The following is a 143,451-nucleotide window of genomic DNA, read 5'->3' as shown; positions in this document are numbered from 1 at the left end:
CTCCCAAAATAGTTTATATTCCCCCTGCCATTTTTTGGTAACCTGTTTTCAGTTTTTGGACAAAAAAACTATGAAAATGAACAGTTTTCACAGAAATATCCATTTAGTGCCAGATTTTCAAAGGTATTTTGAAAATTCCTTTGAAAGGTGGTCTGTATGCTTCTCTAAAGATGGTGTCCAAATACCTTTAAATATCTGGCCCTAAGTCAATACAGCCATTTTCCATTAAAAAAAGAGTTTTGATGGACCATTTGTGACCACCTCTAGAACCATCTCTGGGGTGGCTGAGGGAATGACAACAGTCGTATAGGTATGGGCACAGATCCTTAGGTAGAGTAAATCTAAATCGCTTTATTGATATCAGTGGAGTTACGCTTATTTACACCAGATGATTCTGTGGCCCCATTGACTCTGAAGTACTATGCTGATTTACACAAGTGGGGGATCTGGTCTTGGTATGAATATCTAAGCACCCAGATGGCATGGTGATGGACGCCAGTGGAAGAAGATAGACAGACATAGATCACGAGTTACCCACTTGGGATACCCTATAATGACTTCTCTTTGTGTCAGTTATTGCTAGATGTCTTGCCCAGATATGTGCAAAGAGACATACATCAAAAAAGATGGGAATGCAAATTGAATTCACTTGGTTTCTATTACTGCTTGTGTCACTGAATTAACTCTGGAAGACACTGGAAATACATCTTTGGGAGTGGAACTAAATTGGTAGTATAGCCTGGTCGGTGGTGATAGCTCAGAAATTCTTTTAAATATAGAAGTGCTTTTTTCAAATACTGGATAACCAGCTGGGATTTTTGGAGGAACATAGGTAGGTAGACTAGGAGAGTAACTGCCTACTATGATCCCAAAGGGGTTGAAAACAAGGATTTATAGGGGGAAAGGAACACACACATTTAACATGTCAAGCAAATACTGTGCATTCTAGTTATGAAGGCATAAGATGGGACCGAACCAGGGATGGAACTTAATGGATGTGGATGGAGGCTCTGAGCATGTTTTTGTTAGACTGCTAAGCACTGTGGGAAAGGTAGTGGCTATGCAGTCACCTTTGGGAGTGGATCAAAGCTTCTTATTAAACCAAGTAAGAAACTTGACATTTACGCATTTCAGTTATTTCTGGCAGTGGTTAATTAGCAATGTTGTGGATGAGATGGCCAATTTGAATGTCAACATAATAATATGTGAATCTGGAATGTTTATAGTGAAAGACTCCTTGAAATGTATGATCTTGCATTGCTGAGATATGAGAACTAAGTATTATTGAGAGAGAGAGAGAGAGAGAGAGAGAGAGAGAGAGAGAGGGACGAACAGATATACCAAAAGATAAGGGATTTGTATGCCCAGTTCCCACTGAGAGTAATGTCGGCTGTGTGCCCAAATCCCATATTTCTCCCTAAATCTCACACACCAGATTCAAGGATTTGGGACATCTTCATGACCTTCCATTACAACAGTGTTATTGTAAAAAGAGTCTGAAAGATGGCATCTAAGGTTGGAATTTTCAAAGTTTCCTAAGGGACTTAAGGCCAGATTTTTAAAGATCTCTAGGTGCCTCATGGGATTTTCAAAGTGCCTAGGTACCTAAAACTCATGGTTTCAATGGATTTTAGGTGCCTAAGTGCTTCTGAAAATCCACCAGGTGCCTAAATACCTTTAAAATCTGGCCCTTAGATGCTTTCAAAAATCCTATTAGGCACATAAAAGCATTTAAAAATCTGTCTCTTAGGCACCAAACTTGAACTGATTTTTGATAGAAGTTGAGATTGTGATTCTCTTATGTCCTTTTGAAAATGCAGGTCTGAATGTTTAAATCAAATTTCGTAAGGAAAAAAAAAAGTATAAAATAGAACGGAGATGTAAGTGAAGATGAGACTATGGAGAATATATGAATGCAATAAACACAGTAAAGGAAGTTAAGTGCAGCTGTTTTTTGCTGGGCCTCATATGACCGTGTGTATAGCAATGCTGGCAAGCAGGTGTTTGGAAGTGGAACCAGGTTAAATGTGAAACCCAGTGAGTATCCTGATTATTGAATTGAGAATTTCTTTTGTTAGAAATGGCAGGGGGCAATCTACTGCAGAGGGAAGGACAGGGACCGACGGCTGGCTGGCTGGCTGGACAGAAAACTAAGGGCTTCTCTACACAAATACTTATTTTGCAGCAGGCTGGGATGTAAATGCACCCCACACTAATGGACAGCAGGCAGGCAGCAGGACACTACACAGCTAAAAATAACAGCAAGGATGGGGAGGCCCAGCTAGAATAGAGCAGAGAGCCATGTAGGGAAGGTACTCGGCTACATACCCACACCCTTCAGGTGTGTCTTTACTCTCCTAAGCTTGAGATGCATCCACAAAGCAAAATCACTGTAGGACTTGGGCTCTGACCTATGCCCCTAGGAGGGTCCTTGAACCTAGATCCTGAGTCAGACTGATTTGTGTGTGGACAGAAGCAGGACTTGGGCTCAAACCTTACTCGGAGCCCGGATTTGGGTGCAGTGTACTGATCAGCTGCAGGGTAGACACAGACTCTTAGTATGCAGCAGGCTAAGTGTTCATGTAGACAAGCCCTTCGAGATTATGATGCCCAATATCAATTGAAATTAATGTCAGAAATGCATTCAGTTTCCTTAGGATTGGTTCATTTCTCACCCTCAATTTCATGCCCTAGATATGAGCATAAAAAAAAAATCTTCATTCCTTTTCTTTGTTGCTAGCTTACTGCAATAGAAAGAGACTGAATGGTGGTGTCTGAGTTGCAATTTTCAAAGGTATCCAAGGTGTTGCATTTTGTTGGGAGATGAGCAACGAATTCCCTTGGGCTCCTTTGAAGATGTATATCTGAATGTTTCAATAGAGTTTGGTGGCAAAAGTCAGATATGAAATGGAAATGGAATGTGAGTGAAGATGCAAGTACTCGGTATACATGAAGGCAATAGACAAGGGAAGGAAAGGAAGGGGAGCTGGTTTTTGCTGGGACTAGTGTCGCTGGGTGTATAACGATGCAGAGAAGCTGGTGTTTGGAAGTGGCACCAGGTTGCCTGTTGAACCGAGGAAGTATCCTGTTATTGCATTCAGAATTTCTGTTACCTGTGATGACGGCACAAGACATTGAACAACGTGATTGAACCAGGCTCACTGAACCAAAATGGAAACAGCCGAGCGAGACAGAAAATGGGTTTCAGTTGTGACAAAAACCCCATTTTATTTTATTTTTTTTAAAACAACATTTTTCTTCAGAAGGTTTCAGGTTTGGCTGAAAAACAAAAAAGCAGGTCACATCTGATTTTTTTCAATTTTTTTTTTAAAAAAGCAAATTTTTTAATTTTGATTTTCAGATTTTTGTACATGAACCTGAAAAACTTCATTGACATCAGGCCCTTCCCACAGAACTTTCCATTTTCACCAAAGGAGGGAAATTTTATTGAAAAAAAAAATTTCAAATGAAAAATTACAACCAGCTTTAGAATTTTTTACAGCCAATGTTGTTGCCTTTTAAACCCAAATACTATACACTTGCATGGCCAGCAGGGAATTGATTTACCCATATGTGTGTGATAATTTCTTTTCTTTCACGGGATGAAAACGTAGCATGTGGAATTCCTGGCCATCAAGCTCACATGATGTGAGAGTCTCTGGTATGTTTCAGGATTCGAAAGGAAGGCTGGGTTTATGATTAAAACCCTGAACTGGAACTCCAGAGATCTGGAGTACATTTCTGACTCTTTTACAGTCCGCCCGTGAGACCTTGGGCCAATCATGCAGGGCTAGATTTTTAAAGGTACTTCAGTGCCTAACTCCCATTGATTGACATGGATTGCAAGTACCTAAATACCTTACAAATCACGCCCTTAATCTCTTGGTGCCTCCTTTCTCCCTGTGTGACAAACCTTCCTTTTTGCTCTTCCTTATCTGTATGGCGTGGCTGCCACAGTGCTGAATTGGGACCCAAGAGTTGTGGGTTCTAGTTCTGGGTCCTATGATCTTGGGCAAGTTGCTTTAATTGTAATTTTCAAAGAAGCCCAAGGGATTAGGTACCTAAGTCCCATTGTATTTCACCTCCTTGAAGCGTTTTTGAAAATTCCAGCTTTAATCTCTCCATACCTCAGTTTCCCCTTCCACTTTTTGTTAGTCTTCTCTGTTTAGATTTTAAGCTCTTGGGGAAGGGAACTGTCTCTCACCATATGTGTGTGCAGCATCTGGCACACGGGGACCTCTGAGAATGACAAAGAGTCATAATAGAGAATATTAGAGCAGTAGGGAATGGCAGAGAGAAACTCCAGCCGTGTGGGGAGCCCTCTGCGAGGGAGCGGACAGTTTATGTAAAGTGTTTGGTGACAGTGTAACTCTGGCAGGAGGCAGCTTATGTTTGGGGATGGCACTCACCTCATAGTAATTCCAAGTAAGTCTGGAGGAGAAAAGCCTGGTCTGGGACTATACACAGGTTTTCCTAAGTATTTCCAGATTGGCTCAGATTCTCCTACCAGTGACCCCAGTAAATCCAGAGTGTTTCCACTGAGTCTGGACAATAAGCCTGGATAAACCCCAGTGTAGCACAGATCAGATTCTTTCACTCTTGTCCGCTGAATTCCAACCATGCGTTGGCTGAAGGATTAAGAGAAGAAATATGCTTAAATAAGCTCCATTAGGTTCAGGGATTCATCAGCCCTGAATGTTCTGTCATGTCAATGAGTAATATTTATAGGATGAGTTTGAAGGACACTGCTACAAATGCAGACTCAAGATTTGGTGTGAGAACTCAGAAGTTATGGTTATATAGATAGATAGATCACAAGTTCCCCGCTTGGTCCACTCTATAATGCCATCACTTTCTGGGAATTAGTGCTAGATGTTTTAGCCCTCTCTGTGGAGAGACATACATTAAAGAGATGGTGATGTAAATTGCATTCACTTGGTTTTTGCTATTACGTGTGTCACTGTGTTAACACTGTAGGCAACTGGAAATTTATCTTTGGGAGTGGGACTAAATTGGTAGTGAAGCCTGGTAGGTGGTGATATTTTGTGCATTCTCTGAGAAATGAATGTGTTTGTTTCAAATGACTGATAACCAACTGGGATTTTTGGAGGAATATAGAAAGAGAGATGCTGTTATTTGCCAGAAACAGCAATGATGTAGAAATGAAATTTAAGTGTAAATTGGAATTCGGAGATTAAGCAAAAAGAAAGAAAAGAATGAAGGAAAGAAAATAGTCAGAGAACTAGAGATTAAAAAGCGCTCACAGCATGTGTGTCTAGAAGGAAAGACGTGCCATTACAATTAGCCACAACCGGCTCACATTCAGATAGTGCTCTTGTTTCTCAGTCACCTTCTCTCTGCAATCAGATTCCAGGGCATGTCCATTAAGAATCAGGATGCCAGTAGGTTAGGGCCCATGTTAATTTCCCCTGAAGGAAACAGACAGAGGAGAAGACTATGGGTCCCGAAATGGGTTTGGTTTTACTGAAAATTTTCTTCAAAAGATTTCAGACTTTTGTTGAACAAATGAAAACAGAAAATATATCAAATAAAATCTGAAAAAAAGTAACCCCCCCAAAAAGGAAAATTTTTCTATTTTCAGTTTTTGGATGAAAACCCCCAAAATTGCATATTGGACCCTTCCCTGAAAAAATTCCATTAGGCTAAAACAGCCATTTTTCATCAAAAATATATTTTTGGTGAAAGAGTATACCCAGCCCTGGAAACACTATTGGCACCAAAGAGACCCGCCAGCTGCGTGGGGAGCCCTCTGCGAGGGAGTGGACAGTTGGTGTAAAGTGTTTGGTGATGGTGTAACTCCCCGGCAGCGGTGGTTTGGGGAAGCTCATGTTTGGGGCTGGAACTCACTTGAGAGTCATTCCAAGTAAGCCTTGAAGTGAAAAGCCTGGCCTGGAAATATACACAGTTTTTGCTAAGTCTTTCCAACTGGGCTCAGATTCTCCTATGAGGGACACAAGAGTAAATCCACAGTATTTCCACTAAGCCCAGAGAGTTAGCATGGATTCCCCCCAGTGTATTGTAGATCCAACTCTTTTTACTCTAGTCAGCTGAATGCCAACCCTGCATTCACTGAAGGACTAAGACGAGTAATAAGCTTAAATAAGATCCATTTGATTCAGGGATTCATTACCCCTAAATGCTCTCCCATGTCAATAAGTTATATTCATAGGATGAGTCTGAAGGACACTGGTTGGGGTTTTGATACAGATGCAGACTCAGAATTTGCCGTAAGCACTCAGAAGTTATAGTGGTTACATAGATCGATCGATCCATCGATCAATGTATGGAGATCACTAGCTAGATCACAAATTGCCCGTTTGGTACGCTCTTTAATGATTTCACTTTGTGGGAATTAGTGCTAGATTTTTTAGCCCTCTGTGTGGAGAGACATACATTAAACGAGATGGTGATGCAAATTGCATTCACTTGGTTTTTGCTATTACATGTGTCACTGTGTTAACGCTGGAGGCAACCAGAAAGTCATCTTTGGGAGTGGGACTAAATTGGTAGTGAAGCCTGGTAGGTGGTGATATTTTGTGCATTCTCTGAGAAATGAATGTGTTTGTTTCAAATGACTGATAACCAACTGGGATTTTTGAGGAACATAGAAAGAGAGATGCTGTTATTTGCCAGAAATAGCAATGAAGTAGAAATGAAGTTTAAGTGTAAATGGGAATATGAAGATTAGGCAAAAAGAATGAAAAGAATGAAGGAAAAAAAAAGAGTGAGGGAACTAGATATGAAAAAGCGCTCACAGCATGTGTTTGTAGACGGAAGGAACATCATTATAATTAGCTACAAACGGCTTACACAAAGATAGTGCTCTTGTTTCTCAATCATCTTCTCTCTGCAATCAGATTCCAGGGCATGTCCATTAAGAATCAGGATGCCTGTAGGTTAGGCCTAGGTTAATTTCTCCTGAAGAAAACAGACTGAGGGGAAGATTAATGCTTCTTCCTGATCAGTTATTGTAAAGCATTGCATGACTGTGTAAATACAGGCAACTATGGGAAATTTATATTCGGGCAGGGGACTAGATTGATGGTAACACCAAGTAAGTAAAAAACAAACGAAAGGATTTAAAAATACGAACAATCATCATTCCTCCTCTACATTGTCCTTTCATCCTCAGCTTTGCTTTTGATCCAGATCTGTCTATCTGTCATCTGCATGAGGAGAGAAAGAAGGAAATGGATGTAAAAATGGATGCAAAGGCATGGGGATAGCTGGCTAGCTAGATTTTGCAGAGGGAAGAACAGGTAGACTGACAGACGTCTGAACAGGGAAACAAAAAAGCTAAGGATTTTGATGCCCAATCCCAATTGAAATAAATGTCAGATGTCTGTTCAAATCTCCTAGGTAGTTTCAGTATCTCAGCCTAAATCTCACACGTTTGAGTCAATCATTTAAAAACTTCATTCCCTCCCATTACAGCAAGTTTGGTGTTACAGAAAGGTTGTGGGTGTCTGAGGCTGCAATTTTCACAGCCATCCCAGACTGTTAGGCACAGAACTCCTCTTGCATTTCATTGGGAGATGAGCACCTAATTCCCTTTGGTTCCTTTGAAAATCCCAGTGAGGATGTTGCAATAGGATTTGTTTTGGTATGAAATGGAAATGGGATGTAGGTAAAGATGAGACTATTAGGAATACATGAGGGCAATAAAGAAAGACAGGGAGATTCAATGTATGTTTTTTGTTGGGCCTTTTATCACTGTGCGGATACGAATGTAGACAAGCAGGTATTTGGAAGTGGAACCAGGTTAAATGTGAAACCAAGTGAGTATCCTGATTGTTTGTTTAATGGGGGGGGGGGGGAATGAACTTTATGGACACAATTGAACTGTGTTCACTGCAATAGATTTCAGGAACCAAATGTCCAAGAGGGAAATAAGCAGAGTGAATCAGAAAATGGTTTTTCTTCACATGTAAAATTCTGATGAACCCACAAGGTGTTTGGTTTTACTGAAACTTTTCTTCAAAAGATTTCAGAGTTTTGTTCAAAAATAAGAAAACACAAGAAATTCAGCAAAAATCTGGGGGAAAAAATTAACCAAAAAAGAACATGGAAATGTTTTTGTTTTCAGTTTTTAGATGAAATCTCCCAAATGTTATTGATATTGGACATTTCCCTGGAAAAATTCCACTTTGCTAAAACACCGTTTTTCAAAAATACATTCTCACTTAAAAATTATAACCACCTCCAGAAACACTATTGGCACCAAAGAGACCCGCCAGCTGCACGGGAGCCCTCTGCGAGGGAGCGGACAGTTGGTGTAAAGTGTTTGGTGATGGTGTAACTCCGGCAGCGGCGGTTTGGGGAAGCTCATGTTTGGGGCTGGAACTCACTTGAGAGTCATTCCAAGGAAGTCTTGAAGAGAAAACCTGGGTCTGCAAAAATACACGGTTTTTCCTATGTGTTTCCAACTTGGTTCAGATTTTCCTGTCAGTGACCCGAGAGTAAGTCCAGAGTATTTCCACTAAGTCCACAGTATTAGCCTGGATTCATCCCAGTGTATCCTAGATCCGATTCTTTTCACTCTATTTTCACACGTTTCAGCTGAATGCCAACCCTGCCTTGGCTGAAGGGCTAAGACAAGTAATATGCTTAAATAAGATCCATTTAATACAGGGATTCATTACTCCTAAATGTTCTCCCATGTCAATAAGTTATATTTATGGGAAGCATTTGAAGGACATTGGTTGTGGGTTTTGATAGAGATGCAGACTCAGGATTTGGTGTGAGCATTCAGAAGTTAAGGTGAGATAGGTAGTTAGATAAATTGATCAATCACCAGTTGCCTGCTTGGTCCACTCTATAATGACTTAATTTTCTGGGAATTAGTGCTAGGTATTTTAGCCCTCTGTGTGGAGAGACATACATTAAACGAGATGGTGATGCAAATTGCATTCACTTGGTTTTTGCTATTACATGTGTCACTGTGTTAACGCTGGAGGCAACCGGAAATTCAACTTTGGGAGTGGGACTAAATTGGTAGTGAAGCCTGGTAGGTGGTGATATCTCATACATTCTCTGACATGTAAAAGTGTTGGTTTCAGATAGCTGATAACCAGCTGGGATTTTTGGAGGTACATAGAAAGAGAGATGCTGTTATTTGCCAGAAACATCAATGAAGTAGAAATGAACTTTAAATGTAAATGGGAATATTGAGATTTGGCAAAAAGAATGAAGGAAATGAAAAAGTGAGGGAACCAGAGATTAAAAAGTCCTCACAACACATGTGTGTAGAAGGAAAGTGTGTGCCATTATAATTAGCCACAACCGGCTCACACACAGATAAGCACAATAAGCAGATGGAGCTCCTGTCTCCCAGTCACCTTCTCTTTGCAATCAGATTCCAGGGCATGTCCATTAAGAATCAGGATGCCTGTAGGTTAGGGCCCATGTTAATTTCTCCTGTAGGAATCAGACTGAGAAGATTAATGCGGCTTCCTGACCTGTTATTGTAAAGCATTGCATGACTGTGTCAATACAGACACTTGGAAATGTATATTCGGGCAGGGGACAAGATTGACTGTAACACCAAGTAAGTAAAAAACAAACTAAAGGATTTAAAAATATGAACAATTATAATTTGTCTTCCACATTGTCCTTTCATCCTCAGCTTTGCTTTTGATCCAGATCCATCTATCTATCATCTACGTGAAGAAAGAAAGAAAGAAAGAAAGAAAGAAAGAAAGAAAGAAAGAAAGAAAGAAAGAAAGAAAGAAAGAAAGAAAGAAAGAAAGAGATGCAAAGATTGATTCAAAGGCGTGGGGATAGATAGATAGATTAGATAATTTTGCAGAGGGAGGAACGGGTAGACTGACAGATGGCTGGATGGGCAAGCAGAAAAGCTAAATATTTTGATGCCCCACTACCAATTGAAATAAATGTCAGGTGTCTGTTCAAATCTCCTAGGCAGTTTCAACATCTCAACCTAAATCTCACACACTCGGTTCAATCATTTAAAAACTCTTCATTCCCTCTCATTACAGCAAGCTTTGTGTAAAAGAAAGGTTGTGGGTATCTGAGGCTGCAATTTTCAAAGGCATCCCAGACTGTTAGGCACAGAACTCCTCTTGCATTTCATTGGGAGTTGAGCATCTAAATCCTTTGGGTTCCTTTGAAAATCCCAGTGTGAATGTTTCAATAGGATTTGGTAGGAAAAGTCTGTGTATAAAATGGAAATGGAATGTAATTGAAGATGAGTTTATTTGGAATTCACGAAGGCAATAAACAAAGGAATGGAGATTAAATGCATATTTTTTGGTTGGGCCCCGTATCACTGTGTGGATAGTAATGTAAACAAGCAGGTTTTTGGAAGTGGAACCAGGTTAAATATGAATCCTAGTGAGTATCCTGATTATTGAATTAATCATTTTTAAAATTATAAATATGGGGTGAAGGGAACGATGTATATGGACAGAATTTGCCTGTGTTCACTGCAGTTGATTTCAGGAACCAAATGTCCATGATGGAAATAAGCAGAGTGAGTCAGAAAATGGTTTTTGTTCACATGTAAAATTCTGATGAAAACCAAAATGTGTTTGGTTTTTCTGAAACTTCTCTTCAAAAGATTTTAGATTTTTGTTGAAAAAATTAAAACTGAAAAAATTCAGAACAAAATCTGAAAAAAAACCCTAACCAAAAAAATGGATTTTTTCTCCAGTTTTTGGATGAAAACCCCCAAATGTTACTGATATGGAGCATTTCCCTGGAAAAATTCCATTTGGCTGAAACACCATTTTTAATTGAAAAATAAGTTTGCAATTAAAAATTATAACGAGCTCTAGAAACGATATTGGCATCAAAGAGACACTCGAGCTGCGTGTGGAGCCCTCTGCGAGGGAGCGGACAGTTTGTGTAAAGTGTTTGGTGATGGTGTAACTCTGGCAGTGATGGTTCTGGGAAGCTCATTTTTGGGGCTGGAACTCACTTGAGAGTCATTCCAAGTAAGTCTCAAAGAGAAAATAAATGGTCTGCAAACGTACACAGGTTTTCCTAAGTCTTTCCAATGGGCATCAGTATTGCAGGAGTGTCTTGTACGGTGCATTAATAGAAGAGAAGGTTGGTCTTGTGGGGAGTGCACTGGCTGGGCGCTTAGGGGATTTGGTTTCATTTCTGGGTCTACTGCAGGCTCCCTCTGTGACCTTGATAAAGTCACTTCATCTCTTTGTGCCTTGATAGCCCAGAAGTGATCATTCTTCATTTGTCTAGTTTGGTTGTAAGCGATTTGGGGGCAGGAACCATCTGTCATTATGTGTCTGTGCAGTGCCCAGCAGACACATAAGGGGCTCCTTGGAGGTCCAGTAATACAAATGGTAAAGGATAATAATAGATGAAGGCGGGACTAGCGGAGAGAAAGTCCAGCTGCAGTCTGAATGTCAAAGGGCGCTCTGCGTGGCCGGTGACCGTGTGTGTAAAGTGGTTTTGGATGGTGTAGGTCAGGAGGCAGCAGTTACGGGAAGGCTGTGTTGGGGGATGGCACTCACCTGACAGTAATTCCAAGTCAGTCTTTGAGAGAAAGGAACGGCTCAGATTCTACTGTCCGTGATGCGAGTGGAGATCCAGAGTAATTCCATTAACTTCAGCAGAGTTGGCCTGGATTCACAGCAATGTAACAGACATCAGAATCTAGAAAAATAGCTTTGCCTTCCAGTTGCATGTCAATCAGTTGACTACATCCAAGTCTGCATTGGCAGAAAGAATCACCCTAGATATGCTTAAAATAGATCCATTAGATTCAGTCATCTATCAAACCTTGATTCCCCCCCCCCCCGCCCATTTCAGTAATGTTATTTTGATAGGAAGATACAGATTCAGACTCATATTTTGATGTAAGCATTCAGACATTATGAGGAGGAGGGCTGCAAGGTAGATAAATAGACAGATCTTATTTGCCAGAAAAAAGTCAGTGACGTAGAAATGAAATTTTCTTGAAAGTCAGAACAGGGAAATTATTGAAAGGCAATATACAAAATGAAGGGAGAAAGATGTGAGAGAAAGAGAGATCAAAAACTCTTGAAACGTGTCTGTAAAAAGAAAGAGCATGTTGTTATAGTTAGTGACACATGGAACATACACAGCTAGAGTTCTTGTTTCTAAATTGCCTTCTCTCTGCAATCAACTTCCAGCCCCTGCCCACTAATAATCAGAATGCCTGTTTGTTAGAGCCTTTGTTAATTTCCCCAGCAGGAGAGATACTGAGCAGAAGGTTAAAGTTTCTCCCTGAACAGTTTTTGTAAAGCGTTTCCTGGCAGTGTAAATAAAGACAGCTACGGGAAATTAATATTCGGGCAGGGGACAAGATTAACTGTGAAGCCAGGTAAGTGAGAAAAACAAACCAAAACACATGACTGATTGACAGATATCACCAATAATCAGATCTCCTGCATTGTCCATTTATCCTCACATTTATTTGTTGATCTCAGTAGATAGATCCATCTATTTAAATTGTTCAGCTAGGAGAACAAACTCTTCATCTATGTTGTAAACAGACATTTTTAACAGTCTGTATCCCCATGGAGAGGATGTCTGAAAGATCTGGGACAGTGATAAACAGAAATAGAAAGTGAGAGACCAACAGGCAAAACAGACAGGCAAAGAATGAGAAAGAGAGAGAATTTTCCCTTCCAACCCAAGCTATGGTATGTCTTAGGTCGATCAGTTCTTTCATCTAGATTCCTGACCTACATGTTTCGGTTCTGGAATCTGCACAGTTTGAGTCCTGGATAGGGAAAAGCAAAGCTCCCAGCTGAGGTGGAGACTCAGAGGGACTGCAGAGTAGGAGACGGGTTTCGAAATGCCGTTAAGCAGCGTGTGACTACAGGGGCTGGCTATGACAAGCTGCAGTTTGGGAAAGGCACAAAGTTAAATGTTAGACCGAGTAAGTGCATCTTCTGATTTTAAACTTTTCAAAGTACCAAACGGAGGGAGAGGGCTAGATCCTGCATTCAATAGAGGCCAGCTGGGCTCTGGCCCAGTCTCTCAAATGGAGGGACAGCAGTTTACACCAGTTGTGGAACTGGCCCTTTATTTTGATCAAACTTTACGTTAAGTTTCTTTGTATAATTGGTTTATTAGGGGTTGATAAGTTATTACTAGTTTTTCTAACAAATGGTTATTGAGTAGTTACAGATTGTATTAGAGTCCCACAAGTGAAAAGATTGCTTATAACCATGCATCATATAAAAAGGGATGGGCCGTTTATATACCACATCTGTGTGGTGATTAAACCTTCCTCTGAAGCATTTGATTCTAGCCTCTGTCAGAGTCAAGACTCTGGATTTGATGGCCCTTGGATCAGTTCCCACACTTCTATGTTGCTAGAATGACTTCCATCCATGTGCTTCTAACACAAGCTGCTTATGCCTAAAACATCTTATAACAGGCTTATAACATCTGTTCATCATGTACAAACTATTTATCACTTGAGTAGAAAGAGTGAGCATTTTTTCCCTACTGCACTGACAGTCAGGGGAAGGAATAACTCAGCTCAAGATATGGCCCACTATCTTCAGTGGGAAATTTTGTTTTTCAAACCTGGTAAGACGAACATAGGAAATGCACCCATTTCATGGGGAGACATCACACGTTTCCACATGCTAATACTTATTGCTGTCTGCAGAATTGTCTTGTGCACAAGAAGTGCACAGAATAAATGAGCAATAGCCACCCCTTTGCCTGCATTAAAAGGTTAGATGCTGTGCGCACTCTGGATCAAAATGTATTGTGCGGATGTTCCCATTGTGTGGCGATTGTGTCTCTGTGAGGTGGTATCCTTGATTGCATTTCTGATTATTCTTATTTGCATTGCACTAATGTCTAGCATACAGGTGGTTGGGATTTTTTAATTACAATATTTTTTACAGAAAAATGCAGATTCTTTGGGGAAAAAAACTGTCTGCAAGAAAGGGTCAGTTTTGCTGGATTTCCTGACTCCAAAAAAAAAGTCGGAAAAAAGTTTCAAAATTGATTTTGACATTGCAAAACTAAACATTTCATTTTTTCGGTTCAAAATGACTTTTTGTTTAGAAACTTAACTTCATCTACACTGAAAAAAATAGTTAAAATAAAGGTCAAAATCAAAACAAAATATTCAGAAATTATATAAACAAAAGTGACCCGAAGTAAAAAGGAAAAGAAGTCAGTTCATTAGTTCATGAAAATCTGGGACAGAATTTTTTTTTCAAAATCCCCCAAATTGTCCCGGGACAGGAGAATAGTTATCCACTCAGCCCTAGGGTGCACTAATCAAGACTGGGACCCCATGGTGCCAGGCACATTGAGAGAGACAGTCTCCACCCTAAACAGTAGACAAGAGAGACAAAGAGGGAAGATATTTAGATCCATTTTTCAGATAGGGAAAATGAATCAGAGAGAAACTGTCTGGGCTTTTCAAAGGGGATTTCAAGGAAATTTGGGTATCTAACTCCCTTAAGCTTTTTGAATATCCCAGCCATAAGACTTATTTACTGAAGAGATTATTTTAGAGGGTGTCACTCAGAGAGTGGGTTTTTGTAGAAGGGTTTGTGGCTGTGTGACATATGGCAATAGGGAACTGGTGTTTGGATCAGGGACGTTTTTAAATGTTAAACCAAGTAAGTAAAACAAAACCTTTTTAATCTAACAGGGAACATTTTCAAAGTCACAAGATGCATTTAGGATCTGAATTCTCATTATGATTCAAACTCCGTTAAACCCAACTGAAAATACCAGCCTCCTACTGGATGAATCATGAGTTGGCAATTCTTCCAAGGTAATTAGCTAAACATTTTGGAGTCAATGGGTAGAATTTTCAAAGCACCAAGTGACTTAAGAACCTAAGTTCCAGTTTTAAAAGTTTCTTAGGTGCTTAAGGCTCATTGAAACTCCAAAGCTTGCCTCTTTTATCTACAGAAGCTGGCCCAATCAAAGATAATGAAACCGTAGCCACTTTGTTTAGGTGCCTAAGTCACTTTTGAAAATGGGATCTTGGCTTCTAAGATAGCTAGGTGCTTTTGAAAATTTTACCCAACAACTACTAATTAAGGGTAAGATTTTCAAAATTTCCTTAGGCATTTTTGAACACTCCAAACAAAGATTTGTTTATGATTAGAGCTGGAAAAATTATTTAAATGTTTTTTGAAAACTTTAAAAAAAAATTCAGCAAAATTGGGGAAAAAAACCAAAATGTTTTTTCTTGTTTTTCTCATTTGGTTTCTGAGTTATTTGTTTTATCATCATTCCCTCTCTTCTTTCATTCACAAAACATAAAAAAAGGAAAAAAAAAATGGAGAGAAGTAAAAAGAAAAGGAAAATTGAAACCTCAAACAAAAATCTGAAAATAACAAAACAAAAATTGAAAGTGATTTTTTTGGGGGGAAATTTTCAATAAATGAGAAAATATTCATTTTCAAAACCTTGCAGAATGAAAATGATTTTAATTTTTCAAAAATATCACCAGCACCTTCTACCCTTCCGTTCTCCAAGGATCAAACCCTAGATTCACTGAAGTCAGTGAGAATTTTGTCATTGACTTCAATAGGGCCAGCATTTCATCGTAAGTTTCCATTGCACTAAGACAGATGGTGGTGGAACAGCTGTGAATGTAGGTTCAAAGAGAGCAACAAATAGTTACGTGAGCAGTTTTTGTAAAGGTTCTTGTGACAGTGACAATAAAGGATACAGCGAGAAGCTCACGTTCGGGAGTGGGACCAGCCTCTCCGTAAACCCAAGTGAGTCCTGAAGGGAAAAGAGAGTGTCTCTAAATATCTTTCAGATGAAAAGAGGCGAGATCCTCAGCTACTGTAAATGAAGTTTGCATGTTTTTCTAAAAGATCTGTCTTGGAATTGTCACAATGGTCTCTTCTGATTCTATGAAAGTCTCTCCATTGACTTCAGCAGAGGATCTGCCCCCAAAACACAATGTTATCTTTTGTTATTTAAAATATTGGTTTTGAGTCGAATGGTTCCTTGCTGGACAGATGTGTGGCATGATGATACCGATCGGTTTGTGTGTGTTGGGGGGTTATTATGCTAGCTTGAAATAGTGAAAAGTTCTTTGAGGATTTCAAATACATGAAATTCAGCAGGAAAAGTTTCCGAAGGAGAAGCTGTAGAGAATCGCCTTGGCCGTATAAACCAGCAGCGGTGTACACGTTACAGACAAGTGGGAGGAGGGTTAGTCTGGGGAGTAAAGACTGACCCTGGCTCAGGACTCCTGGGTTCAACATTTCCCTCATCACAAAGCCAGCAGGGCTATCTATCAATTTACATTTCCTCTTGGCTCAGTATGTAGATCAGAATGGTCTGGAGCACAAAACCAGACATGCAGCTGTGAAATGGCCTCTTTCTATTGTCCCCCTGATAATTGTTCCAAGGCACACTTCTCATGATGCTAAATAATTTAGGGTTGAAACACTGCATAGGCTCTGCCACAGAATTCCTGTGTAAACTCGGGCAAGTCTCTTCATCTCTCTGTACTTCAGTTCCCTATTTATCAAGTGGACATAATGATACTTCTTTTCCTCCCAGAGGGTCTGTTTAGAGAGAAGCCCTAAATAGCTGGGAGGGAGTCAGAGGCTAGAGTAGTTAAGACTTAGAAATGTATTCACCATAGATAGATAGACAGATGCCCGAAGAGGTCTTTTCCAATTCTAATGTTATGATTCCATAGTACACAATTGTTTTGTTGCTAGATAATCATCAGATCATCAAGAAGTTGGTGTGAGGTGCATTGCAGGTTTCTGGAGGGGCTAGGAAACGAGCAGTGACTCATAAAAGACCCTTTTTGTAAGGGGGATTGTCACAATGCTTCTTCAGAATATGCAGACAAACTTATCTTTGGGAAGGGAACTAAACTGCTGATTGAACCTGGTAGGTACTTTCAGCCATTATGGTCCAGAGAGATTCCAGCCATGTGGGGTTGTCAGCAGGAATCTCTGGAGCTGGTTCCATTGGAGTCAGGGGCCAGATCCCCAGCTGATGGAAATCAGCCATAGCTCCATGGTCAATGGGGACTGGTCCTCAGTTGGTATAAACCAATCACAGCCCCATTGGAGTCAATGCGGCGGGATCCCAGCGGATGTGCATTGATGCAATGCCACTGAAATCAATGGGTCAAGTGCCAGTTTACATGAGCTCAGGATCTTATCCAAAATCATCAGGATCCTACTTTGCCTCAAAACTTGTAATCCCTGCTAAGGCAAGTTCAAGGCTAGAGTAAGCGAGGGGAGTTTTTGCTTGACCCTAAATCACTGTGCCAGATAGAGGAGGAGCAGAGAAGTTGATTTTTGGATCTGGCACTAAACTGATTGTCCGGCCAAGTAAGTGACAAGGGTGAGGGCAGCAAAAGATTATTTTTCTATGAAGAACTGCTTGGCAGTTCTCTTCATTTGCCTCACTTTGTATTGATCTGTTGTTTTTGTTTCTGGGACTAGATTCAGGAGGAGAAGCAGGTATAGAAAAGAGCTGGGGTGTTCAAAAGAGCCTAAGGGAGTTAGGCACCAAATTCCCACTGAAATCCCATGGAGGTCAGACTGGATGTTCTCCTGGACCCTTCTGGCCTTAAAAATCTATGACTCTTCCGCAGTAGGCGTGCTCTGAAATCCCAGCGCTCAGGGTTTCGTCTTGGCTTTGTCACTGTGCGGCTTCTGGACTGAACTGGAAACTCACCTTCGGCAAAGGCACAAAATTAACGGTGAACCCAGGCAGGCATGGACAAGGGCAGAGATATCACTGGAAAAATAGAAGGCTCAGATTCTGCTGTCGTCCTGAATCATGCTGAGTAGCCCCTTGCTCCTGGAGTAGACCCACTGAGGTCAAAGGAGCTATGCAGCTTCACACCAGCCAAGGGTCTGGCTCACTGGGCATAAGGGTCGCAGAATCAGGGTATAAATATGCTTGCTAACAATAACTATGAGTCAGGCAGGAATTCTGGAGATACAAATCTATGTGTTTTGCCTTAGCGAGGACAAGCTAGCTCACAGGCAGTCACATCAGAAAGTCATTACATGGCTTGGGTTAAATCCTCCCCGATGGAACTCCCTTAACTCAATGAATTTACACCAAAAGAAAGTTTGGCTCCTGGTTCTCTGTGAGGTGTAGGAATTTCTACTCCACTGTAACCTGTCAATCCTGCAAAAATAGCAAATTCCTTGAGCCCCGCTAGCATTACGGTGAACGGTATCTATGGTTCTACCTTTACTCTGATTCTTGTAAAGACTGTTCATTGGGTAGATTTAGTTTATTCATGATCTGTGGATTAGTTGGTAACTACTGGATGGCAAGTGTATCTATCTATCTATCTATCTATATATCTATCTAAACACTTTTGTTATGCTTTTGGTCAAACTACATTATTATAGCAACTCCTATGGGTAAAAAAAACCTAACCTTTCTTTCTTTCTTTCTTTCTTTCTTTCTTTCTTTCTTTCTTTCTTTCTTTCTTTCTTTCTTTCTTTCTTTCTTTCTTTCTTTCTTTCTTTCTTTCTTTCTTTCTTATCATTTGTCTGTAGAGCTAGTAGCAAAATTAAAATTTTAGGCCAGATCTTCATTTCTTGGAAATCAGCACAGCTGATTGAATAGAAAGAAACTATGCTGATTGACCCTAGCTGAGGATCTAGTCCCTTTGTTAGAGGATCACACTGTTAACGTATTATTTTTAGAAGAAGAGTCATAGTTGAATGTGGCCCTTTGTTGGTTCACTCGTTTGTGTCAGCTCTGGAAAATGCTTTAAAGAGGTGGCAAGCGAGGTTTTTGTTAAGGTTTTTATTACTGTGAGCAATAGCAACTACAAGGTCACCTTTGGAACTGGAACAAAGCTAGTAGTGAATCCCAGTAAGTATCAGGAATATTATTCAACATGTTTAATCAGGCAAGAACAAGAGGCCGTTCAATAAAAGGTGAAAGGCAGCAAATTTTAAAGAGCTAAAAATATTTACACATAATTAGCCTGTGGAACTCACTGCCACATAATACCACTGAGCTTGAAGGGATATTTTAAGAAATGGTTGGATATTTAGGAGTAGAGGACTGAAAGGGGCCTCATGAGACACTGAGTCTCCTCCCCTGTTATTGCAGGCAACCCTGGCATATAATCTCATTGATTATTGTGGGGGGATGTTCAAAGTGCCTCTGGTACTTAGGAGCATAAATGCTATTGATTCACAATGGAACGAATACTCCTAAATCCCTTAGGTGCCTTTTGTAAAACTTCTTTGTACATGGATAATGGGTAAGATTTTCAAATGTATCTACACCATTTTGGTGTCTATGCGCCACTAAAAGTCCTCGGGAGTTAGCTGCCTCGCTGACATTGGAACTTTTGAAAATCTCACCCAACGAGACCATGTGCGGATACTTTAGAGAGGGTGGAATGCAACAGGGATATAAATCTGCCTGCTTTAGAGCATGCGCCAGCCACTAAATGATGCAGAGTTAGGGAGAAACATCAGACTCCTGCACTACTCCCAACGTAGGGACGATTGTACATTCCTCGAGATAGTGGGTTCTAGTTATTGTTGGAGACTGGGCTATATGGTCTCATCCACTCTGGCTATTCCTATGTTTCTATTTCTAAAAGGAGGCAGCGAGTTACATTTTATTGGGCTAAACTCACCCCTTTATTAAACTGACTGATCTGACTGGAGCTACACCTATGAAGAATTTAGTCCCATTATCCCTCTTGTTATAGCCACTCAGCAGTAATGACACAAATCAGGGAATTCAAAGTGGACATTTATTTCAACAGCTGTGGTTGGTTCATTTACTTTATGTAAAACATATCCAGGATCACATGGGAAAAATAAGCTTTATTTTAAAGGCAACTTTTGTACAAACTAACTGGTCTCATGAACTTTTAGAGGGTTAAAAAATACCTGTCCTTATTGTGCAGCTAGGTGTGTTTGTGTATGGGGATAGATAGATAGATAGATAGATAGATAGATAGATAGATGGGGTGGATGGGGTGGATGGGGATAGATAGATAGATAGATAGATAGATAGATAGATAGATAGATAGATAGATAGATAGATCGCAAGTTGCCCACTTGGGACACTCTATAACGTTTTCTCTGTGTGGGACTTATTGCTAGATGTTTTAGCCATATATGTGCAAAGAGAGATGCATCAAAAGAGCTGACAATGTAAATTGAATTCACTTGGTTTTTATTATTGTCTGTGTCACTGTGTTAACTCTGGAGGCAGCCGGAAATACATCTTTGGGAGTGGGACTAAATTGGTAGTGAAGCCTGGTAGGTGTTGATAATGTTTGTAAATATAAAAGTTTTTGTTTCAAATAACTGCAGATGAGGTGGGATTTTGGGGAGAAACATAGATAGACAGATGCCCTAAATCTACCTACCTATATGTGTAAATTCAGTTCTGGTCAGAGTATTAAATTTGTAACTATTTGAATATATTTTCAAAGGTACTTAGGCACCTGAAGGTGCTGATAGGGCAACTTTCTAAAAGCACCTAGATGCCCAACTACCTTTGAATTAGGCAACTAGGCTGTTTTGAAAATCTTAGTAGGTGCTTATCTCTGTCTTCAGCTACCTAAACTCCTTTAAACTTCTGGTGCTAGATCCTTCACCCTCCTGTATTATGTGCCGAAGGATGGAAGCATAGGGAGCCTTCCACTGGACAGAAGAAGGCTCTTTTTTCTTGCTGTGTGGTTCTTGTAAAGCTATGAGCTGTTGTGGGGATTCTTGAGGATTCGGCACTAAACTAATTTTTGGAAAGGGAACGAAACTCTCTGTAAAACCGAGTAAGTTGTGAGGTGTTAACAGAGCTTCTATAAATGCAACCTACACAACATGAACTAGGAATTTCCAGAGGTGCTCAATACTGTTGTGATGATCATCACATCATTGCCTAGAGCTGTAGATGGATTATGAATGGGCATAAGAGCTGGATAAATAAATCTGTTTTTAGATAGATAGAGAGAGAGATAGAGAGATAGATAGGAAGGATGGACAAAAAATCAGAGATCGTTCTGTATCTATATCTACTCACTTAGGACTTCACTTCATTGTGGCTAATCTAGAGGAAAAGTAATGTTCATAACACTGAATTCATAATCGGTTAGGGGATATGGCAGTAATTCTTGTATGGGCCTAAACTCAGTTTTATAAGGAAAGAAAGCAATTCATGATCCCTGGGCCCTTAATCTTCTGTGCTATAGCAGCAAAGATGGAAAGGTAGGAAGCCTTCTTCTTTGGAGAAATAGGTTCCCTCTCTCTCATATACGGTTCTTGTAAGGTTGTGTATTGCTGTGGGAACTATGGGGGAAGCAGCACTAAGTTCATCTTTGGAAAGGGAACCAAACTCTCTGTTAAACCAAGTAAGTGGTTTTTGTACAGTATAATATATCTGATTGATATTCAAAATCACAATTACTAGAGATAGATAGATAGATAGATAGATAGATAGATAGATAGATAGATAGATATTCGTGGGGATAGAGAGCTAAATCAGTTGATCTAGACTGTTTGCTAGCTAGCTAACTAGCTAGCTAGATGGGGGATAGAGTGCTATACAAATGGCTATCTAAATCTCTCTATGTAGATAGACAGGTAGATAGACAGATACCAATTCATTACTTTAACATAACTCCTGTCCTGCAGTTTTCAAGATGATCTATCTGGTTGGGTATGTAGCACCAATAAATTAATGGACCAATAGTCAATTTCACTATGGAAATAAAATGATGAATAATGTTACATGGTAATTTCCCCCCTTCTCTCTTATGGGGGAAAATTAAGCAATTAAAGCCAATGGGACTCTTGCCAAAGATCTCAGTGGCCTGTGGATCATGCCTTTTGTGAACAAAGATGGGGAGGGCTTGGTCCCCTGTGCATGGTTATTGTAAGGCTGTGTGTTGCTGTGGGAATTATGGAGGAAGCAACACAAAGCTCGTCTTTGGGAAGGGAACAAAACTCTCTGTAATACCGAGTAGGTGGTTTTGCTTTCGCATTTTAATTGAACGCATGATTGTGGGCAGTACAAACTATTATAGTTATTATATTAAATAAGTATCTGTCATCCAGAAGAAAGTAGGTTTGATTTCCTAGAGTTTGTAGAATACAATATAGTTGAAATAAGTTACATTATAAGAAGGGCTCAGATACTATAATAATGAGGACCTCTATGTAGGTAGGTAGGTAGGTAGGTAGATCAATCGGTCACAGGTTGCTCTGTTATGTGATGAGATAGTGGACTATACTTTTTTTCTTTTGGAACCTTCTTTGAAGGTAAAATTCATGTGTACTTCCCAAAAGACATAAATTCAAAGAGATGCTGCTGCACAGTGAATGCACTTAGGTTTTGTTATTGGATGTGTCATTGTGTGTCTTCGGGAACAGGCTGGAAATTGATCTTTGGGAGCGGGACAAAGTTGACTGTGGAACCTGGTAGGTGATAACATCCAAGATATGTTCATAAATATCTAATGGATTTGAAAGCCTAATTTGTATTAATCGAAAACAGGCCATGGAATCCCTTGGGTAGCTTTGAAAATATCAGCATCAGTGATTTTTGAGAAGACTAGAGGTGAGTCTTTTTGCCATGGGTTTTATCACTGTGGGTAACAATAACTTCAAGCTCATCTTTGGATCTGGGACACAACTAATTGTAAAGCCAAGTAAGTATTTGGAATGTTATATGGGATTTTTAAAAACATCTCAGGGAGTTGGACATCCAGTTCTCACAGATATACTTTAGTTCCAACAGGAATATTTTTAGGGAAGTTCTCTGATTCATATTCTAGATGATCACAGTGATCCTTTCTGACCTCAGAATCTATGAAAGCCAATGAGAATTAGGCATGTAACTCCCTATCAATGAGGCATAATTCCCTTTTATTAAACTGATAAATAAAATATAAGAGCAGAAGGAGTGAGAAGTTAAGAGAAACACACAAGGGGCAGAAAGGATTTAACAAGAGACAGAGTATCTGTCTAATCTTCTTAGAGTGGCATTGATCACTGTCAGATCTGAGCCGGAAAAAAAAAATCACAGTGCTTCCAGGGGTAGAGTTTAGCCTTTTTCTGATCCATAGTTAGAGAACCCTGTTAGGCACCTCTCATTCACATATCCAGTTTAGACAAATGTAATTGTCCTACCAAACTCTGAGAGCCAGAGCCTCAGTTCTGTTAACTTCCATGTTGTTGCATCAAGTTACCCTAGACTGGGCACCTGGTCGAGCAATCTAGACCCCTGCATTAGCCACCATCCCAATTTGATGTGTGATCTGATAGAAGGGAAATGGTCTCTCCACGGTTATTGTAAGGCAGTGTGTTGTTGTGTGAATTCTGGAAGCGGCTTTGCACAGCTCACCTTTGGAGCGGGCACCAGACTCCTTGTTATGCCAAGTAAGTGGCTTTGTTTTTGTTGCTGCTAGAGAATTTGTATAAAAATATCACAGCCAATTAGTGGTTACTCATGGTGTTGGCACAATGGGAGGTAGAGAATGGAAGGTCTGTTAGGGTCCCTCTTCTGGGAGCACTGCAGGTTTCTTCCTGATTGTAGCACATCCCCCACAGATCTGTCCACTTCTCATGTTAGCTGCGTCAAACAACGGGGAGTCTATTATTTTCCTGCTTATCTACCTAGAGCTCCTCATGGCTATAGTATCTGAGCCCCTCTTAGCAGAGGCTCAGTTCAGATCAGCGTGCCATGTAGGGCTGCCAGTTTTGGTTGAACATATTCCTGGAGGTCTCATCACATGACATAATCTTTAGTTAAAATTTAATCTTTAATTCCTGGAGACTGCAGGACAATCCTGGAGGGTTGGCAAGCCTAGTGCCCTTGTGCTGGGTGCTGTACTAACAGATTAGAACAATCTCTGCTTGCAAAGAGCTAACCATGTAAATAGACAAAGGGAGGAAGGAAGCATTGTTCTGCCCATTTTACAGATGGGGGGAACTGAAGCAGAGGGAGATTAAAACTGGGTTTTCCAAGCAACCTATGAGACTTGGATGCCTTTAATTGTTTTAAAGTCTATAAATAAACTGGTGTAGCTCCATTGAAGTCAATGGAGCCGTGACAATTTACAGCTGCTGGGGGTCTGGGACAAAATATGCATGCTGTGATTTTCAGAGATGACTAAGGGGTTTGGGCACCTGCGTCCCAGTGAATTCCAGTGGCCTCTTTGAAAATCCCAGCATGCTTTTCTCCTTTACCTCTATCGCACAACATGCCCCCCGGCCTCTGCAGTGGATAGATTTTTGTCAGGGCAGAGAACACTGTGGGACTACAAGTGGGTACGACAAGCTAGTGTTTGGAAGAGGAACTAGACTGGTTGTCATTCCAAGTAAGTTCCCATCCTTAATGTCTCCTTCTGTATGGCCTCTGAAGCAGGGCTGGTTGGAAAATTTTCCTCAAAGCAGGTTTTCCATCAGAAAATGCGATTTAGAGAAAACCTCCCCCCATCCACCCATGAAAATGTGTTGGTTTTGCTGAAGTTCATTTCTGAAAAAAAAAAAAAAACAAATAGAAAAAAAATCAAAACCATCAGTGTCCCTTTTTGATTTTTGATTATAAAACCATTTTTTGTTTTGAAGTTTACTTTGTTTCATATAAAAAAATTGAAAATGGGGTCAAAACCAAACCTTCTGAAAGATCCAAAACAAATTATTTTTTGGAATTTCATTTCACAAAAATTGTTTGAAATGGCTTTTCATCCCAATTCAGGATGATTTTTTAAATTTTTCAGCCAGCTCTAGTCTTTTGTCATTTGTGGTATCATTCCTCCTCCAAGGATGGCAAATCCATGATAGCAAAATTCACCTTTGTGCAGAGGGGGCCAGCACAAGAGTTATGACTCATTCAACGCTTAGTTGGAGGGCTAACGTGGCATTAACATGGCTTATTGGCCTTGCATTGATCCTCTGCACAAGAAGTGAAGAACTGATTCTCTGGGGGATAGTTTAACAGATAAAATATTTCCAAAGGCACCCAAGTATTTTGGATAAAAGTGCTTAGCCAAATACCAGAGGTGGTTTTGAATATGGTCTCATTGCCTCCTTGTGCTTCGCTGTTGGAGTGTCTGTATCCCCCTCGTCTTATACTTAGATTGTAAGCGCCATGGGACAGGATTGTCTTTCTGTCGGATGTTTGTACAGCACCTAGCACCATAAGTCCTGGTTCCTGAATAGGGCTCTTAAGTACTGCTGCAATAACAACAACAAATCCTGCCCCTCCTTTCTAAGGTACAATGTTGATGCAGCACTATCCTCCTGGCCTCCAGTGAAATCTGTCTTTTGCACACAAATTAAAATTTTGAAATGTTAATTTTCATCAAAATACTCCAATTTTTTTGGATGAAAAACATGGAAACTACATTTTTTGCTATACATTTTCACTTTGGGTAAATAAAACGTGGTGATCAAAAATGGATTATTTTTTAATGGAAATTGGTATTTGAAAATCAAAAGTATTTAGTTTTAGTTTGTGCTACACAAAACTAAAAAAAAGTGCAGGAAAGTTGGGGAAATATTTTTTTCAAAATTTCCCACAGAAAATTATTTACATTTTTGGACCAGCTCTATAAACAATACACAGATCTAAGATATACATGGCTATGGGAGTAAATAACACTGTGATACAGGTGAGAAGTGTCCTGGAACTTTTTGTTATGGTGGGACATGCTGTGTGACTAATGATGCGTACAAACCCATCTTTGGAGGTGGAACTCAGCTACTGATAAAACCTAGTAAGTGCTTTTCCTTTCACTCAGTGTTGGGAGGGTAAAAATAAATGACATTTCAGGATATTTTGGTGTGAAATTTGTTTTGAGAAGCCCATTAGGTGCAGATCTGCGTTTGTGGCACCTAATATCTTCAAAATTATGGCCCACAATGCCGTTGACTTCAAGGGAGTTACGTTGATTTACAACAGTTGAGGGATTGGCCTGTATTGTATTTTATCTAAGAACAAAATGTATCTCAGATAAAACAATGGGCTGGATTCTCAGCTGGCGTAAACCAACAGAATTCCCTCCAAGTCATAGAAGCTAAGCCAATTTACAATAACTTTACTTCTGATTTAAAATTGACTCCTGTTGAGGAAACTCTAGGCATAAATAGATTCACAGAGTGCTAAACTCCTTAGAGTGGCAGCTGGTGTTTTCGTCGTGGTGCAAATTACTGTGTGAATACTGGGAACGATAAAGTGACTTTTGGGAAAGGAACGAGACTGACTGTGAGGCCAAGTAAGTGTTTTTAGCTTTTAATTGAGACCCATTTTTAAGAAGGTGAATTAGATTTCCAAAGAGTTGTTTGAACTGGGGGTTTATTTTATTGGGTTTATCTTATGCACAGAGAGGGACAAGGCACAAATGACAATATGGTTCCCATCTAAATCCATGGTCATTGGGCACTTGCCTTTAATATCATTCAAAGAATCTCCCCCATTGCACCTAATTATGTTTAACTGAGAGCAGAAACATTTCAGACTATGTGAGCAACCACTAGATTCCACTCCCCTGTCCAAGCTGGGATAGAACCCCGCCATCCTGACTCCCAAGCCAACCCAACCCACTAGACCCTGCTAGCTTCCCAGAGTAGGGAAATCAACCCAAACATCCTGATTCCCGGTCCCTTGCTCTAACCTTCAAGACACCACTCTTCTCATTCAGCTGGGGCTAGAACCCAAGAGTCTGGACTCCCAGTCCATGCTTCTCTAACCTCTGGACCCCATAATTCACCCCAAAATTGAGGACAGAAATTAGGAATACTAATTCCCAGCCCTTCCACACTTATCACTAGATCTCTCCTTACATCCCAGAGCTGGGAACAGAACCCAGGAGTCCAGGGTCCTAACACATCCCCTTCAACCTCACTGGACTTGACTCCTTTACCAGAGCTGGGGTAGATCCCAGGAGTCCTGAGTCTTAGAACCCCGGCTCTAACCTATAATTTTTAAATAAAATCAGGGAGATATAGACAGACAGATAACAAAATACATTCAGCTGGTGTATATTGGTATAACATCATTGACTTCAATGGAATTACACCGATTTACAGAAGCTGAGAATCTGGTCCATTGTATGGAACAATATCAACATTTCGTATCATATTTCCACAAGGAATGGGTCATTTTCCTGACAAGGGCTGGAGAACTGCTTACATTTTTGTAGGGGGGGGAAACACTGTGGGAACTATGGCAACACATTCACCTTGGGAAATGGGACAAGACTTCTTGTGAAGCCCCGTAAGTGTAGCTGATTTTCATTCCTACTTGGCAGAAACCCAAATTTTCCCAGTGGAAAACCAGGCTGCAGCTTGGGCTTTTAAAGGTGTTTTCCTTTTAACTGGGAGGCTGAAATGTATGTCCAGGAAAAGGAGAGCGAGAAAGTTCAATTTGGATTCTACCCTGCTGAAGGTGGACATTATGAAAAGCTCTCAGAACGTTCCTCAACGCAGACCCAGAATGGTCCTGGTATTGTACCTCCCAACACAATAGCTAACGCCCGTCTGTCCTGATTCACAACCCCCACTGCTGTCCCAGCCCTTGGATCTTCACACCACATCCAACTCTTCCAATTCCCCTTTATCCTGACCTACAGCCTCCTGCTATCCCAGCCCTAGGCTCTCCCCTGTGATTTACCAATGCCCCTCAATCCCGACGCATAGCATCCTGCTATTCCAGCCCTAGGCTTCCCCACAAATACACAAAGCTCTGCCAACATCCCTCAATCCTACGAACAAATGTCTCCTCATTAAATTCCTGGTATTTAGAATCATATTGCTGACCTCGAGGTGCTCAATTTTGCCAAGTGATTTGCGGGGGTTTTAGTTATGGAGGGAAACGTGTGACTGCTGGCACAGGGGGATACGGGCTCACTTTTGGCTCAGGGACCAAACTGTCTGTTACACCAAGTAAGTTCTCTGCCTTCATGGGTACTTCTTCTGTGGCACAAGGGTCTTTTTGGTCTTCAAGGCCCTCTTGAAATTGGCTGCTGATTTTATTGCTGCATTAGTGTTTAGATAGCTAGATGGGGGTGCATGGGGTTAGATAGATAGATAGATCGATAGATCGATAGATAGATAGATAGATAATATCTATCATTCATTTTGATGGGTAGGATTTTAAGGGCACAAAGGGTTTGAGGTACTTACTTTCTTTAGGGCCCTATGGAAATCCCATCCTATACTGATAGCCAATGCCACGGGGTGTGTTGCCTAAGGGGTGGATAGTGGCTGAAGCATTGTGCCCCTAGATTCCTGGCCCACGGGTGTCAGCTCCATGGGGGCAGATACCATTCTCTTGGCTAGGGTTTTTGTTGCAGTGGGAAACACTGTGTGAAAGATGGTACCTATAAGCTTGCCTTTGGGCATGGGACGAGGCTCCTTGTTAAACCCAGTAAGTCCCCATGGCTGTGTCATAGTGATGGGCGTTAGTTGAATTTGTGACTTTCTGAGAATGTCCATTTTTGATATGTTTGGGGAGTGATTATTTTTGTTAATGGATGTGAGAGAATCACTCAGTGCTGGATGGGACTTGAGCTTCTCTCACAGCTTTGCTGATATCCCCTCAATTCTGACCCACAGCCCTCTGCTCTCCCAGCCTGGCTACCTTCTCCCTCTCCTGAATCTGCTGATGCCCCTCAATCCCAATCTGTACCCCTCTTCTACCCAGCCCTGGGCTCCCCATGTACCCCAGTTCATCCAGTGCCCCTCAATCCCAACCTGCAGCCCCCTGCTATTCCGGCCCTGGGCTCCCCATGTACCCCAGTTCATCCAGTGCCCCTCAATCCCAACCTGCAGCCCCCTGCTGTGCCAGCCCTGGGTTCCACAACCCAGCTCTGCTGATGTTACTCAGTCCTACAAAGAGTTTCTGGTTTTTGGGATCCTATCACCAGCCTTTAGGTGTGGAGTTCTGCCAAGTGATTTGCAGGGTTTTTGTTATGAAAATAAATGTTGTGTGAACACTGGCGCAGGGGGCATACAGGTTAATCTTTGGCCCTGGGACTGAATTGTCTATTAGACGAAGTAAGTGATCGGCCTTTCCGTTTAAATGTTTTGTCGGATAAAATGTGCTTTTGGTCTTTAAGGACCTGATGAGAGCAGCTGAGGATTTTAGGGATGTTGTCACGGGACCAGGTCAGCTAGGATCGCTATACTGCACAACCCAGCTCAACCTGCCAGCGGAGTGCTCTTCATGCTACGGCTTTTACCGGCTCCCCTAACCAAATACGGTACACCGGCAAACCCGCTCTTGACTAGAATAACTGTCCAGGCTAGGCTTTTTGTATGAAATCACACTTCTAACAAAAACCAGCAAAAGTGTTTAGAGTAGACCTGCTCTTCGTGTCATACAGCTAGACCTCCCTCTCTCTCTCTCTCTGAATTGATTCTGATGTACAAGTACCTTCACAAGGAGAAAATCCCAGGCACTAAAGGGCTCCCTATTCTGGTGGAGAAAGGCAGAACAAAATACAATGTCTGGACAATTTCAAATAAAAAAAAAGGCACAATTTTTATAACCCAACCACTGGAAAAATCTACACCAGGGAAGTGGTGGGTTCTTCATCTCTTGAGTCTTCAGACCAAGACTGGAAGCCTTGCTGGAAGACATGCTCTAGTAAAACACACGTTACTGGAATCACTGAGTGAAGTTCTATGGCCTATGTGGCACAGAAGGTCAAACTGCATGACCTGATGGTGCACCCAGCCTTAAAAAAAAAATAAGATCCATATATGGTCCCCGTTACTGTGACATCTGAGCAGATCACTGTTTTTAGTGTAAGAGTGGAGAGATTATTTTGCCTCTGTATTTGGCAGTGGTGGGCCTGTGTCCCGTTCTAGTGTCTACAATTCAAGAAGGATGTTGATAAATTGGAGAGGGGTCAGAGAGGAGCCATGCGAACGATTAAAGGATTAGAAAACCTGCCTTATAGTGGTAGACTTGAGCTCAATCTATTTAACTTAACAAAGAGAAGGTTCAGGGGTCACTTAATTACAGTCTATAAGTAGCTACGTGGGGGGACAAATATTCAATAATGGGCTCTTCAGTCTACCAGAGAAAGGTCTAACGTGATCCAGTGTCTGCAAAATGAAGCTAGATAAATTCAAATTGGAAAAAAGGCCAAAATTTTTATCGGTGAGAGCGATTATTCATTGGAGCAATTTACCAAGTATCATTGTGGATTCTCCGTCAAATCACTATTGGATGGTTTTCTAAAAGATCCACTCTAGGAATTATTTGGGAGCAGGTCTCTGGGCTGTGTTATACAGGGAGGGCAGACTAGGTATCGCAATGTCCCTGCTGACCTTGGAGTCTATGACTCTCGTGTATGAAGCCTCACAACACTATTGTGAGGTAGGGAAATAGTGTCCCCATTTCACCAGTGGGGAACTGAGGCAGAGAGAGTACACGTGACGTGCCCAAAGGAGTGCATGGCAGAGCAGGGATTGGCATCTGAATTTCCCAAGTCCTTTGGCTAGCACCTGGCCCGTTCTACTGCACACTCTGCAGAGCTATCTGTATATCTACATATGTTCTTGTGTTTGGATTTTTAAAGAAGCCCAGGGGATTTGGGGGCTCTCTTCCTTTAGGTTCTTTTCAATATCCCATTTGGTATCCATGTCTAATATACTTGGAAACGATGCCTAAGTTGGGGGGGGCAGCATCTTCCTCCCCAGTCCTTGCTCAGGGAGGCTAGTTCCTAGTCAATGCTGTTAGAGTTTTTGTTGCAGTGGGAAACACTGTGTGAATGTTGGTGTTAAACTCACCTTTGGGAGTGGGACAAGGCTCCTTGTTGCACCCAGTAAGTGCCCGGGCTCAGTCTGAGTGATTGGTTTTAGTTGAATTTGTGAGTTTCTGAGCATGTTTATTGTTAATACATTTGGGGAGTTGGAGAATAACTCAGTGCTGGACAGAGCTGAGTTCCCTCCCCACCCCCAGTGCTTTTCTGATGCCCCTCATTTCTGACCCACAACCCTTTGCTCCCCTCCCAGTTCTGATGATGCCCCTCAATCCCAACCCAAAGCTTTCTGCTGTCCCAGAACTGGGATTCCCCTCCCTCCCAGCTCTGCCAGTGCCCCTCAGTCCTGTCCTTGCAATTCCTAGACAAAGGGATTCTAGTAGAGCTTTGGGATTTGCTATCATGTCTCTTGCCCATGTCTGGGGAAAGGGGCCAAGAACTTTGCAGGGTTTTTGTGATGGCAGGAAATGCTGTGTGAATACTGATTCTGGGGGCTTCAAGCTCAGCTTTGGCTCTGGCACGAAGTTGTCTGTCAGACCAAGTAAGTTGCCTTCCTTCGTATGTAATTTCTTTGCCTTAAAATACGTTTTGATCTTCGAAGCTCAGTCCTGTTTCTAGGGTCACATATCCATCTGTCCATGCATCCATTCATCCATCTATTTATCCATCCAGTCTTCCCTCCAGAAGAGAGGAAAAGAAATACAGAGTGAACAAAAGATTCCCTGAAGGGAAGGATAGATAGATAGACTTGTAGATTCCAAGACCAGAAGGGACCATTGTGATCATCTAGTCTGACCTCCTGTGTAACACAGGCCATTCAACTTCTGCTCTAGGAATTATTTTTGGGGAAGTTCTCTGGCCTCTGTTACACAGCAAGTCAGACTAAATGATCACAGTTGTGCCTTTCTGGTCTTGCAATCTATCTAGATATCCATCCTTCCTTTCAGGGAATCTTTTTTCTTTCTCTTCTGTCTTTCTATATTTCTTTCTCTATATTCTGATTTCTTCTCTCTCTCTGTATGTCTCGCTGTCCTTCCCCCTAGAAAATCTTTCTTTCTTTCACTATGCCTGTGATGGCAGTATCTGACTGCCCAACTCTGTTAAGTCTCTTTGTTGGTTCACTCATTTGTGTCAGCTCTGTAAAGCGCTTTACAGAGGTGGCAAGCAATGTTTTTGTTACTGTGAGCAATAACAACTTCAAGTTCACTTTTGGAAATGGAACAAAGCTAGCAGTGAATCACAGTAAGTATCAGGAATGTTATTTAATATGTCTAAAAAGGCAAGAACAAGAGGCCATTCAGTAAAACATGACAGGCAGCAAATTTAAAAGAGCTAAAAATACTTACACGTAATTAGCCTGTGGAACTCACTGCCACATGATACCATTGAGCTTGACAGGATTTTTAAAGACATGATTAGATTTTTAGGAATAGAGGACTGGAAGGGGCATCCTGAGACACTGATAATGAGCTGAGATTTTTGGAGGATCATAGAAAACCTAAATCTACCTACCTCCCTACCTATGTTTGTAAATTCAGTTCTGGTCAAAATATTGAATTAGTAACTATTTGAATATGTTGTTTAGCCAGTGTATGGACCTAAACTCAACTTGCAAAAAAAGTGCTTTGTAAGATAGCATCAGATTTTCAAAGATATTTACGCACCAGAAGGTGCTGATAGGGCATCTTTCCAAAATCACCTAGATACCCAGGTACCTTTGAATTGGGCAACTATGCTCTTTTGAAACTCCCAGTAGGTGCCTATCTCTGTCTTCAGCTACCTAAACACCTTTCAACTTCTGGTGCTAGATCCTTCACCCTCCTGCATTATGGGACGAAGGATGGAAGTGTAGGAAGCCTTCCACTGGACAGGAAAAGGCTCTTTTTTCTTGCTGTGTGGTTCTTGTAAAGCTATGAGCTTCTGTGGGGATTCTGGAGGATTCAGCGCTAAGCTAACTTTTGGAAAGGGAACGACACTCTTTGTAAAACCGAGTAAGTGGTGAGGTGCTAATAGAGTTTCTATAAATGCAACCCACACGACATGAGCTAGGAATTTCCAGAGGTGCTCAGGTACTGTCGTGATGGTCTTTGCATCATTGCCTAGATGTATAGATGGATTATGAGTGGGGATAGAGATCTAGATAAATAAATCTGTTTTTAGACAGACAGACAGGCAGACATAGATAGATACGATGGACAAATAAACAGAGATCATTCCGTATCTACTCATTTAGGCCTTCATTGTGTCAAATCTTGAGTAAGAGTAATGTTCATAACACTGAATTTATAATCGGTTGGGGGATATGGCAGTAATTGTTGTGTGGACCTAAATTCAGTTTTATTAGGGAAAGAAAGCAATTCATGATCCCTGGGCCCTTAATATCTTATGGTATATGAGCAAAGATGGAAAGGTAGGAAGCCTTCCTATCTGGAGAAATAGGTTCCCTCTCTCCCATATGCGGTTCTTGTAAGGCTGTGTATTGTTGTGGGAACTATGGGGGAAGCAACGTTAAGCTCATCTTTGGAAAAGGAACCAAACTCTCTGTTAAACCAAGTAAGTGGTTTTGTGGTGCATAGTATGTACAATGTAATATATCTGATTAATATTCAAACTCAGAGTTACTGGAGGCAGTCTCACAAATTGGATGGTTAGACAGATAGACAGACAGACAGACAGATAGATAGATGCCCGAGGAGGTTTTTTCCAATTTTAATTTGTATGATTCCATGGTACACAACAGTTTTGTGGCTAGATAATCATCAAATCATCGAGGAGTTGGTGTGAGATGCACAGCAAGTTTCTGGAGGGGCTAGTAAACAATCAGTGACTCAGTAAAGACCCTTTTTGTAAGGGGGATTGTCACAGTGCTTCTTCAGAATACGCAGACAAACTTGTCTTTGGAAAGGGAACTAAACTGCTGATTGAACCTGGTAGGTACTTTCAGCCATTACGGTCCAGAAAGATTCCAGCCATGTGGGGTTGTCAGCAGGAATCTCTGGAGCTGGTGTAAACTGGGCATACCTCCACTGGAGTCAGGGGCCAGATCCCCAGCTGATGGAAATCAGCCATAGCTCCATGGTCAATGGGGACTGGTCCTCAGTTGGTATGAACCAATCACAGCCCCATTGGAGTCAATGCGGCGGGATCCCAGCGGATGTGCATTGATGCAATGCCACTAAAATCAATGGGTCAAGTGCCAGTTTACATGAGCTCAGGAACTTATTCAAAATCATCAGGATCCTACTTTGCCCCCAAACTTGTAATCCCTGTTAAGGCAGGTTACAAGGCTAGAGTAAGCGAGGGGAGTTTTTGCTTGGCCCTAAATCACTGTGCCATATAGAGGAGGAGCAGAGAAGTTGATTTTTGGATCTGGCACTAAACTGACTGTCCGGCCAAGTAAGTGACAAGGGTGAGGGCAGCAAAAATTTTTTTCTGTGAAGAACTGCTTGGCAGTTCTCTTCATTTGCCTCACTTTGTATTGATCTGTTGCTTTTGTTTGTGGGACTAGATTCAGGAGGAGAAGACGACAGTAAAAAGGAGCTGAGAGGTTCAAAAGAGCCTAAGGGAATTAGGTGCCCAATTCCCACTGAAATCCCATGGAGGTCAGACTGGATGTTCTCATGGTCCATTCTGGCCTTAAAAATCTATTGGTCTACCTCAGTAGGTGTCCTTTGAAATCCCAGCCCTAGGGGTTTGTTCTTGGCTTTGTCACTGTGCGGCTTCTGGACTGAACTGGAAACTCACCTTCGGCAAAGGTACAAAATTAACGGTGAACCCAGGTCGGCATGGACAAGGGCAGAGGTATCACTGGAAAAATAGAAGGCTCAGATTCTGCTGTCGTCCTGAATCATGCTGAGTAGCCCCTTGCTCCTGGAGTAGACCCACTGAGGTCAAAGGAGCTATGCAGCTTCACACCAGCCAAGTGTCTGGCTCATTGGGCACAAGGGTCGCAGAATCAGGGTGTAAATATGCTTGCTAACAATAACTATGAGCCAGGCAGAAATTCTGGAGATACAAACCTCCGTGTTTCCTCTTCGAGAGAACAGACTGGCTCACAGACAGTCTCATCAGATAGTGGTTACATAGCTTGTGCTAAATCCTCCACTGATGTAACTCCATTAAGTCAATGGATTTGCACCAAGAGAAAAGTTTGGCTCCTACATCTCCTGTTTGGTATAGGAATTTCTACTGCATTGCAACCTGTCAATCCTGCAAAAATAGCAAATTCATTGAGTCCCACTAATATTACTGTGAATTATATCTATTGGATCTACCTTTATTTGGTACTTGTAAAGACTGTTCATTGGGTCAAGTTTATTCATGATCTGTGGTCGGTTGGTAACTACTGGATGGCAAATTTATTATTTTATCTAATCGAATCTCTTTTGTTATGCTTATGATCAAACTATATTATTATAGGAATTCCTTTTGCTAAAATAACTAACTTTCTTTCTTTCTTTCTTTCTTTCTTTCTTTCTTTGTCATTCAACAGGTTAGATCGTTTGTCTGTAGAGCTAGTAGCAAAATTAAAATTTTAGGCCAGATCTCCAGTTGATTGGAAATTGGCACAGCTGATTGAATTGAATGAAACTATCGTAGTTTACCCTAGCTGAGGATCTAGTCCCTTCATTAGATGGTCACACTGTGAAAGTATTCCTTTTAAAAGAAGATTCACTGTTGAATGTGTCCCTTTGTTGGTTCACTCGTTTGTGTCAGCTTTACAGAGGTGGAATGCGAGGTTTTTGTTAAGGTTTTTATTACTGTGAGCAATAACAACAAGGTCACCTTTGGAACTGGAACAAAGCTAGTAGTGAATCCCAGTAAGTAACAGGAATATTATTCAACATGCCTAATAAGGCAAGAACAAGAGGGTGGTCAATAAAACATGAGAGGCAGCAAATTTAAAAGAGCTAAAAATACTTACACATTTTAAGCCTCTGGAACTCACTGCCCCATGGTACCTTTGAGCTTGGCAGGATTTTTTAAAATAATGATTGGCTGTTTAAGAATATAGGACTGGAATAAGCCTCCTGGGACACTGAGTCCCCTCCTCTACTATTGTAGGCAACCCTGTCATATAATGCCATTGATTATTGGGACAGGGGGTGTTCAAAGTGCCTCTGGTATTTAGAAGCATAAATGTCATTGATTTGCAATGGAAAAAATGCTCCTAAATCCCTTAGGTGCCTTTTAAAACTTTCTCGTGTATGGATTATGGGTGAGATTTTCAAAAGAATCTACACCATTTGCCCCACTGCAAGTCCCCGGGAGTGAGGTGCCTAACTCACATTGGAACTTTTGAAAATCTCCCCCAACGACACCATGTGCAGAGTCATAGGAGAAAGGGTGGAATGCAACAGAGCTATAAGTCTGCCTGCTTCCCTGTATGCACTCACCACTAAATGATGTGGAATTAGGGAGGAACAGCAGACTGCCATATCACTCCCTAAAACCTTCCTCTGAGATAGCAGGTTCTAGTTATTGTTGGAGCCTGGGCAAGGTGCTCTTATCCACTCTGGCTATTCCTATGCTTCTATTTCTAATAGGAGGTGGAGAGGTATGCTTTATTGGTGTAAAATCACCCCTTTATTAAACTGACTGATCTGAAAGGAGTTACACCTGGGAAGAATTTAGCCCAAATATCCCTCTTATTACAGCCAGTCGTCAGTAATGACATGAAACAGGGAATTCAGCACGGTCATTTATTTCAACAGCTGTGATCGGTTAATTTAGTGTACTTAAAACATATCCAGAACCCCAGGGGAAAAATAAGCCTCTTTTTTTAAGGCAACTTTTGTATCAACTGACTGGTCTTATGAAGTTTTAGAGGATTAAAAATACCATTGCTGTCCTTATTGTGCAGCTAGGTGTGTGAGTATGGAGATAGATAGATAGATAGATAGATAGATAGATAGATAGATAGATAGATAGATAGATAGATCACAAGTTGACCACTTGGGACACCTATAATGACGTCTCTGTGTGGGATTTATTGCTAGATGTCTTAGCCATATACGTGCAAAGAGACATGCATCAAAAGAGCTGACAATGTAAATTGAATTCACAAGGTTTTTATTATTGTCTGTGTCACTGTGTTAACTCTGGAAGCAGCAGGAAATACATCTTTGGGAGTGGGACTAAATTTGTGGTGAAGCCTGGTAGGTGTTGATAATGTTTGTAAATATAAAAGGGTTTGTTTCAAATAACTGATAACGAGGTAGGATTTTGAGGAGGAACATAGATAGACAGATGCCCTAAATCTATGTATCTAGATTTGTAAATTCAGTTCTGGACAAAGTACTGAATTTGTAATGATTTAGAGATGTGGCTTTAGCCAGTGTATGGACCTAAACTCAACTTGCAAAATAAAGTGATGTGTAAGATAGTGCCAGATTTTCAAAGGTATTTAGGCACCTGAAGGTGCTGATAGGGCAGCTTTCCAAAAACACCTCAGTACCCAACTACCTCTGAATTAGGAAAGAAGGCTGTATTAAAATTCCCACTAGGTGCCTATCTCTATCTTCAGCTGCCTAAACACCTTTAAACTTCTGGCACTAGATCCTTAACTCTCCTGTATTATGTGACCAAGGATGGAAGTGTAGGGAGCCTTCCACTGGACAGTAAAATGTTCTTTCTTCTCGCTCTGTGGTTCTTGTAAAGCTATGAGCTGCTTTAGGAATTCTGGAGGATTCAGCGCTAAGCTAACTTTTGGAAAGGGAACGACACTCTCTGTAAAACCAAGTAAGTGGTGAGGTGTTAATAGAGTTTCTATAAATGCAACCCACACAACATGAGCTAGGAATTTCCAGAGCTGCTAAGATACTGTCGTGATGGTCTTTCCATCATTGCCTAGATGTATAGATGGATTATGAGTGCGGATAGAGAGCTAGGGGATAGAGATAGGATGGACAAATAACAGAGATCATTCCATATGTACTAACTTAGGACTTCACTTCATTGTGGCAAATCTAAAGGAAGAGTTATGTTCAAAACACTAAATTTATAATCGGTTGGGGGATATGGCAGTAATTGTTGTGTGGGCCTAAACTCCGTTTTATTAGGGGAAGAAAGCAATTCACAATCCCTGGGCCCTTAGTCTTCTATGCCAGAGCAGCAAAGATGGAAAGGTATGATATATTTCTCTGTGGAGGAATAGGTTCTCTCTCTCCCGTACACAGTTCTTGTAAGGCTGTGTAATGCGGTGGGAACTATGGGGGAAGCAATACTAAGTTCATTTTTGGGAAGGGTACCAACCACTCTGTTAAACCAATTAAATGGTTTTGTACTGCATAGTATGTACAATGTAATATATCTCACTCATATTCAAACTTTGAGTCACTAGAGGCAGTCTGACCATTTGGTTAGATCGATGGATCGATTGATAGATAGATGCCTGAAGAGGTCTTTTCCAATTCTAATGTGTATGATTCCATGGTACGCAATTGTTTTGTGGCTAGATAATCGTCAAATTATCAAGGAGTTGGTGTGAGGTGCATTGCATGTTTCCGGAGGGGCTAGGAAACGAGCAGTGACTCATAAAAGACCCTTTTTGTAAGGGGGATCATCACAGTGCATATTCAGGAAATGCAGACAAACTCATCTTTGGAAAGGGAACTAAATTGCTGATCAAACCCGGTAGGTACCTTCAGCTGTTATGGTCCAGAGGGATTCCAGCCATGTGGGGTTATCAGCAGGAATCTCTGGAGCTGGTGTAAACTGGGCATACCTCCATTGGAGTCAGTGGGCCAGATCCCCAGCTGATGGAAATCAGCCATAGCTCCATGGTCAATGGGGACTGGTCCTCAGTTGGTATAAACCAATCACAGCCCCACTGGAGTCAATGCGGCGGGATCCCAGCGGATGTGCATTGATGCAATGCCACTGAAATCAATGGGTCAAGTGCCAGTTTACATGAGCTCAAGAGCTTATCCAAAATCATCAGGATCCTATTTTGCCCCCAAACTTGTAATCCCTGTTAAGGCAGGTTACAAGGCTAGAGTAAGTGAGGGGAGTTTTTGCTTGGCTCTGAATCACTGTGCCATATACAGGAGGAACAAACAGGTTGATTTTTGGATCTGGCACTAAACTGACTGTCCGGCCAAGTAAGTGACAAGGGTGAGGGCAGCAAAAATTTTTTTCTATGAAGAAATTGCTTAGCAGTTCTCTTCATTTGCCTCACTTTGTATTGATCTGTTGCTTTTGTTTGTGGGACTAGATTCAGGAGGAGAAGACGACAGTAAAAAGGAGCTGAGAGGTTCAAAAGAGCCTAAGGGAATTAGGTGCCCAATTCCCACTGAAATCCCATGGAGGTCAGACTGGATGTTCTCATGGTCCATTCTGGCCTTAAAAATCTATTGGTCTACCTCAGTAGGTGTCCTTTGAAATCCCAGCCCTAGGGTTTTTGTTATTGGGTTTGTCACTGTGCAGCTTCTGGATCAAACTGGAAACTCACCTTCGGCAAAGGCACAAAATTAACGGTGAATCCAGGTAGGCATGGGTATGGGCAGATATATCATTGGAAATATACAAGATTTTGCCATTCTCCTAAATCATGCTGAGTAGCCCCTTGCTCCTGGAGTACACCCACTGAAGTCAAAGAAGCTATTCGGGTTCACACTAGCCAAGGATCTTGCTCATTGGGCACAAGGGTCACAGAATCAGGGTGTAAATATGCTTGCTAACAATAACTATGAGCCAGGCAGGAATTCTAGAGTTACAAACCTGCATGTTTCCTCTTCGAGAGGACAGACTAGCTCACAGACAGTCTCATCAGATAGTGGTTACATGTCTTGGGCTAAATCCTCCGCTGATGTAATGCCATTAAGTCAATGGATTTGCACCAATAGAAAGTTTGGCTCTTAGTTTTCCTATTTGGTATAGGAATTTCTACTGCACTGCAACCTGTCTATCCTGCAAAAATAGGAAATTCGTTGAGCCCTGCTAATATTACTGTGAATTATATCTATTGGTTCTACCTTTACTCCCATTTCTGTAAAGATTATTCATTGGGTTAAGTTTATTCATGATCTGTGGATTGGTTGGTAACTGTTGGATGACAAGTTTATTATCTAATCTAATCTATCTAAACTCTTTTGTTATGCTTGTGGTCAAACTACATAATTATAGTAACTCCTTTGGCTAAAATAACCTTTCTTTCTTTCTTTCTTTCTTTCTTTCTTTCTTTCTTTCTTTCTTTCTTTCTTTCTTTCTTTCTTTCTCTTTCTTTCTTTCTTTCTTTCTTTCTTCATGTTAGAAAGGATTTGAAAAGTGGTGGAGTATGTATCTAATCTTCTTATAGGGTCATTGATCACTGTCATATCTGAGCAGGAAAAAAAGTCACAGTGCTTCCAGGAGTAGAATTCTGCCTTTTTCTGATCCATAGTTAGATGTGTCACCCATGTGGCAACTCCATTTCACATATCCAGTTTGTAATTGTCCAACTAAACACTCAGGGCCAGAGCCTCAACTCCGTTAACTTCAATGTCATTGCATCAATTTACATGAGCTTAGGCACATGGCCCAGCAATTTAGATCTCTACATTAGGACCATCGCAATTTGACATGCCATCAGAGAGAAGGGAAATGGTTAATGTAAAGCTGCGTGTTGCTGTGTAAATTCGGGAAGCAGCTTTGCAAAGCTCACTTTTGGAGTTGGCTCCAAACTCCTTGTTATGCCAAGTAAGTGGCTTGGTTTTTGGTTGTTGCTAGGGAGTTTGTATAAAAATACCACAGCCAATTAGTGGTTACTCATGGTGTTGGCACAGTGGGAGGTAGAGAATGGAAGATCCGTTAGGTTCCCTCTCCTGGGAGCACTGCAGGATACTTCCTGATTGTAGAACAACTGCCACAGATCTGTCCACTTCTCATGTTAGCTGTGTCAAGAAACGGGGTGTCTGTTATGTTCTTACTTATCTACCTAGAGGTCCTCATGGCAATAGTATCTGAACCCTTCTTAGCAGACTAGTGCTACAGCCTCAGTTCACGTCAGGGCACCATGTAGGTTGCCAGCTTTGGGTGAACGTATTCCTGGAGGTCCCATCACATGACATAATCTTTAATTAAATATTGATCTTTAATTCTTGGAGACTCCAGGACAACCCTGGAGGGCTGGCAAGCCTAGTGCCCTTGTGCTGGGTGCTGTACTAACAGATTCAAATAGGCCCGGCCCGCACAGAGTGAGCTATGAAAGTGGAGGAAGGAAGTATCGTTCTGCCCATTTTACAGATGGGGGGAACTGAAGCAGAGGGAGATTAAAACTGGGTTTTCCAAGCAACCTATGAGACTTGGATGCCTTTAATTGTTTTAAAACTATGCAGAAACTGGTGTGGCTTCATTGAAGTCAATGGAGCTGTGACAGTAAAAAACGTGCTAATGTTCTGGGCCAAAATATGCATGCTGTGATTTTCAGGGATCACTAAGGGGTTTGGGCACCTGCGTCCCACTGAATTCCAATGGCCTCTTTGAAAATCCCAGCATGCTTTTCTCCTTTACCTCTATCGCACAACGTGCCCCCTGGCCTCTGCAGTGGATAGATTTTTGTCAGGGCAGAGAACACTGTGGGACTACAAGTGGGTACAATAAGCCAGTGTTTGGAAGAGGAACTAGACTGGTTGTCATTCCAAGTAAGTTCCCATCCTTAATTTCTCCTGCTGTATGGCCTCTGAAGCAGGGTTGGTTGGAAAATTATCATCAAAACAGTTTTTCCGTCAGAAAATGTGATTTAGAGAAAACCAACTTTTTCATGACAGTGTGTTGGCCTCTATGAAAAACTATTAGAAAAATTAAGCAATGTTACAGTGTCCCTTTTTGATTTTTCATTATGAAACTTTTTAAATTTTTTTACTTTATTTCATATATGAAAAACTAAACATAAAAGGTCAAAACCAAAATCTTTTGAATGACCCAAAATGAATAATTTTTTGGAATTACATTTCACAATTTTTTTTTGAAAAACTGGCTTTTCATCCCAATTCAGGAAGGGGTTTTTGAAAAATCTTTCCAACCAGCTCTAGTCTTAAGCACACATCATTTGTAATATCTTTTCTCCTCCAAGGACGGCAAATCTGTAATGGCAAAATTCACCTTTGTGCAGAGGGGGCCAGTACAAGAGTTGTGACTCCGGGCTAACGTGGCGCTAACATGGCTTATTGGCCTTGCATTGATCCTCTGCACAAGAAGTGAAGAGCTGATTCTCTGGGGGATAGTTTAACAGTTAAAATGATATTTCCAAAGTCACCCAAGTATTTTGGATAAAAGTGCTTAGCCAAATACCAGAGATGGTTTGGAATATGGTCTCATTGCCTCCTTGTGCTTCGCTGTTGGAGTGTCTGTGTCTCCCTCATCTTATACTTAGATTGTAAGCGCCATGGGACAGGATTGTCTTTCTGTCGGATGTTTGTACAGCACCTAGCACCATAAGTCCTGGTTCCTGAATAGGGCTCTTAAGTACTGCTGCAATAACAACAACAAATCCTGCCCCTCCTTTCTAAGGTACAATGTTGATGCAGCACTATCCTGCTGTGATAACAACAACAAACCCTAATTTCTAAGATACAGTGTGGAAACATCACTCTTCCCCCCTCCCCCGCCCGCCGAGGGAAAGCTGTCTTTTTCCAAAAAATTAAAATTTTGAAGTTTTTGTTATGGTGGGACATGCCGTGTGACTAATGATGCATACAAACCTGTCTTTGGAGGTGGAACTCAGCTACTGATAAAACCTAGTAAGTGCTTTTCCTTTCACTCAATTTTTGGAGGGTAAAAATAAATGATATTTCAGGATATCTCACAGTGCTTTTTCAGATACATCAGAAAAACTGAAGAAGTTCGTTGAATGAAAACACTGTGCTTAACTGAATAGTTTGGTGTGGATGCTGTTTTGTGATCTCGGTACATAGATTAAGGCTCCAAAGGAACATTACCATCACTCAGATAACTGCAATCTGACCAAATGCAATTTTCAGAGTTTCATGGGATGGCCAAAGCCCCTTAATTTCTAAAACCCCACTCTAAATATTCCAGGGCGGGGCTGTATCCCATCTATTTTTTGGTCCTCTCTAATGTAACTCTGGAGGTTTCATTATCCATATGAACGTCCAGTCCTTTCTTGAATCCTGGAAGCACAGTTCTTGGTCTCAACAGTGTCTCGCTGGCAATGGACTATACATTATGTAAAAAACAAAAAAATCTCTCTTTTGAACAGTTTGAAGTTAAACTTAAAACAAGTGCTAATAAGGCTACCTAATGTTGTGTTTCTCCAAACAGTAAAAGCAAGTCAGCTTCTCAGCTGGTGTCTATGAACATAGGGCCAATTTTTAAAGGTATTTAGGTGCCTGTAAGAGCAGACAGTCATGCAATGCCATTTACAAAAGAGTCTAGGCACCTAACTCTCACTGATTTCAGGGGAATTAGGAGCGTAGGCTCTTTTGAAAAGCCCACCAGGTGTACATCTGCATTTTTAGGCATCTAATATCTTACAAAATATGGCCCACGGCACCATGGGCTTCAAGGGAGCTGGGTTGATTTACCAGTTGAGGAATTGGCCCATATTGTATTTTATCCAAGAACAAAATGTATCTCAGATAAAACAATGGGCCGGATTCTCAGCTGGCGTAAACCAACATAATTCCCTCCAAGACATAGAAGCTAAGCCAATTTACAATAACTTTACTTCTGATTTAAAATTGACTCCTGTTGAGGAAACTCTAGGCATAAATAGATTCACAGAGTGCTAAACTCCTTAGAGTGGCAGCTGGTGTTTTCGTCGTGGTGCAAATTACTGTGTGAGTACTGGGAACAATAAAGTGACTTTTGGGAAAGGAACGAGACTGATTGTGAGGCCAAGTAAGTGGTTTTAGTTTTTTAATGGAGAACCATTTTTTAATAAAGTGAATTTGACTTTCAGAGAGTTGGTTGAACTGGGGGTTTATTTTATTAGGTTGATGCACAGAGAGGGACAAGGCACAAAGGGCAATATGGTTCCCATCTAAGTCCACGGGCATTGGGCACCTGCCTGCATTCAAAGAATCTCCCCCATTGCACCTAATTACGTTTAACTGAGAGCAGAAACATTTTGGGCACGTGAGCAACCACTAGACTCCACTCCCCTATCCCAAGCTAGGGATAGAACCCAGGTGTCCTGACTCCCAGCCCACCTCTCTTCTCTAACCCACTAGACCCCACTATCCTCCCAGAGCAGGGAATTTAACCCAAGCATCCTAATTCTAAATCCCTTGCGCTAACTTTCAAGACAGCACCCCTTTCTCTGAGCAGGGGCTAGAACCCAAGTTTCTGGACTCCCTAGCCACTGGATCCAATAATTCCCCCCAAAACTGATGTTTTTTGTGGAAATTGGTTTTTGAAAATCATAACTGTCTAGTTTTAAGAACAGGAGAACTTGTGGCACCTTAGAGACTAACAAATTTATTTGACCATAAGCTTTCGTGAGCTACAGCTCATTTCATCGGATGCATGCTCACGAAAGCTTATGCTCAAATACATTTGTTAGTCTCTAAGGTGCCACAAGTCCTCCTTTTCTTTTTGCGGATACAGACTAACACGGCTGCTACTCTGAACCCTGTCTAGTTTTAGTTTTTGCAACATAAAACTAAAAAAAGCAAATGAGGAAAATTTGGGGGAAATGAATTTTTTTCAAAATTTCCCAACAGATAGGGCATCTTTCCAAAAGCACCTCGGTACCCAACTACCTTTGAATTAGGCAAGTAGGCTGTATTGAAATTCCCACTAGGTGCCCATCTCCATCTACCTCAACACCTTTAAAACTTCTGGTGCTAGATCCTTAACCCTCCCGTATTATGTGACGAAGGATGGAAATGTAGGGAGCCTTCCACTGGACAGGAAAAGGATCTTTTTTCTTGCTGTGTGGTTCTTGTAAAGCTATGAGCTGCTGTGGGGATTCTGGAGGATACAGCGCTAAACTAATTTTTGGAAAGGGAACAAAACTCTCTGTCAAACCAAGTAAGTGGTGTGGCATTAATAGAGTTTCTACAAATGCAATATATACATGCATGAGCTAGGAATTTCCAGAGCTGCTCAGATACTGTCATGATGGTCTTTGCATCATTGCCGAGATGTATTGATGGATAATGAGTGAGCACAGAGAGCGAGAGCGGGATGGACAAAAAGACAGAGATCATTCTGTATATATTCACTTAGGACTTCACTTCATTGTGACAAAGCTAAGGGAAGAGTTATGTCCATAACACTGAATTTATAATTGGTTGGGGGATATGGCAATAATTGTTGTATGGGCCTAAACTTAGTTTTATTAGGGGAAGAAAGCAATTCCTAATCCCTGGGCCCTCAGTCTTCTGTGCTATAGCAGCAAAGATGGAAAGGTAGGCAGCCTTTCTTTGTGGAGGAATAGGTTCCCTCTCTCCCATATACAGTTCTTGTAAGGCTGTGTACTGCTGTGGGAACTATGGGGGAAGCAATATCTTTGGGAAGGGTACCAAACTGTCTGTAAAACCAAGTAAGTGGTTTTGTACTGTACAGTGTGTATAATGTAATATATCTGAATCACGTTCAGAATCAGAGTCTTTAGACGCAATCTCACAATTTGGATAGATAGATAGATAGATAGATATGTGTGGGGATAGAGCGCTAAATATATCTAGGTTATCTGATAGCTAGCTAGCTAGGTGGGGGATAGAGTGCTATACAGATATATAGCTAAATATATCTATGTAGATAGATAGACAAGCAGTTAGAAAGATAGAAATTCTATATTTTAACATAACTTCTGTCCTGCAGTTTTCAAGATGATCTATCAGGTTGGGGATATAGCACCAACGAGTTTATGGACCAATCCTCAATTTCACTATGGAAATAAAATTATTAATAATGTTACATGGTAAGTTTCCCCCTTCTCTCCAATGGGCCTGATCTAAAAGCAATTAAAGCCAATGAGATTCTTTCCAAAGATCCCGATGGCCCTTGGATCATGCCTTTTGTGAACAAAAATGGGGATATAACAAGTCTTCCACTGTGGAGCAAAGGGCTTGGTCCCCTGTGCATGGTTATTGTAAGGCTGTGTGTTGCTGTGGGAATTATGGAACAGGCAACACAAAGCTCATATTTGGGAAGGGAACAAAACTCTCTGTAACACCCAGTAAGTCGTTTTTCTTTAGCATTTTAATTGAATGCATAGTTGCGGACAGGACAGCACAAAAGTATTATAGTTATTATTTTAAATAAGTATCTGTCTCCCAGAAGAAAATGGACTTGATTCCTTAGAGTTTGTAGAATACAATATAGTTGAAATAAGTGAAAATCTAAGAAGGGCTCAGATACTGTAATAGGTAGGTAGGTAGGTAGGTCAATCAATCACTCTGTTATGGGTTGAGATACTGGACTATACTTTTTTTCTTTTGGAACCTTCTTTGAAGCTAAAATTCATGTGTACATCCCAAGAGACATAAATTCAAAGAGATGCTGCTGCACAGTAATGCGCTTTGTTTTTGTTATTGGATGTGTCATTGTGTGTCTTCAGTAGCAAGTTGGAAATTGATCTTTGGGAGGGGGACGAAATTGACTGTGGAACCTGGTAGGTGATAATATCCAAGATATGCTGGTAAATATCTAATGGATTTGAAAGCCTAATTTGTATTATTGGAAATGGGCCTTGGAATCTCTTAGGTAGCTTTGAAAATATCAGCATCAATGTTTTTTAAGACTAGAGGTGAGTCTTTTTGCCGTGGGCTTTATCACTGTGGGTAACAATGACTTCAAGCTCATCTTTGGATCTGGGACACAACTAATTGTAAAGCCAAGTAAGTATTTGGAATGTTATGTGGGATTTTCAAAAAACATCTCAAGGAATTGGACCTCCAGTTCTCATAGGTATAGGTTAGTTCCAACTGGAATATTTTGGGGGAATTTCTCTGGCCTGTGTTCTGCAGGCGGTCAGACTAGATGATCACAGTGGTCCTTTCTGACCTCAGAATCTATGAAAGCCAATGAGAATTAGGCACTTAACTCCCTATCAATTCCCTTTGGAAATGAGGCATAATTCCCTTTTATTAAAGTGATAAAATATAAGAGCAGAAGGACTGAGAAATTAAGAGAAACACAAAAGGGGCAGAAAGGATTTGAAAAGTGGTGGAGTATGTATCTAATCTTCTTATAGGGTCACTGATCACTGTCATATCTGAGCAGGAAAAAAAGTCACAATGCTTCCCGGAGTAGAATTCTGCCTTTTTCTGATCCATAGTTAGATGACTCACCCATGTGGCCACTCCATTTCACATATCCATTTTAGACAATGTAATTGTCCAACCAAACACACAAAGCCAGAGCCTCAACTCCATTAACTTCAATGACATTGCATCAATTTACCCTAGACTGAGCACCTGGCCTAGCAATTTAGACTTCAATATTAGCCACCCTTGCAATTTGACATGTTTTTGTCAACATGGCCCCCTGGCCTCTGCAGTAGATAGATTTTTGTCATGGCAGAGAACACTGTGGGACTACAAGCGGGTACGACAAGCCAGTGTTTGGAAGAGGAACTAGACTGGTTGTCATTCCAAGTAAGTTCCTGTCCTTAATTTCTCCTGCTGTATGGCCTCTGAAGCAGGGTTGGCTAGAAATTTTTCATCAAAACAGTTTTTCCATCAGAAAATGCAATTGTGACAAAATCTTTTTTTTTTTTTTTAATGAAAATATGTTGGTTTTGCTGAAGTTCACAAAGGGACAAGGCACGAAGGGCAATGCTGTTCCTATCTAAGTCCCTGGGCATCAGGCACCTGCCTTTTGTATCATTCAAAAATCTCTCCCATTGCACATAATTATGTTTAACTGAGAGCAGAAACATTTCAGACTCCATGAGCGACCACTAGATTCCACTCCCCTGTCCAAGCTGGGGATAGAACCCAGGTGTCCTGACTCCCAGCTCTCCGCCCTACTCTAGCACACTAGACCCCACTATCTCCCAGAGCAGGGAATTCAATCCATGCATCCTGATTCCCGGTCCCTTGCTCTAATCTTCAGGACAGCTCTCCTCTCTCTGAGCAGGGGCTAGAACCCAAGTGTCTGGACTTCCAGCCCATGCTTCTCTTGCCACTGCACCCCATAATTCAACCCAAAACTAAGGACGGAATTTAGAAATCCTAATTTAGAGCCCCTTCACACTAAAACTCTCCTCACATCCCAGAGGTGCGACTAGAACCCAGGAGTCCAGGGTCCTAACCCTCCCCTTTTAAGTCACTAGACTGGATTCCTTTCTCGCACCTGGGGATAGAACCCAGGAGTCCTGAGTCTTAGAACCCCGATTGTAACCTACAATTATTAAATACAATCAGGGAGATGTAGACAGACAAAATACATCCAGCTACTGTATATTGGGGTAACATCTTTGGCATCAATGGCATTACACTGATTTATAGCAGCTGAGGATCTGGTCCATTATATGGAACAATATCAACACTAGGCTAGGATGTATTGGCTAATCCATCCTGAAGAGCTTTGTTTGCACAAGGAACAGCTCTTACATTTTTGTTGGGGTGGAAAACACTGTGTGAACTACGGCAGCACACTCACATTGGGAGGTGGGACGAGACTTCTTGTGAAGCCCCGTAAGTGTAGCTGATTTTCATTCCTACTTGGCAGAAACCCAAATTTTCCCAGTGGAAAACCGGGCTGCAGCTTGGGCTTTTAAAGGTGTTTTCCTTTTAACTGTGAGGCTGAAATTTGTGTCCAGGAAAAAGAGAGTGAGAAAGTTCAATTTGGATTCCACCCTGCTGAAGGTGGACATTATGAACAGCTCTCAGAACGTTCCTCAGCGCAGACCCAGAATGGTCCTGGTATTGTACCTCCCAACACAATAGCTAATGCCCGTCTGTCCTGATTCACAACCCCCAATGCTGGAATCTTCACACCACATCCAACTCTTCCAATGCCCCTTAATTCTGACCCACCGCCTCCCTATCCCTTTAGGCTCCTCCTTGCGATCTGCCAGTATCCCTCAATCCTGACCCATAGCCCCCTGCTATTCCAGCCCTGGGCTCCCTGGCCAACACATGCAACTCAATCCTACAAACAAATATTTCCTCCTTAAATTCCTGGTTTTCAGAATCATATTACTGGCCTTGAGGTGCTCAACTTTGCCAAGTGATTTGCTGCGGTTTTTGTTGTGGAGGGAAATGTTGTGTGACTGCTGGCACAGGGGGATATGGGCTCGACTTTGGCTCGGGGACCAAATTGTCTGTTAGACCAAGTAAGTTCTCTGCCTTCATGGGTACTTCTTCTGTGGCACAAGGGTCTTTTTGGTCTTCAAGGCCCTCTTGAAATTAGCTGCTGATTTTATTGCTGCATTAGTGTTTAGATATAGGTAGATATTATATATCCATCCATCTATGTATCATTTTGATGGGTCGATTTTTCAAGGGCACCGCGGGGTGTGTTGCCTATGGGGTGGATAGTGGCCGAAGCATTGTGCCCCTAGATTCCTGGCCCACGGGTGTCAGCTCCATGGGGGCAGACACCATTCTCTTGGCTAGGGTTTTTGTTGCAGTGGGAAGCACTGTGTGAATGATGGTACTTATAAGCTCAGCTTTGGGAGTGGGACAAGGCTCCTTGTTAAACCTGGTAAGTCCCCTGGCTGTGTCACGGTGATGGGCATTAGCTGAATTGTGAGTTTCTGAGAATGTCCATTTTTGATATGTTTGGGGAGTGATTATTTTTGTTAATGGATGTGGGAGACACCCCGGCTACACTGAAGTTACTCAGTCCTCCAAACACAGTTTCTGGTTTTGGGGATCCTATCACCATCCTTTAGGTGCTGAGTTCTGCCCAGTGATTTGCAGGGTTTTTGTGATGACGGGAAACGTTGTGTGAACATTGGCACAAGGGGATACGGGTTAATCATTGGCTCTGGGACTGAATTGTCTGTTAGACCAAGTAAGTGCTCTGCCTTTCCGTTTAAAAGTTTCCTCAGTTAAAAATGAGCGTTTGGTCATTAAGGACCTGATGAGAGCAGCAGAGGATTTTATGGAGGTATTAAACCTAGTTTACCCTGGACAAGGTTAACTAGCATCACTGTATTGATATAGCCGTACCAGCACATTCCTCCAGTGGAGTGCTTACGATGCTACGGCTTAGACCAGCTCCCCTAACAAAATAAGGTACAGCAGAAAACATGCTCTTGAAGGAGGTTGGTACATTGGAGAGATTGCAGAGAAGAGCCACTAGAACGATTAAAGAATTAGAAAACCCACCTTATAGTGGTAGACATGAGCTCAATCTATTTAACTTAACAAAGAGAAGGTTCAGGGGTCACTTCCTTACAGTTTGTAAGTACCTGTGTAGGGGACAAATATTCAGTAGTGGGCTCTTCAGTCTAGCAGAGAAAGGTCTAACACGATTCAATGTCTGGAAGTTGAAGCCAGACATAATCAAATTGGAAATAAGGCGTCAATTTTAAACAGTGAGAGCAGTTAACCACTGGAACAATTTACCAAGTGTCATGGTGGATTCTCCATCAAATCAAGATTGGATGGTTTGCTAAAAGAGCCGCTCTAGGAATTATTTGGGGGCAGGTCTCTGGCCCTGTGTTATACAGGCGGGACAGACCAGATGATCATAGTGGTCCCTTCTGACCTTGGAGTCTATGAATTTAGTGTATGTAGCCACACAACACCATTGTGAGGTAGGGAAATAATGTCCCCATTTCACTGATGGGAGACTGAGGCACAGAGAGTACACGTGACGTGCCCAAAGTGACAGGAATTGTCCATGGCGGAGGAGGGATTTGAATCTGGATTTCCCAAGTGCTTTGGCTAGCACCTGGACCACTCTACTTCACACACTGCAGAGCTATTTATTTACCTACATATGTTCTTGTGATTGGATTTTCAAAGGAGCCCAGGGGATTTGGGGGCTCTCTTCCTTTAGGTTCCTTTCAATATCCCATTTGGTATCCATGTCGAATATAATTGGAAACGTTGCCTGAGGTGGAGCACCTTCCTCCCCAATTCTGGCTTAGGGAGGTTAGTTCCTAGTCAATGCTGTCAGGGTTTTTGTTGCAGTAGGAAACACTGTGTGAATGTTGGCGCTGGTAAAGTCACCTTTGGGAGTGGGACAGGGCTCCTTGTTGTACCCAGTAAGTGCCGTACTCATGGCTTTAGTTGAATTTCTGAGTTTCTGAGGATGTCTATTTTTAATACATTGTGGGAGCTGGAGAATCACTCAGGGCTGGACAGAACTGAATTTCTCCCTCACAGAAGTTTTTTCTGACGCCCCTCATTTCTGACCCACAACCCTTTGCTATCCAAGCCTTGGGCTCCCCTTCCAGTTCTGCGGATGCTCCTCAATCCCAACCCACAGCTTTCTGCTATCCTAGACCTGGGATTTTCCCCTCTCTCCCCAGCTCTGCCAGTGTCCCTCAATCCTGTCCTTGCAATTCCTAGACAAAGGGATTCTAGTTAGAGCTTTGGGATTTGCTGTCATGTCTCTTGCCCATGTCTAGGGAAAGGGGCCAAGAACTTTGCAGGGTTTTTGTGATGGCAGGAAATGCTGTGTGAATACTGATTCGGGGAGCTTCAAGCTCAACTTTGGCTCTGGCACGAAGTTGTCTGTCAGACCAAGTAAGTTGCCTTCCTTCGTATGTAATTTCTTTGCCTTAAAATACGTTTTGGTCTTGGAAGCTCAGTCCTGTTTCTAGGGTCACATATCCATCTGTCCATGAATCTATCCATCCATGTACCCATCCATTCTTCCCTCCAAAAGAGAGGGAAAGAAATACAGAGTGAACAAAAGATTTCCAGAAAGGAAGGATAGATAGATAGACTCGTAGATTCCAAGGCTAGAAGGGACCATTGTGATCACTGAGTCTGACCTCCTGTGTAACACAGGCCATTCAACTTCTGCTCTAGGAATTATTGCGGGGCAGTTCTCTGGTCTGTGTTACACAACAGGTCAGACTAAATGATCACAGTAGTCCCCTTCTGTTCTTGGAATCTATCTAGATATCCATCCTTCCCTTCATAGAATCATTTTTTTTTCTTTCTGTTCTGTCTTTCTATATTTCTTTCTCTATATTCTGATTTCCTCTCTCTCGCTCTGTATGTCTTGCTGTCCTTCCCTCTAGAAAATCTCTCTCTCTTTCTTTCTCTCACTTTTATACTGTACCTGTGATTATCGTATCTGACTGCTCAACTCTATTAAGTCTCTTTACTATTACATTTTTCATTCTTTTAGGACTTAGGTGAATATTTACTGACACTGTAAGGAAAAATAGGAACAGAAGGGTCAGAACAAAAATCCCCTCATCCCAGGTTTCTGTCTCCAATCATTACCGAATGCTTCAGAGAATGGCTGAGGGAACCTCATGGTGAACAATTATGGAATAACCTGGCCAGGAATAGCTCAGGGAACCCATTTGTAAGTGCCCACCCTTCAAGAAGCTCTGTAGAACTTCTTGTAAAGGTGGCAAACACTGTGGGATTATGGGACTAATAACAAATTAATCTTTGGAGCTGGGACCATGGTCGTTGTTAAACCAAGTAAGTTTTTTCCTTCTTTGGACTGAGTAGTGGCAGGGGAAAGAAAGACACTTGGTCATTTTGGCAAAATATATCTATACCCAGTAAAGGCCATAGAGCAGAGCCTTTACTCACATTGATGAGTTATTTTCATGTATAGTAATTGGTCACCAGCCTGAGTGAGAAGTTCACAGCCTAGCACTCATATTTTGAGTGTCTTTTTGACTTGTTTCTTGGCTGAATTTGTCTTTGAGTCCCATCTACTGGATCTTTTTCTACCCTTTCCTACATGGGTTCTTCCTTCCAGCAGGCAAGTTGTAACAAGTTGCAGGGGCTGGATGCTGAAGTTAGAAAAACTTTGAAGTGGAAATAAGATGCAGCTCTTTAACAGTGAAGGTGATTCATTACGGGAGCAGCTTCCCACGGCTGTGGTGGATTCTCCATTGTGTGGAGTTTTTAAATCATGACTGGATGTCTTTTTAAAAAAAACACCAGAAGTTATAGGAATCGTTGGGTGAAAGTCTCCAGCCTGTGTTATTCAGGATGTCAGAGTAGCTGACCAGAATGGTCTCTTCTGACCTTGAAATCAAGGTATGTGATTTTCAAACCCTCCTGATGGTCAGATCCCTCAGGTAGCTTTGCTAATCTCATCCTTTGAATCTATGGACGTGTTTTGAATCCATGTATCTTTTCCTGTGAGACATAAGAGCAAGGAATTATGCAAGGAATGAACTTCTGCTTTAAAACAAACCATAAACTTCCAGAAAGGAAAGGTGAGGAGACTGGAAGATGAGTTATTAGTTCGGAGGAGATGCTCAGAGACTATGGTGATGCAGACAATATGAGAACCTGGAGAAACCATTGTCTCCTCAAGAGTCAAAGCAGCAGTTACATTTGTGTTTAAAGCCAAATTTTGCAAATGTTGAAAAAAATATCTTGGCATGAAAGCTAGTCAGTTGTGCTAAGATCCGGGGAGGAGTGTGTGGAAGTAATATTAAATCATTTTAATAAGGGACTCCTGAGAGTGGACACCCTGAAAGTGTGCTGTTTTCAAAGCTGCACAAATTCTTTTTTTTCCCCACAGATATAGGCAAAAATAAGGTGAAGGAACCACATGAAACTTTTATCACTTGATCCAGGGTTTCTATTCTCATAGAATATTTCCTGGAGCTCCCCTCATGCTCCTCCACCAACATGCTATGAAAACTCCAAGGGGGTTAACAATATTTACTGGCACTGTGCTCCGAACAGCTCTGGATGAATTTAAGCCCTGATTTGATCCCTTTTGTTGAGACCTAGAGCACTGTATGGAAAAGAAGGGTGATAAATGAAACAGGAGAGAAGGAGTCATGGACAGAAGAAGTGATTAGGCTGGAAGGTTTCAGTAAAGGCCCTAAGCATTGTGTGACTACCGGGTCAAGTGCTGGTAAACTGATCTTCAGAGCGGGAACCAAAGTCTTCATCCAGCCAAGTAGGTGGCTTGTCTCCATTTGAAGTCCAACCCTCAGAGATTAAGTAGAATTCAATTTAAAGTTATGGAATCAGATTCCGTAGTGGGTGTAAATTGTCCATAGCTTCATTGAAGCCAATAGGCTCAGATCTCCATCTGGTGTAAATCAGGGGATTTCCATTGAAGTCAAGAGAGCTGTGAAAATTTCACCAGCTGAAGATCCAACCCTACAGGTTTAAGTAAAGGGCTATGATACTGTGCTAATCAAGGCTATAAATATGACTTTGGATCAGGGACTAGACTGACTGTATTGCCAAGTAAGTATATTTGCTACTACTAATAATTTAATGGTGAGTTAGATATATGTATGAGGTGGGATTTTTTTTGAAGCTGCTTAATGTATTCCACTGTCTAACTCCCATTCATTTTATCAAGAATTGGGCACCCAGGACACTATGGGGTCTTTGCTTTGAAACTCTCAGTGTCTTAATGTATTAATAATCCTCTGGAACTCATTGTCACAAGATATCACTGACGGCTAGGACACTGCAAAACAACCCAAAGTCGTAGCTATGGCACCATCCCTCACTGAATTAGGGTGCCTAAATCCCTTATGGCCCTTTGAAAATCCCATCCTAAACAAAAATCTTTATCTCTATCGTCTGAAAAAAATTGTGTGCAACAAGGGAGTACACGCAAGAGAAATGGGATGAAATAAATATGAGAAAAGCAGATATATTTCAATGGGATTCAGGGCCTAGGTCCCACTAATGTCACATAAGAAATCTGTAATAGAGTGGGAAATCAAAGCCAGGTCTCTCAAATATCACATCAGCACCTTAATCATTGGACCAGCCTTCCTCTTCCTTGGGCACCCAACCCATCAAGAGGAGGGTAGGGAGCAGGAGAGAGAGAGAGCCCAAAAGGGTTCTGTTAAAGGGGATGTGTATTGTGTGGATGGAAGTTTTGGATGGGGGAAGCCAACCTCTGGAAGTGGAAGAGTGTTGACTGTAACTCCAAGTAGCTGACTCATCAATTTAATTCAGAAATGACCAAGAAATGATTGGTTTCAGAGTAACAGCCGTGTTAGTCTGTATTCGCAAAAAGAAAAGGAGTACTTGTGGCACCTTAGAGACTAACCAATTTATTTGAGCATGAGCTTTCGTGAGCTACAGCTCACTTCATCAGATGCATACCGTGGAAAAAACACAACAGTTTCTGGGGTTTTTTTTGTTTTTTTTTTTGTCAGACAAATGGAAAATTTCATCCAAAATTCATTTTGGCTATTAAGCCATTTGTCAGCAAAGGAAAGAATGAGTGGATGAAACAAAATTGACCAACTCTACCCAAAAAGAAGGGAAAGATCTATATGGAAATGTTTGGCACCTGTAGATTGCTGGGATTTTTAAAGTAGTCTAAGGAGTTAGATACACAGCTGTCTTTGAATTTCTCTGGGATCTGGGTTCCACAAACTTCACTGAAAAACCCAGCCTCAGTGCATGGAACCCCGACTACAAATAGCCATCGCTACTATTATTGTTAAGCTGCATAATACTGTGTGATAACAATGCGAGAAAACTCCAGTTTGGGCTGGGGACAAAGTTATCAGTTCAACCAAGTACGTGACTTTTTCTCTGTATCCTTTCCCCCCACATTCCCTTTCTCCCGATCATGGTTTTATCCTGCTGTCCATCCCTGTAGTATCCGAGCACTTTCCACATATAATTAGTAGGAATCGCGACTCCCATATTGGATTTCATATAAATACCTTGGCAGATTCTTTGTTTAAAATCAGGAATGTTAAGGCACCATTACCAGATCTGAAATATTTTTTTATAACATGTTACCAGTGATTATTGATCAGCTTAATTGATTTCTGTAGGCAGAAGTCATGGATTCATAGATTCCAAAGCCAGAAGGGACCATTGTGATCATCTAATCTGCGTTCCTGGATAACACGGGCCACAAATCTTCCCCAAAATAATTCCTAGAGCAGTTCTTTTCAGAAAACCATCCAATCCTGATTTAAAAATTGTCAGTGCTGGAGAATCCACCACAGCCCTTGGTAAACTCTTCCAACGGTTAATTGCTCTCACTGTTAAAAAATTACGTCTTGTTTCTAATCTGGGAAAGACGTGTGAGAAAATGTGTTTCAGTGATAATTACCTACCGATAATGTAGGAAACAGTATTCCCATCCCATGAATATTTTGAAGAGTTTAATTTTTTTCTCCATTTCCAATCAGGACAAAAAGGCAAAATCTCAAAAGTATTCATAAACCAAAAAACGGATTTTTTTTTCCTGGTTTAACTCACTCAAAAAATTTGTTTCAGTACTTTCAAAACATTTCATTTCGACTTTGACCTCCACACCGCTCTTTTTTTTAAAGTCTCATGTGCCTAATAAATTAATTTCAGTTTGACCTGGAAAACTGGAATTTTTCATTTTGAAAATGTCAAAACAAAATGTTCAGACAATTTTATAACTTTTCCTCCACATTTTTTTTCAAGCCAGGAAATTCATCAAAACTAATCCAGTTTTATGAACAGTTTTGGTTGCAATGAATTGGCATTTTTTTAACAAAAAAAACATGTAGTTGACAAATTCATGACCATCTCTAATAATGAGATAGGGTTTACCGGACTGGGTCAGACCGGTGGTCCACACAGCACAATCTCCAATTTTTAGTGATGGCCAGGCTCATAGGAACATAAGACGTAGGACTGGAAGGGACCTCCTAGGTTAACAAGTCCAGATACATAAGAGGAAGGGGCAAGAAATGCTGATGAGCACAAATAGAGTGGGAGCAAAAGCACCCAAATTGCCTTGACTATCAATAGGAGCAGGATACCCAGCCAACCTCTTGTGCCTTTGAGAATCTCTCCTTTGTTAATGAATGACATCAGGAGAGGAAGGGCAAAGGAGTTCTTGCAAAGGGAATGAGTATTGTGTGTATGATGGTTCTGGCTGGGGGAAGATGATCTTTGGAGGTGGAACTACGGTTACTGTAACTCCAAGTAGGTGTCTCTCTCTTTCAATTCAGAAATGACCAAGAAGCAGTTTAAGAGATACCATAAATTAAAACCCAGTCCCAAGGAAAAGATCTCTGTAGAAGTGTTTGGCACCTATACGTGGCTGGGCTTCTTCAAGTCATCTAAGGGAGTTTGACCCCTAGGTCTCATTAAATTTCAGTGGGATCTGAGTACTGAAACCCCAGCCTGAATCAATGGAGCTTCCAGTTCTTAGTGTGGGGAATGAGCATTGAGCGGGCCAGAGGTCCATGTGACAAGCAAGCAGCAGCTGGTATTATTGTTAGGCTTCGTAGCACTGGGTGAGTAGCGATGCAAGAAAACTCCAGTTTGGGGTGGGGACAAAGTTATCCGTTCAACCAAGTATGTACCTATTTTCCAGTCTGTGTGTCCATCCATCTATCTCTGTTTCACAAAGTTTCTTAAAAATACTGGGCCTAAATCCAGAGTAACATCATTTGTGGTAAGAGTTTGAACTGGAGGAAGACCTGAATCAGCACCCTTGGGTCTAGTGGGTTTGTGATGAAGCTCACAGCAGTGTGTATATAGAGGGACAGCTGGAAAGCTAACCTTTGGGAAAGGAACCAGGTTAACTGTGAACCCCAGGGAGTATTGGTGTTAAAACCAGCCATTCTGCTTTTATAACACAATAAGGTGTCAAAGGGTTCTTTGGGGATTCTTTAAAACTTGTATATTTGGTTGGTTTTGATTGATCTGAAATATATTTTCACTCCAGTTGTTGCTATCCTAAGTTGACTTACTTATGTGTGTTGAAATCAGGACAGGGAATTTCAAAGCAGCATAAGAGAGCTACATGCCCAAATCCCTTTTTTCCATGAAGCTGGGCACAACTCCTTAAGGTCCCTTGAAATATCGGCCTGAAATGTTCAGCTAGTAAAATAACTTTCTATTCATTCCCCAGAGTTCATGCTCATATCTATGGTGATAAGAGCTAGCTGGATGGGTGTGTATTGGGATAAATGAATAGATGTATGTACACATGATAATAGGCAGTTGGCATTCCCTTGCTTGCAGCTGGGACGTAAGAGGATATTTGTACGGGGTTGTCTCACAGGGTGTATGATGCAAACAGGTTGATCTTTGGAAAGGGGATGGTGCTCTCGGTGATTCCCAGTGAGTATCACAGTCTGTTGGGAAGGTAAACAAAGAAACTGTTTTTTTTTTTTTCATTATTGTAGAGGTGGTGAAGAAAAGAAAGAAATTTAAGGGTGAAAATTTCAAAGGCACTGAAGATATTGAGGGCCAGATTTTCAAAGGTGGTTCGGCACCTAAAGCTGCGGATAGGAGCCCAGATGCATTTCCAGAAGCACCTAACTCCCATTGAAATCAGTCAGTTTTATGAAACCAGATGCTTTTGAAAATCCCACTAAGGAGTCGAAATGCCTTTAAAAATCTGGTGCTAAGTCTCATTTGAAAATGGAATTTAGCCTCCTAAGGGTACGTCTACACTGCAAAAAAAGACCCACAGTGACAAGTCTCAGAGCCTGGGTCACCTGACTCAGGCTTGTGCTATGCAGTGTTTGGTCTTGGGCTGGAGCCTGGGCTTTGAAACCTGGTGAGTGGAGTGCGTCTCCTCACAGCCTGGCCTCCAGCTCTGAGCCCAAATGTCTACATTCCTCCTTTTCGTCCCATAGTGCAAGCCTGGCTCAGTAGACCCAGGCTCTGAGACTCACCACCATGGGTTGACCCTAAGTCACTTAGGCCCTTTTGAAAATGTTACCCTGAGTCTACCTTATTCAGTCACTAGAGCCATTAAAAATTCTCCCTGCGTGATAGAAGGAGAGCTATAGACAGCTCAGTCTTCTAACCAGTCAAATGCAACATAGAGGTCAACTCTCTGCTGTACGTTCCAGGGGTGATTGATAAATAATATCCACGAAAGAGCAAAATCTCTCTCTCAGGGAGGACAAAGCTCTGTTGGTTTTTGCTAGGCCGTAGATCACTGTGTGAGTACTAACAGGGACAAGCTGATATTTGGCAATGGGACCATTTTAACAGTGAAACCCAGTGAGTAGCATGAATGAATTAAGGATTTCCTTTACTAATAATGATCAATGACAAAATTTTAGTGACACAAGTGAATGGTGTTTAGCAAACCTGATTTCAAAGACCAAATTTCCAATGGCAGTGCATCCATTTTTGTGGCATTTTGTATTCCCTTGTAACCATCCAGTGACATACTTTCAGCTGCCCTAAATTGACTAAGTTTCACGGACCAAAATGGGGCAATACTGACTTAATAAATACTGAGGATCTGGCTCACACAGGGCTAGGTGGGTACTTAGACTCATAGACTTTAAGGTTAGAAGGGACAATCATGATCATCTAGTCTGAGCTCCTGCTCTCCCACCCACTCCTGTAATAGACCCTTAACCTCTGGCTGAGTTACTGACAGCCTCAAATCATGATTCAAAGACTGATTTGTGTGTGAAATTATCCCTGCCCTTTTAGGACTTCATAGTGTAAGTGTAAAATTGATAAAAAGAAATAATTTCTCCCCCATAAAATGGACAGTTAGCCTGTTGAACTCCTTGACATAGATTTCATTGAGCAGGACAGTTATATGGATGATGATGGAGAATTACATTAGCAAAGAGTAAATCTTATCAGTTTGGAAGGGCTATAAACCAGGGTATAAGCCAAACTCTGGGTTCTCCCATGACTGTCCAGTGCAGGGTCGCTTTCACTTTCCTCTGGAACAGCCGGTATTGGCGACTAGCAGAGACAGGTAATAAACTAGATAGAAAAGTCCCATGTTCTTATCCTGTAGAATTGGGATTTTCCAAGTTGGGAAGCTGAGAATTGCTTCCACAAAGGAAACAATTCTTCTGACGACTCCAGTATTTCCTGATAAACGTATAACACTATTAAATTTAATCTAATTTACAATCTATTTTATTTCCTAAACTTGCAAAGAAATGAGAATGAAGCAAGTAGCAAACCCAGGAGCAATCAGGTTAATTTATTTCAACCATCAGTAACAAGCTCAGACTGGAGAAGGGAGAGGCTAGTTTTTGTTGGGATGCAGATCACTGTGTGTTTGATGCAAACAAATTGATATTTGGGTCAGGAACCATTTTAAATGTGGAACCTAGTAAGTAACTATGTCAGTCTATTTATCTTCCCTTGTGTCATCTCTTTATCATGGCTGGTTGGGAAATTTTTGACAAAATGTTTTGGGTTCTTTTGGTTGGAAAACATTTATTCATTGCGAAAGTTTCTCAGGTGCAGGATGGAATTTCTGGTCAAAACATCAGGGAGACCCATCCCATAATAGCCAGGTAATTACAACAGTCATCTGGCATGCAGGCGACCCACGGTCTTAAGATCCTCTTAATGAGGAATAAGAGGGACCCAAACCTGGGTTTTCCAGATTGTAGGAAGTGCCCTAAACATCAGGCTATTGGCTATTCTGGAACGTCTAGCTGTCTGTCTCTTGCTCTAAAAAAGAATAATAATAAAAATCTGAGTTTTGTTCCAGTACAGGATGGGGAAATCATTTCCCTTCCATCTCTCTCTACACCTTTAGCATGGAGATGCTGAGAAGGCTAGAGGTGAAGTGCAGAATCTGTAGTGGTATATTTCACTGTGTGTATGATGCAGGATATAAGGTCCTGTTTGGAAAAGGAACAGAACTCTCGGTGATCCCCAGTAAGTATGAACTTTGGTTGGGAAAGGAAAGTCTTCCTCCCACCAGCTGAGGATTTCTGTATTTTTAACTGTCCTGAGAGAGAGAGAGAGAGAGAGAGAGATTTATACCTCTTCCCCAGATGACCGAATCAAACTTATTTCCTTCATATGATATCTATGGTGTAGGTTATGTCCAGGGCCCAAGGGCCAGATTTACAAAGGTATTCAAGCCCTAAAGGTGCAGCTCAGTGCCTAAAGGGAATTTCAAAAATGCCTAAGTATTAAAGTCCATGGGAGAAACTCACCTACTATGGCACTTCTGAAAATATCACTAGGCACCAATTTGCATCTTTAGGCACCCAAACAACTTTGAAAATCCAGCCCTAAATGCTAATCACAACAAGAAGAGAAGAAACTCAAGGAAAATAGTTAAAACCAAGACTTGTCGTGGAGCTGGAAGAAATAGCAAGAAGAGAGCTTGTAGGGTGAGCAGAGGGATCCATTTGTGTAGCTAGAAGGGATTTTGATGGGACGCGTAGCATTGTGTGAATACTGCAGGAAACAGGCTCATCTTCGGGAGTGGAACAAGAGTATCAGTGGAGCCCAGTAAGTACAGAGGGAAAAGTCTTCCATGGGTTAGAGGGATAGATTGACCATAACATACACAGGGAGACAAGATGGGTGAGCAAATATCTTTTACTGAACCCACTTCTTCAGGTCTGGGGAACTAACTCAACCCCAGACCGGAAGAAGGGCTCTGTGAAAGCTCGAAATCATGCCTCTCTCACCAACAGAAGTTGGTTCAATAAAAGATATCACCTCACCCATCTTATTGCCATATCATCCTGGGACCAGCATGGCTACAAACTGCCCATAACATACACCGGCAGGAATGCTGGACTGAAATGGAAAAAAAATGGGGCTTAATTCCTTGCTTTGCAACAAACTCCTTGGGCAAGTCAGTTATGGGTTTTTCCATAGTACCCAGCTCCCATTGATGTTAAGTTAGATTTGGGTGCTCAAATCAATGGAAAGGCCCATTCTTTCTTTGTTTATCCTTGTGCTCAAGAAGTGCTTATTCAACCCACAATATCATATGTGCCTATATAGCAATAGACAACAGCCTAATCCTAACGTCTAGAATGTTGGATAAATTGGTAACGAGATGATGGGAAGTGTGGGGCTGGGATTGCTGACATATGGCCAATCACTGTGTGAATTATGGAGGAACTGGTGACAAACTCCTATTTGGGGATGGAACCAGACTGAGAGTGAAACCAAGTAAGATGATCAATATTCTGGGAGTCGATGAATGTGAACATGGAGTAGCAAAAGGCACTGCTTTTGGGTGGGGTTGTTGAAGTAGCCCAATTGAGTTTGGGCTTGTCAACATGAGGACACTCAGGAAAGTTAATCCAAATTCACTTTCAAAGTGGATAGATATAACTGGATTAAACCCATGTCTAGACCTTAACTTGGGTTAGTTTAATTCATACCATTAATTAATTTGGATTAATTTTGCACAAATCCCATTGAATTTCAATGGCAGTTAGGGGGGCATGTTCAAAAGCACAAGAAAAGAGCCAGAAAATGTATTTGAGTGCAGGAGAAAATGCCTTACATCAGGGGTGGGCAAACTACGGCCTGTGGGACTGTCCTGCCTGGCCCTTGAGTTCACGGCCGGGGAGGCTAGCCCCCGACCCCGCCCCTCCTCTCCCCCTTTCCTGCAGCCTCAGCTCGCCATGTCGCCAGCACTCTGGGTGGCGGGGCTGCGAGCTGCTGCCGGGCAGCGTGGCTGTGAGAGGCGCCGGCCTGCCCTAGTGCTCTAGACTGCATGGCGGCGTGGCTGGCTCCGGCCAGGCAGTGCGTCTGCAGTCCTGGTGCTCTGAGTGGCATGGTAAGGGGGCGGGGAGCGGGGGGGTTGGATAGGGCGTGGGAGTCCCGAGGAGGCCTGACAGGGGGTGGGGGTGTGGATAGGGGTCGGGGCAGTCAGGGGACAGGGAGCAGGGGGGGTTGGATAGTGGGTGTGGTCCTAGGGGGGTGCTTAGGAGCGGGGGGTCCCAGGAGGGGGTGCTCAGGGGACAAGGAACAAGGGGGGTTGAATGGGTCAGCGGTTCTAAGGGGGGAAGTCAGGGGGCAAGGGCCAGGCTGTTCGGGGGGCACAGCCTTCCCTACCCAGCCCTCCATACAGTTTCAGAACCCCAATGTGGCCCTCAAGCCAAAAAGTTTGCCCACCCCTGCCTTACACTGTGAGATTTAAGCTCAATCTCTTTAGTTTATCAAAAACAAGCTCAAGTCGCGACTTGATCATGGTGTATAAGTGTCTTCAAAGGAGAGGATACTATGTGGAGAATCTTGTGGAGAAAGCCATACCAAGAACCAACAGCTGGAAGTTAAATCCAGATACATTCAAAATCGAAATGGAGCACAACATTTTAACAGGGAGGGCGATTAACCATTGGAACAAACTACTAAGGGAAATAAAGAAGGCACTCTTTCTTGAAGTCTTCAGGTCAAGACTTGGTGCCTTTCTGGAAGATATGCTTTAGTCAAAAACAATACAGGGTAACTGGGTCACTATGGCCAGTAGTAGGTGCTCAGACTAGATGATGTATCTAATGATCCCATCTGGTTTTAAAAGCTATTGAAAAGTCCCATTAAAAACCTATAGGATTGTGCTGCTTAATATCTTAGGTGAGTTTGAAACTCTGCCCCATTGCACCTAATTCCCTTAGCCGCTTTTAAAAATTCCACCCTGAAGACTTTCCAAGATGGGTAACACTAGGACTAAGGGAGAGAAGTGAGTAGTGCATACATACAGTAGAAGAATAAATGCTGTATGTTTTAGTTAAATCGCCCCAGGATGGGAATGAGCAAGGATAGAAGTTGTGCGTGTCTGTCCATGTGGTGGTTCTGGGGATGTTTTTGTTATGCTCATAAGCACTGTGTGAACACTGGTGGCTACAAATTCATCTTTGGGAGTGGGACCAGGCTTCTTGTTAAACCAAGTAAGAGGCATGCATGTTCTCCCTTTGAACCCTTCGTGGCGGTTTTGTAGTTGATGGGACAGGTGAATTAGAATGGCAGCGTGCTAATGCGTGAGCCTGATATTGGTGTAGCGAAGATGTCCATGCTGTTTGCTTATTGCGATATGAATAGCCCTTCCTCCTTTCTAGTTCTCCCACAGCTGTCCATCATTCTAGTATCTGACGGGACTCGATATAAGGAGATGACAGATGGATAGACTTGGTTAAAGTTACTCCTGAATTATACTGTGGTGGGTGAGGAGCGAATTACCCCCATCCACCCAGGATAACGTAAAACTCAGAGATCAACAGAACATCAGTCTGGTGATTAACATGTTCCAGGACTGTATCCTTTCTGTATCTGTAGAGGTCATTTGTGGCTTCACTACATTAAATCGTGAGCCCAGCTTGCAGGAAGGTTCATATGTTGGTAAAGGGCTCAGAGGAAGTAGAGGAATGATGTTTCTGTCACAGCATCAACCACTGTGTGAATAATGTAGGCGCTGGGGCCAAACTCACTTTTGGGGATGGAACCAGATTAAGAGTGAACCCAAGTAAGTGTGACATTAAATGCGCTAGTGGGGTCTAGCGGACAGGGGAGCAGTGTCCTGTTCCAGACCCTCCGCGTCTGTTCCTTTCTCTGCTCTGTGACATTGGAGGCATCATTTTGTCTCTGTTTCCCATACCGCCCTTCCTATTTTAGACTGCAAGCTCTATGGAGCAGGACTGTCTCTCCACATATGCTTTGTGTAGCTCCCCAGCGCAATGGGGCCCTAATCAGTGACCGCTGTGCCTCGGTCCCACAGCAATAGGCAAGAGAGTGATAAGAATGTGGCCCTGACCTTGGGTGGAGATTCTAGGTGTTATGAGAGGACTAATAGTAAGAGGGAAGATTATGCTAAAATCTGACAGGTAAGAAGAGTAACTGCTTAATTTGGTCCAAAAGGGGGTTAATATAACTAGGACTAAGGGGGGTACAGGAAAACATTGGATGGGTCAGAATAAATTATGTGTATTTTATCCAAGAAGTGAAAGGATTGGAATAAGCAGGGTGGAATAGGTGTATATAAAATGGTTCCGGGGAAGTTTTTGTTGTGGTGATAAACACTGTGTGAACAATGATGGCTTCAAATTCACCTTCGGGAGTGGGACAAGGCTTCTTATTAAACCAAGTAAGATGCATGTGGTTGATTCCTTTTAATTATTCAAGGAGTGACTGGTTTTACATTGGAAGAGATGGGCAATTTGGAATGGCCAAGTAATAATAAACAAGTTTAATGTTAGGTTTCAGAGTAACAGCCGTGTTAGTCTGTATTCGCAAAAAGAAAAGGAGTACTTGTGGCACCTTAGAGACTAACCAATTTATTTGAGCATAAGCTTTCGTGAGCTACAGCTCACTTCATTATAGTGAACATGTCAGTGAAGAAAACTAGAAGTATGTCTATCTATCTGTCCGTCTGTCACACTAATTTGTGATGGGACCAAATGGAAGAATCTAGATTGCTTTGGGGTTAAGCATTATCCAGTTAGATTCCAGCCAAGAGATGTCCACAGATAGGATGAAGCTTCTTAAACTAAGTTGCCCACAAAGTTCTCATTAGGCTCATGTTCCCTGTTCCCTGTTGTATAGTACTCTGGAGGTCCAACCACCACCCTTGGGCTACCATTTCACAACCCAGTGCTCTCGCTACATTCTTAACCCTCAACCACCCATGTGACAACACAGACACGCCATTTTGTAGGGCTTGGTACCACGGTGTAAATACTGGCACACTGGGGAAGCTGGTATTTGGAAGCAGGACCAAACTTCTCGTTACTCCAGGTGAGCTGAATTCCCATTCTCTGTGAGCCTTATTCTAATCTCCACTGGCCACAGTGTGTGCTCAGATACCACGGTGATGGGCATGACATAAGCACTGAAAAAGGACAGAGAAGGAGGAAGACATTGAGGTGCTGGACTGGGACTCAGATGGTCTGGGTTCAATTCCTGGCTCGACTCCATGTGAGACCTTGCAATAAATCCCTTAGGCAAGGAGTTTTCCAAAGAGCCTGGGGGAATTATTTGCTTATCTCCCATTGGGCAAGCAAACCCCTTTGAAACTCAACTCCATTAAATTCTTTGGAATAGCCTAGCCATAATCTCTCTGTGCTTCAATTCCTCATCTGTAAAATGGAGACATTTCTCCCTCTTTTGTGTGCCTTGTATAGTTAGACTAAACTCTTCAGGGCAGGGACTCTTTCTCGCCTCGGTGCCTGGACAGCGACCTGCACTAAGCGGCCCTGATCTCAGTTAGGACCTTTATGTTCCACTGTCATATAAACAGTAATACAGTAGACTTGCACCAGTGTAACTGAGGCCAGAATAACACCCAGGGCATGTCTACATGGCAAGTTAATGCACAGCAAGCCAGGGTGTAAATCTGCTGTGCTCCAGCGTGCCACGTACTAACTGTTCAAGGTATCTCCATCTGCCCCCTGGTAATAGCAATGCTTTCCAGCCTGACCGGCGGGGTGTGGAGAGTTCCTTAATTAATGGTTGTATAGTGCCGTGACAATTTCAAAGGAGCCTGAGGGAGTCAGGCACCCAACTCTGGTTGAATTGCAATGGGATTTTGGCACCCAACACTCTTAGGACTGCAAACATGAATGCGGGTCAAATGGTTTTGAATATACCAACATGTCAGTTAGATTTGAAAGCTGAAATCTAACAAACTAGATTTGCCAACCTGATAAATAGTATAGCCAATATTCCAATGGACATCTCAGAGGGTTCTTTGAAAATCTCTCTCTAGAATTACCATAAAATTGTTATTTAGTCATTATAGGGGGAGATCTGCAAATACACAAATGGATAAAAAGAAGCTTACAAGAAGTGGAAGGTTGGACATATGACCAGGGAAGAGTATAAAAATATTGCTCGGGCATGTAGGAATGAAATTAGGAGGGCCAAATCGCACCTGGAGCTGCAGCTAGCGAGAGATGTTAAGAGTAACAAGAAGGGTTTCTTCAGGTATGTTGGCAACAAGAAGAAAGCCAAGGAAAGTGTGGGCCCCTTAATGAATGAGGGAGGCAACCTAGTGACGGAGGATGTGGAAAAAGCTAATGTACTCAATGCTTTTTTTGCCTCTGTCTTCACTAACAAGGTCAGCTCCCAGACTGCTGCGCTGGGCAGCACAGCATGGGGAGGAGGTGCCCAGCCCTCTGTGGAGAAAGAAGTGGTTCGGGACTATTTAGAAAAGCTGGACGAGCACAAGTCCATAGGACCGGATGCGCTGCATCCGAGAGTGCTAAAGGAGTTGGCGGACGTGACTGCAGAGCCATTGGCCATTATCTTTGAAAACTCGTGGCGAACGGGGGAAGTCCCGGATGACTGGAAAAAGGCTAATGTAGTGCCAATCTTTAAAAAAGGGAAGAAGGAGGATCCTGGGAACTACAGGCCAGTCAGCCTCACCTCAGTCCCCGGAAAAATCATGGAGCAGGTCCTCAAAGAATCAATCCTGAAGCACTTACATGAGAGGAAAGTGATCAGGAACAGTCAGCATGGATTCACCAAGGGAAGGTCATGCCTGACTAATCTAATCACCTTCTATGATGAGATTACTGGTTCTGTGGATGAAGGGAAAGCAGTGGATGTATTGTATCTTGACTTGAGCAAAGCTTTTGACACGGTCTCCCACAGTATTCTCGTCAGTAAGTTAAGGAAGTATGGGCTGGAGGAATGCACTATAAGGTGGGTAGAAAGTTGGCTAGATTGTCAGGCTCAACGGGTAGTGATCAATGGCTCCATGTCTAGTTGGCAGCCGGTGTCAAGTGGAGTGCCCCAGGGGTCGGTCCTGGGGCCGGTTTTGTTCAATATCTTCATAAATGATCTGGAGGATGGTGTGGATTGCACTCTCAGCAAATTTGCGGATGATACTAAACTGGGAGGAGTGGTAGATACGCTGGAGGGCAGGGATAGGATACAGAGGGACCTAGACAAATTGGAGGATTGGGCCAAAAGAAATCTGATGAGGTTCAATAAGGATAAGTGCAGGGTCCTGCACTTAGGATGGAAGAACCCAATGCACAGCTACAGACTAGGGACCAAATGGCTAGGCAGCAGTTCTGCGGAAAAGGACCTAGGGGTGACAGTGGACGAGAAGCTGGATATGAGCCAGCAGTGTGCCCTTGTTGCCAAGAAGGCCAATGGCATTTTGGGATGTATAAGTAGGGGTATAGCAAGCAGATCGAGGGACGTGATCGTTCCCCTCTATTCGACATTGGTGAGGCCTCATCTGGAGTACTGTGTCCAGTTTTGGGCCCCACACTACAAGAAGGATGTGGATAAATTGGAGAGAGTCCAGTGGAGGTCAACAAAAATGATTAGGGGTCTGGAACACATGACTTATGAGGAGAGGCTGAAGGAGCTGGGATTGTTTAGCCTGCAGAAGAGAAGAATGAGGGGGGATTTGATAGCTGCTTTCAACTACCTGAGAGGTAGTTCCAGAGAGGATGGTTCTAGACTATTCTCAGTGGTGGAAGAGGACAGGACAAGGAGTAATGGTCTCAAGTTGCAGTGGGGGAGGTTTAGGTTGGATATTAGGAAAAACTTTTTCACTAGGAGGGTGGTGAAACACTGGAATGCGTTACCTAGGGAGGTGGTGGAATCTCCTTCCTTAGAAGTTTTTAAGGTCAGGCTTGACAAAGCCCTGGCTGGGATGATTTAATTGGGTATGGGTCCTGCTTTTGAGCAGGGGGTTGGACTAGATGACCTCCTGAGGTCCCTTCCAACCCTGATATTCTATGATTCTATGATATTTAGGGACCTAAATCCCACTGGAAAAAAAATCAGTGGGAGTTCATCACCTAGCTTTCCTCTGTGCTTTTGAAATTCTTCCCCATGGTTGGCATTAATTTTAGTACTGCTGCTAAGTCATGTGAGGAGGATTCCTTGAAGAGAATGGTCAAGATCTTTGTGATTGTATCCTTGCTTCTCTAGCTGAAGGTGTGATCCTGGAAACACCCAATCCATTGTTTTGAAATCAGTGCTAATGAATGGAAGTTGAGGAACAGGTTCTGTGAGCTTAGACGTGTTTTTGATACAATGCATAGCACAGTGTGAACTATGGGGCAGGAGATACATTCATCTTCGGCAAAGGAACAAAAATATCAGTCGAACCCAGTGAGTATGTAACCCATTGCAAGATAGAACAACATCAAGGGATTTCAAGAGGTGATTGAATTATGGAAAAAAAAAATAATGAAAAAATGATTCACTAATTGATGAGTAAATATTGCAAGAATGTACCTGAATATTATTCAGTCATCTCTAGAGATGGTAGAAACATTTCTTTGTGAGGGTCTTAACTGAAATTTTATGGGGAAATTAATCAGATAATTTATCCACAAATGTTATTTAACCAACACTAAGGTGGTATTTTCAGTGGAGTCGAAGGAAGTTAGGTGTGTCAATGGAAGCTGGGTAAAGAACGACCTTCGTCTCTGTTACCCCAGTCCTCGTTCATACAGACATAAATAATGATGAGGGGACTATAAGAAAATATAGTGTTTTGTGGTTCTTGAGTGGTACTCTGATACTGTGGTGATGGGCACTGAGAGAGAGAGAGAATTTATAAGTACATTACTGGTGTATCAATGTCAAATATGCATTGAATATTTATCTTACAGCATTCAGAGACAGAAGCACTTTAATGTATGAGGATAGATAGAGACAGATACTCTGAAGATAAGGATGGATACAGGTATTGCAATGGAAGGAAAGAAAGAAAGAAAGTAAGAGAAAGAAAGAAGTTGATATCTAGGCATGTTTTTGCTGCAGTAATAATTGTTTTTTGCATGCCAGTAGCTTCAAAGTCATGTTTTGGAATGGGATGAGGGTTCTTGTTAAACCAGGAAAGTTGCATGCAATGTTTAAATTTAACAGGGGAAGTGTCTATATATTTGGCATTGGAGTGATCATGCAACAAATGCTAAATGCTGATATAAATAGGAAAATAAGTGGATATCTCTTGAGTTGCCATCACTCTAGGTATCCAGAGATGAGATCCCCCAGAGAACCACCGCGGATTCTATAGGTCTTCTCTACTCTCCACTTCAGTGACAAGCCACTAGTTTCTTTATCACTGGAGTATTTATAAGTCTCTGAACAGCATCTCTTCACTCACTATCAGTCTGAGATGGGAAAGTTCTATTCCCAGCAATATATTACCCAGGGTTACAATTTCAGCTCCATTGAAGTCAATGGCCAAAACTTGCATTGACTTCAATGGTCCAGAGTTTCACCCCAGGTTTAACAATCCAATCCCCCCGGCCTATAACACAACCCCCGGGTCTCTCTTTGGTCTATGTCCTAGGTGTTGGGGCCCCCACAACTATCTCACTGTCCTAGATTGCTGTCCCTTGAAGACCCATGGGTCTTGACTTAGACACACTATTTTGTAGAGGTCTGTGTCACAGTGTTGATTCTGGGGCAAGGGGGAAACTCATATTTGGCAGTGGAACTAAACTTCTAGTTACCCCAGGTGAGCTGAATTTCTATTCTCTATGAGTAGCTGGACCTGATGTTGATCTAAGTTACATGAGGTTATACAAATGGCAGTGACATTGATTCCAATAAAAAGAAAAGGAGTACTTGTGGCATCTTAGAGACTAACAAATTTATTTGAGCATAAGCTTTCACGAAAGCCACAAGTATTCCTTTCGTTTTGTGGATACAGACTAACATGGCTGTTACTCTGAAACCATTGATTCCAATAGATGTACTCCTGTTTTGCGCTGCGATGAGTGGAAAGAGAACCAGTCCCATTGACTCCAGTGAAATTATTCCTGATTTACACGTGAATAAGTGAGGGAAGAATCACTCTGATCTATCTGAGATAATAGAAAATATATGGGCAGAGAACTAACGTGTTCCTATTTATCGGCATATCCTAGAAAGGCTTTTGTGGATCCAAAAGGTCATTTTGCAGAGGCCATAATTGTTCTGCCTTATATCCTGCACTTAGCACAGAGACCACTGGGTAGATCAGTGAGGAGATGGTGGTGGATGCAGGGTGAGGGTTTCTGTCACTCTGTGAACCACTGTGTGAATTATGGAGGAGCAGGGACTGGACTCATCTTTGGGGATGGAACCCAGGTGAGAGTGAAGCCAAGTAAGTGAGATGTGAGGTGAGAATGTGAAAATGTCTGACGAGCGTGAAGTGGAGCAGAGAGGGGAAGAGCTTAGAGTTGTACAAAATGTATGTAAATAGGGTTAAGGAGAACCAAGAAGGTGAGGGAGTTTGAGGTGGGATTAGGACTAAGCAGAACAAAGTTCAATTCCCATATTTACCCTTTTAGGGCAAGTCACTTAAGCTGGAATTTTCCAAAGAGCCTAAGAGATTTCGGTCCTCAGGTCCTATTGAAACTCAATAGCAGTTAGGTGTCAAAATCCCAGCTACAATCTCTGTTTCAGTTCCCCAGCTGTAAAATGGGGACATTAATCGTTTCCTGCACACACACTTTGGCTGAGATTTTAAAAGCCACCCAGGGGATTTGGACACCCAATTCCTATTATTTTTTAATGGGAACCTGACATATGACTCCTTCAGGCAGCTTTGAAAACCTCAATAAACTCTCTTAGGTGGGCATGGTCTCTGGCTCTGCATATGAGCAGCCCCCAGTTGAATGGGAAAAAAGTATTTCCTTTTATCACTGTTACATTTACTGCCTTTCAATTTCTTTGAATGTCTCCTTGTTCTTGTACTATAGATTTTCATAGCTGAGGGATATGGATAACACAAGCCATAGCATTTCATCCATATACCCGTGCCCTGAGCCCAATAACTAGTGTTTGGGTAAAGCATATCTTCCAGAAAGCCGTCCGAAGCCACCACAAAATGGAGAACTTGCCATTTTCCGTGGTAGCTTGTTCCACTGCTTAAAAGGCTGGGTAAATAGATGTGCCAGATCTACCATCTCTCTCTCGCTCATTCATATTTTATATTCCTGTAATGTGTCCCCTATTGTTCTCTTGACTGGCTTTTTCAAAGTTGCCTCAGGGAGTGAGCTGTTCATCTCCCTTTAATTTAAATGGAAACTTGAATATAATGAGGTATATATTGGACTTGAACTCAGCCGACGTGGTTTCTATTCACAACTCTTCCAGTAACCTGCTACTTCACCGCCCCCTGCCTCAGTTTCCCTATTTGTAAAATGGGGATAAAGATGCTGACCTCCTTTGAAAAGCACGGTCAGATCTACTAATGATAAGAAGCAGGTATTGTTATCATTAATGCTCTTCAGCCCCTTTGAAACTCCCAGCCCTCCTCTCTAAAGTATCGGATGAATTCAATGAGAGGTTAAGTTACAGGAAAAGGTCATATCAGAAGTGTGAAGTGTAAGAAAGACAGATAAAAATATTGGTTTTGGGATGCAAAATGAGCAGTGGGTTCTGAGGAACCATAGGCCTGTCTTTGGCAGCACAGAGGGGGCTCTGCCGGAAACAATGTGATTTTTTGGACAGGCACGAAGTTATCAGTTGAAGCCAGTAAGTATAAAACCCCGTAACAGACAAAACAATGTCAGTGAGTTAGATGCGGAAACTATTATTCATTATATGAATAAATCATGCACTGATTAATGGGGGGAAATCTCATCTGGTTTAATTGATCATTATTAATCCAGCCACTGTGCTGGGAAACGTCTGTTTGCAGCAACATGCACTGGGAAAAGTGTAATTAAATACCTTAGTCCAAGCTATTATTCTCCTGCTCCTGCTGATGTAAAGGGAATAATTAGAATGTGGCTGTAAGCGGATATCCAGTGTAGTAGCCATTGAATGGAAATGGGCAGCAAGAGAGAAAGAAAAGACAGACAGACCTATGTGGAGGCTGCCATGGTATTTACTAAGTGATAAATACAGAGAGAGTAAAAGGGTCAGGAAAGTGGCCAAATGAAAGGAGAATGAGTGATGGATTGAGGGATAAATAGAGGCACAGACAATGATCGATAGAAAGAGCTGGGTGGCTAAAGTGGTAGAAAGAAAGAGATAAGACTTAGTGCTTATGATCCTTGCAAGTGTTTTCAAGGCTCAATGAAAAGAATATGTGGGCCAAATCCTCAGCTGGTGTAAATCAATGTCGCTTCACTTCACTTACCATCTAGTCCCTTCCCCTCCGTGCCTCTTTATCCCCATTTCACAGAAGGGGATGATGGTATGAATCTCCTTCGCAAAGCATATTGAGATCTACGGATGGAAAGTGGTGTAAGGGGTAATATCTGTTATTGGACCAACTTCTGCTGGCGAGAGAGACCAGCTTTCGAGCTACACAGAGCTCTTCTTCAGGTTCTCGAAAGCTGGTCTCTCCCAGCAACAGAAGCTGGTCCAGTAACAGATATTACTTCACCCATCTCATCTTGCTAATACCCTGGGACCAACATGGCTACAACAACACTGTGTCGAAAGAGTAGCTATTATTATTAGAAGTCCCAGGAACGCCACTCATTTACACCAGGTGAAGATCTGGCCCCTGTGGAATAAGTGCCATGAGTCTGATTCTTCTCACACCAGGCATTGGCCAATAATATTTCCACCGCTTCCAGTGGAGTGCCCGCTGACTTTCCCCTTTCGCTGAGGCGGGTGGATCGGGCCTGTTGTCGTTCAGGGAGGCAGCCAAGGGAGAGTGGAGGTTGCATGGGTGTGTGGGGACAATTCTGAGCATGTTCTTGTTGTACCAGAAAACACTGTGTGAACATCAACAGCTACGAACTCATCTTCGGGAAAGGGACCAGGCTTCTTGTCAAACCAAGTGAGAGGCCAGAGTTTTATTCATTTGAGCCGTGGCTAGGGCAGCTGGATTCCCAGTGAGTGTTATTAAGGGCTATTTAGAGTGGCAATACACTAGTGAATATCTGTTTGATATTGTAACGGTACAGGGATCAGTGAAATGTAGCTTGCTGTCCAATTAACATCCAATCTTTCATCTTTTTCCATTGATTTCCATCACCATAGTGTCTGATGGGCATCGTTAGAGCAAAGGGAGATTAGATAAATAAATAAACGGAGCAATTATTTTAAATAACCCAAGTGTCACAAATTCCATCCCCTTCCTATGAGATACCATCCACAATCCAAGACTTCCTGTGTATTGCCCTAAATTGTCTCCCACTATGGTTTGCTTCCCCCACACACCATTTTGTAGTGCCTTGTGTCTGGGTGTGAACACGGGGGGTTACAGCAAACTCACATTTGGAGCAGGGACCAAACTTCTGGTATCTCCAGGTATGTTTAATGCCCCAGGGGTTTTTTTAAACTGGTTTGTCAACTTCATTAAGAGTAGAATTATATACAGGCACGTAGGGCAATTCCCCCCATTGGCGTAAATCAGGATACATTGACTATCACTTGAGTATGGAGCTATGTTGATTTACGCTCAACCCAAAGATGCCCGTGTGATGTTCATTGGCGGGTTTGAGAAATTCAGTAATAATTAGAGGTGGTCAAAAAATGGAAGGATTTTTTTGTGAAAATTTTCAACAAAAACCACAGGGTTTTTTTGGTTCTTATTGGAATTTGCATCAGAAAAGGTCAACATTTTAGTGGAAAACCCTAAACACCCATAATTGCTCTATTTCCAGCACCTGAAAACCAAAAATATTCAGCTGAAAAGTTGCAGGTTTTGCCCAACAATGTTTGATTTTCATGTTCTTTGGGTTTGCCAAAGAAGAGTTTAAAAAAAAAAAAAAAAAAAAGGAAATGAAATGAAATGAAATGAAAGGGAAGGGAAGGAGGCAGCTTCCATGAAGGTTTTCATTCAGTTGAAAACTCAGTTTTCCTTTGAAGGGAAGTTTGGCAGAAGTGTTTCTGACCAGCTCTTAGAGGGAAAAATCAATTTTATTTTCGTAGCCCTGCACTGATTTTTTTCTAGAAAGTGGTCATTGTCTTGTAGTTAAGGCACTGACTAGGGACTGAGAGTAACTGGGGTTTCTTTCCAATTCTGCCAGTGTCTCCCCATGTGATCTAGGAAAAATCATTCCTGGTGCTTCAGCTCCTCCTCTTCAAATTCATAATATGGTACTTTCGTGTCTATTTCCACTGTAGGCTCTTTGGGGCAGAAGCTGTCTCTTCTTCAGTTTGTACAGCTCCTAGCACACTGTGCTCCTGGATTTGGTTTGGACCCCTAGGTGTGTTACAGTAATGTGTGTGTGTGTGTGAGAGAGAGAGAGATATTACACATATATTCTCTTTACGTATAGTTGCAAGTGTATATACACACATATCCGTAGCTGGATCCTAGACATCAGCCGATTCGCTAAAAGCAGAGGAAGTGGAGTTTCGGTTGCATCCAAAATCACTGTGTGAACTAGGAGGCTCAGGAACCAGATTTACCTTTGGGAGTGGCACTCAGGTGAAGGTGGAACCCAGTAAGTGAGAAGTAAGATGAGGAATATGGGTTAATATTCAGGGTGCAGACACCGTAGGGGGGTGCTTAGTTTGTTGGAGGGGCTGCAATAATGGGGTGAAACTGAGCAAAAAAGTAAGAAGTCTTGTTAAATGACAAAGGACAGAATAGACGCCCCAGGTGATCAGATATCACGGGAACAAGGATCATGTGCGTACCGAGACAGACAGATGGACAGAGATACTGCTGTGAAAGATACCCCAGTTGGAAGGACAGACAGATAACGCAGATGAAATAAAGGGCACAGACACTGTGGACGGAAGGACAGATAAAGAGAGAGAGGTGCAAGAACAGATAGCCAGATTTACCTGTCCTGGGGAATGGGGTTTCCATCCCCTTCCCTTGGTGTTCAGTGCCTCCTATGTGTGGATAGAGCTCCACACCCAGCCCAGAGAGCTATCCCCGGCCCCACCATTTTGTAGAGGCTTGTGTCACAGTGAGGACCAGGGGATTCGATAAGCTTCTGTTTGGAGCTGGGACTAAACTTGTGGTTTCTCCAGGTACGTTCAGTGTTCCCAAGTGACTTTTGTTTTGTTTAATCTGCCTTGGCGTTTTGGGAAGCGCTTTCCCAGTTAGCTGGTTGTGTTTTGGCCCTGCCGGGAGTAAAGGTGTAGGTCAGGGCCAGCCCCGTAGCTGGTATGAATTGGTGTAGCTCCATTGACCCCAAAGGAGCTGTGCTGATTGAGGCCTCCTGAGGCTCTGGCCCTACACCACGAGCCATTAGAGGGGGCATGAATGGGCCGGTGGCAGGAGGAAGTGCTAGAAAGTGACTGAGTGCCTTGCCAGACTGGAGCAGACCTGGGGTCTATCTGCCCCAGTCTCTTTTATCTGATAGTGCCCATTGTCATCATGAATGACTATGGATGGGCCTATGAACGGACTGTGGATAGTCAGTCTCACTCTTCGTCTGGCCCAGTGACTATCTACTTATGCGAAACCATCTGCTCCACCTTGGAGTTAGCTGTGCTGCTCGGAGTACCTTTCCCAGACCTGAAGAAGAGCTCAGTGTAGCTTGAAACCTTGCCTCTTTCACCAGTGGGAGTTGGGCCAATAAAAGATATTCCCTCATCCAGCTTGTGTCGCTATAGGCCAGTGGTTAGGGCGTAGATGTACAAGACCTGCATTCAAGCCCCTGCTCCATTGACTTAACTATAAAAAGTGGAACAGCTTCAACAGGAGAGAATGAGAAGGCCTCGTCCCACAGCCCAGTGGCTACAGCATTCTCCTACAATGTGAGAGAGCCGGGAACAAATCCCGTCTCCACATCAGGCAGAGAAGGGAATTGGACATGGGTATTCTACATCCTAGGCGATTACCCCAACCACTGGGCTAATATTTATAAGGGAGGTCCCCTCCAGTCTAGGCTAGGCCTGCACCAGAGGCAGGTTCCCCGGACAACCAAGTAGACGGTACATGCTGGGAGTAGTTAAAATACTGCCATGTGAGACAGGACTCCTGGGTTCCATTCCTCCCCCCGTGGCTGACTCACTTTGTAACTTTGGGCCAGGCATTTATTCTCTGTGACTCAGCGCCGTCAGGAAAGCTCGTGAAGGCTTCCTGGGCTGTGTGGAGTTTGGAGCAGATCAGCTGCCGTTTGGATGAGGGACGTGGCTAAGGGTCAGCTCAGGTGAGCAGGACACGGACAAATCCACAAAAGCAGAATGTGGAGAGTGCGTGTCGGAACTGGAACGCAGCACTTCATATTTTGTGGCTGGTTTTCATGAGATAGATAAATATCACCTGGGAAATGCACTACTTGACCTATTAAGTCCTTGTAACCCTCCTGTGTATTGCTAGAAACTCTCAGGTCATCACATACATCCTAGAGTTACAGAAGTCAGGGATGAAAGAGACTGGGCAGGTCTTTCCCCACCCATGTGCCAATGGTCTGTTGTTCCTATAATATTCACTAGGGACCTTTTACACTCCTTCCAGTCACTTCCTTTGGGAAATCATTCCCCAGTCCTCTGACCTGTTTTGTACGACATGGTAAAGGGAATGAGCTGGGACCATTGCCTGCATTTCGTAGAGGCCTGTGTCACAGTGTGACTAATCAGGGAGTGTGGGCAGTCGTATTTGGAACTGGGACCAAGCTTCTTGTTACCCCCGGTGAGTTTGATTTGCCTAACGCTGCTTCAATAGCAAAGCCAGCCATCCCTTTTAGACAATTGTGGTGTACTGAAAACCGGTGCTAAAATTACAGCTTTCCCTTTCAATTCCAAGGGGGCTGCTTGCAGGTTAGGGGGCTCAGGGGGAAGTGCATGATCCTCAGCAGTTATTTTGCAAAGAGCCAGCCCAGAGCAAGTTGTTCCTCTCTGCCTTAGGGAGAAGCCTGCTTTATCTCTTGCTGGGTTTGTTTCTTGATAATGAGAGTTGTGGAGTCTAAGAGATAAAGCAGTGTTACCTTGCAATCTTCCAGAAAGATAAAACTATAAACTACTCTAACTTCTCTGCACGTATGCTGCGAATATAACACCAGCAAGGGGCTGGGCCAGGCTTTCATGGCACCCAGGTTGCCTAGACAGCTTTGACGATGTCAGCCTAAGTAACTTGACCAAGGTCACACAGACTGTGACAGCAAAGCTGGGATTTGAAGGCAGATCTCTTTTGTACCAGCCCAGCCAAAAAGAACAAAAACAAACAAACCAGCCTTTCCTTTTACTTCATTAGCTGTAGCAAGTACAGACTAAGTGGGACCTAGGAATCCCTGGGGATGGAACTAGATACCTCTTTTCCATCTCCAATTCCCACACGATGGTGGCAGCAAAAGGGGTCCATCATGGACACATGGGGAAATCCAGTTAGAAATGGACTTATAGACCTGGTGTCCAAAGCAGGAAGTGTTCTGGAAACCCTAACGGAGGGCAGAATCGTGTCAGACATCAGCCCAGTCACGGATGTTCTTGTAAAGGCTTCCTGGGTTGTGTGAATTATGGAGGTGGGGGATATAAGCTCACGTTTGGAAAGGGGACCAGGCTGGCAGTCAGGCCGGGTGAGTATAAAAGAACGATCAAATGATAAGGGCAGAAGAAGAGATTGTGTGATGGCTGCAGAAGACAATGATTCGCAGTCCATGGAATACAGAGAGATACCTAAGTGATCCTGCAGATGGAAAGATAGACAGAGGGTTAGGAAGAGGTATGCATGGGGATAGATCAATACAGCAGTGCTACACAATGAAAGAAAGAAAGAAAATATAGTAACGAGGGACTCATGATTAGACAGATGGATCTGAGTAACTAGATGTGTACATATACAGAAGGCAGGGTACAGATAGATAGGATCTTGAGGCCTGCAGATTCTATTAGGTGACCCACTTGGGCATAAAAACCCTTGTATTTATTGAGAGGGAGTACAATTTTCAAATGAATGACCTTGGGTCCCATCTTCGAGTGACTCAGGAGGCTAAGGGGTAAAAAAATCTTATGTGACTTAGAAGCCTAAGACCCACTGACTTTCAGCAAAACTTGGGCTCCTAACGGCCAACTTTTCCTAGGTATTTCGGTGACTAAAGATGCAGATAGGAATTCAGTGGGAATTAGGCACCTTACTCTGTTTGACACTTTTGAAAATCCGACTAGGTGCCTATCCGCACCTTTGGGCTTCTAAATACCTTTGAAAATCTGACCATAAGGTATTTAGGTGCTGAGTGGGATTTTTCAAAAGCACCTAGACACTTAACATCTATTGATGTTAATGGGTGCGAGGTGCCTAGGGGCTGTTGAAAATTCCACTCGGTGCCTAAATACCTTTAAATCTGGCTCATGTCACTTCTGAAATTTTATCCAGAATCTTTTCACATAATCATATAATTCCTAGGTTTAGAAGAGTCAGGGTAGTAAATTAGTTCGTAAATCACCCAGTCAAACTCCAATCTCTGGGTAAATATTGGATTCTTGACAAGAGATTTCCACCAGGGATTTCTTCAGTTCTTTTAACAAATGACTGGAGTAATGTGATTTCTCAGTCGAAACGAAATAGTTTTACAAATTTCATGTCATCTGAAAAAAAATCAGACTGACTTGAGACAGTCACCCTCCCATTTCGTAGAGGCTGTCATCATAGTGTGAAAATTCAGGGCTATGGAAAAATCATATTTGGAACTGGGACCAAACTTCTTGTTACCCCAAGTAAGTTGACCTCTCTGTGCTGCTTTAACCAAAGGACCATTTTAAAGGAGTCTGTGGTACAGCTGGGGATGGAACCGAGATTTCCCGAGTCCCATCCCAAACACAAAACCATCTTTGCCCTTGAATACATTAGCAAGTTGGGTGATGGATCAGCCAAGACCAGGGATATGGGCCTAGATGGAACTTTTCCAGCTCCAATTACTATCAGGTTTTGAAATCAAAGAGGGCCCATGATGGACACATTGGAACCTCAGCTGGAAACAGACTTGCAGACTTTGTGTCCAAAATAGGAAACATTCCCTAAAAGCTTAAGTGCAAGCAGAGTATTAGGTAAGGTCAGTGCCATGAAGAAGGTTCTTATAAAGGTTTCCTGGGCTGTGAGAGTTATAGAGGAGATAAGCTCACGTTTGGAAAGGGGACCAAGCTGATGGTGAACCCATGTGAGTATGGCACAAGGACAAAAAGAAATAGGCTTCAGGGAGAGAGGCAACCAGTTCTCATTGAAGTTCAATGGAAGTTGGCTGCCTAACTTTGAAAATATCAATCATAATGCAGAGGATACATGTTGGAACTGAAATGCAGTGTCTCGGTATTTTGTGATAGGTTTTCATGGCAAATCAATAGATCTATGAATGGAAAGGAGTATGGATAGATACCACAATGATTAGCCATTAACTTTAAAAAATAGTTTTCAAAACCTGGACATTCTGAAAATGTCTGTCAGTTACAAAATGGAATTTGGATAACTCCCATTATGAACCAAAAATTATCAAAATGGGTATATTAAGGCTATATTTATAAATAATGTATAAAGGGTCAATAATCAGTTATTCGGTTTTGTGAGCCTGTCAGAGGCATGCTTAGTATGTACTGTGAACAGTTATAACTCATCAGTAGAAGGTGCTAAAGAAAGGTACAATCCATGGTTATGAGCTAGTTACTGACTTGTTGGATTCTATAACAGTCTAAGAACAGTTGATTAACCATTCAATAAATACCGATCAGTTGTTTCTTTAACTTTTATAAACCATACGTAAATGGAACCTGAGTATAACTGGTTGGAATCTAGTCTAGTCACTCCTCACCATAGTATCACAGAGGTCTGGTAGGTCATATTTAGCTGAAATCCACTCTAACAATATTTTTCCTTGCCATATACTGTAGGGACCTCACTTAGTATCTATGCAAGCTTGGAAGATGCCCAATTCGATAGTGACAGGCACCAATGCAAAGCCCTGAGGTAGGTAAACAGACAGACAGACACATGCATGGTTTGGAAATGTACTAGCTGACCCACCAAGGCCTTATAACCCTCACTTATTTCTCTTCATATCATCCTATAAATTCCAGAGTGACAAATGTGAGAGAAGAATAAGGGATTACTGGGTCAGCCAATCCATGCCTCCATCTCTTAGCCATCGCTGGGTTTTTCCCACCCATCTGGGTCCCCAGAGATGTGTTAAATTGTTTTGTCCAATGGGATTTCCCAGCCCTTCACTGGGAGAGCATTTCACAAGCTTCTCCACTTCATATCCAAGATGAGCAGCAGTTGAAAGAGTCACCTCCCATTTTGTAGAGGCAGGTGTCACAGTGTGAGTAATGAGGGGCTAGGAAAACTCATATTTGGAATGGGGACCAAAGTTCTAGTGACTCCGGGTAAGTTTTTATTCCCCACCCCCCAAGGGTTTGTTTTGAAGTGGCTTCCCATGTAGGTTTAAGGCCAGGTAAGAATAAAAATTGCCCCCTATGTTATTATTCATCGTGTTTATGACATTAGTGCCTGAGGCCCAGCCTGGAAAGGGGCCCCGTTGCGCTAGGTGCTGTGCAGACAGAGATGCTGCCAGTCCCTGCCCCGAAGAGCGGACAATCGAAATAGAGCAGACAGGCCCACTGGGAGGGAAGGAGTCAGAGTGAACAACGGGATGGCAGCATGGCATGTTAGTGCCATGATTTTTTAGCTGAATTAAATGAGGAGGGAATCAGCTAAATGAAAGGACAAAGGAAGGGAAGGGGGTGAGGAGGACACGACAGGGGAGAAGGAGGTAGGAGGGCAGTCTGAAGTGCTTAACATAATCCTACCAAAATAGAAGAAAATGGATTTTTCTTCCAAAACGGAAAATGTTCCAAAGTACAAATTTTTGCTATGGGGGGGGAAAAAAAAAAACAAAAAACCAACAACAGCCATGTGACAAAAATGTGCAATCAAGGAATTGCTAATGAAAAGCTAAAGTGTGGAATGACAACCGAAAAACAAGCATAACGAAAAACAATCATTAACAATTTCAAAGAAATCAAATCCCTTAGATGGCTTTAAAAATCATAGAATCCTAGGACTGGAAGGGACCTGGAGAGGTCATCTAGTCCAGTGCCCTGAACTCATGGTATTATCTATACCCTCCCTGACAGGTTGGAAAAAAAAGTCTAGGGCAATGTTTCCACATTTGAAAATCAAACATGTTTAGTGGGGGAAGAGTGGTAGCAAAGAAAAGTTTCAAGCACCTCTACTTGGTATCCATAGAATGAAGTATTCTAGATTAAGTAACCGAGGGCTAAACTCTGGTAAATGGAAATAGGCCTGGGAAAGCTCCCTGGGCGTGTGAAATACGGAGGTGGAGGCCATCAGGTTCTCTCTGGAAGTGGAACCACGCTGGCGGTCAAGGCACAAAAAGGAAATGAGAAGGGCAGACTAGGAGAGCTCGCTGCGGGAACCGGAGTTGAATGGTTCAGGGTAGATTGAGGGAGCACTGTGTATCCAGGGATATTTTAAACAATGGTTTCAAAACTGGAAAGTGTAGAAAACAAATTCTTTCCGTTTCAAAATGGAGTCTGGACAACTCCCAGCGGGTTTCCAAATGGGTGAAGGAAATTCTACCCACTGGATAAAAACTGAAACGTAAGAAAGAAAACTGCGGGGGGTCAAGTAAAATTTGAAACTGAGGTTTTTTTTTAAAAAAATGGGAAAAGATCAGTTTGAGAGGGGGGTAAATACCCATTTTCATGAAATGGCCTCATACCGGAAATAGCATGAATGAAAACTTGCAGCTCGCGTACCGAGACTGTTCCCTACTTTGGCACTGCGAACACGTCCCTGAGGGCAGAAATGCTGGAATAGGTCAGTGTGGTTTTGGCAATTCTCGTAACGGCCTTGGCTGGGGTGTGAATTATGGTGGTGGAAATGACAAGCTCCCATTCGGTAGAGGGAGCAGGCTGAGGGTCGAGCCCAGCGAGTATGGCCCAGAAAGGCAGGCTATGAAAAGGGTAGAACGGAACCAGAGTGCAATGATAGAGAGAAATAGATAGAACTCAAGTCTATGACCATTCTGGTGTCTGTGAGGATCAAAGCCATGCAACTTTATGAGGGGCGAGATACTATGAAGCTGGAACCTATGTAAGCACTTGGATTGAGAGACCAATGAGAGAAACCACCACATTCATCCTGAAGTCAGAGAGTTTCCGAGTGGTTTCTCTGACTCATTCTTGGAGGAGAGTATTTGTAATGGTTCGGACTGGGGTGGGAATACTGGACCTAGGACAGTGATCTTTGGAGCTGGAACAGAACTCTTAGTGCTTCCAAGTGAGTTTCCTAATTAAAATAGTCATTATGGCAGAACTTTGTAAAATCATCTATATTTGAACCAGAAATTTTAATGTGAATGAGGTATCCAGCTCCTGAAGCAGCCAAATCTAGGCCAAAAAATTATTTTGACTTTTCCAGATCAACCTAAAAATCTTCTATTTTATGTGCATTTTCTTTTTTTCTCCTCCCCTCCCCGCACTTCATTAAGTGGAGCTTTTTGGCACTGCTTGAAAATGATATTTTTTAGAGCTGGTCAGGAAGTGGGTTTTTCCTCCCCCGTCCCTGTTTAAAGAAAAAGTTTCCGCAATTTTCTAAACTTCATCTAAATATTATTCAGAAACATTTTGTTTCCACTGAAAACCTGGCATGGGAGTGTAACTTGTCTGAGCGGCTCAGCTACTACGGTGCAGAGCGCCAGATAGGAACATAAAAGTTCGGTTACAAGGCTGATGTTGTGTCATCAGAATCGCTTCCATCGCGCCACACGACGAGGTCACAAATGCAGCCTTCCGATGTGAAAACACAGAAAATTGGCGCAGGGGAAGAAATACAAGAAACAAGGGGGAACCCTAAATTACTTTCTGTGTCAATGGTTAACGCACTCAGCACGGGGAGACATTTTTCTTCTGAAACTTTTTTTGGTAGAAATTGCAGAGTCAGCCACACCGCTTAGCATTTCATGAGTTTGTCAATTGCGCCAAATGCTTCTTTGGAAAAAGGAAAAACCACCAAAACCTGAAGGCCCCCTCCACACCCCAGTGTTTCATTTCAACATCTTTGAACCGAATTATTGACTTTTCAGTCTGAAAGAACTTTGCTTCAATGTTTTATTTTATTTTATTTAAATAAATTCAAAAACATTTTAAAAAGTGGTGAAAATTGAAAGAACGAGGAGTCTGGTGGCACTTTAAAGACAAACCCATTGATTTGCGCAGAAGCTTTCATGGATAAAAACACCCCTTCTCCAGATGCATGGCGTGAAAATGACAGATCCAGGCATCGATACACTGACACATGAAGAGAAGGGAGTCACCTCACGAGGGGAGAGACAGTGCTATATATAAATATATTATCTCGATGCCTGCATCTGTCATTTTCACGCCATGCATCTGGAGAAGGCGGGTTCTTACCCACGAAAGCTTTTGCCCAAATCAATGGGTTCGTCTTTAAAGTGCCGCCGGACATGGCGGCCCCCCCCCCCCATACTTGGCAAAATTGAAACAAAACATTTCAGGTTTGTCCAAAGGAAACTTTTTTTTTTTTTTTTTTTACACTTTTCACCTCACCAACGTTTTTAATTTCCGGTCTGACCCCAAACAAACCATTTGCGGGTTGACTTTTCAAAATGACCAATGACCCAAAACCATATAATGTTGTGACTTGCCCAGCTCTAGTTTAACTGTGTCCCAGGTGGATTCCAGCCCTTTAACGGTTTGGGGTAGGGCGTGGAATGGTTTTTGCAATGCCGTTTCCCTGAGTGTGAATTATGGAGGAAATAACAAAGTCACTTTTGGTAGTGGGACCAGACTAACAATAAAGGCTAGTAAGTAAGGGGACGTTCATAGTATACATCTTTGTGCAAAACCCATGTACAAGGGATGGCTCAGTGGACAGGGAATGGGATATAGGGCCTTTCGTTTCTAGGGGGTGCTGTTTTCAATTTGGCCCCAGATCTGGGATGGGATATGAGGCTTTTCATAGCTAGGGGGGTAGTTGCAATCCAGTCCCAAGTCAGGGGGGACCGGCTGGTTCAGGAAAGTTGGGGAATAGAATGGGGGCATTTCAGATGTACATGGTACTGATTCCCATCCAGAGGGACCAGTGAGGTCAGGGGATAGGATCTGATTCCTTTTGCTTCTACGACACTTGTACCAACCCAGCCCAAGGCTGAGGGAATAGCTGGCTTGGAGAGGATGGGCAATCAGATACCTACCCTCACACCTCAAGGGCGCGAGCACCAATCTGGCTGAAAGGTTTCTACGCTGGCCTGCATGGAAGAAATTTGGTCCAAGGTTGCAACTGAACAGACATTCACCTCTGCGTCACCACTAGGGCTGGCCTCCCCATGGACGGCTCAAGGACTGAATGGTCCCTGGACTTCCCTGTGACGTCTAGGCAAAGCCCTGGCAGTGGAAAGCTGAGGTGTGTTGGCAGGAGGTTTTGTATAGTTTGGACCTGCCCCGTCCGTCCCGCACCCGTCCTGTCGATAAAGGGCCTCAGAGATACCAGCAGGCAGCAGCTCCGACGAGGCCTCTGTTCATTTAGGCAGAGAGAACAACAGGAAACGTGGGCGATGGGGCTGCGGTTATAATAGTGCCTATTTACCAAAACAGCCTGCAAAGTCTCAGAGCGAGGGGTGAATTCTGTGGGCAGTTACAGGAAATCGGCCTTCGGAGCTAGAACAAAGTCTCCAGTCGCTCCGAGTAAACTTGAGAAACAAACACACGTCACAGGCGTTGCACTCTGCAAAACCAGCCTCTCATTGTTATCTGCTCAGTCAGCCGTTTGCAAAAGTACCGCACAGTCAGAAAGGGAGTGCAAAAACAACCACCACACACCCCCTCTGCTAGAGTTAGTCAAAGGTTTGGGGTACGTAGCACAGAGTCAGGCAAATAATGATTAACTGTAAAACTAATGACGAATCTATCTGGCCTTTCGCCGGCAATAGCTAGCTAGCTGCCCAACCATATCCAGTCTTGCCTCATTGAGATCTACCCATTGATCTGCACTCCTCCAATATCCAGCCAACCATCCATCCATCATTTCCTCTGCAGTCTCTCTCCGTCCATCCCTCTGTAAGGCCTATCCTTGTCTCCCAAATAGTCCAAAACTGAAATCTAGCCATCCATGAGCAGAGACCAGAGAGAGGAACTGCCACGACACACCATGACAGATTCAGTACAGAATAGGGGTGAGAAAGTGACTTTTCTGGGTATCCCAAACCCATAATGAAGGGAATGCAGAGAAAAACCAGACAACTGAGCCGCTGTCTGGAGGGTCTGACCTTTGGGGAAAGATTAAAGAAACAAACATTCATAGCTTGAAGTGATTATGTCTATAGGACAATTATCAACTAGTATTCGAATAGATGTAGGGAGGAGAAATTTTTAAATCAAGGTTGCTCCTTTTCTAGAAAGACATGCTCTAGTGCAAACAGGAATTAGTTCAGTCAACTCTTATGGTCCAAGTAATACAGGAGGCCAGACTAGAGTAGAACAGGGGTCTTTCCTGGCTTTCTAAGCTATGATTTTGTTCTGCCTTTGCTAGATTAAAGAAGAGCTGCCTACTGTCAGAAATCTCTTCCTTGTGTAGACTGGGGTGAAGTTGCCCCTTGACCAATCTAGTCTATCCAAGAGGAGGTTATCTTAAGTCTCTCGCTACATGGCCTGGTTTTCAGATTTAGATGACGAGGCATGCTAGGACTGTGGTTACTGACCCCCGGCCATGTGATTTTTCTCTTTCACAGATCTCGAAGAATCTAAAGCTTCTATCTACCAAGTGAAGTCCCAAAATGGGATCTACTCAGCTTGCCTTATCACGGACTTCTCCCCTGGTAACATCAAAGTTGGGATCTCAGATGGTTCTCTCACAGAAGTCAATGCCTCCATTGTGCAGGTGAAAAACCCAGACAGCGGAGAAATGGAAGCAAGCTATGGGACAGTGCTCTGGGAAGACCAGGAGAACATTCGCTGCATTGCTGAACATGAAGTGGGAGTAGACAGCATGAAGGAGAGTGCTGAGGAAGGTAAACGTGCAGGCTGGAAGGTGGTCTCTAGGCTGCAGGCTGGGCTCTGGTCCCAGATTGGTGGTGACCAATGAAATGACCCATTCTCATTGGCATGTGGGAGATATGGATAAGCTGGTGGCGGGGATGATGGGTTTTGTGGTAGGGGTCCACAGGCACCGATGCTAGGCAAGGTGCCATTAAATCTCTTTATCAATGACCTGGAAGTAAATATAAAATCGCCGTTCTTAAAATTTGTGGGTGACCCAAAGATTGGCAGAGTGGTAAACAAGGGGGCGGCCAGGGCACCCTGGTTCACGTGGCCAGTCAAATAAAACGTGCCTTGAGACAGCCGAAGGCTACACCTAGAAACACAGGCCACCCCCACAGAACAAGGGACTGTATCTCCAAGAGCAGCAACACTGAAAGGGATTATGGAGTCACAGCGGACAAGCAGCCAAAGAACAGTTTCCAGTGCAGCCCTGCAGTGAAAAGGGCTAATACTATTCTTGGACATGGCAACAAGCGTCCACTCACCTGAATGCATCCCTTCACAGCCACGGGAAGCGGAGCAGCTCCTGGCTAGGCTCGCATGCCCCAGTGAAGGTCACTGCAGACCTGTGAGGGTTGCTTTGACAGGTGGCTCAGCCCTCTGGCTGGATCAGTCTTTAGCCTGCCCCTGCTGGGGTCACAACTCTCCAAACTAACCTTCCAAATTCTTTACCAGAAACAAAACCTCCCAGCCTCTCCTGCAGCCAGTCTCTTCCCCAGTTACTGAGGGGCTGTCTCAGGCTTCCTACAGCCATTGCCCTCTGGCCTTTCCCCCAGCTGGGCCTTCTTAGTGCTTCCACCTGACTCCTGATACCTCTCAGGTGCGGCTTATCCTGGAATCAGGGCGGGCTGGGCCCAGCCTCGGCAGCTCAGGGAGCGTGCCACCCTGTTACAGAGGAGTAAACAGGGGAGTGGTGAGTCGGACTGGGTGGGGGGTAATGTTAACTGTGTACACAGCGTGTGGGAGCCCAGTACTGCATCCAGCTCCAGCAGCCACATTTCAAAAGGGTGTAGACTAGAGCTACAGAAACCATTTGAAAGGCTGGGAAAATCCCTTGCAGTGAGCGACCTGCGGAGCTCAGTCTGTTTATCTGACCAGAAGGGCGAGGTGGCTTGATTCGAGTGCCTGAGTGCTGCGAAAGGGGGAGCACGCAGGTCCTGGAGGCTCCTCCACCTAGCTGAGAAAGGCACAAGAGGAACCCCAGGCTGGAAGATCAAGCCAGATAAGCTGAGATGAGATCTGAGGCACAATGTTCTAGCAGCAGGGGTGATTAGCCACTGGGACAAAATCCCCAGGGGAGTGCTGGATTCGCCAGCTCTGGCTATTGTCAGCCCAAGCTGATGACCGTCTGGACAATGCGTTACTCAGACACATGATTGAGATCAATACCGGGGTGCCTGGTCCGACTAGATGATCTAATATTCCTTCTAGCCATAAAATCTGTGACACTCTGAACCTTAGTCTGTGTTTCCACAGCACCTAGCATGAGGAAGCCCTATTCTCAGCTGGCCCCTTAGCACAGCCATTGTAAACATGCTAAATAAAAAGACACAGATACTTATGTGAATGAAATTGTTTTGATTATTTCTATTAATAGCTGATGGGTATTTTTATTTACAGGTGATACATGCAAGATAATGGAGCTGGATGACAATTTTGAGACAGGTACGGATGCAGCGTCCAGGACAAAGCTAGGACTGATAAGAGGAAGCACTTGCATAAGACCATAAGAGCGGCCAGACTGGGTCAGACCAAAGGTCCATCTAGCCCAGTGTCCTGTCCTCTGACAGTGGCCAGTGCCAGGTGCCCCAAAGGGAATGAACAGAACAGATCATCACCCAGTGATCCATCCCCTGTCGCCCAATCCCAGCTTCTGGCAAACAGAGGTTAGGGACACCACTTCTTTAACCTGTGGAACTCTCTGCTGTATGGAATTGCTGAGGCAAAGAGCTTCATCTGGGACTTTCAAAGTGGGCCGAAGGGAGCTAGAGACTGACTTTCAAAGGGAGTTGGGCACCCAACTTGTGAAAATCCCAGCCTCTGTGAACAGGGTCAGCTAGTCTCTGGTAGGGTCAATGTCATCCCATTCCTTGTAGCTTCCAGCTGCATCGAACCCCCGAGTAAGAGTCAGGAGTGAGGCAGATGTCAGAATCCATAGTGTGTGTGTGTATGATCTTTTGCGACCTTTGTTTTCCTGTTGTCTTACAGACAATCAGCTAAACCTCCTGTCATTCACGCTGCTGGGCCTGAGAGTCGTTTTTGTGAAAGGAGTGGCACTTAACCTGCTCCTGACCTTCTGGCTGTGGAAAAGCTAAAGTGAGTGGGATGGGGAAGGCTATGGGGATCTGTGTAATCCAGCCAGTCAGTCTTCCTTCACCCTCAAATCTCTCTCTCTATCCATCCTTTCCTCAGCAACATCTATCTATGTAGCTGTCTAGCCGTCTTCCCCTCCAGAGTATCTTTCTCTCTAACAATCTATCTGTCCATCCTTCTCTCCATGGTATCTCTCTTCCTATCATCTGTCTATCCTGGCTTCATAGTCTCTATTATCTATCAATCAATTCTTCTCAATATCTGTCATCTATCTACCTATTACCTTCTATCCTTCATTTGCCCTTGTATTATCTACCTAAGGGTCCCTCTTTTCTATCACTCCTTCCTTCCCAGGATCTGTTTATTCATCTCCACCCAACATTTTCCCTTCCCACTATCTATCCATTACCATACACACCTATCTATACCCACACACGCCTCTCTGTCCATCCAACCCCATAAACAGCTGTCTATCCATCATACCCACTATCCACACCTCTGTCAATCCATCTTTCCTTGCCAGTAGCTATCCATCTGGATATCCATCTCTCTCTTTCTGTTTTATCTTTCCATTCCTAGTTGTCTACCCAGCACAATGAAATCCTTCAACCTGGCTGGGGTCTCCAGACCTGACTGCGCTGTAAACAATAAACGGACACTTTCCTTCTGCTCTCTCATTACAGGAGTGGAAGGAAAGAGGACAGATGGAATCTGGAGTGATGGGAATTCCTCAGAGACCTGGTGTCATCTCTTCACCTTCCCATGCAGCAGGAAATATAATGAAATGGATGGTTCCCATATCACCTCTGTATATAGGCCTGATGTATAATGATCTGATGTGCTTTCACTTAGCAAGTTTTAGAAGGATCTCACCTACCTAGCCTGGTTTTTCCATGACCCTCCTCCCTTTCACCCTCCACAGATTGACACATTTATCCTCACAAGCTCCCAGAGTAGGGCAAGGAATTGCTATTAACTAGAGCTGGTCAACAAATGTGCATGACAACATTTTTCGATGGAAAAGTGGGTTTCAATTTTTTTGGCAGAAAGTCCCCATTTTCCTAGAAAAAAACTTCAAATTTTCATCAGAAACCGAAAATGTTTGGCTAAAAACGGAATATTTTTCAGTTTGGTTTTTTTACAGTTTTTGGCTACAAGATTTTTCAGTTTTTGTCTGAAAATTTTCAGTTTTCAGTTGTCAAACACCAAAACCAACATTTTTTAACAATTTTTTTCCAGTGCAAATTTCAACAAAAGTGAATATTTTTTAGTCTTCATTGAAATTTTCTGCAGAACAAACCAGCTTTACCATTAACCCTATTTTGAAAAGGGGAAATTGAAGCACAGAGACACTGAGGCTGAGGTTTTCAAAGCCTAAGGGCTTTAGGCACCTGTTTCCCTTTGAAATCAGTGGGAATTGTGCATTAAAATCCCCTAGGTTGAATTTTACACTCTCTGCCACACACTGGGATTTTCAAAGGTGCCTCGCAGAATGAGGCACCCATCTCCACTTGAAATTCAATAGCATTTAGGCAGCTAGTTCCTTTGAAAATCCAGCCAACGCATTTCTGATCGTAGTGGGTTCTTTAAGTTGACGCTAGACAAATTCAGCCTGGCAATAAAGTGCACATTAACAGTGAGGGTAATTAACAATTGGACTGTCTTAACTAGGCATGTGTGGATTTCCCCTCGCTTGTGCTCTTTACATCAAGACAGGGTGTCTTTCCAAAAGGCCCGCTGTAGTTCACCTAGACGTTATGGGCTCAAAGCAGGGATCAGCAGGCAAAACTCTCTGGCTTGTGTTATAGGCAGGAAGTTGGGCTAGACCAGAATGGTCCCATCTGGCCTCTGTGACTTGAAGAAACTTGTACACATGACCCCATGTGTCTCTAACTGTCCCTGCTCTGCAGAATTTGAGGCCAGATCCCCAGGTGGTAGAACCAATTTTCATGCAGTTACAGCAATTCTGGAAGAGGTGCTTTAGCCAAGCACCAGATGTGCTTGAGTCACATGCAGGTTCTGGGCCCATTGCAGGGGAAATGTAATAGCCAGGAAGTCGGACTAGTCTTTCCTGCCATAAACGCTATGAATTTGTACCAGCTCTGGCCTGAACCTAGCTTTTATATTTCAAATCTGCATTTATACCGACCTTTAGCTCGGTTAACCTGATCTCCCTATTTTCAGCCTTTCTAAATTGTGATATTTGCTCATGTTTATGCTTTGGAAAAGATTTTATCTTTTTTTTTTTCATTTCCTGCCGAGCTTCTTTGTATCACATTGAGGAGATGATAATGTACTCAAATTTCCTTTCTGGTCTGTCCTGGGCTGCTATTAAAGAACTTGGCTGATCGTGAGAACCCTTGCTGTTTTGTGTGTTTAGCCCTGGGAGATTTATTCGGACCACCAGCTGGGGAAATACAGGAAGGAATTCCACCTAATGGACAATGTGTGGGCTTGGGTGAGAAGATGGTTGATTTTTCTCCCCAGCATCCAGTGTTGGCCGTTATTGGGAATGGGATAAAAGGCCTCTCCCCGGTGCAGGATGGGGGGTCAGGGAATGGAGTATTGGAGTTCTCCACTCTAGCCAGTTCCAATCTGTCCCCACGGCTGAGGGACTTGCTGGCTCAGAGGGGTGAGGAATGGGATTTGGGGTCTTTCCCCTCTAAGGGGCACTGGCTGAAAATATCAGCCAAAGCAAATGGCCCACATTGAAACGACAGCTCAGGACTAGAACCCAGGTCTTCCGGGGCCTGTCCTAGTGACTAGCCACACTGCCTCTCCAGCAAGAGATGCAGCACACGCCAGCGTGAGGCGACTCAGCTGGTTTCCAGCTGCTGTCAGGAATGGTCCTGAGGATGTCACACGGGACGGCTCATAGCTAGCCTCTGCCCAACCATCCTCTTCATCTCCGCTCCACCACGGGCCACGGGGAGAACAGGGTTCCCTGCCCTCCTGTCAGCATGCTCATAACTCCTGCAGCTCCGCACTCAGACGCTGACTCGCATCCATTCTCATGCTTCAGGGCTGCAGCCCGTTGCTGGCTGAGACATGATGGGCCGGATGTATTCCGGATTCCCCCCCGCTCCTCTGAAGCATCGGGAATTGGCCCCAGCTGGCGATGGGACACCAGGCAGGGCTGGCTAGGGCGCTGCCGTGGTACAGAGAATCAATCCTCTTTCTAGATGCTGGGCTGGTGCATCTTGTTCATGTGATCAGGATCACTAAATTTGGGGTCAGGAAGGAATTTGCCCTGGGTCAGATTGACAGGGCTCAGGGGGGAGTTCACCTTCCTCTGCAGCATGGGGCACCGGATTTACCTGAGCATCACTCACCTAAACAATTGCCCGCCATGTAGGGGTCTGTGTCATACAAGGGGTCAGACTAGAAGCTCTAATGCTCCCATCTGGCCTGAAATCCCATGAAATCTACAAAATAGCCCTTCTCTCTAGGCAAACCACAGACCCCCATCACCCTAGGATCTGAGCCGCGCCCAGCTCTTGAGGGATTCTACAAGGCCACCTGTAACCCTGCATGCAATTCAGTCACCCGTGCTCAAGCCAGCTTCATGCAAACCGGGCCAGGTGCGGTGAAGGGTGACTGGGATGATCAGGGGAATGGAGAGCAGCTCATAGGAGAGGGGGTGGACAGAGCGCTCACTGTAAATATACCGGGGGGCGAGGAACACTGAGCAGGGAGCTATTGCAGCAGCTGGAGGACAGTGTTGGCCAAAGAACAAATGGGTATAAACTGGCCATGAACAAATTAGAAGGTTTCTAACCCTCAGAGGATGCAGGGTCTGAAACAGCCTCCCAGCAGGAGCCAGTGGAGGACAGACGCCCAACGAGGTTTAGGATGGAGTTTGGTACCTTTATGAACAGGATGGACCGCGCCAGCAGGGTACGGGACTCAACCGCCCGGGAGGCGCCTTCCAGCCCTGTGTCCGATCGTTAGAGCCCTACCAAATTCACAGTCCAATTTCACGGTCATAGGATCTTAAAAATAGCGAATGTCATGATTTCAGCTGTTTGGCTAGTATCAGGGGGGAGCCGTGTCAGTCTGTATCCACAAACACAACGAGGAGTCCGGTGGCACCTTAAAGGCTAACGGATTGATTTGGCCATAAGCTTCTGTGGGTGAAAACCCCACTTCTTCAGATGCATGGCTCTTTATCTGCAATTGCACGGTGTTGTAATTGTAGTGGTCCTGAACCAAAAAGGAGTTGTGGGGGGGGGGAGGGAGGGGGGTCACAAAGTTATTGCAGGGGGGGTTGTGGTACTTGCCATCCTGACTCCTGCCGGTGGTGCTGGCTTCAGAGCTGGGTGGCCGGAGCGCGGCGGCTGCTGGCCGAGGGCCCAGCTCTGAAGGCAGAGCCGCCGCCAGCGGCAGGGAAGCGTAGGGTGGCCTGGGGTGGGACTGTCACTCACACTTCTGCGCTGCTGCTGGCCGGGCCCCGCTTTCGGTGCCGGGCCCTTGGCCAGCAGCCGCCGCCTCCGGCCACCCAGCTCTGAAGGCAGAGCCGCCGCCAGCGGCAGGGAAGCGTAGGGTGGCCTGGGGTGGGACTGTCACTCACACTTCTGTGCTGCTGCTGGCCGGGCCCCGCTTTCGGTGCCGGGCCCTTGGCCAGCAGCCGCCGCGCTCCGGCCACCCAGCTCTGAAGGCAACAGTGCAGAAAGCTGGGTGGCAATACTGCGGCCTCCCTGGAATAACCTGGTGACCCCCCCGCAACTCCTTTTTGGGCCAGAACCACCAATTGGAGAAATGCTGGTCTCTCCTGCGAAATCTGTATAGTAGGGGGTAAAAGCAGACAAACGACCAGATTTCATGGTTTTTCATGGCCGTGAATTTGGAGCGGCCCTACCTATCATTCATGCTCATGACCTGTGAGGCCAGGAAGGATCATGACACCCTCATCACAGGTGGGAAACCGAGGCACAGAGCTATTAAGTGACGAGTTGGTGGGGGGAGGGTCACCCAGGGAGTCTGAGCTCAGCTGGAAATTGAACCCACGTGAAACAATAACTTCCAATGAGAGAGTCCCACCACTCAATCAACTGAGTTGATCACAGGGAAGGTGAAGAGGTGAACAGGGAGATTTCCGATAGCACAGGGCTCTCTAACCTGGCACACAAATGCAAAATGGGATCCTATGGCTGGAAAGTGGAGCTAGACACTAAGGGGCAGATTGCTAACGTCGTGGGTAAGTAAACACCGGAGCAAAGCCCCCGGGAATGTGATGGATTCTCTCTCAGTTGGGGTCATTAAGGCTAGGATTCCAAAGAACCCGAGGGGAGTTGGGCTCGGAAGCTGGAGTTTCCATTGCATAGGGAATTCTGTGAGTTTGAACTTCTTCCCCAGCCTGAAACCAACCAATTTTTTAAAAATTTCTCACAAAATGAAATTTGGGGGGAAAAAAAAAAAAAAAGTCATTCTGGATGAATCCAAACATCTCCCTTTGATACCACCAAGATATTTTGTTCTGATTTTGACCTATTAAAACATGTTATAATTTTTTAATATATATATAAAAACAAAAACTCCAAATGCCCCATTCCACAATGGGTGGATTCGACATGGTCGAAATGCTCGGACTCATCCCGCTCGACGTTTCCCCCAACTTTTTGACTTTGCCGAAAAATGGCATTTTTTCATCCTAAACTGATTGGATGAGACCATTCTGAGTGGCTCTGTTAGGCACACAACATCCAGCTGCCCCTTTGGAAATCCCAGTCTGCATCGAGATTGGCTGGCTCTTCCCAAAAGATTCGCTCAATCGCGAGTGATCGGGCGAGACACTGGACTCACCAGGGGAGACCACCAGGGCCTGTGTTTTTACCAGAGGTCAAATGAGATGATCTCATGGTCCCTGTTGTCCTAAAACACATGAGATGCCAAGAAGTTAGTGAGTTTGCTTCACAGACCCTTTTAGACTTTGAGGTTTCCTCCCCGCGCCCCACTTTGGTTTGTTGTATGTGTCAACAACAAGTCCCCCCCGCGCAGCTGGGAGGCAGGAAATAACAAGTAGGACAGGAAGTGGAAAATGACTCAGAACCCAGGTGGGGGTGAGGTTAAGAACATGTCAACATTTCCATGACAACACGGCCACCCAGAGATCTGGGTCACCTTTGAAGCTCTCCCCTCCCGTGCAAACCACTTCCTCTGGAAAGAGGAGTTAAAAATATGAACGTGGCAGAGAGGGGCACGTGGCGGGGGGGAGGGGGGCACGTGGCGGGGCAGCCGTTAGACCACCAGCCAGGGCAGAAAGGAGACGCTGCCCACAGAGCACGCGGCCCCCGACCGCACCCGGGGGTGTGTGGAAAGAACAACCTATGTATAGAGTCACACAAGGGGAACGGAAATTACCCTGAGGGGGGAGGGGAGCTCTATATAGAGACCCTGCCCCTCCCCCTTTCATTCAAGGAGGGGGGGTCCCCTTTGGGATACCTTTCACCTGCTACCAACCGATGTACCCCCCTCTATACAGGGCAGGGCCCCCCTGGGGATAACCCCCTACCCTCCTCTGCACCCCTTTATACAGGGCAGGGTCCCCCTGGGGATAACTCCTTACCCACCTCTGCACCCCTTTATAGAGAGCAAGGTTCCCCGGGGATAACCCCCTACCCTCCTCTGCACCCCTTTATACAGGGCAGGGTCCCCCTGGGGATAACTCCTTACCCACCTCTGCACCCCTTTATAGAGAGCAGGGTTCCCCGGGGATAACCCCCTACCCTCCTCTGCACCCCTTTGTACAGGGCAGGGTCCCCCTGGGGATAACCCCTTGCCCACCTCTGCACCCCTTTGTACAGAGCAGGGTCCCCCCGGGGATCACCCCCTACCCACCTCTGCACCCCTTTATGTGGGGCAGGGTCCCCCCTGGGGATAATCCCCTACCCACCTCTGCACCCCTTTATACAGAGCAGGGTCCCCCCGGGATAACCCCCTACCCTCCTCTGCACCACTTTGTACAGAGCAGGGTCCCCCCGGGGATAACCCCCTCCCCCCTCAGCACCCCTTTATGCGGGGCAGGGTCCCCCCTGGGGATAATCCCCTACCCACCTCTGCACCCCTTTGTACAGGGCAGGGTTCCCATGGAAGGATGGGCCCCCGTCATCTGCTACCTTCCTCCTGCATCACCTTTGCACAGGGAGCTGGAATTCCCCTTGGAAATACACCTCTGGGTAAGATTGCCGCTGCCCCCCTCTTCCCACATAGGGACCAAGGCTCGGGGTCTCTCTGGGACGGTTGCAGCTAATGCAGAGCCAGGACTCAGCCCCTGGGACCTTGGGGCGCCTGGGGAAGTGAGAGAAGATGAAAAGGGGGAAATTGAAAGGAATGAAATATAAGGAGGAAAAAATGTCAGCCTGTGTGCAATTCATAAAGTCAGCCACCAGAGGGCAGCAGCATCTGCAGAAACTGCAAGAAAGAAAGAAAGAAAGAAAGAAAGAAAGAAGGAAGGAAGGATTGTGAGTCACAAAGGGGTTTAAAGAAAAATATTCTCAGGTAATTTGGGACGATTAGTGGAAAATCTTTCACCACCGGGGGGAGAAAATGTAGCCTTTTAAATCCAAGGTACTGGTGAAGTTGTGAAAACCCACCAGATGGCACTCATGTCTTGTCAATAGGAACAGACACCCCAGAGCGGGAGGCCCTGTGCCCCGTTCCTTGCCCTCCTGAGTCAGCCAGTCCCCCTGCCCCGGGCCGAGATGGGCACAAGGGACGTAGAGGAACTGACGCACCAGGTTGGCCAGGTGCATTGGTCTGCCCTGGTGTGGCAGGGCTTGGGGCAGAGACCCGGGAGTGGATGGATGGGGTGCTCAGCAACCCGGGCAGGTACCAGCTCCCACGCTGTGATCAGCCCTGGCAGGCAGGAAGGAGGAGTGGTGTGCTGAGGAGCCCATTGGTCTGATCTGACACAGCAGGAAGTGTGCGCGCAGCAGATTAGGAAAGGGACAGATTTTAAAATGTTATTAAAGCTAATGTTACAAAAAGTTCTACGGTACATAGGTTGGGGAAAGAGTGTCGGCAATCTGGGTGTAGTGCTTAGATTACCCACAAACACACCGTTAGCTTGTAAGTCCCATGACACAGAGCAATGACCCAAAGCAGCACTAAAGCTGAAAATACCCTAATGCCACTGTACACGCCCCCAGGTCTGGTCACCTCCTCTCAGAAAGACACATTAGAATTGGAAAAGGTGCAGAGAGGGGCAACAAGAATGATGAGGGGGATGGGACGGCTTCCGGAGGAGGAGAGATTAAAAGCCCTGGGACCGGTCAGCTTAGAAAAGAGGGCTAAGGGGGTATGAGAGAGCAGTGGTTCTCAGCCAGGCCTCTGGGGTCCGCAGGGGTCTTCCAGGGGGTACAGCCTCGGGGTACAACAGGCTACATGAAACGCACTAGCAGAGTCAGTACAAACTCAGATTTCATACAGACAACTTGTTTATACTGCTCGATATGCTGTACGCTGAAATGCCAGGACAATATCGATATTCCAGTTGAGTTATTTGATAATTATATGGCACAAAGTCAGCCATTGTTCAGTAGGAGGGTGGCTGGGACCCTGTTGTATTTTTAGGTCTGATTTTGTAGGCAAGTCATTCTTAAGTGAGCTGAAACTTGGGGTTACACAAGACAAAGGGGTACAGTCGTCTGGAACGGCTGAGAGCCGCTGGGACAGAGGGGTATAAAATCAAGCCTGGTGTGGAGAAAGTAGTTGTTATTTTCCCCTTCACTTATCACAAGCCTAGGAGTCAGAACCGGGGCGCCCAAGGAAACGAACAGCAGCAGGGGTAAAACAAGCAGAAGGAAGTTCTTCTTCTCACAGCGCACCCTCAGCCTGGGGAACTGGTTACCAGGGGATGTTGTGAAGGCCAAAAATATACCCGGGGTCAAAACATAATTACATTAAGTTCCTGGAGGCCAGGTCCATCAATGGCAATGAGCCAGGAATGCAACCCCATGGCCTGGGTGTCCCTAAACCTCCAGCTGCCAGACGCTGGGACGGGACAAGAGGGATCACCCTGGATCACCCAGAACTGCCCGGTTCTGGTTGTTCCCGCTGGGGCCCCTGGCACTGGCCGCTGTCGGAAGACAGGACACTGGGCCATTGGACCATCGCTCCGACCCAGAACAGCTGTTCTTATTTCGGATTTCAGTGAGTGGAGGCAACTTTCAGCAGGACGTCCGAGGGCCACTTAGTTCCCTGGCTGCTCTTGGGTTCAAGGATAAAATGTAAACATTGTCCTTTGGGAACATTTCTCAGACAATTGCCTCGATTTTAACGTGTCCTAGAGGGGCACTGCAGCGAAATGACCAGCCCAGGACAGCGTTTTGGTGGGTGCCGCCGTGGAGGAGGAAAGGGATGGTGCCAGCTTGCCCTGACCGGGCGCTGGGGGGGTGCGGTGCGGTCACCCGGGAGGAGGGGAAGCAAGGAGGTGCTCAAGGATCCATACCGTTGGCTAGGCTGGCCGGTGAGCTGGGAAAGCAGATAGCCCCAGGGCCCCCCGCACTTGGGAGAATCCAGAACTGGAACAGACAAGCTCAGCATTCGCGCCAACAGCCAAGTTTCTCGCCCTTGGCCCTCTGGGGAGCATGGGAAGGGTGGACCCACGGCCAAGGCTGGGCACTGATCTCTACTCGACACCTCAGGGTGCTCCCGGTCCCGCAGTGTGAGCACCCAGTGCTGAGACATACACCCCCCAGTGCTGGACCCCGTGCTGTGGGGAAGGGAGTTTAGGCCCCAGGGAAGGAGTTGCCATCACAGGCAGGAGCCCACGGGGCAGGCACCCCTTCCCCACAGCTCCCTGCTTGGCCTGGGGCCTCCTGTCAGCACCACCAGGCTTGGCTGCTGATGCCAGGAACAGGGAGCAGCATCTCAGCAGCTGGCTCCTCGCCCCTTCGCCCCTCCGCCTCTTGGGACGGGCCAAGAACAGCCCGGCATGCCTTGGTGGGAAGCATGGGGGGGAACGTCTCCCCCGTTCTATTTAAATGGCAGCCTGGGGGGCGGGGGGACACGGGGCGAGAAGGACCCATTGGTCTGGTCTCACGCAGCAGGGGTTGCGTACGCAGGGGAACACTGGGCTAGGCAGGCTCAGGGCCCTGATCCCATGGAGCCAGGTACGTATATAGGGCAAGGAAAGCTCCAGGGCTTGAGCCACAAGGGTGCTGGGGTAGCAGGTAGCGAGGCCCCTGCTCCCCCCAGCCCAGCCCAGCGCAGAGGCGGGGGCTGCTGTGTCCGCTCAGCGAGTCGGCGTAGAGCACTGCGCATTCGCTGCAACACCTTGTTACCCTGTCCCACGTGAATCCCGCCGTTCCTGACCCGTGGAGAGGCCAGCGCCCACCTTTGAACGGGGCTCTTGTCCCAAAGTCACGCCCCTTGCTGGCCTCCCAGAGGAGACCCTTCCAACCCAGCCACGCCACAGGAGACGTGCGCTCCTGGAACACGTGCGGCTTGAAAAGCAAGCTGGGAGGTGAGCTCCACTCCGGAGCAGGGACTAGACACAGGGAAGAAAGCACAGCCCCGGGGGACGGGAAAGGCTTGGCTTGCTTAGCCCAGCCGAAGGAGGGCCGAGGGGAGCCGACTGCTCTCCCTATGCGCGGCTGCGGGGTAGAACACCAGCAAGGGAGAAGAGCTTTTGAAGTGTAAAGACAATGTCGACGGGGGACCACATGGGGATAAATCGGCCCTGAATAAACAATCTGGAAATGACAAAAAGGTTTCCAGCCCTCTCCAAGGCGCGAGGGCCCGGAGCAGCCTCCCCTAGCAGGAGTGGGGACAAACCACCTCGCCAGTCTGGAGATGGAGCGGGATGAATTTACGAAGGCGATTAGAGGAAGGAGTTGCCTAGCACAGCAGGGCCTGGACTCGAGGTCCCTCGCTGCCCCGTTCTCAGCTCCGAGATGCGTTAATGGAGAGATCAGGGTGAGGGGAGACGCGCTTTGGGATCTCAGGAATGGGGAGGGTCTAGGGTAAACTATAGCCCACCAGCTTCTGCTGGGGAGCAGGGTCAGGGGTTTGCCCCACTCCGGTGCTTCAGCCGGGGAGCAGGGTCAGGGGTTTGCCCCACTCCGGTGCTTCAGCCGGGGAGCAGGGTCAGGGGTTTGCCCCACTCCGGTGCTTCAGCCGGGGAGCAGGGTCAGGGGCTTGCCCCACTCCGGTGCTTCAGCCGGGGAGCAGGGTCAGGGGCTGCTCCATGCGGCTCCCGGAAACAGCAGCACGGCCCCACTCTGGCTTCTATGCGTAGGGGCAGCCAGGGGGCTTTGCTCTGCACACTGCCCCCCCAAGCACAGCCCCCATTGGCCGGGAACTACGGCCCATGGGAGCTGCAGGGGCGGCACCTGCGGACAGTGCAGCGTGCAGAGCCGCCTGGCTGCAGCTCCGCATAGGAGCCAGGTGGGGGACATGGCCACTGCTTCCAGGAGCTGCTTGAGGTAAGCACCTCCTGGAGCCTGCACCCCTGATCCCCCTCCCGCCCTCCGAACCCCTTGGTCCCAGCCCAGAGCATCCTCCTGCATCCAAAACTCATCCCCAGCCCCATCCCAGAGCCTGCACCCCACACTGCTGCCCAGCCCCCTCCCGCACCCTGAACTCCTCATTTCTGGCCCCACCCCAGAGCCCTGACCCCATCCTGCACCCCAAACCCAATTTTGTGAGCATTCATAGCCCACCATACAAATTTTTATTCCCAGATGTGGCCCTTGGGCCAAAAAGTTTGCCCACTCTTAATCTAGAGCCCCACTCTACACCCCAGCTATCCCACGTCCACCCCACAAAGAGTTTCTCCCTTCTGCTCACCCCAATCAGAGCCCAGAGCAAGCAGCTTGCTCTCCCCAGCCAGCCTACAGCTACAGAAGACAGTGGGTCAAGCCCAGCTCAGCTTGGGAGTAACTGAAATTAATTGTCCGGCTGGTCATTTGGGCGCTCTCAGTCAATTGGCACGGAGCAGAAGCTGCCCTTGCCTGTGGTAGCATAAGGAGAGAGGCTCAAACGCTCAGTGGGGTGGGGGACTCTCCCCATAGTCACAGCTAACCCCAATGCCCCAGAGCGGAGTCGGGGGGCACTCTGCTAAACACAGTAGGGGGCATTCATCCCCGAGTCACAGCTGGCTCCAGGATAGCACAAGGAGGCACTGAGCAGGGGGGGTTGAGGAGGGTGAGCTCCCCCCTGGGGGTGAGCACTAACCCCAGGGTCACAGGGGGGTACACTCTGCAGGGCAGGGTGTGTGTGAAATAGGGGCAGAGCCTTCCCCCGCCTGCAGCTGCTCTGGAGACTCAGAGGCCAGGGGGAGAAAGCACACACACAAACAGGTGGGGGAGCACTTGCCTGGAAGATCCTAAAATAGAAACCACCCCCCCTTGTTCCCCCCAAAGTACCGTCTCAACCCAAACCTTCCACAGCTCCCCCCCGCAATTGCTTTGGAGGCCGGGGGCCCTGGACCACAGAGCAATGGTTTCCATGTGATAAGAGACGGGAAGTGGGGGGTGGGCATGGGGTTTGGGTTTCCATGGCAACCTGCTTCCTGCTCCCCCCCGAAACTGGGTCATGCAGAAGTGACTGCTGGGGAGAAGGGGTGGGGCTGGGTGAGTCTCCCTAAACAGGGGGCGGTGGGGAGTGAGCTGGGGAAGGGAAAGCTGAGGAACCCCCTGATCCATCACAGAAGTGCCAGACACAGAACCCCAGAACAATGGGGTTTATTGGGGGAGGGGGTCACAAGCGGTGGGGGGGAGGGGCTGCCATCTTCTCAAGAGGCTTCATCAGTTTGCACTGTTGCAGCCCTTCCCCATGAGGGGCAGGACCCACGTCCATGGGGGGCTGGCACATCTGTCCCCTGGGCATGGCATCAGCCGACCATGAGAGGTAGTCAGGACCTGCAGGGAGACAGAGGGGGCACAAAGATATCTGGAGTTACTGCAGGGGAAGATGGGAGGATCCCCCAAATTACACAGACTCCCCCCCCGACCTCCAGAAACACCGTGACCCTGAGCTCGCAGCCAGGTTCCATGACCCCCATCTCCTCACATTTCTTCCCTCTCAGAGCCCTGGTCCAAGCTCCTCCATCGCCCCAAATTCCAGCCCTGTGTCCTCTGCAGCTCAGTAAGAACGGCCATCCTGGCTCAGACCAAAGGTCCATCCAGCCCAGTGTCCTGTCTGCCGACAGCGGCCAATGCCAGGTGCCCCAGAGGGAATGAACAGAACAGGGAATCATCCCGTGATCCATCCCATCGCCCATTCCCAGCGTCTGGCAAACAGAGGCTAGGGACACCATCCCTGCCCACCCTGGTTTGGGGTCCTCACCCACAGTTTGAGAACCTCTCATGTAGATCGTACAGATCTCCAGGCCTGTAACCCCCAAACTCCATCCACTCCTTGGTCTCCAGATGAGCCCTGACACTCTGCCTCCTGCAGGGCCACTACACCAGGATTAACTCCACTCCTCTCAGCCAGGGACAGAACCCAGGCTCCCTGTTCCCTCTGCCTCACAGCAGCAAAGAGAAAAGACGTCTCCAGAAATCCTGTTTGCTACTGACAGAGTTCAAAGGGCACGTCAGCCTCAGGCAGAAAGATGAGCAGTGGGGGTCTTGGAGTCAAGACTCCTGGGTTCTGTCCCAGCTCGGGGTGGGGGGGGGGGGGGGGGGAGGAAGGGCAGTGGGTTACAGCAGAGGGGCCAGGTGTCAGGACTCCTTGGTCCTATCCCGACTCAGGGAGTGCGGCCCAGCAGAGGGGCTGGGTGTCAGGACTCCTGGGTCCTATCTCAGCTCGAGGAGGGGAGTGTAGCCCAGTGGGTTACAGCAGAGGGGCTGGCTGTCAGGACTCCTGGGTCCTATCCCAGCTTGGGGAGGGGTGGGGCCCAGGGGAGCTGTGTGTCAGGACTCCTGGGGTCTATCTCGGCTCGGAGAGAGGAGTGGGGCCCAGTGGGTTACAGCAGAGGGGCTGGCTGTCAGGACTCCTGGGTCCTATCCCAGCTTGGGGAGTGGAGTGGGGCCCAGCAGAGGGGCTGGGGGTCAGAAACTGTGGGTTCTAGTCCCAGCTCTCTTCCAGCCCACAGAAGTTTAAGCCGCCAAGGCAAACAGACTGGCCCCCAGTCGGATGCTGCTGGGCCCCACCCCTGAGCCGTACCTAATGGTCCCCTGGCTCAGCCCACGAAGTTGATGACGACGAGGTGCAGGATGGTGCTGGCGAAGAGGAAGTCGGCGAAGGCCCGCTCTGGCGAGATGCCCTGGAAGTCACCTTTGTTCTGTGGGTTGATCTGGATCCGCAGGCAAACTAGGGAATGGGAGGAGAGAGCAGCTTGCACCAGGGGCCATGTCTGGGGGACAGGGTGGGGAAGGAGACAAAGACAGCAGAGGAGGTGGTGCAGCTTCTCCAGGCTGGAGCTGCTCATGGTGCTGCTGAACCCCCACAGGAAGGGGCCCACATCCAGGCAGTGCTGGGAACAGGCTCAGCCCCCAGGAGGAAGCTGCCCATAGCTCTGAGGAAGCAGCTCAGGCTGGGCAGGAGTGCTGCTCACTCAGGGATGGGGTTGCCATGGGGTGGTATGTCGTTGCCTTGGGTTACTCGCCGCCTAGGATGAAGCTGCCCACAGAACTGAGGAGCTTGAGTAAGAGATGCCCAGGCGGTGGGGGGGGGGAGAGGAGGCAGCAGTTCCTATGGAGTAGGGATGCCATGGGGGTTACTCTGGGAAGAGGCTGCTGACTACTATGGCAGCCTGGGGACAGGTTGCGACTGGTGCCCACCACGTAGACCGAAGCTGCGCAAGAAGGAGATGAACCTGCTCAGGAGGCAGCTGAAGAGGAAGGTGCCCAGACAGCGCAGGGGGAATCATTACAAAGAGACACCGTTGCCATAAGGGGTGTGACGCTTTGGGGCTCACCCAGACCAGCGAGGGGTTCCGCCAATACCTACCTTGCAACTCTGGATGCCTTAAACACTGTGCCTCACAGCCCTGGCGCCCACTGCCAGGCTAACGCTCTAACGCTGGCTTCCACCGCCCAGCTACTGTTGCAGGGGGACCTCCAGCCCCAAGCTCTCCCCAAAACGTTTTTCTGCAGTGCTGAGCCCCCATGACTTTAATAAGCATGCGGCTCCTCTAAAGAGGCAGGGCCAAGCAGTCTGTTAGCTGAGTGGGAATTAACACACCCTCCACTTCAATACACAGTTCTGAGCTGGTTTACAGTAAAAGTAGAACAAGTTGCTTAGCGAAGGAACAGATTTAAGTGGTACCAAGTAGAAGGAATAGGGACAGAAATTGTCTCAAACAAACCAAGTAAAAGTCTGCTTCTAAGACCGAAGTCTAACTTAAACTAGAGTCTTTGTTCAAAGTAGTTTTCTCACCACACTTGCTTCCAGTATGGCCAGCCAATCTTCAGCCAAGATCCAAACAGAGCCCAAGGCATTTGGTTTCTTCGTCTCCTCAGGTGAAGGATGATGCCAATGTCTCTCTGCCCTCCCCCCTTATGTTACCCCAAAGTTCACTGTGTTTTGAGAGCCAGAAAGGGTTCCAGGGGTGCAGAGTCTGAGCCCCTGCTCTGCTCACTATGCTGCTGCTGGTTAGCTTTGTTTACCAGAGATGAGAATGTGCTTTCATTGTCTTCTGCCAGGAATCAAGCCGGCCAGACAGGTAAACGCACGTTCTTTCACCTAAGGAAACTGTGGAAAGATTGTATGCAGCGTTGTTGTAGCCGTGTTGGTCCCAGGATATTAAAGAGACAAGGTGGGTGACGGAATATCTTTTATTGGACCAACTTCCATTAGCAAGAGAGACAAACTTCGGAGCTTATTGAGAGCTCTTCTTCAGGTCTGGGAAAAAGCTGTGTGCAAGTGCCAAAGCTTGTCTCTGTTGATAACAGAACTTGGTCCAATGAAAGAATTATTTCACCTACCTTGTCTCTCGGACAAAGCTCGTAACGTGCTAGAATTACGTTTCAGTCATTACGAATTGTGGTTTGTTTTATTTGTGACCTTCCCTGTCTCTTTCACGTGTAATCACTTAAACCCAGGCTCCTGGTCAATACGCTTATTTTTGTTTGGCTACAAAACCATCTTAGTGATGTCTAATGAACTGAAGTGCCGGTCTTCAGCTAAACTCCCAGGCTGGCGTGGGCTCTGTCTGTTCGGAGGCGGTGAATGTGATTTGCGTGAGGGTCCCGGCAGAGAGAGCGGACGCTGCTGGTGCCGCCCTGCGAGCGGTAAGCAGGCTGGTGGAAGGCAGGGCGAGGCCACTGTGCTGCGCACCGGCTGCTGGTGTCGGGGCTCGGAGCCGAAGCTGCACAGAAGCACCCAGGGCAGGCGGTGACAACCCACTACTGGCCTTGGTGAACCCCCCGTAAGATCAGAGGGGGTTCCTATGGGATGGTGCTGCCATGGAAAATATGGTGGGGTTACCATGGGGGTTACTCTGGAGTAGCGCTCCCATAGATACAGCCACCATGAGAAGATGCTGTTGCCATGCGGGGGCAGGGGGTTACTACGGAATGGGGTTTCAAAGGGGGTTACTATGGGAGGGGAAAGGCGGGGAGATTACTACAGAAGAGTATGGGGGGGGTCATTATGGGATGGGGTTGCTGGGGGGGGGCATTGCCAGGGGAGGGGGAAGAAGAGGTCACTATGGGATGGCGTTGCCCGGGGGACCCGGCGGGGGGGCGGGTCACTGGGGGAGGGCGTTGCCAGGGGAACAGGCAGGCGGGTCACAGGTGCGGGCGGGTCACTAGGGGAGAACGTTGCCCGGGGGAAATGGGCAAGCGGGTCACTATGGGATGGCGTTGCCCGGGGGAGGAGAGGTCACTGGGGGAGGGCGCTGCTCGGGGGACCGGGCAGGCGGGTCACTGGGGGAGGGCGCTGCTCGGGGGAACGGGCAGGCGGGTCACTGGGGGAGGGCGCTGCTCGGGGGACCGGGCAGGCGGGTCACTGGGGGAGGGCGCTGCTCGGGGGACCGGGCAGGCGGGTCACTGGGGGAGGGCGCTGCCGGGGGAACGGGCAGGCGGGTCACTGGGGGAGGGCGCTGCCGGGGGAACGGGCAGGCGGGTCACTGGGGGAGGGCGCTGCCGGGGGGAGGAGAGGTCACTATGGGATGGCGTTGCCAGGGGACCCAGCGCGGGGGGCGGGTCACGGGGGGAGGGCGCTGCCCGGGAGAGGAGAGGTCGCTATGGGATGGTGTTGCCGGGGGGACGGGCGGGTCGGTCACGGGGGGGAGGGCGCTGCCGGGGGGGACCCGGCGCGGGGGCGGGTCACTATGGGATGGCGCTGCCGGGGGGACGGGCGGCGGGCCACTGGGGGAGGGCGCTGCCCGGGAAAGGAGAGGTCGCTATGGGATGGCGTTGCCGGGGGGACGGGCGGGTCGGTCACGGGGGGAGGGCGCTGCCGGGGGGGACCCGGCGCGGGGGCGGGTCACTATGGGATGGCGTTGCCGGGGGGACGGGCAGCGGGTCACGGGGGAAGGGCGTTGCCCGGGAGAGGAGAGGTCGCTATGGGATGGCGTTGCCGGGGTCACAGGGCGGGCGGGTCACGGGGGCAGGGCGCTGCCGGGGGGACGGGCGGCGGGTCACGGGGGAAGGGCGTTGCCCGGGAGAGGAGAAGTCACTATGGGATGGCGTTGCCGGGGTCACGGGGCGGGCGGGTCACGGGGGGAGGGCGCTGCCGGGGTCACGGGGCGGGCGGGTCACGGGGCGTTGCCCGGGGGAGGAGAGGTCACTGGGGGAGGGCGCTGCTCGGGGGACCGGGCAGGCGGGTCACTGGGGGAGGGCGCTGCTCGGGGGACCGGGCAGGCGGGTCACTGGGGGAGGGCGCTGCTCGGGGGACCGGGCAGGCGGGTCACTGGGGGAGGGCGCTGCTCGGGGGACCGGGCAGGCGGGTCACTGGGGGAGGGCGCTGCTCGGGGGACCGGGCAGGCGGGTCACTGGGGGAGGGCGCTGCTCGGGGGACCGGGCAGGCGGGTCACGGGGGGAGGGCGCTGCTCGGGGGACCGGGCAGGCGGGTCACGGGGGGAGGGCGCTGCTCGGGGGACCGGGCAGGCGGGTCACGGGGGGAGGGCGCTGCTCGGGGGACCGGGCAGGCGGGTCACGGGGGGAGGGCGCTGCTCGGGGGACCGGGCAGGCGGGTCACGGGGGGAGGGCGCTGCTCGGGGGACCGGGCAGGCGGGTCACGGGGGGAGGGCGCTGCTCGGGGGACCGGGCAGGCGGGTCACGGGGGGAGGGCGCTGCTCGGGGGAACGGGCAGGCGGGTCACGGGGGGAGGGCGCTGCTCGGGGGAACGGGCAGGCGGGTCACGGGGGGAGGGCGCTGCTCGGGGGAACGGGCAGGCGGGTCACGGGGGGAGGGCGCTGCTCGGGGGAACGGGCAGGCGGGTCACTGGGGGAGGGCGCTGCTCGGGGGAACGGGCAGGCGGGTCACTGGGGGAGGGCGCTGCTCGGGGGAACGGGCAGGCGGGTCACTGGGGGAGGGCGCTGCTCGGGGGAACGGGCAGGCGGGTCACTGGGGGAGGGCGCTGCTCGGGGGAACGGGCAGGCGGGTCACTGGGGGAGGGCGCTGCTCGGGGGACCGGGCAGGCGGGTCACTGGGGGAGGGCGCTGCTCGGGGGACCGGGCAGGCGGGTCACGGGGGGAGGGCGCTGCTCGGGGGACCGGGCAGGCGGGTCACGGGGGGAGGGCGCTGCTCGGGGGACCGGGCAGGCGGGTCACGGGGGGAGGGCGCTGCTCGGGGGACCGGGCAGGCGGGTCACGGGGGGAGGGCGCTGCTCGGGGGACCGGGCAGGCGGGTCACGGGGGGAGGGCGCTGCTCGGGGGACCGGGCAGGCGGGTCACGGGGGGAGGGCGCTGCTCGGGGGACCGGGCAGGCGGGTCACGGGGGGAGGGCGCTGCTCGGGGGACCGGGCAGGCGGGTCACGGGGGGAGGGCGCTGCTCGGGGGACCGGGCAGGCGGGTCACGGGGGGAGGGCGCTGCTCGGGGGACCGGGCAGGCGGGTCACGGGGGGAGGGCGCTGCTCGGGGGACCGGGCAGGCGGGTCACGGGGGGAGGGCGCTGCTCGGGGGACCGGGCAGGCGGGTCACGGGGGGAGGGCGCTGCTCGGGGGACCGGGCAGGCGGGTCACTGGGGGAGGGCGCTGCTCGGGGGACCGGGCAGGCGGGTCACTGGGGGAGGGCGCTGCTCGGGGGACCGGGCAGGCGGGTCACTGGGGGAGGGCGCTGCTCGGGGGACCGGGCAGGCGGGTCACTGGGGGAGGGCGCTGCTCGGGGGACCGGGCAGGCGGGTCACTGGGGGAGGGCGCTGCTCGGGGGAACGGGCAGGCGGGTCACTGGGGGAGGGCGCTGCTCGGGGGAACGGGCAGGCGGGTCACTGGGGGAGGGCGCTGCTCGGGGGAACGGGCAGGCGGGTCACTGGGGGAGGGCGCTGCTCGGGGGAACGGGCAGGCGGGTCACTGGGGGAGGGCGCTGCTCGGGGGAACGGGCAGGCGGGTCACTGGGGGAGGGCGCTGCTCGGGGGAACGGGCAGGCGGGTCACTGGGGGAGGGCGCTGCTCGGGGGAACGGGCAGGCGGGTCACTGGGGGAGGGCGCTGCTCGGGGGAACGGGCAGGCGGGTCACTGGGGGAGGGCGCTGCTCGGGGGAACGGGCAGGCGGGTCACTGGGGGAGGGCGCTGCCGGGGGAACGGGCAGGCGGGTCACTGGGGGAGGGCGCTGCCGGGGGAACGGGCAGGCGGGTCACTGGGGGAGGGCGCTGCCGGGGGAACGGGCAGGCGGGTCACTGGGGGAGGGCGCTGCCGGGGGAACGGGCAGGCGGGTCACTGGGGGAGGGCGCTGCCGGGGGAACGGGCAGGCGGGTCACTGGGGGAGGGCGCTGCCGGGGGAACGGGCAGGCGGGTCACTGGGGGAGGGCGCTGCCGGGGGAACGGGCAGGCGGGTCACTGGGGGAGGGCGCTGCCGGGGGAACGGGCAGGCGGGTCACTGGGGGAGGGCGCTGCCGGGGGACCGGGCAGGCGGGTCACTGGGGGAGGGCGCTGCCGGGGGAACGGGCAGGCGGGTCACTGGGGGAGGGCGCTGCCGGGGGGAGGAGAGGTCACTATGGGATGGCGTTGCCAGGGGACCCAGCGCGGGGGCGGGTCACGGGGGGAGGGCGCTGCCCGGGAGACGAGAGGTCGCTATGGGATGGCGTTGCCGGGGGGACGGGCGGGTCGGTCACGGGGGGGAGGGCGCTGCCGGGGGGGGACCCGGCGCGGGGGCGGGTCACTATGGGATGGCGCTGCCGGGGGGACGGGCGGCGGGCCACTGGGGGAGGGCGCTGCCGGGGGGAGGAGAGGTCACTATGGGATGGCGTTGCCAGGGGACCCAGCGCGGGGGCGGGTCACGGGGGGAGGGCGCTGCCCGGGAAAGGAGAGGTCGCTATGGGATGGCGTTGCCGGGGGGACGGGCGGGTCGGTCACGGGGGGAGGGCGCTGCCGGGGGGGACCCGGCGCGGGGGCGGGTCACTATGGGATGGCGCTGCCGGGGGGACGGGCGGCGGGTCACGGGGGGAGGGCGCTGCCCGGGAGAGGAGAGGTCGCTATGGGATGGCGTTGCCGGGGTCACGGGGCGGGCGGGTCACGGGGGGAGGGCGCTGCCGGGGGGGACCCGGCGCGGGGGCGGGTCACTATGGGATGGCGTTGCCGGGGGGACGGGCAGCGGGTCACGGGGGAAGGGCGTTGCCCGGGAGAGGAGAGGTCGCTATGGGATGGCGTTGCCGGGGTCACAGGGCGGGCGGGTCACGGGAGCAGGGCGCTGCCGGGGGGACGGGCGGCGGGTCACGGGGGAAGGGCGTTGCCCGGGAGAGGAGAAGTCACTATGGGATGGCGTTGCCGGGGTCACGGGGCGGGCGGGTCACGGGGGGAGGGCGCTGCCGGGGTCACGGGGCGGGCGGGCGCGCGCGCGCTCCCCCGCACTCACCGCCCAGGATGAAGCTGCCCACGGCGGAGATGAAGCCGCTGAGGAAGGAGTTGAAGGGGAAGGTGCCCACGCCCAGGCAGTAGCCGAACTGCAGCGCGCCGCTCAGCAGCACGTAGAGCAGATACGCGTCCAGCACCTTGAGGCGGCTGGCGGTGCCGCTGCTGTACTCGGCCAGGAAGCGCCGCACCACGGACCCCACCGAGCCGCCGCCACCGGCCGCCGCCGCGCCCGACATGGCCCCGCCGCGCGCTGAGCTGGCCGGAAGCCACCTGCCGCAGGGCGGCGAGAACTTCCGGGGCGCCGCGCGCGCAGGCGCAGACAAGCCAATAACGGACCGCGCAGGCGCGGTGATTGAGCCTTTCAGTATAGCTGCCCAGGCGCCTTGGGCACCTCCACGTCAGATTTGTACTCAATGCGCATGCGTCTTATTGTGATCGCCATAGGTCGCCGACTGTGATGTTCCAGAGGCATGCGCAAGCTGCACTTCCGGGGAGCTTGAATATACAATTCGCATGCGCACTCCCGACCTAGCAATAGCAACCCCCCCCATGTGCGCATGCGTGGAAACGCCCTTTTTCATCCTTTGCGTTTCTCCGTGGTCCAATCAGAATCCAGCGCTAGGCTGTTGCTGGGTCGATTAGGAGGTTGATGACGTGGGGACGGGGAACCTGGGGACCGAGACCCCGGAGTCACGGTTCCGGAAACGTTCCGTACCTACACGGCCACCTGAGGAACCCCCATATTATACCCCCATGTGTGTCCCCCCACATAGTGTCCCTTACACCCTTCCGAGCCCCCTTGTAACCCACGTGCTCCCCCAAACCAGCCCCCTTCCGAGCCCCCCTTGTAACCCACGTGCCCCCCCAACCCAGCCCCCTTCCGAGCCTCCCTTGAAACCCACGTGCCCCCCAACCCAGCCCCCTTCCGAGCCCCCCTTGTAACCCACGTGCCCCCACCAAACCAGCCCCCTTCCGAGCCCCCCTTGTAACGCACGTGCCCCCCAAACCAGCCCCCTTCCGAGCCCCCCCTTGTAACCCACGTGCCCCCCACCAAACCAGCCCCCTTCCGAGCCCCCCCTTGTAACCCACGTGCCCCCCACCAAACCAGCCCCCTTCCGAGCCCCCCTTGTAACCCACGTGCCCCCCAAACCAGCCCCCTTCCGAGCCCCCCCCTTGTAACCCACGTGCCCCCCCAAACCAGTCCCCTTCCGAGCCCCCCCTTGTAACCCACGTGCCCCCCCAAACCAGCCCCCTTCCGAGCCCCCCTTGTAACCCACGTGCCCCCCCAAACCAGCCCCCTTCCGAGCCCCCCCTTGTAACCCACGTGCCCCCCCAAACCAGTCCCCTTCCGAGCCTCCCCTTGTAACCCACGTGCCCCCACTAAACCAGCCCCCTTCCGAGCCCCCCTTGTAACCCACGTGCCCCCCCAAACCAGCCCCCTTCCGAGCCCCCCCTTGTAACCCACGTGCCCCCCCAAACCAGTCCCCTTCCGAGCCCCCCCTTGTAACCCACGTGCCCCCACCAAACCAGCCCCCTTCCGAGCCCCCCCTTGTAACCCACGTGCCCCCCCCAAACCAGTCCCCTTCCGAGCCCCCCTTGTAACCCACGTGCCCCCACCAAACCAGCCCCCTTCCGAGCCCCCCCTTGTAACCCACGTGCCCCCACCAAACCAGCCCCCTTCCGAGCCCCCTTGTAACCCACGTGCCCCCCCAAACCAGCCCCCTTCCGAGCCCCCCCTTGTAACCAACGTGCCCCCACTAAACCACCCCCCTTCCGAGCCCCCTTGTAACCCACGTGCCCCCCCAAACCAGCCCCCTTCCGAGCCACCCTTGTAACCCACGCGCCCCCACCAAACCAGCCCCCTTCCGAGCCCCCCTTGTAACCCACGTACCCCCCCACCAAACCAGCCCCCTTCCGAGCCCCCTTGTAACCCACGTGCCCCCCCAAACCAGCCCCCTTCCGAGCCCCCCCTTGTAACCCACGTGCCCCCCCAAACCAGCCCCCTTCCGAGCCCCCCTTGTAACCCACGTGCCCCCACTAAACCAGCCCCCTTCCGAGCCCCCCCTTGTAACCCACGTGCCCCCCACCAAACCAGCCCCCTTCCGAGCCCCCCTTGTAACCCACGTGCCCCCCATCCCCCTCCATAGAGCCCTTCGGCCCCAGGGGAGATCACTTTACGATCCGATCCCCCCAACCCTGTGTCCACCCCGGGGCAGAGCCAGGCCCCCCGCTACTGCTGGCTGCACCCTAAGGGCAACCAGTGTCCCCGGCCCGTTCGACATCACCCCGCCTTTACACCCGACTCCTTCCCCGTCCCAGCATCAGGCCCCGCCCCCGGGGCTCGGGCCCGCCCCGCCCCGCTGACCGAACCGGATCCCACCAGCCCCCATTCATCCCGCCGAAGCCCCGCCCCCGCCGTGCTAGCCCCGCCCCCGTGGCTCGGCCCCGCCCCCGCCCCGCTGACCGAACCCAGATCCCGCCAGCCCCCATTCATCCCGCCGAAGCCCCGCCCCCGCCGAGCTAGCCCCGCCCCCGGACTCCGCGCCCTGCTCAGCTGCGATGAGCTCAGCTGGGCGCCGGGTATGGCGGAGGATCTGGAAGACCCGTGAGTCTGCGCTCCCCCCCCCCCGCTTGTGGGGGGTCGCTGGGGTCCCTTTGCGGGGCGGGGGCCCTGTTTCCATGGCCCCTAAGCGCCCCGAGGACTTGGCAGCGCTGCGCTGTGTCTTTGGGGGGGAGCCCCCCTGCGGCATGCCCAGGGGTGGGGAGCTGGACCTGGGGGGCTGAGAAGCTGCAGGGCCGGGGGGGGAAGGGTTGTGAGGGCGGAGAGGGGTCTGGCAAAAGCAGGAGAGCGGCTGGAGGGAGTGAGGGGGGCAGGAGGGGGGCTATTGCGGGACTGGGCAGAGGAGGGGAAGGACGGCGGGCTCTTGGGGGCAGAGGGAGGGGGTTATTGGGGAGCGGCTGGGGGGATTTGGGGGGAAGAATGGAGGGGGTTATTGGAGGGCAGGGGATTGTTTGGTGATGGGGGAGAGAGGAGAGTGATCCTTGGGGGAGGGGGCTGGTGGGGGGGCAGGAAGAAGAGAATTATTTGGGGAGAAGGGGAGGGAGGAGGAGTCATTGGGGTAGGGGACTCTTGGCGGGGGGGGGGTTATATGGAATGAAGGGGGAGGGGACTGTTGGGAGGGGGGCAGCAGGAGGAGGTTATCTGGGGCAGGAAGGAGGGAAAGGGGGTTGACACATTCTGTCAGGTTGTCTGGGGGGGCAAACAGCTGAATCCCGGTGTCCCTGTGCCCCTCTGTGGGGGGGGGGGGAGAGTCCCCTGGGCGTGTGTCCCCACCCCCGCCGGGAGAGGCAGCCAGCACCTGCTCCCCTGGGGAGTGACTCAGCACTATCCCTGCCCCAGAGCTCCTTGCCCCTAGCCATAGGGCAGCAACGCCTGAAAAGCCCCTGGGTGATGGGCGGGGGGACACACCAGGGGGCAGTGGGACCCTGTGAGAGGAGCTCTGGGACCCCGTGAGGGGCAGCTGGGACCCCAGTGAGAGAGGCAAAGTGGGTGATGGGGAGCCTCTGCCCCCCAGGACGGTGAGATGCTCCCCCAGCCTGGGGGGTGAGGAAGATACCTGGGTCGCTCTATGTGGGGGCGGGTCAGTTGATGCCCTCATTTGGAGCCAGACCCCAATGGGTCATTAATGTGTTCCCCTCCCGCATTGCTCCTCTGTTCTGTCTGCCCTCCGGCCCCCCGCACTGTCTGTCTGTGGGGCTGTATGTCCACCCCCCGGCTCAGGCCCCAGGGTTGGCTCAGCGGCTGGCTCCCTGCCTGGCGCCCCACGTCCATGTCCCACCTGAAGAACGTGGAGGCCCGGATCCTGCAGTGTGAGTAGTGAAATTGGCGGGGGACACAGCCTGGGGTGTATCCTTCATGGGGGACCTCTCTCCTGTGATCCATGGGGGGAGGGGGGTGTCCGTGGGCAGGGGGCTGGGTAGGGCTTGGGGGTGTACTTCCTTTGGGGGGGTGGCTGGGGGCAAACATCAGCAGTTGAGTAAGGAGGCCATGGGGTAATCCCCCTATGGGGGCTGGGTCAGAGCCCCCCATAGTCACAGTTGGGGGGCCTGGGTGGAGGGGGGGCTGGGTGGAGTGTATCAGGGAAGGGGGCCCAGGACCCCCTCTGAGGGGGTCTGGGAGACCCAGGGGGTTAAGTCCCCCTGTAGGTGTGCTAGCTGATCCAGGGGCTTGGGTAGGAGTCTCGGGAGTGTATCCCTCATGGGGGGCACTAGGGGACCCAGGGGCCAAGGAGAGGTGTGTGAGGGGCTGGGTCAGGGCCTGGCGGCCGGGCTGGGGTCCGGGCAGGGGGATACACCTCCTATGGGGGGGCTGGGCTGTGGGGGCGATGGGTCAGGGCCTGGCGGCCAGGCTGGGCACAGGGACACCCCCTATGGGGGGCTGGCTCAGGGCCCCCCTGACTCCCCCTCTCCGTGCAGGCCTGCAGAGCCGGTTCGTGGGGCGGTACGTGACCCTGCCGGGCTGGGCGCGCATCTGGACCGTCTCGCTGTGCCCGGAGCAGGGTGGGGGCCGCACCCCCCTGGTCCTGGTGCACGGCTTCGGGGGCGGCGTGGGGCTGTGGGTGCTCAACCTGGACCGGCTCGGGGCCCGGCGGCCCCTTCACGCCTTCGACCTGCTGGGCTTTGGGCGCAGCTCCCGGCCCGCCTTCCCCCGCGACGCCCAGGGCGCCGAGGCTGAGTTCGTGCGCTCCATCGAGGGCTGGCGCCAGCAGATGGGCATCAGCGCCATGATCCTGCTGGGCCACAGCCTGGGCGGCTTCCTGGCGGCCTCCTACAGCCTGGCGTACCCCGAGAGGTGAGGACTCCCCGGCCCCCCCATACCGCCCTGCCCCCGATCCTACAGCCCGGCGTACCCCGAGAGGTGAGGGACCCCCCGGCCCCCCCCATACCGCCCTGCCCCCGATCCTACACCCCGGCGTACCCCGAGAGGTGAGGGACCCCTTGGCCCCCATACCGCCCTGCCCCCGATCCTACAGCCTGGGCGGCTTCCTGGCGGCCTCCTACAGCCTGGCGTACCCCGAGAGGTGAGGGCCCCCCCGGCCCCCCCATACCGCCCTGCCCCCGATCCTACAGCCTGGCGTACCCCGAGAGGTGAGGGCCCCCCCGGCCCCCCCATACCGCCCTGCCCCCGATCCTACAGCCCGGCGTACCCCGAGAGGTGAGGGACCCCTCTGTCACGGATTCCCCGGGCGATGCTCTGGAACTGCTCCCCATGAAGCCAGGCAGGACTCTGGGGCAGTCGCCTTCCTGTGAGCAGCCTGTCTGCAGGACACACAGCTCACCCGGCTCCACCTTCCCGGGTCTGACCTCGGAGCCTCCAGCCTCCTCTACCCCTCCGTGCGCTTCCCCCAGCAAATCCACTCAGGCGGGGCTCGTGGGGAAGCCAGAGGGTCCTGCCCCCCAACTCCACAGTCAGACGTGACTCTCAGCCAGCCAGTAAAACAGAAGGTTTATTAGATGACGGGAACATGGTCTAACACAGAGCTTGTAGGTGCAGAGAACAGGACCCCTCAGCTGGGTCCATTTTGTGGGGGCAGTGAGCCAGACAACCACATCTGCCCTTCACTCCATGTCCCAGCCAGCCCCAAACTGAAACTCCCTCCAGCCCCTCCTCCTCTGGGCTTTGTCCCTTTCCCGGGCCAGGAGGTCACCGGATTCCTTTGTTCTCCAATCCTTTAGCTCTCACCTTGCAGGGGGGAAGGGCCCAGGCCATCAGTTTCAGGAAACATTCTCTGTGTCCAGACCCCTGCACACCCCTGCCCTCTAGGGCTCTGCAATGATCACACACCCTTACCCCACCCCCTAGAGACTTAAGAACTGCATAGGGGAAACTGAGGCACTCCCACGATATTCAGAGGAAACATTAAGAACAGTCCCACTTCGTCACATCTCTCCCCCCTTTGAGATCGAACTGAGCGGGGTCACTTTAGCCGGTGACCTGGGGAAGTTCGAAGCCACCAACGTTCCCATGGATGCCCCAGCATCTCTCCCATTCCTTGGTAGGAGTTACACCAGGCCCTTCCAGTTTCACGCCCTCCCTTAGGTCGGGGGTGGTCGATAGCACTCGCAGGCCGCATGTGGGAAGGTTTATGCGGCCCGTGCCCTCTGGCCACCCCCAAAACCCCAGGGGGTCAAACTGGGATTGCGTCTTCTCCCCAACAAGCTGGCCAAACACAGCCACTTGGTTATAGGACTGTTTAACTTTCTTAACAGCTTTCACTCCATCTGAGACCTTCTCAAAGCTACCACACAGGATCTTTCAACAGGAAAGTCAGTGGATCCATTCATAGCAGAAAATTTCTGACTGTTAGGAACTGAAACTTTCTTGATTAAATCACTTTCACACCCTTCAGTTGCAGTAAACTGCTTGCAAAGACTCCATGAGGATTCCTTTCCCTAGGGCTTTTCTATGCAACAATTCACCCCTCACAGAAATTCTGCTCTTACCCTCTTCACCGAGGGCTTGCTCTAGAGGAACACTTTCCTGAGCAACGACAGACTCTTTCTGGGTCTCCCTTACATCCAGAATCACCTCTGGCCCATCCGGCGGATTCCTACACAATCCCCTTTCAGGCAAACTGACAGACTTCCTAGATAAAAGGTTAGAAGCATTCTCCTTCCCTTTGCCACACACAAGTTCAGGAATCTTTTCCTTCTTGCTACAGGTTTCCACACCCTCAGTAGGTAACACAATCACATCACCTTCATGCTCTCCTTGTGCCCTGGCTAGGATCTCACCCTGATTAGACAGAGTTGCTCCACCCTTTCCCAACAACACACTAGCAACAGGCAAAATACAAGCACCAGAATTGTCTGGTCTCTGGGATTTTACATAGACACTAACTGGATGCGACCTAGTTAGTTACGGGGCCAGTCTCCCGAGCAGACACAAACTTAGGACCCTTCCCTTCCTGGGCTTTAGCTGAATCCAGAACCAACTCTGAGACAACTGCACGACCCTCAACCATCACGGGCTGAAAGGCCCCTTCTGTCTGCTCCACAGACAAAGAAGAGCCGGACACACTTTCTCCTTTCCCAGACCCACAGCTTGGGATCTCATTCCCCTTGTCCCAGCACACAAGGCTGGTCACAGACAACTGCTTGGAGATCAGGGTAGCTCCCTCCCTAGGCAAGTCAATACCCCTGACAGACACAGACACGTTTCCTTCACTGTCCCACTTCTCCACCCAGCTAACAGGCAAGGGCCAGGGACACTCAGCTTCCACTCTCCTCCCCTTCCCACCCTGCTGACTAGACACAGCCATCAGCTCACAAGGCTGCCTAGGCTCATCCAAACTTTCCTTACCCAGCACCTTGCCACTCCCGACAAATCCCCTGCCCTGCCTGTGTCTCCCCCCACTCAGCTGGGGTCTTATCTCCCCCCTGTGCTCAGCGCTGCCCTTGCTGTCCCAGTGGGGGTAGGCAGCGAGCTCGCTGCTTTCCTCACTGCATCAGAGCCAGCCTGAGCCCCCTCTCCGGTGTGCAAGGGGGCGGGAAGTCCCAGGAGTCTGGTCACAGGCAGGCAGGTAGCCTGAGCCTAGCAGCTCCTCCCTCTGCCAGCCAGGTCATCTGCATTTTCACTGACCATTTCCCTCTCTGCCGATTGGTTCCCTGGATTCAAATTCAAACCCTCGGCCCTTACAGGAGCAGGGCCTGGATCCTGTCCCAAAGAGACACAGTCACCCCACAACAGGGTCTCGCAGCTGGTGTCCTGGAGAACCCCAACAACCAGCCAGCCCCACTCCTCCTGTGTCTGCACAGGGATCTGGGCCATAGGCAGGGCTAGGGGCTTCGTCCCTGGGACCCTCACCCAGCTCACACAGCCCCTCAGCATCTGAGGCTGCACCACCCAGGGCCTGACAACAGTTCCCTCTGTCCCAGGATCTCGCCACCCAGGAATGTCTCCCCATTGACCATCCCCTTCCGCTCCCACTGGGGGACCGAGGGGCCTGGCCCCAGGGAACTCCACACAGACATATAGGTTGGGACCAGGAGTGGGAGCCTGTCCACCTCCCCACCCATCTGGCTGATGGAGTCTATAGCCTTGGGACCCAGCAAGGGAGCTAGACACCGGGGCTTTTCCGCAGGGTCCCCCTGGTTCAAATCTCCAGCCTGCTCAAAGGCAGTGAGGTGGCATCCACATCCCCCCCTCCTTAACCAGGGGCAGCAATTTAGTCTCAAGGTTCCCTGCGGACCTGGACCCCCGGGGTCTAACCCCACTCACCTCTGGGGGGGTCCCCTAGGCCTCTCCGCCCCCCCACCGCCAGTTCATGCTGCTGCTGCTTCTGCAGCTCTTTCTCGGGCTCGCGCTGTCTCTCACAGTCCTCTTGCTCTCTCGGACTCAGCTCCAATCCCGTCCGTCTCCGAGATCGTGAAGACCCCCATCTGGTTGGGGAGAGGAGTCTTGGGGATGCCTGGCTACCGCTCCAGCTGCTCCCAGATCCTGCTATAGCCTCATTTGGGGTCAGGAATCTGTTCCTTAGAGCGGTCATCCTCCTCCAGCTGCACGATGAACTGTGCCTTGGTGAACTTTCCAATGTGTAACCCTCTCTTTCTGCACAGGGTTACAATGTCCTTCTTCCGGAGACGGTGATAGGCCATCACTCCGCTCTTCCCAAGTTGTTGTGGACTCAGAGGCCTGTGTGCTCTCAGCTCCCCACGGTTTCCAGGGAGAACCCCTAGTGTGCCAGCCCTTCTCGAGGTCACCCCCTCTTTGCCAGGGTCGAGCTGCAGACTCCTCTGCCCCTGGGACCACTCGCTGCAATCCCCTGGGGGACCCTGTTACTGCAAAAGTCCTTCGCTCTCCCCGGGCCAAGCCACAGGCTCCTCCGCCCCTGAGACTGCTCACCGCAGTCCCCAGGGGGACCCCATTATTGCATAGTCCTTCTCGCTGGTCACACACTCCCAGGGGTTAACCACCCCCTGAAACCATCTCTCTCTGAATCTTCAGCACGCCTGATCCCTGTCAATCCCCCTTCGTTTTACTGCTCTCCAGTCACTTACTGCAGGAAGCACCGTCCACAGGGTGCAGTACATCCCACCTCTTCCACCAGTTGTCACGGTGTCCCCAGGCGATGCTCTGGAGCTGCTCCCTACGAAGCCAGGCAGGACTCTGGGGAAGTCTCCTCTCTGTGAGCAGCCTGTCTGCAGGACACACAGCTCACCCGGCTCCACCTTCCTGGGTCTGACCTCGGAGCATTCAGCCTCCTCTGCCCCTCCGTGCACTTCCCACAGTGAGTCCGCTCAGGCGGGGCTCGTGGGGAAGCCAGAGGGTCCTGCACCCCAACTTCGCAGTCAGACGTGACTCTCAGCCATCTAGTAAAACACAGGTTTATTAGATGACGGGAACATGGTCTAACACAGAGCTTGTAGGTGCAGAGAACAGGACCCCTCAGCTGGGTACATTTTGGGGGGCAGTGAGCCAGACAACCACGTCTGCCCTTCGCTCCATGTCCCAGCCAGCCCCAAACTGGAATTCCCTCCAGCCCCTCCTCCTCTGGGCTTTGTCCCTTTCCCGGGCCAGGAGGTCACCTGGTTCCTTTGTTCTCCAACCCTTTAGCTCTCACCTTGCAGGGGGGAAGGGCCCAGGCCATCAGTTCCAGGAAACAGGGTGTCGGCCATTCTCTGTGTCCAGACCCCTGCCCACACCTGCCCTCTAGGGCTCTGCAATGATCATACACCCTTACCCCACCCCCTAGAGACTTAAGAACTGCATAGGGGAAACTGAGGCACCCCCACGATATTCAGAGGAAACATTAAGAGCAGTCCCACTTTGTCACATCCTCCAGCACCCCCATACCACCCTGCCCCCCGATCCTACAGCCCGGCGTACCCCGAGAGGTGAGAGACCCCCTGGTCCCCCCATACCATCCTGCCCCCCAATCCTACAGCTTGGAGAACCCTGAGAGGTGAGAGATCCCCTGGCCCCCCCATACCATCCTGCCCCCCAATCCTACAGCTCGGAGAACCCTGAGAGGTGAGGGACCCTCCGCAGCCCACCCTCACTACCTTCCCTCCCGCCTCCCCCCCGATCCTACAGCCTGACGTACCCAAAGGTCAGGGCCCCCCCAGCCTCCCCATACCGCCCTGCCCCCCGATCCTACAGCCTGACCTACCCTGAGAGGGGAAGGACCACCCCAGCCCCTGCTACCTGCCCTCCCTGCCCCCCCCCGATCCTGGGCACCCCCGCAGCCCAGCCCCCACTACCTGCCCTCCCCCATACCGCCCTGCCTGCCCCCTGATCCTATAGCCTGACGTACCCCGAGAGGTGAGGGACCCCCCCCAGGGCTGCTGCCTGCCCCGGCCCGCCCCCCACCTCGCTACCCACCCCCCGTCTCTCCTCTACCCCTACTGCCTTGTCCCCTTTCAGCCCTTTTCTCCCCCGTCCACCCCCCTCCATCCCTGCCAGGGTCCCGCTGGGGCTCAGCCTAGGTGCCCCAGAGGGGTGAGACTCCCCCATGCCCAGGGGCTCAGAGGACAGAGGTGGGGGGCAGAGTTAAGGTTCCCCCTGGGGGGCAGGGTGTTGCTGTTCAGGTCCCATCTCCCCAAGGTGGGTTGGTGTTTGGGGGGTGGGGGTTGAGTCTGGGCTGTCTCTGTCTGTGGGGTGGGGGGCTTTTCGGGGAGGGCACTGTGAGTCGCCTTGTGGGGGTGTCCGTGCGTCCTTCTCTCACATTTTCTGCTGCTGCCCCCACCCGGCCTGGCATAGGGTGAAGCACCTCATCCTGGTGGACCCCTGGGGCTTCCCCGTGCGCCCCACCGACCCCAACCAGATCCAGCCCCCCCCCAACCTGGGTCAAGGCCATGGCCGCTGTCCTGGGACGCTCCAACCCCCTGGCTGTGCTGAGAGTCGCTGGGGCCCCTGGGGTGAGTCACCAGAGGGCTAGGGGTAGGGGGGCAGGATGGGCTGGGGGGCAGGGGAGAAGGGCTGTGGAAGGGGAGGAATGGGGCTGGGGGATGTGAGTTATTTTGAGTGGTAACTAAGGGTAGGGGGTGGGACTGGGGGGCAGGAAAGTGAATCTCCGGGGCAGATCTGTAACAGGGTGTCTGTCTCCACATCCTTCTGTCCAGGTCCTGGCCTCGTCCAGCGCTTCCGTCCTGACTTCAAGCAGAAATTCGCGGAGTTCTTTGAGGATGACACTATCCCGGAGTACATCTACCACTGCAACGCCAGCCCAGGTGAGGGGTGGGGCGCCCGGGAACCCCAACCCCTTGGGATCACCACCGTGCTCCCAGGCCTCGGGGGGGAATGGGACCCAGGCATCCAGGATGCCAGTGCGGGGAGTTCACCCCACAGGTCCCAGCACAGGGAGAAGAGACTAGGAGGGGGAATGGGACCCAGGTGTCCGGGACAGCATCCCTAGGGACCCTGCAGTCCTGACAGATGCAGGGATGGGGAATGGGACCCAGGCATCCGGGATAGCACCCATAGGGAGGGGGGAATGGGGACCCGGGGGTGATCGTGGTGAAGGGTGGTTTGTGAGAGAGGCACGGACAGGGCGAGGGACCCAGGCGTCCGGGGGAGGGGGTGGGGTATTGGGAGGGAGGCGTGGGACAGGGCGTGGGACCCAGGCGTCCGGGGGGAGGGGGGCGCGGACAGGGCGCGGGACCCAGGCGTCCGGGGGGAGGGGGGGCGCGGACAGGGCGCGGGACCCAGGCGTCCGGGGGGAGGGGGGCGCGGGCAGAGCGAGGGACCCAGGCGTCCGGGCAGGGCTCACCCTCCCCCTGCGCCCCAGCGGCGAGACGGCGTTCAAGGCCATGACGCAGTGCTGGGCTGGGCGCGCCGCCCCATGCTGGAGCGGATCCAGCTGCTCCCGCGGGAGCTGCCCATCACCCTGATCTACGGCGCCGAGTCCTGGATCGACACCAGCACCGGGCGCCGGGTGCGGAGCTGCGGCCCGACAGCTACGTCCGGTACCTGGTACGAGGGAAGGGGCCCTGGGGCTGGGGCTGATGGGGTGGGTCTGTGCACCCCCTCGTATGGGGGGCAGGGACTTGGGGAGGGGGGCAGTTGGGGGGAGCCAGGCCTAGAGGGGTGGGGAGGCCTGGGGCAGTTGCAGCGGGGGGTGTTGCAGTGTAGATGTACCCTAAGGGGAATGGGGGGGTTGGGGAGGATGTGGAAGGGGAAATACGCGGGATGCGGAAAGTGGGGGGGCAGACCTGTCTCCTGACCCCCGCCTGTCTCCCTTCTCTTCCCCCCCCACCCCCTTCCAGGCCATCGCCGGCGCCTCCCACCACGTCTACGCCGACCAGCCCTGCTGCCTTCAACGCGGCCGTGCAGGAGATCTGCGACTCCGTGGACTGACGGACGGAGGGTCTGACCCCACCCCATCGCGGGGGTACGGCCCCCTGTGGCTCCCCAGAGCCCCCAGCCACCTAGGCTCCTTCGCTGCCACTGAAGTCTCGGGGCACCGGGAAGGGGGAGAGGCATCAAGATTGTGCTGATTAAGGGGTTTATTCCTCCATCTCCGGGGCTGATTCATTCCCCCCTTTCCCTTTGCTTCTCACTCTCTCGGGCTGTACCCTTCCCCTGTGGCAGGGGAGGGCTGGTCTTTGAGACGTCCCTCTGGCCCCAGGATGTGGGGGAGACGGGGGGCAGGGGACTGGGACACGGGGGGCTTTCCCCTCTAGGGGTGCTAGATTTGATCCGGCCTCAGGGCCAGGGACCGGCTCTCTGGGGAAATAGACGGGGGCGGGGGGGACCTTTTCATGGGGCTCCCCACCCCTGGCCGCCTGAATCTCCCTCTGCTCTGTGACCCTCCTGATGTGCCTTAGGCTGCTGCAGCCGGCTCTGGGGCGCGAGGGCCCCCGGTGGCGTGTGCACCGCACGGTTCTGAATGCACGTGGCCGGCAAGCGGCTGGGGGTGCGAGGCCCCAGCCTGTGCTGGACTGAACACCCCGCCGGCTGCCCGCGCCCCAGCTCTGCCGTGGGCAGGGGACGCGACACTGAAGCACAAGGGATCTTCCCACGCTGGTGGCTGGCTGGGCCCGGGAGCGTCCGTCGAACGGTGCCATGTTCCGAACCCCTCGGCTCCTGCGGGCCGCCCCGGGCGCTTTGCCGCGGTGCCTTGCCCTGGACCCGCCCCTTTGTACCCAGTTTCTACCTTAATAAACAAAACGACACTGGAAAACTTACATGGAGTGCGGGGGGGGTGCCGGGCTGCAGGGCGGGGGCTCAGCAGGGGTGGTCTCCCCTCAGTGCCGTGCCGTGGGGTGGGGGTGGGGGGCGGTCCCCCCTCGCTCAGCTCTGATGCGGGGGGTGCCGGGCTGCAGGGCGGGGGCTCAGCAGGGGTGGTCTCCCCTCAGTGCAGTGCCGTGGGGGTGGGGTGGGGGGCGGTCCCCCCTCGCTCAGCTCTGATGCGGGGGGTGCCGGGCTCCAGGGCGGGGGCTCAGCAGGGGTGGTCTCCCCTCAGTGCACTGCCGTGGGGTGGGGTGGGGGTGGGGTGGGGGGCGGTCCCCCCTCGCTCAGCTCTGATGTGGGGGGTGCCGGGCTGCAGGGCGGGAGGTCAGCAGGGGTGGTCTCCCCTCAGTGCACTGCCGTGGGGTGGGGTGGCGGGCAGTCCCCCCCTCGCTCAGCTCTGGTGCGGGGGGGTGCCGGGCTGCAGGGCGGGGGGGCTCAGCAGGGGCCTGGCTCCCAACAGGGCGCCAAGGTGCACCAGACACAGGGCCCCTGTTCGAGCAGCCCGGCGCCCCACCCCAGAGGCAGCTGCAGCGGGACTTTGTCTCTTCTTCCAGTCCCCCCCCTTTAAGACCCTTCTGTCTCAGCCAGCCCCTGCACTCGGCAGCCCCATGGGACCCCCTTGTGAGGTCGCCCCTCGCTGTCACAGTGGTGCCCCCTGGCAGCGAGGGCCTCCCAAGGCGCTGGCTGGAGACAGGAGCAGCCGGCATGGGGAGCCTGGTCTCCGCTGGGAAGAAGTCGAAGCGCGAGAGGATGGTGGCTGCTCCCCAGGAGCCGGAGACGGCAGTGGGGGGCTGGGCTCCGCGGAGCCGCTCCCCGAGGAGCAAATGTGCTGTGAGTTAGAGCCGAGGGTGTCTCCCAGCCGCTGGGCCAGGGCCGTGATTCACTGTGCTCCCCCGCAATTCAGTAGGGGAGCGGAGATGGGGGGCCCATCTCCAAGGGCTGTCTTGGTGGGGGTCCTCCAGCAGGTGAACGGTGCTGCAGCCATGTTGACTCCCAGGAGCCAGTGCCAGGCTGATGCCAGCCGGGGATCAGGTCCCAGTGGCACAGAAAGCTAGTGGCCGGCGTGAGATCTGGGCCGCGTGGGGAATGAGGTTGCCAAAAAGGCCACCGGGCAGAGCTGTATAAATAAGGGACTTTTGGCTTTGGGGGCAGAACTGAAAAATCCCGGGGTGGCTGGCAGGGAACTGGCTCCATGGAACCAAAACCAGACGTTTCCCATTTGGTTGTTGCTGCATCAAAAACCTCCACTTGAAGTTAGAGTGGGCGGAAAGCTTTTGACTTGAAATAATCCCCCCTGCCCCACCACGGTCTTGTTCCGATTTGGCCGTTTCGGGTGCCTTTTGCCTTTTTTTAAATTTGTTTCCTTGGCCAAGCTTGAGGCTGAAATGCCCTTTCGCATCGACATGAAACGCATCGGAGCGAAATGTCTGGATTCTCTTCGTTTGGTGTCCCCCCTCCCGCCGCCCCGAAATTGCGTGTTGAATTTGGTGCATACTTTCCATTTTAGGTGAAAAAACAATTAGTTTAAAAAATCTTGCTCCTGCGACCTTCTCATGGAGCGAGACGGGCGGTTTCTCTCCAGGGACCGGCCCGGACCCTTCCACCCCTCGGCTTGCTCAGAAATAACCAAACCCACCCACCGTTCCTGGGACGTGCCTCGGCTCCACGGTCCTGCCCCTCTCATGTGCCCCAAGTATTTGCTCCTCTCTTTCAGCCTGACCCCGCTGTGCAGCGCCCCCTGCTGAAGGTCCCTGGCCAGCTGGGCGCTCCCCTCTCAGCGCCCTCCTTGGGCAGAAGAAGCAGCCAGGGCAGAAGGGGTCTGCGGAGGCCTCCCAGCTCTGACCCCCTGCCGTTCTCCTCCATCATCCCGCAGGGCCTCCCTGGGGAGCCGGTGCAGGCTGGGTGGGAGCCCCCCGGCTCCTCCTCACCGGGGTGGTGCTGGAGCTGCACAGGGAGAGCCCCCTCCGGGGCAGGGGGCCGTCAGGGTAGCCCCGAAGGGGACGGGAGCAGCTGGGGGCTGAAAGAGGGCATCTTACCCTGGGTCCGTGCTGGGAGAAGAGGCCAAAGTGCAATAAAGAGACTCCCAGATGACACAGTTCACAGGCTGCGGCTGGGTGTGGGGTGAGGCCAGGGGGCTCCAGGGTGGACGGTTCATGGGAGGGGGGCCCTAGGGGGCACTGGGCTGCAGGGAGCGGGGCGGGGGGTGCTCTCCCCTAGCTGTCACTGCTGGCCCCATTGCGGGGCTAGGGGGTGCTATGCTATAGCGAGTGGGGGCTCACTAGGGGGTGCTCTCCCCAGAGCTGACCCTAATGCCCCCGTGCAGAGCTGGGGGGCACTGCGCTACAGGGAGCGGGGCAGGGGGCTCAGAAAGGGGCGCTCAGGCAGGACTGACCCCAGCAAGGCACCAGGGGGTGCTGGGCTGCAGGGAGCGGCGTGGGGGGCTCAGCAGGGGGCGCTCTCCCCCGGCTGTCAGAGCTGCCCCTGATGCCCCCGTGCAGCGCTAGGGGGCACTGGGCCGCGGGGAGCGGGGTATGTGGGGCTCAGCTGGGGGCGCCGACTCCAACGCCCGGCCTGCAGGGCAGGTCTCTGTCTGGGGCGTCCATCCTTCTGCTGCCGAGACCTGGTCTCCTTCCTTAGCGTCTGCTGCCCTCCTGTGGCCCCTCCCAGCGGGGTGCCCCCCTTGCCCGCTGCTGCTCCTGAATAATCCTGGAAACATCCCGGCCAGTCCCCGGGGCTGCGGCAGGACCAAGTAACCCGAGACCAGCCCTGATGCGTGTTTGTCCCCCCGTTCTTAAAAACCTCTCAGGACCGGGACTCCCACGACCTCCCTTGGGAGCCGGTTCCGGAGCGTCGCTCCCCTGAGCGTTCGAAAGGGTGGCGTCCTAATTTCGAACCTCTCCTCTCTCTCCAGGGCGATGTGTGCCAGGACCAGGCAGTCTGGAGCCCCAGCCCCTCTGGGCTCGCTGCGTCAGTTCTGACTGGACAATAATTGCTGGAGCCCCGGCCCCTCTTTCCTTGCAGCGCTGGGTAGCTCCCTTGTGGCTGACTAAGCCCATCACGTCTTGTCCCACCGCCAGCGGATTTGGAGAACAATTGACCCACAACCTCTCTAGAACAGCCCTTCCCATATCTGAGCCCCTCTGTCGTCTTTTCGGCAGACGAGGGCCCAGTTCTTTTAACCTCTCCTCAGAGGTTGGGTTTTCTAAACCTTTGATCGGTTGGGTTGCTCTCCTCTGGGGCCTGGCTTTGGTGCAGTATCCAGCCGGGGCCTCCTCAAAGCTGACTAGGGCTGGACCATCGGCTCCCGAGACTTACATTGTTCCAACCCCTGAATAATATTCGCCTTTTCGGCGACTGCATCGTGTTCTCCCAGGGCTCCTCCATCCCAGACCAGTGGGTTGCCTCCTTGTCTGGCTCTGGGCTGCCCTGGGCTGTGGGGAGCATTAGGGGGTCCCATAGGGGATTGTCAGGAGCGGTGGGGCAGAAGTAAGCAAGGGGAGGAATGGAGGGTGTCCAGGTCTGGGGGAGATGGGACAGAGTCCTGGGAGCTAGACTGCGGGGGGAGAGATCCCGGAGAGGGATAAGGGTGTGGGGTGGGACCCAAGGAGACTTGATGAGAGCTAGTGGATCTGGCTGGGGATGCAGTGGGATAAATTGGGGCCCATCTGGGATCTGGCTGGTGGCCTGGGGGGATCATTTGGGGCTCTGGTGAGGGTCCGCTGAGATCACTCTGGATCTGGCTGAGACCTCCCTCTGTGAGGCTGTCGGCCTCTTGTGAGGTCACGGCTGGACTCTGAGGTCACAATTTCCCTCTCTCGTGCGGTGCTCCCAGGCGCGGAGCGGGTGCGTGGGGATGGGGAGTGGCGCCTCCCTGCAGCCGATCTCCGCGCCAGGGGGAGCCTGCAGCCGGTGCGAGGCTGCGGAGAGACGGTGGCTCTTTGGGTGCTGCGGGCCCGGCGGCTGCACAGTGAGTGACGGCGCAGGGAGTGGATGGGGGGGGACAGGCCTGGCAACAGAAATCTGGGGCCCAGTACTTCGTGTCCGTTCCCATCTCACTTTCTTTGCACTGATGTTTGGGGGGCTCCCCTGAGCTTGGGGTCCTGTGTCACGGAGTCCCCGGGCGATGCTCTGGACCTGCTCCCCATGAAGCCAGTCAGGACTCTGGGGGAGTCTCCTCTCTGGGAGCAGCCTGTCTGCAGGACACACAGCTCCCCCGGCTCCACCTTCCTGGGTCTGACCCCGGAGCCTTCAGCCTCCTCTGCCCCTCCGTGCGCTTCCCACAGCGAGTCCACCCAGGCAGGATCCTGGGGCAGCCAGAGGATCCTGCCCCCCAACTTCACAGTCAGACGGGACTCTCAGCCAGCCCGTAAAACAGAAGGTTTATTAGACGACAGGAACATGGTCTAACACAGAGCTTGTAGGTGCAGAGAACAGGACCCCTCAGCTGGGTCCATTTTGGGGGGCAGTGAGCCAGACAACCACGTCTGCACTTGACTCCATGTCCCAGCCAGCCCCAAACTGAAACTCCCTCCAGCCCCTCCTCCTCTGGGCTTTGTCCCTTTCCCAGGCCAGGAGGTCACCTGATTCCTTTGTTCATCAACCCTTTAGCTCTCACCTTGCAGTGGGGAAGGGCCCAGGCCATCAGTGGCCAGGAAACAGGGTGTCGGCCATTCTCTGTGTCCAGACCCCTGCACACACCTGCCCTCTAGGGTTCTGCAAGGATCATACACCCTTACCCCACCACCTAGATACTTAAGAACTGCCTAGGGGAAACTGAGGCACCCCCACACGATTCAGAGGAAACATTAAGAACAGTCCCACTTCGTCACACCCTGTTACAATTATCCCCCCGATCAGCTCTGTGTGTGCCCATGCGTACGCTCTGCGTGTCCCCCGCGCAATCCGTGTACAACGCACAGCATGTGAGAGACGCTCACTGACACGCAAACTGGCTGGGAAAACTGCTTCCATCCAGGGAGCGTTTTCCAGACAGACCGAGTTTCCCACCGCAAATCCTGCAAATTGGAATCCTCAGAAATGCCCCCAACAATTTTGTTTTGGGGGTGTCCATAATCTCTGGGGAGGAGGGAGGGTCCTACTTTTGCATGTTCATGTCAGCACTGCAAGGGGTGCATGCATCCTGAAAATCACCCCGACACGTGGTACATAATTTATAGCAAAAAGAAAAGGAGGACTTGTGGCACCTTAGAGACTAACCAATTTATTTGAGCATAAGCTTTCGTGAGCTACAGCTCACTTCATCGGATGCATACCGTGGAAACTGCAGCAGACTTTATATATACACAGAGAATATGAAACAATACCTCCTCCCACCCCACTGTCCTGCTGGTAATAGCTTATCTAAAGTGATCTTCAAGTTGGGCCATGTCCAGCACAAATCCAGGATTTCTCACCCCTCCACCCCCAAACTCACTCTCCTGCTGGTAATAGCTCATCCAAAGTGACCACTCTCCCTACAATGTGCATGATAATCAAGGTGGGCCATTTCCAGCACAAATCCAGGCTTTCTCACCCCCCCCCCTTTTTTTTTTTTTCCCCCAGGGACACACACACACACACAAACTCACTCTCCTGCTGGCAATAGCTCATCCAAACTGACCACTCTCCAAGTTTAAATCCAAGTTAAACCAGAACGTCGGGGGGGGGGGTAGGAAAAAACAAGGGGAAATAGGCTACCTTGCATAATGACTTAGCCACTCCCAGTCTCTATTTAAGCCTAAATTAATAGTATCCAATTTGCAAATGAATTCCAATTCAGCAGTTTCTCGCTGGAGTCTGGATTTGAAGTTTTTTTGTTTTAAGATAGTGACCTTCATGTCTGTGATTGCGTGACCAGAGAGATTGAAGTGTTCTCCGACTGGTTTATGAATGTTATCATTCTTGACATCTGATTTGTGTCCATTTATTCTTTTATGTAGAGACTGTCCAGTTTGACCAATGTACATGGCAGAGGGGCATTGCTGGCACATGATGGCATAAATCACATTGGTGGATGTGCAGGTGAACGAGCCTCTGATAGTGTGGCTGATGTTATTAGGCCCTGTCATGGTGTCCCCTGAATAGATATGTGGGCACAGTTGGCAACGGGCTTTGTTGCAAGGATAAGTTCCTGGGTTAGTGGTTCTGTTGTGTGGTATGTGGTTGTTGGTGAGTATTTGCTTCAGGTTGGGGGGCTGTCTGTAGGCAAGGACTGGCCTGTCTCCCAAGATTTGTGAGAGTGTTGGGTCATCCTTTAGGATAGGTTGTAGATCCGTAATAATGCGTTGGAGGGGTTTTAGTTGGGGGCTGAAGGTGACGGCTAGTGGCGTTCTGTTATTTTCTTTGTAAGCCTGTCCTGTAGTAGGTAACTTCTGGGAACTCTTCTGGCTCTATCAATCTGTTTCTTTACTTCCGCAGGTGGGTATTGTAGTTGTAAGAAAGCTTGACAGAGATCTTGTAGGTGTTTGTCTCTGTCAGAGGGGTTGGAGCAAATGCGGTTGTATCGCAGAGCTTGGCTGTAGACGATGGATCGTGTGGTGTGGTCAGGGTGAAAGCTGGAGGCATGTAGGTAGGAATAGCGGTCCTTCCCCCCGGGACGTTCTGGTTTAACTTGGATTTAAACTTGGAGAGTGGTCAGTTTGGATGAGCTATTGCCAGCAGGAGAGTGAGTTTGTGTGTGTGTGTGTGTCCCTGGGGGAAAAAAGAAAAAGGGGGGGGGGTGAGAAAGCCTGGATTTGTGCTGGAAATGGCCCACCTTGATTACCATGCACATTGCAGGGAGAGTGGTCACTTTGGATGAGCTATTACCAGCAGGAGAGTGAGTTTGTGTGTGTATGGGGTGGGGGGGTGAGAAAGCCTGGATTTGTGCTGGACATGGCCCAACTTGATGATCACTTTAGATAAGCTATTACCAGCAGGACAGTGGGGTGGGAGGAGGTATTGTTTCATATTCTCTGTGTATATATAAAGTCTGCTGCAGTTTCCACGGTATGCATCCGATGAAGTGAGCAGTAGCTCACGAAAGCTCATGCTCAAATAAATTGGTTAGTCTCTAAGGTGCCACAAGTACTCCTTTTCTTTTTGCGAATACAGACTAACACGGCTGTTACTCTGAAACCTGTCATAATTTATAGCCAGCCCCTGGGGCCAATTGAAAGGTTTCACTTTGGCAGTGGCGATTTTTAAATTTTATTTTTACTCGAATTTCACTCCAATATCCAAATGAAAAGCTGTTCCTAGAACCAGGGGAAAAAAACCAGATTCTTTTTGGTTTGAAAATGTCAAAACAACTTCAAAGCTTTTTTCGGTTGAAAAATTCATCGAAACTGTCCTTTCCCAGCCCCAAGGTTTGGTTTCAATGAATGGACGTTCCTCTGTTTAAAAAAAAAAAAAATTGGTCAAAATTCCTGACCAGAACATGGATGGGCAGATGGGTCACTTGGGGAGGGGGCGGAATCTCCTTCCTTAGAGGTTTTTAAGGTCAGGCTTGACAAAGCCCTGGCTGGGATGATTTAGTGGGGGATTGGTCCTGCTTTGAGCAGGGGATTGGATTAGACGACCTCCTGAGGTCTCTTCCAACCCTTATCTTCTATGATTGTGTGTGTGTGTGTTGTGGGAGGGTGTATTTTGTGTGGTGCAGGGTATGCTGAGTGTATTTTGTAAGGGGTGGGGAGGGTGTGTGGATGGTTGCTGTGTTTTGAACCTAATGGGTGTGTGTAAACCAGTGTAGTTAATCCACACTTTGAATGCACGCACATGAGTTAGGCCATGCTTACAGGGCGGAGGACTCTATCCTGGGAAGCAGTGTTGCTGAAAATGAGTTGGTGTCATGGTGGAGAATCAGCGGAACATTTACTCCCAGTGCGACCCTGTGGCCAAAAGGGTTAATGTGAGCTTTGGAGGAATGACTGGGAAGCTCGCGGAGGAGCGGGGAGGTTATTTTATCTCTGTATTGGTCACTGGTGGAATCCTGTGTCCAGATGAGGAGCCCACAATTCGAGAAGGAGGTTAATAAATTGGAGAGGGTTGAGAGATGAGCGTGAGAATGATTAAAGAACTGGGGAAAATGCCTTACAGTGATAGATGTATGGAGCTCAATCTATTTGGCTTAACAAAGAGAAGGTCTGGGAGTGACTTGATCCCATCTATAGGTACCCCCAGGGGGAGCAGAAATTTTATAATAATCTAGCCGAGAAGGTCTAACAAGATCCCATGGCTGGAAGCTGGTGAAATTCAGACTAGAAATAAGGTTTTAACAGTGAGAGCAAACGAACCGTTGGAACAACTTACCAGGGGTCATGGTAGATCGGCCAGCAATGGCTTTTTAAATCAATATTGGATATGTTGCTCTAGTTCAAATAGCAATTAATTCAGGGTGGTTCTCTGGACTGTGTGATACGGGAGGACCAACGAGGTGATAAGAATGGTCCCTTCTGGCTTTATACTCTAGGCGCCTGGAGCCATCTTTGTGCAGAGGTTCAAAAAAGAACTAGAGAAGTGCATGGAGGACAGGTCCGTCAGTGGCTACTAGCCAGGCTGGGCAGGGATGGGGTCCCTGGCCTCTGTTTGCCAGACGCTGGGAATGGGTGACGGGGAACGGGTCACTGGATGAGTCCCTGTTCTGTTCATTCCCTCTGGGTCACCTGGCACCTGCCACTGTCGGGAGACAGGACACTGGGCTCGATGGACCCTTGGTCTGACCCAGTCTGGCCATTCTTATGTTCTCTGACTTCTCCTTAATGCACTCCTGCTAAGACGCAGCCTCTCCTGTTCCCTGCCAGACCCCGCTGCCCCCCAGGTCGGCGACACCCCCTAGCGCCGGAGACGTGAGGTCCCCGCGGCCCGGCTTTGCCGCGCCGTCTCCCCAGGCCGGGCGGAGCTGGAAGGAGAACTTCCAATACCGGGACCGGTGCCTGTCTCTCTCCGGGCTGCAGCGGGTGGAGGCCTCGCTGGCGGAGCTGGGCCGGGCGGTCGCCCAGGAGGAGGCGCTGCAAAGGGCGGTCCAGGCCGGGCGCCGGGGCAGCTGAGGAGGGGGTGAGGGGGAGGCTGAGAATAAAGAGCAGGATATCACGCGGATGGCCCTGGCGTGTCTGTCTTGCTGGGAGGGGGCAATTGGAGCAGGGAGGGGGAGTGAGGGAAAGGGCTGAGGGGGGTGCCCTGGAATGGGTGGGGAGCAGAGATCGGGGGGGTACTTTGGATGTGGTGGGACCTGGGTGGGAGGGGCAGGAAGTGAACAGGGCAGTAGGAAGCGGGTGGCAGAGTGGGGAGGGCAGCTGATTCTGAGGGGGGGCATGTTCTGGAAGCAGTGGGGGATGGATGGGGGGAGGGGAGATGAGGGGGTGCTCCAGAAAGGATGGCAGTTGAGATTGGGCAGCGGGGGACACCTGAAAGTAGGGAGGGAATGGGGCAGTGGGGATGGGCACAGGGATCAGGGTGGGGGGTGCAGGGGGTATGCAGGGGGGGGAGCAGAGGTCTGTGTGCGGGAGGGGAGTAAGGACCTGTGCTGGGTGGGGAGCAGGCAGGGGAGCCCAGACCCCCCTGGCCCCCCAGGCTGAGTGCAGTGTGATAGCCCCCTGGCCAGCCCTGAGGTCACAATCACCCCAGGGGCTGTGCCGCGTGGGGGGCGGGCGGGACAGGCAGGGAGGGGACCCTGCCATGGGGAACGTGGTCTCTTTGGGGAGGTCGCGGAAGGAGGGAGCGCGGGGGCTGGGGCTGCTGAGCCGCTGGTGGAGGGGCCAGGGGGCGGTGAGTGAGATGGTGGGGCCCACCCCCCCCCGCCCCGGGGCTTTCCGCCCCCCCGAGCCCTCTGTAACCCAACCCCCCCTTCTCTTCCAGCCCCGAGAGGTGCTGCTCAGCTCCCCGGAGACCTCGCCCGGGGGGGCGGCCCCGGCTCGGAGACGCTGGCGCCGCAAGGCCGGACCCCTGCCTGCCCCCTCCTCCTCGTTGTGGGTGGCCGGAGACGGAGGCGCGTGGGAGGAGAATTACCGCTACCACCGGCTGGCGGGCAGCCTGGTGTCCTCCGCAGAGCCCATGGAGGAGTACCGGCCACTCCTCCACCAGGAGGCGCCGAGGGGCCAGGCCCAGGGGCCCCCGCTGCCTCTCCGGTACCTGGCCTATGCCCAGATGTTGGGTGAGGGGCACTTCATGCTCCATCTCCCACCAGAGCGCCTCGGGCACTGGCGAGAGGAATAAAAGCGCTGGAGGGCGAGGGCCCGATTGAGGCGCCGTCTCCATGGGATCTCTGGGAGAGCTGGGTTGCTGTGGGTCACCGGCAGTTGTGGGAGGAAACAATCCGTTTTGGGTCACACTAAATGTTTGAGTCCCGGCCTTTTTTTAGTGCTCTCCGGTTTCTGATGACAACAGCAAAAACTTTTGAGGAAACTTTCAGAGAAAGTTTTCCGTTTGTCACCCCTTCTCCCTCTCCAGTTTTGCATCGGGAAAAAGTTAGGGCAAAAAACCTTTAAGCCATCCCTGCCCCCTGGGTATCTGGGAGGTGTAACTTTCAGTGCGGCTGAGGGAATGGCTTTCTTCAGAAACTCCCCTGTGGACACTAAGCAGAGCCAGCTACGCATTGAATTGATAGCCTAATTGCTCCCATCACTTTACTTTTAAGGCACACAACAACACGTGCTAGGTCTAGGGAAATTGCAGAAGACTCTTCGGACCTTCTGCAAATGGCAATTCAGCTTCCTGGGACAGCAGTAGGAGCTGAACCCACAATCTTTGGCGTCACTATGTCTTCCCTCTACTACTAGGGTGAAAGCCCAAGACATGGTGTATTCAAAGGACTTAACCCAATTCTCCTAAATTCCTTTGAAAATTAATAGGAGTCTGAATCAAAACCCATTGAAATCAGTGGAAAGATGCCAGTTGACTTCAGTCGGCTTCAGATCAAGCTCTAGCTCTCAGCGGCATAAGCAGTAGTAGGCTATTATCCTTGGCAGTCCTCCAGGTTCTCACAGCAGGCTACCTCTGTTTTTGGGTATATGAGACACTTTGCATCATACAGAACACACACACTTTCAGAGATTCAAAAGCCAGAAAGGAGCAGTGCGACCATGTGGTCTGACCTCCTGCATAGCACAGGACTTCCCTAAATTCATGCTTGCTTCGAGTTTGATCGCAGCTATTGGACTTGAACATATCGCTTAGAAAAACAGCCAGTCTTGATTTCCAGTGATGGCGCATCCACCACAGCCCTTGGCAAGTCGCACCAGTGGTTCGTTACCCCCTACTTATATTAGGAAAGGTCAAAATACAAACATTTTGAGGTTATCAGCATGACAGCTTTCAACTGATCCTAACTAAATTGTTTTTCCAATTTCTCAGTTCATGAAAAAAATTGAGATTTCAACTTTCTTCATCATTTCGATTTGGAATATGAAATCTCAAAAATTCTTGAGGGATGGGAAAATTCTTCCCTCCCAGGCCCACTCAGGAGACTGGTTTCTGGTGTGTTGGGTTGGGCTCCTTGGGAAACCACCTGATGTGCTGAGATACCCCTGAGTCTACCTCAGTGGTTCTCAAACTATTGTACTGGTGACCCCTTTCACACAGCAAGCCTCTGAGTGTGACCCCCCTTATAAATTAAAAACATTTGTTTATATACTTAATACCATTATAAATGCTGGAGGCAAAGCAGGGTTTGGAATGGAGGCTGACCGCTCACAACCCCCCATGTAGTAACTTCGCGATGCTCTGAGGGGTCCTGACCCCCAGTTTGAGAACCCCTGGTCTACCTGTTCTGCCAGCCTGGGCCCCCTTTAACCTGTCTTGCTGAGCCAGGCTCCTAAAACCTCCTCTAACACACGCACAGCCAGGGCCAAACCCAGCCGCAGCTCAGCTCTGGGAAGACTCCGCTTAAGGGACTTACTCCAGCACTCAGGTGTCCACCTCTCTTGGAGTACAGACCCAAAGATATATTGTATTCACCTCTTCCCTCAATGTGGAAGAGGGTATGCCCAATTTCTCGGCCCACCCCCAGTTAGAAATCACCTAAACTGGGTTGTATTTTAAATCGGAAATAAATTTATTAACTATAACAGGTGTATTTTAAGTAGTTAAGGAGGTAGCAGACAGAACAAGGCTGATTACTAAGAAAATAAAACGGAGCACGCAAACTAAGTTTAATACACTAAAGAAACTGGTTACATGCAAATTCTCACCCTAAATGTGGTTCTAATAATCTTCTTCACAGGGCAGATGTCCTTCCAGCCTGGGCCCAGTTCTTTTCCCCCGTTCAGTCTTAGTTGTTTCCAGCAGTCATCTCGGGTGGGGTAGAAGGGGAGAATTGAGAACCAGGATTATCTCACTCCCCACCCTTACATAGGATTCGCAACCCCTTGTGTGGACGTTCTTCGTTTTGATTCAGAGGGGTATATCATGATCTATCTCAGTTCAAGGGCTAGGGCTCTATTGATTTAAGAGCCACCATGCAACCATTTGCACTCATTTGACGAGAAGCTGGGAATGAGCGACAGGGGATGGATCACTTGATGGTGACCTGGTCTGCTCATTCTCTCTGGGGCACCTGGCGTTGGCCACTGTCAGAAGACAGGATCCTGGGCTAGATGGACCTTTGGTCTGACCCAGTATGGCTGTTCCTATGTTCTTACATTTCACCTTTAGTTTAAATCAATGCAACTTTTCATGTAAAGAAGCCCTATGTCTGTCTGTCCTTCCCTCTCCAGTGTCCGTCTGTCTAACCCCAACCAGATATCATTAGTAAGCCCTACTGGTCGTAAGCCAGCCCTGAAAAACTCTCCTAAGGGGTAGGGAAGTTGGGGTGAGATGGGGAAGGATTGACTTGGAATCACACTCATTCTGGTAGCGTCTTCAGTGCCAAAGCTCCATATCAATGACATAAACACAGGGATGACCTCATTCTTGGCTGAAAAGCAGCTACCTCCTGGCAGCTCAAGTTTAAGCAAAAATTATCTGTGGGAGCAAGTGCAGAGAAGAGCCAGAGAAATGATTCAAGGCTGGAGGAAATGCCTTAGACAGAGAGAGCGAAACAGCTGAATTTCTTTATCTTATCGAAACGATTAAGGATGACTTGTTTATGGTGTACCAGCACCTTCACGTGGAGAAATACCCGCTCCCAAAGCGCTCCCTAATCTAGTGAAGAATGACAGAGCGAGAGATGAGCTGAGCTGAAGCCAGACACATTCAAATTAGAAATAAGGTACCAATTTTGCAGTAGCGAGGGTGACTAACCATTGGAATAAACTACTAAGAGAAGGGGTAAATCCTCACTCTCTTGAGGTCCTCTAGTCAAGCCTGGACACCTTTCTGGAAGATATGCTTTAGTCAGACACAAGTAATTGGGCTCAATACAGGGATAACTGGATGAAATTTAATGGTCTGATATACAGGAGGTCAGACTGGGTCTAATAGTCCATTCTGGTCCTAAGCTGTATGAAACCATACACTTTTGCATGATGTCCCAATGGGGGCAGAGTTAAGGTTATTTGGGTGCCTTAATATGTCCAGATTTCTCCCAAGTTTAACCTCAACCTGAGTTCTCATCACAAATATCTCTCTCTCCTTGCAGAGCTTGCTTCATGCCTAATGCCACCTCTTTTGTCCAGGAGTTCGTCCTGATAGGTTTCCCCACAACCCCCAACCCCTCCAGCTCCTCTTCGTCTGTCGGGTCCTAGCCAGCTGTCTGCTGATGCTTTACGGGAATGGGGTCATCGCTGGCGTCACCCTCTCTGACCACCGGCTCCACAGCCCCATGAACTTCTTCCTGCACAACTTCTCCTTTCTGGAGATCTGGTTCCCCTTAGTCACAGTGTCCAAGCTCCTGGCTGGGTTCTTCCTAGGCTGCCAGACCATGTCCTTCGCAGGCTGCATGGCTCACTGCTACTTCTACTTCCTCCTGGGGGCGGCCGATTTCCTGCTGTTGGGGGTCATGTCCTTCGACCGCTACCAAGCCATCTGCAACCCGCTGCACTCCCCGGTGCTCATGACCGTGCACTTCTGCCTGAAGCTGGTGTGCAGCTCATGGGCTGCCGCTTTCACTACCATGCTGGGTCCACTCATCCTGGTGACCCGTCTGCCCTACTGCAGCCCCAACATCCTCAACAACTTCTTCTGTGCCCAGACACTCCTGGTGGGTCTGGCTTGCTCCAAGACTGAGCAGATGGAAGCCTTCAACTTGGTGCTGGCCGCGGGGCTGATCCTGAGCTCCCTGGTTCTGATGGGCATTTCCTACAGCGACATCACGTTGGCCATGCTGTGCATCCCTTCCTCGTGGGGCCATCATAGGACTTTCTCCACCTGCGCCTCCCACATGGTGGTGATCACCATCGTCTATGGGAGCTGCATCTTCATGCATGTCCGGACTAGCCACGCCTTCCCTGAGTGGGTGGACAAGGCGCTGGCTCTGATGACCAGCATTGTGGTCCCGTCGGTCAACCTCTTCATGTACGCCTTGCGCAATGAGAAGGTCAAGGAGGTCCTGAGAGACGCGGTGTGGAGGAGTGGGCTCTTCCCCACCAAGGGGAAGCTGAGGGAGTGGGGTGACAAGGGCTTGGAGTTTAAAGCAGGATGGGGTCAGAGGAGTGGGGCAGATGCTGCAGCTGTGGGGGGAAGGAGGGGAAATCCGAACAGGAGTCACAATGCTTGGATGCTATGCCCACCTCTGGTAGAGGAGTGGGGACCAGTGTGTGTTACCTCCAGGACTCCTGGGTTTTGTCCCCAGCTCTGAGAGGGGAGTGGGGTCTCAGGGGTTAGAGCAGGGGGGCTGGGAGCCAGGACTCCTGAGTTCTCTCCTGGCTCTGGAAGGGGAGTGAGGTCTAGTGGTTAGAGGTGGGGAGGAGGAGGAGTCTGGGCACCAGGACTCCTGGGTTCTATTCCCAGCTCTGGGAGGGGGCAGTAAGGTATCCTCAGCTGATGTGAGCCCGATCCCCAGGTGGTGTAAATGAGCACCGCTTTCTTGGCTTCCGTGGAGCTATGCTGATTTACCCCAGCTGGAGATCTGACTTTCAGGGTGAAATTTCCCACAGGGGACGCGAATGGCCATTGCAGTGTAAGTCACCTCACTGCACTGGCATTGCAGGGCTGGTGCAATGCTGAATGTCACCCCCCTTTCCCCCAAGGATTCAAATCCTACATTCCCATTACTTGGAATGAATGCTGAGTGTCCCTCGGGTACCCTCAAAATCTAGGCCTGGCTTGATATTCTATTGAGTCTCTTGCTGCTTTTAACCATACACCAGTTACTTCATCACACATCAAATTAGCGTTAAAATGTTTAATTAAAAATACATTTGACACAATATGGCCTTTTAATTTTTTATTATTTGGGGGGGAACATCTGGATTTTCCCACTGTTTCACTTTTCAATTTAAATTGTTTTTCATTTTTTAAATTCTTTTAATTTTTTTTATTGCTTTTAGTAGTTGTTCGATGACTTTTGGGGCTTATATGTTTTCAGTATTTTTTAAAATCGCTGTCCCTATTAATGTAGAACCATAGAGAGGTTTGATTTTTTGGTATTGCTTTTTGATTAGTTTGCTCTTTTGTTGGGTTTCTGGTTTAATTTAATATTCAGTTTTTATTTTTTTTTCATTTTCTTTTGTGTGTGTTTTGGTTTCAATTTTCATTTCTATTTATGCTTTGTTTTCTTGTGTTCAGTTTGGTTGCTCATTTTAACAACATGGTCAGATTTTTCATAATTAAAAAATAAGAAATTAGTGAGGGTCTTTTGACATCCCAAATTTTGTCTTTGAAAACGACGCAATTTTCAAATGGAGAAAAATGTCAAATATTCACAGGAAAGGTTTCAAACCCCCAAATCAATCAGTTTCAAAACTCCACAGAACACAGTTGTCTGCTGTAAGAGTTAAACTCTGTTTTAACCTCTTTTTTTAACCTCAACCTTTTATGCTTTTCTCTTTTATTTTTGGAATAAACAGGTAATCCTTCTAGGCACCTAAATGTGTCCTTAAACACCTAAATGCCTTTAAAAAGCTGACCCTTCTTTACCCCCCTTCCTGAATCTGTTTCAAATAAATCAAACAGGTGAAATATTTGAAATGTTAATGCATAGAAAAGAAACCCAAAAGAGAAGCTGCCTGGTTCTCTTTGTTATCCTGGGGTGCCTCCTTGTGGCTACACTTAAAATAACTTCTTCCCACTTTAAAAATCCTTTTCCTACTTCGGTAAACACTGTTATTTCTTTGCAGGCTGTGTCAGTTGGTTAATTTGAGGATCTCATCACATTTTACATCCTGGTTCATTTCTGTGAGAACAGAGAAGTTGAGAGAATTCTGGGAATGTCCCAGACTGGAATAAGTCTGTCTTAAAAAACAAAAAATCAAGGCTGGAAAAAATGTCTGAAAATGAGGGATTTAGGGAACTCAGTCTGTTTAGTTTATCAAAAAGAAGATCCAGAGATGACCTGGTGACTCTTGGGAAGAAAATAGCAGGTACTAAAGGGCTCCTGAATCTATTAGCAAAAGACATAACAAGAACCAGTCTAGGAAGTTAAAGCCAGCCACATTTAAACCGGAAATAAGCCACAACTTTTTCATGGCGAAGGTGATGTAACAACTGGAACAAATGACCAAGAGAAGTGGCAGATTCTTGGGTCTGTGATAAATCTGTGATTCTGTTCATGGAAGAGCCCATTGCAATAGTCATCCACTGGGGCAAAATCCAGGCCTGCTTTGATCCACACAAGAGAATAATGGTGCCAACCAAGGGAGTGGCTCCTTTTACATCCAGGTTCAATTCCCAGTACAGCTTGTCAGAAAATAAAGTGTTTTTTTTTTCATGCAGAAAATGTCAATGAAAACAAAACAAAAAGTGTGACCTTTTCAACAAAAATCGAAAGTGTTGGCCAACATTTTCGGTTTACTGCGGAAACTAGAAAAATTTCCAGCGAGCCCACACATTTTTCATGGAAACTTTTGTTTTAATCAAGAAGCCAATTTTCTATCCAAAAAATCGACAGGGAAAGTCTGGATGAGCTTTCACCCCTCATTGAGCAGGGCGCCATGAGGAGGACTGGTAATACATGTGTTGTCTATCGTCAGATTTTTCCTAGTCAATACTCAGAGTCTGGGATTTGGGGATTTGATGGGATTTGGGCATCTCAGCTCCCTTTAGGCACCTTTGAAAATCTCTGCCTTTCCGTGATGCTCAAGGCCTCTTTAGGTTTGACATTAGCGCTGGGTGGGGACTGGAGTTCTGTTTCACAAAAGACCCCGTGATTCTGAATTCCTTTCCATTCTGAAATGGAATAAAAACAAATTTCAAATTTGCCCATGTCACAATTTAAAATATATATATATATTTGGGTCAGTCAAGATGTTTAATTCTGATTCTGGCCTTTCAAAAAAAATGTTTTTTAAATTTAAAGCAATAGTCCTTTCAAAATGAAATTCTGTTGAAACGCTCTGTTTAAATGGGATGTAACAAGATTAACAAAATGCTTCCTTTAATGTTGCTGAAAATGTAATTTCATATAAATCAACATTGTTTTTGAGCCACTTTTATTTCCACAAAAGAGGACATTTTTCCTGAAAATTGTTTGGTTTAAAAATTTTCCCCGACACACAACAGACAATACTCCAAGTGTCGTTCGCTCCAGCCCTGGAGTTTCTCCTGAGCCACATACCCAGATAGATAGACGTGTTCATGAGCGCTTCAGTGGCATGAGATTTTAGATGCTCAATTTTCATTCAAATGCCCCCCAACTGCCATGAAAATAAATAGGCATTTGGGTATCTGAATCCCAGAGGCAAACTCAGAAATCCCAACACCTATCCCCTCTTCATCTAACAGACATGGGGTGAAAAGACCAAGAAAGACTTTCTCATTGATATATCAGCATATTTTGGTACTTCCCTGCGGTTACCAGCAATTATTGGTGTGTGTGATCCTGTGGGCTGTTCTCCAAAACTCTGGCCTAGTGATTCCGGACCAGCAATGCGCTTCCAAATTGCTTCCCTGGAGAAGACAGAATGGATTAGGCTGGGGATAGAAACTAACAGCTGCATTGGTGAAAGCACAGAGAGGTCTCCGTGACTCGCCCTCAGTAGCAGTACCCTCACGCAGGACTATGTCACTGAGAGCCACAGCAATCCACAGAGAGAGACGGAGGGGACTCCAGCGGACTAGAGAAGATCCCTATACGTGGGTGGATGGACGGACAGACAGACAGGTGCTGCGGCGAGAAGGGTGGCTAGATACAGAATGTGGAGGAAAGGGTGCTTTGGCGGGATGGGAAGAGGAAAGGTCTGGATGGATAGACGGAGAGATGATATTTTTGATGCATTTTTCTCAGAAGCCGTGGAACACAACATATTTCTACAGCCCTTACTGATCTGAGTCATGGCCCAGTCCTGCAGAGAGGGGGAACGCAGAGTTCTGTTACCTTTGGCCTTCTGCACTGTGAGTATGTGACTCTTTCCGCGTATTACTCGTTGCTTTGTAACTCGGTTGTTTGTAACCCCTGCATTTGAACCCAGATATTGAACCTCCCCCGCAAACTTTTTGGTGAAGTGGGAGCATGGTCTAGTGGTTTCATAGCAGAGGCGATCCAGGGGGTGGATTCCGCATCACGGAAAGGGAATGCGTCTTGAGTAAACCAATGACATTCCTGTGCATTTAATCAGCGGGACTGCCAGGAAAAGGACGGATGGGCCAGTAGTCAGGTTCAATCTCCTGTTGCAGAACAAATTTCCCATGTAACCTTGGGTGAGTCACTTAGCCTCTCTGTGCCTCAGTTGCCCATCTGTAAAATGTGCACAATAATTTCAGTTGTCTGATGCGAAAGCCAAAATTTTCAGGCAAGCACAACTTTCCTGTGAATGAAGTGTTTCGTTTAAAACCTATTTTTCTAATGGAAATACGTTTCAGTGGAAAAAACTGAGCCAGCCCAGATCCCTACCTGACTAATGAGGGATGATGGATGGGTGGATAACTAATGGAGTGATGGGCATGTATGGTGTTAATAGACAAGAGTATGTATTGGGTTAGATAGCAACATATAGTGAAGAGAGAAAGATGGGGCAGAAGGGGGGCTCTACATGGTGATCGATATTGTGGTTGGGAGATAGCTAGGAATATCCTGTTACGGGGGAAAGCGAGGGACCTGCGTATGTGTGGGGTATGTTTATGTAGACAGATTTCCAGGAGGGAGAGAAGGAACAGACTGATAGAGGGGCACGTATGAAGCTGGAGAGATAGATAGGTTTGATGGCTATGCAGTACTGATATATAGAGGCAGGTATGGATCCAAAAGAGAAGGGTGCGTATAGGAGGCATGTAATAGGCTAAATGGAGAAGAGGAACATGATCACGGGAGAGAAAGGAAGGCTGTACGTGGGACTGGCACGTACCAGGATAGATGGTGAAGAGGGAAGCTAGATACGTAGCACCATGCATGGCTGTATGAGACAGCTCCTTATATGTGTCTCATTAATACCATGCTTTTCTGAGGCTATGTCTGTCCTGCAAGCTCGGGGTGTGATTCCCGTGCTCAGGGAAACACAATGGCACTTGTTCTCCCTGAGCTTGGGTCAGTATGAGTAGAACTTTAGCCGCAGTAGCACAGGCTGAGCTGGGCTGAGCTCAAATCCTCCAGCAAGTGGTGGGTACGCACCTGATACGGCTCAGCCATGCCACGGCTAGGAGAATGGGTTTGCTATTTATCCTCATGCTAGATTAGGAGCACACGAGCCGGGGAGTCGCAGTCCTAGCTCATAGTGTAGACGTAGCCTTCCAGTGCCCTGTCTCCTCGCGCCCCACAGGTGAGCCAGTAGCACGGCCGCAGGGGAGATGGACCGAGTTCACCCTGCTGGGTTTCCCGATGGGGCAGGAGGTGGAGATCCTGCTCTCCGTGGTGCTGCTGTCCATGTACCTCCTGACCTTGACTGGGAACATGGCGATCCTGGGTGTTGTGCCCTCCTCACCCCTATGCACAACTTCCCCTGCAACTTCTCCAGGCTGGACGTCCTCTTCACCTCTGTCATCACCTTGCAGCTGCTCAGCAACCTCCTTTCAGGGGATAAATCCGTGCCCTTCCCCGGCTGCGTGGCTCGGTGCTACTTCTTCTCCTTCCTGCGCACAGTGGAGTTCTTCCTCTTGACCTACATGACTTACGACCGATGTGCTGCCATCTGCAACCTGCTGCGCTACTCCCTCCTCATGAATGGCCGCGTCTGTGTCCGGGTGATGCTAGCCTGTTGGCTGGGGGGGTCCCAACCATCATGATCTCCAGGTTGCCCTCTTGCCGTTCCAATGGCATTGACCATTTGTCTGTGATTCTGACCCCGTGGTGGAGCTCTCCTGCTCTGACAGATGACTGGTTGAGCTGAGGGACTTCATACTGTCATCTGTGGTCATCCTTGGCTCCTTCATCCTAATGATCGTCTCTTACACCTACATCATCCCCGCCACTCTGCGCCTCCCCAGCACCATGGATTGGAAGAAAGCCTTCATCACCTGCACCGCCCACCTGATCTTCATTTCAATATCCTGCAGCGTGGCCATTTTCATCTATGTCACTGTGAGGCAGCAGGGAGGGGGGAGTGTTGACCTGGGAATGTGGCAGGGGAGTTTCACTGGGGATGGGAGACCTGAGAGCCTGTAACCTGAGCCAGGACAGGGCGGGGGAGGTAACACCACTGCCCGGGAATGTGGACAGAGGCTGCAGAAGGGAGCCTGCTGCGGGGGGGGGAGGGTTAGTTTCAGTTT

General features: G+C 48.6%; 2 protein-coding genes and 1 gene segment (V, D, J or C); 2 read left to right on the top strand and 1 right to left on the bottom strand.

Annotated features, from left to right (window-relative positions):
- The first annotated feature begins 32,626 nt into the window (after nt 1-32,626).
- On the top strand, nt 32,627-90,962 carry LOC144273717 (T cell receptor alpha chain MC.7.G5-like). The segment is given in 5 exon segments: nt 32,627-32,706; nt 85,983-86,261; nt 87,913-87,957; nt 88,501-88,608; nt 89,289-90,962. Coding segments are annotated over 4 exon segments (510 nt in total).
- Nucleotides 90,963-101,275: 10,313 nt separating this feature from the next.
- On the bottom strand, nt 101,276-109,884 carry DAD1 (defender against cell death 1). 2 transcript variants are annotated; one of them, XM_077832290.1, is made up of 3 exons: nt 109,510-109,800; nt 102,718-102,864; nt 101,276-101,468 (listed from the first exon to the last, which is right to left on the bottom strand). In XM_077832290.1, the coding sequence occupies exons 1-2, from the start codon at nt 109,742-109,744 to the stop codon at nt 102,734-102,736; spliced, it is 366 nt and encodes a 121-aa protein (XP_077688416.1). In that variant the 5' UTR covers nt 109,745-109,800; the 3' UTR covers nt 101,276-101,468; nt 102,718-102,733. The 2 variants fall into 2 exon arrangements, with proteins under 2 accessions (XP_077688416.1, XP_077688415.1); XM_077832289.1 differs by lacking the exon at nt 102,718-102,864 and having other exon boundaries at nt 109,510-109,884.
- A 2,156-nt stretch (nt 109,885-112,040) lies between these two features.
- On the top strand, nt 112,041-122,695 carry ABHD4 (abhydrolase domain containing 4, N-acyl phospholipase B). The gene is given in 12 exon segments (XM_077832356.1): nt 112,041-112,113; nt 113,290-113,378; nt 113,985-114,360; nt 120,271-120,340; nt 120,342-120,416; nt 120,419-120,428; nt 120,633-120,740; nt 121,273-121,326; nt 121,329-121,451; nt 121,454-121,482; nt 121,776-121,814; nt 121,816-122,695. Coding segments are annotated over 12 exon segments (1,047 nt in total). The 5' UTR covers nt 112,041-112,090; the 3' UTR covers nt 121,867-122,695.
- Nucleotides 122,696-143,451: the final 20,756 nt, after the last annotated feature.

This window comes from Eretmochelys imbricata, chromosome 13 (assembly GCF_965152235.1).
Source record: "Eretmochelys imbricata isolate rEreImb1 chromosome 13, rEreImb1.hap1, whole genome shotgun sequence".
Lineage (NCBI taxonomy): Eukaryota > Metazoa > Chordata > Testudines > Cheloniidae > Eretmochelys > Eretmochelys imbricata.
Note: the sequence above shows the minus strand (reverse complement) of the source record. Positions and strands in the feature narration are given on the sequence as shown.

Coding starts and splice junctions, on each gene's coding strand:
- DAD1 (XM_077832289.1), bottom strand. CDS start 109,744: ATGTCGGGCGCGGCGGCGGCCGGTGGCGGCGGCTCGGTGGGGTCCGTG. Junction 101,469..109,509: donor GGGCAGCTTCATCCTGGGCG/GTGAGTGCGGGG, acceptor GTCTCCCTGCAG/GTCCTGACTACCTCTCATGG.